The 144,179-nt window shown below is 33.1% G+C and overlaps 3 protein-coding genes, 1 long non-coding RNA gene, 3 other non-coding genes and 1 pseudogene across 8 annotated transcripts; 4 read left to right on the plus strand and 4 right to left on the minus strand.

The window, feature by feature from the left end:
* Positions 1 to 2,550: 2,550 nt before the first annotated feature.
* Positions 2,551 to 2,637, plus strand: TRNAS-GGA (transfer RNA serine (anticodon GGA)). The gene has a single exon. It is a non-coding gene; the product is annotated as a tRNA-Ser (tRNA).
* A 1,424-nt stretch (positions 2,638 to 4,061) lies between these two features.
* On the minus strand, positions 4,062 to 4,134 carry TRNAT-UGU (transfer RNA threonine (anticodon UGU)). The gene has a single exon. It is a non-coding gene; the product is annotated as a tRNA-Thr (tRNA).
* A 2,399-nt stretch (positions 4,135 to 6,533) lies between these two features.
* Positions 6,534 to 6,606, plus strand: TRNAF-GAA (transfer RNA phenylalanine (anticodon GAA)). The gene has a single exon. It is a non-coding gene; the product is annotated as a tRNA-Phe (tRNA).
* A 30,410-nt stretch (positions 6,607 to 37,016) lies between these two features.
* On the minus strand, positions 37,017 to 62,734 carry LOC107898307 (mRNA-decapping enzyme-like protein; annotated as a pseudogene).
* LOC121216188 (uncharacterized) lies at positions 47,572 to 48,424 on the plus strand. Its single transcript, XR_005912293.1, has 2 exons — positions 47,572 to 47,836; positions 48,143 to 48,424. It is a non-coding gene; the product is annotated as an uncharacterized lncRNA (long non-coding RNA).
* A 10,942-nt stretch (positions 62,735 to 73,676) lies between the features above and the next one.
* LOC107898479 (casparian strip membrane protein 1) lies at positions 73,677 to 74,748 on the minus strand. The gene is made up of 3 exons (XM_016823938.2): positions 74,403 to 74,748; positions 74,174 to 74,297; positions 73,677 to 74,061 (listed from the first exon to the last, which is right to left on the minus strand). The coding sequence occupies exons 1-3, from the start codon at positions 74,666 to 74,668 to the stop codon at positions 73,846 to 73,848; spliced, it is 606 nt and encodes a 201-aa protein (XP_016679427.2). The 5' UTR covers positions 74,669 to 74,748; the 3' UTR covers positions 73,677 to 73,845.
* A 1,784-nt stretch (positions 74,749 to 76,532) lies between these two features.
* LOC107899764 (mitochondrial fission protein ELM1) lies at positions 76,533 to 80,426 on the minus strand. Of its 2 annotated transcripts, XM_016825556.2 has the most exons (12): positions 80,057 to 80,426; positions 79,715 to 79,877; positions 79,504 to 79,570; positions 79,294 to 79,359; positions 79,104 to 79,185; positions 78,594 to 78,743; positions 78,338 to 78,464; positions 77,648 to 77,760; positions 77,479 to 77,542; positions 77,290 to 77,383; positions 77,085 to 77,193; positions 76,533 to 76,927 (listed from the first exon to the last, which is right to left on the minus strand). In XM_016825556.2, the coding sequence occupies exons 1-12, from the start codon at positions 80,237 to 80,239 to the stop codon at positions 76,826 to 76,828; spliced, it is 1,320 nt and encodes a 439-aa protein (XP_016681045.2). In that variant the 5' UTR covers positions 80,240 to 80,426; the 3' UTR covers positions 76,533 to 76,825. The 2 variants fall into 2 exon arrangements, with proteins under 2 accessions (XP_016681045.2, XP_016681046.2); XM_016825557.2 differs by lacking the exon at positions 79,104 to 79,185 and having other exon boundaries at positions 79,263 to 79,359.
* A 6,535-nt stretch (positions 80,427 to 86,961) lies between these two features.
* LOC107899765 (WD repeat-containing protein LWD1) lies at positions 86,962 to 89,858 on the plus strand. Its single transcript, XM_016825558.2, has 2 exons — positions 86,962 to 87,307; positions 88,651 to 89,858. The coding sequence occupies exon 2, from the start codon at positions 88,661 to 88,663 to the stop codon at positions 89,672 to 89,674; it is 1,014 nt and encodes a 337-aa protein (XP_016681047.2). The 5' UTR covers positions 86,962 to 87,307; positions 88,651 to 88,660; the 3' UTR covers positions 89,675 to 89,858.
* Positions 89,859 to 144,179: the final 54,321 nt, after the last annotated feature.

The following is a 144,179-nucleotide window of genomic DNA, read 5'->3' on the forward strand; positions in this document are numbered from 1 at the left end:
TCCAAATGCATTCCTTCTGGATTAAAAGGAATTGCTATAGCTCCAACAAATAAAGTAAATTAAAGCAATATAAGCATAGGAAATAGCATAGTATTATCTGATTCATGAGGATAAGAAAAAGCCTTCTTTAGCCAAAATTCGTAATAGTAATAAGAGCTTCTTTTTTTCCACCAATTGTATATGGCTGCTCGTTCTTATTCATTGTTAATAGTAATAAAGGAAATAAACAAAAATTGCTGTTAATTATTTTTTGCTCTTCTTTACCCATAGTTTTATTGAATAGAAAGAGCTACTTTTTTGCCACTATATTTTGAAATGAACATTTAAATGTCCTTCAAAGTAAGTAAATAGATCCGAAACATATAAATGTTGTTAATCCGGTGGTGGACCAAGCTATTATTGCAAAAATCGGTGAATACAACCAACTGTCACTAAGAATTTCATCTTTGGACCAAAACAAGCAAGGGTGAATACCACAAAGAGAAAGTGTACCTACTAAAAAGCAATTTTGGTAATGGGCACCTGCTTTCTTAAACCGCCCATAAAAACCATATTCTGGCTTTTCTCTGGAAAATATCCAACAATAGCTTCCATGGAATGAATAATCGATCCGGATGCTAAAAACAACAATGCTTTCGAATAAGCATGAGTAATCAAATGAAATAAGCGGTGCGATACGACCCATACCTAGAGCTAACATCATATAACCCAGTTGGACATTGTAGAATAGGCTAAACCCTCTTAATATCTTTTTGACAAAAAGTACCCTAATAATACGTTATTACACCACTGCTCAATAACTTAAGGGATCGGCTCTATTACATAAGTCGATTCCTAATTTTTATCTCATATCATGACATAAATAAGCAGTTCTTATTTATTGTATCGGCTCAAAACCTCGCTAATTGATCTTTACGGGCTTCCTCTATCAATTAGATCTTTATCCATAGAATAAAGTATCTAGGCATATATATTTCTTCATATTTCGACTTCTATGAAGTTTCTTTTTTTGTTACAGCTGATAAAAATCATTTTTTGGACGATGAATATATAGAAAGCCTATTTTTTTTCTAGTATTTTATTTACTAGCGTGTTTATTTACTAGCGTATTTATTTACTGCGTATTTGCTCTTTCTTTCCTTTTTCTATTTCTATATGGAGATAGTCGCACGTAATGACAGATCACAGCCATATTATTAAAAGCTTGTGGTAAGAACGGGTTTCGTTCTAGTGCTCAAAATAATATTCTAAAGCTTTTGTATGCTCTCCATTACTTGTGTGGATAAGGCCTATGTTATATAGTATATAACTTCGATCATAGGGATCAATTTCTAGTCGCATAGCTTCATAATAATTCTGTAAGGCCTCCGCATAATTTCCTTCGGATTGAGCCGACATCCGTTATGGTCGTCATTCGATTTAAAGAATTCTCTGTTCCAAAACCGTACATGAGATTTTCACCTCATACGGCTCCTCCTTTATGTGCATAATGAGAATAATCCATAGAATTAAAAAAAAGGTTGAAATATTGTCATTATGAACTGAGCAGGGCTAATGTTTTTACAAGAAATCTCTAGCCAACCCTCTTGCAAAAGATCTTTTCTTACCATCAAGCGTGTTCGTACTAGATAAAAAAGTAAACTCCAACAATTTCTTTGTTCTCAACGCTCCTTAATTTCCAGGAATTAGTCACTTCAACAATCTTCGATGGTTATATGGGTATCCAAAGTACGAACAAGATGGATGTTTGTTGTCCCAACCATTTCTCTTAGTTCTGATCCCGATAAAGAAAGGGAATCATTAATAACAAAGTTTTCATGTTGTTGATTCCTAGGCGTAGTGCTTCTTCCTCTATGCCACCTATTGGTACTCGTGTAGTAGGGTTGACCCACAATACAGACCCATAGGTGTAACCTTTGCTCAATACTCGAATCAAAATTGAAGCATCTGAGGTTGCATTAATCGGGGATACACGACAGAAGGAATTGCTTTATTTATAAACTTCATCTTCAACAAGCGTAGATTTCTTTTTTGTTTTCAATAGCCTTTTTTCTATTTTGAATAATGTGTCTTTTTCCTAAGACTGAGAGTGGTAAAGTAAATAATAAATAAAGGAAAATATATATAATAATAATCAAATCGCACCATGTCTGTAATAAGTAAATGCCTTTTTTTCTCCTGAAGTTGTCAGAATTATTCGTAATAAGATATTGGCTACAATTGAAAAGGTCTTATCAATAAAATTTCCATTTATCTGTGATCTAGGCATAGGTAGCAATCCATTCTATAACTCTTTTCATTACCCCTCGTGAGAAAATAAAATGTTCTCACAAACAAAGGAAGTGTACAGTATGAAATAACATAAAAGTAGACCCATTCCTTTTTTTTTTCGAGCCCGGAGGCTAAAGAAAAAGTGATAAAAAAGTGATGAAAAGTTTTCTATTTTTATAGCAAGTTTCCTAGTTAGAATTGATATTGTTCGTACCTATCGAACAATCTAATATGAATAGCTCGCTATTCGCTCGGGGTATCATCCATAATAATTATGTAGGAGAGATGGCCGAGTGGTTCAAGGCGTAGCATTGGAACTGCTATGTAGAATCTTGTTTACCGAGGGTTCGAATCCCTCTCTTTCCGAACCTTCACCTAATTCACCGATGTAACTGACTACAATGTATCAAATCAAATAAGAACATATACTAAAGAATTAGACCCTTCTTTAGTATAGATTCTCTATTCCCAATTCCTTTTTAATATGGAATACGTAAAATAGCATACAGGGGATGAAAATCTCCTTACGTATCTATCATACATGAATAGGAGAAAAATCTCCGAATCAAACCCATTCCCCTGTCTTCCTTTACTTAACCTTAACTCAGGTGAAAATGGGGCAGAACCCTTGTTTTGTTATTTTAGTTAGGTTTAAGTCTGACGAGAATAATATTCTACGACAAGCAATTCATTTATTTTCAAACCAACCCATTTCCTATCTATTATTTGATTGATTAATCCTTTATATTGTAATGTGTGAAAGGTCAAATGTTTTGGTAATTCCTCATTGGTGGATGAATCAAGATAATTTTGAATCAGAGTTCTAGATTTTTGTTCATCCCTCGCTGAAATAATATCTCGGGGTTTGCAGTGATAACTTGTTATATCTACTATACGCCAATTAACTAAAATATGTCTTGGTTAACTAATTGACGGGCTTGAGGAATAGTCGAAGCCATACCCAATCGAAAAAGGATGTTATCCAACCGCATTTCAAGTAATTGTAGTAAAACCTGACCTGTTGACCCTTTGGCTTTTCTGGCAATACGAACGTATTTAAGTAATTGTCGTTCTGTAAGGCCATAATGCAAACGCAATTTTTGTTTTTCTTCTAAACGAATACGGTATTGAGATTTTTTACCGGGGCGCGATTGGTTTCTAAGATTGCTTCCGGCTCTAGGCCTTTTACTAGTTAGTCCCGGTAAAGCCCCCAGACGGCGTATTTTTTTGAAACGAGGCCCTCGGTAACGTGACATAAGGACTCCTTATTAATTTGAATTTTATTGAAATTTCATAAACCGAAATTAAAACTGAACTAAATGAAGCGAAATCGACTGAAGGATTGGACTACAAATATTAATGAGATGAATTGGATCAATATCCATACTTTACTTTTTTGTATTGTATATAATGTATACAAAAAATAGAAATAATAATATATAAAATAATAATATATAAATATAATATATAAATATAAAAATAACTAAAATAGTTAGAATATATATAGAATAAAATAGATATAATATATAAATAAATTGAATATAATATTAAATATATAAATAAATTAAACCAAAAGAGTTTCCTTAGAGTTTCTTTTTTTTTCTTGATTTATTCTGCAAAGATCTAACTCCTCAAATTGATCCCTAATTGGAAGTTTCGACGAGATAATAAATAGATTGTTGACCTTTGGAAAGAAAAGGGGAAAAAGCTTTTTCACTGTTTGTTCTTTAATTTCAAAAAAAAACATTCTAAATTATGTAAAAAAAAGGAAAAAGCAAACAAATAGGGAAAGCCGGCTATTGGAATCGAACCGATGACCATCGCATTACAAATGCGATGCCCTAACCTCTGAGCTAAGCGGGCTCAAATAATAGAAATTTGGTATCCATAGGGATTCAGCAAACTATTAGGATCTTATTTATTAACTATCTATTAGTTATTCATAATTAATATGAATTATTAATATGAATTATAGACTCGAATTTAGAAAAACTAGAATTTTTTCTAATTTTTAATGCCATACTTAATATAAATATATAAATATAACATATTTAATATAATAATGGTAGATTCAATCTAATATTCAAGCTAATGTTGATAGAATCTAATAATTAAGAATATAATAATTCGATTTTAATTTTTTATATATATATATTATTTATCTATATATTTAATATCTTTTTTTATATCTTAATTATATTTCTTTTATATTAATATAGTAATATAATATTACTAATATTACTGACTCCATTTTTATTTTCTAGTTTATTTTATATTTTAGTATATTTTACATCTAAATTATATAGAATTTTTTTTATATAGATTTCATTTAATCGATCGATTTAATAGATTTAATATAGATTAAATTTATTTCTATTTAGTTTCGAGTTCTAAATAGAGATAATTAGAGTCAAAATCTTTTTATGCATTTATATATTTTATGATTATATAAATGAAATGATACGTTATAAGTCTAGATAATTAGAATGAAACTCTTCTTAGACTCAAAAATTGGAATTATCTTCGAATTCGAAATAGAAATGAATGGAATAATTAGTTCTAGTTATTAAATAGAAATAATTAGTTCTAGCTATTATACTATAAAAAATAATTTATTTCATTTTTAATAATGAATAAATTCAATTTCCATTTTTATTTTTTTAGTTATCTTATTCTTATTATGGTTATATAGGATAGTCTAATAAAATGATAAGAATAAAAATGAAATTAAAGAAAAAAAGTGTAACCCATAGAAATGAAATCCAGATCATAATGAGAGACTCCTTTCTTTTGTTTTCATTCATAAAGACAGAAGCTAAGACGAAAAAAAGAATCGACCCTTCGAGTATTCCACCAAATTGCCTAAGAAAACTGAGAGTAAGAGGGACATATATATGTTATGGAATACCCATCTATATTGAATTGCAAATACAGAAATGATAAAATATTTTCTGATTGGACCAAATAAAAATTAATATGGGTCTCCGATAGAGACGAAAGACCATAAACAAACAAGAAAATAGGTAAAGACCCTTCGATATAAGAATCTGTATCTATATCTACTAAATTCAACGATTTCGCATAAAAAGAAAGAAAATAAACAAATGAAAGAAGGGGGAAAGAGGGGGAAAGGAGGGAGAAAGGGGAAAGGAGGGGCATCCTAATGAGATCCTAATCTCAAGACACAAAAGGGGATATGGCGAAATTGGTAGACGCTACGGACTTAATTGGATTGAGCCTTGGTATTGAAACCTACTAAGTGATAACTTTCAAATTCAGAGAAACCCTGGAATGAAAAATGGGCAATCCTGAGCCAAATCCTATTATTTTATTATTTTACGAAAATAAACATGAACAAAGGTTCAGCAAGCGAGAATAATAAAAAAAAGGAAAGGATAGGTGGAGAGACTCAATGGAAGCTATTCTAACAAATGGGGTTGACTGTTGGTAAAGGAATCCTTATATCGAATATCGAAACTCTAGAAAGGATGCAAGATATACCTATTTTTTTATAGGTATACTAATGAAAAACTATCTCAAAAAAGATGAACCGAACCCGTATTTTTTTATTTCTATTATATGCAAAATCAATTTATATTTATATGAAAATACGAAAAATAAAAAGAATTGTTGTGAATCGATTCCAAATTGAAGAAAGAATCGAATAGAATAGTCATTAATCAAATCACTCACTCCATAGTCTGATAAATCTTTTGAAAAACTGATTAATCGAACGAGAATAAAGATAGAGTCCCGTTCTACATGTCAATATCAATACCGACAACAATGAAATTTGTAGTAAGAGGAAAATCCGTCGACTTTAAAAATCGTGAGGGTTCAAGTCCCTCTATCCCCAACCCCAAAAAGCCCATTTGCTGTCTATTTATTTTATCCTACCCTTTTTGTTAGTGGTTCAAAGTTCCTTATGTTTCTCATTGATCCTATTCTTTGTCGTTTTACAAGCGTATCCTAGCATAGCAGAATTTTGTTCTCTTATCACAAGTCTTGTGATATAGTGTGATATATTGTGATATATATATGATATACGTAGAAATCTCTTGAGCAAGGAATACCTATTTGATTTGAATGATTCATAATACATATGATTACTCATATGGAAATTGACAAAGTCTTCCTTTTGAAGATCCAAGAAATTCCTGTTCGAGACTTTTAATTTAATACTTTTTCGTTTATTTTGTTTTCATTTTTAATTGACATAGACCCAAGTCATCTAGTATTATGAGGATAATGCATCGGTAATGGTCGGGATAGCTCAGTTGGTAGAGCAGAGGACTGAAAATCCTCGTGTCACCAGTTCAAATCTGGTTCCTGGCATATGATTCATTTGTATGAGTATCTACTCTACAAATTAATTGATATGAATCGACATAATACATACTTATCTAGCTAGGTATCTGAGAGTAAACCCTCTCTTTATTTATTTTATTTTGTATTTTTTTCTCTTCTTTTTTGTTTGCTTATCTTTCCTCTTCTTTTTTATTTGTTCACACTGCAGCTTCTCACATTAAAAAAGAATGGTAATACTTCACACATATTTAATTAAAAGATTAAAATAGTCAGTTGAAAGGCCCAACAAAAAGACGGGTCTAGAGGAGTTCAAGGATAGAAATAACCAAGACTCATCTCAGCTACAGTACAAATAGAAGCCGATCCCCTTTCATTTATTTCTTTGTATTCTCTTTCATATTCCATTTCTTCATTCCCTTCTATGGGACTCTCTAGAGTTCATCTAAGTGATGTGCGCGATACAAAGTTCACGGTACAGACCCTTGTTGTTCATCCTATTGTCTCGGCTCGTCCGAAATAAAATAAATAAAAAAGCTCTTCAAAAATCGAGAATCTCAATGATGTATTGTCTTTTATTTCTTTTTATTTATTAGCCTATCCATAAGAATACGAATGAAACCTCAATTCCTCTGTTTGAGCTAGAAGAAAATGTACAAATATTCCTTGAATATTCAAAGTTGTAATTAGTTTCTTATCATTCAATGAGCGTCTTGTATTTCATAAAAATTGGGGGCAATGTAATCCTTACGTAAAGGCCACCCTATCCAACTTTCGGGCATTAAGATACGTTTCAGCCGTGGATGATTTTCATAAGAGATTCCCAACATGTCATAAGATTCTCGTTCTTGAAAATCCAAACTTTTCCAAACCCAGAAAACATACGAAATTCTAGGGTTACTCCTTGGTGCAAATACTTTTATACATACCTCTTCCGGTTGATCTAGACCATACTCTATTCTCGTAAGATGATACACACTGGCTAACAGTCTGCCTGGTGCTACATCATAGGCACATTGGGAACGTAGATAATTGTAACCATATACATATAAAATAACAGTAATGGAATGCCAATCCTCAGGCTTTATTTGTAAAGTCTCTATTCCTTGGTAATCGAAGCCCAAAGATCTATGAACTAGCTCGTGTTTGACTAGCCAAACAGACAAACGACCCTGCATCTTTTTATCTCTCTCGCACTTTTCTTTTTTATTTTTCATTTTTCTAAGATAAATATTTTGCATTTATGATGAAATCGAATTTATAAAGATTAATTCGTTGTCTGTTTCTGTAAAAAAAAATCCTACATAATTCACTAATTCGTGGGAAGATAGTGAACCCTTGTAGTTGAAAATGTTTCAGGAGGAATCTCTAAAGTAGATGGTGGATGGTGGTTGATAGAGCAATCCTTGATTATAATTTCCAATACGAGTACTACGTACAAGACAAAACTTGTGATTGGTAGTAAAACACCGATCCCCCTGTTGAGATCTAATTCGATCTTCATAGATTTTGCGAGATATTTTCTTACGAAGTTTTGTTATAGCATCTATAACTGCCTCGGGTTTAGGGGGACAGCCCGCCAAATAGACATCCACGGGAATTACCTTATCGACCCCTCGAACAGTACTATAAGAATCAGTACTGAACATCCTTCTGTAATTGTACACGCATCCATAGCAATAACATATTTAGGTTCGGGCATTTGTTCAAATAATCTCACTACAGAGGGCGCCATTTTCATTGTTACTGTTCCAGCTGTTAAAATTAGGTCTGCCTGTCTAGGACTCGATCTTTGAACCAGCCCATAACGATCAAAGTCGAAGCGTGAGCCTATTAATGAAGCAAATTCAATAAAGCAACAACTAGTACCATAAAGAAGCGGCCATAAACTGGAGAGTCTTGACCAATTTGAAAGATCATTTAATGTAGTTGAAATAACTGAATTTTGGGTTGTTCGATCAAGTAAGGGAAATTCGATGGAATTCATACTCAATATTATTATTATTTTGACTTTTTTCTTTCTTTTTATTATCTGAATATTCAGGAACTAATACCATTCCAATGCTCCTTTTCGCCATGCATAAACTGAACCAACAATTAGGATAAGCACGAAAATGAAAGCTTCTATGAATACGGGTACCCCCAATACATCAAAACTCATTGCCCATAGATAAAGAAAAACCGCTTCAACATCAAAAACAACAAAAACTAGAGCAAACATATAATAACGAATTCGAAATTGTAACCAAGCATCGCCCATTGGTTCTATACCCGATTCATAACTAGAAAGTTTTTCTGGACCCTTTCTAATCGGGGCTAAAACTCCAGAAATTAGAAATGCCAAAATAGGAATAGCACTTGATATTATTAGAAATGCCCAGAAAATATCATATCCGTAAAGCAGAAACATAGACGAACTCCTATGAATGTGAAAAATAGATCGGATTAGTCGCTTCGACCTGGAATGCATTGTCAAGTCATCTGTAACTATTTGTTTAGTCAAAACAACAATTCAGTTTGATCGAATCGTCTAGTTTCGTTTGTTTGCTGTGTTTCCATGTTGTGTTTTAAGATTTATTAATTGGAATTAATCCTATTTTATTTACATTCCACTTATTTCAATTTCATTTTGATATAGTACTAATTTGTATAGTACTAGTATAAATATATATTTATACTATATATAGTATAATACTATACAAATCCAAAACAAGTACTACTTTTTCGTTTTCACTTTATTTCGGATTTTTCTAAATAAAAGGAATTCTAATATCTAACTAATATCTAATATTTATTAGAATTTTAGAAATAAAAGAACTTTTAATTCGAAATTCTATTTATTCTAAATAGAAATTCGAAATTATAGATTTCAAATAAATAGAAATTTTTTATTTTATATCTATTTATATAGAATCCTTGAAAAAGACTTCTTCCTCATAACAAAGAATTACTGTCTTTGGGATCTGATGCTACACCGCTTCTCAATAACTTAGGGGATCGGCTCTATTACATAAGCCGATTCCTAATTTTTATCTCATATCATGACATAAATAAGCAGTTCTTATTTATTGTATCGGCTCAAAACCTCGCTAATTGATCTTTACGGCGCTTCCTCTATCAATTAGATCTTTATCCATAGAATAAAGTATCTAGGCATATATATTTCTTCATATTTTGACTTCTATGAAGTTTCTTTTTTTGTTACAGCTGATAAAAATCGTTTTTTGGACGATGCAATATGTAGAAAGCCTATTTTTTTTTCTAGTATTTTATTTACTAGCGTATTTATTTACTAGCGTATTTGCTCTTTCTTTCCTTTTTTATTTATATAGTGGAGATAGTCGCACGTAATGACAGATCACAGCCATATTATTAAAAGCTTGTGGTAAGAACGGGTTTCGTTCTAGTGCTCGAAAATAATATTCTAAAGCTTTTGTATGCTCTCCATTACTTGTGTGGATAAGGCCTATGTTATATAGTATATAACTTCGATCATAGGGATCAATTTCTAGTCGCTTAGCATATCCCAACTTAATTTAGCCAAAAGCCTAGAAACATATTCATCAACATGTTAGCCATGTAAAGCACATATAATATCCAATACACAAGGATGAACTCAACCATTATTCAAATTTCATATACATGTATCATAGATTTCATATATCAATATATCATGTAACAACATTTCCATGTACTTCATGTAAATAGTTCGTATCAAACTCATATAATCTCGTAACAGAACTGTGCCCGTTGAACCATTTAGATATCGTTGGATACTCGGGTAGCACACATAAGGTGTACTGAACTGTAATCCGTCAATTCTTGTACTTGCATGCTCATACGAGCTCTGAATCGGTATGCTCTTACGAGCTGTAAGCGGGAAGCTCATACGAGCTGAATATTAGTAAGCTCATGCGATTTGAATACCGGTAAGCTCTCTCGAGTTGAGAATCGGTAACCCTAATGACATTTCATTTTTATCCTATGAATTCCTAAGGTTCAAAGGGGACTCGGTAATCGTCATACGTCGTTGGATATGCGATCGGTATTCATAAATGACAATAATACAAACCACATACATATAATTCAATTAAAGCATATTATTACACAATTTAATTACACGAACTTACCTCAACGAGTATACGTAGATACGGAGGCGATTAATCCGAGATTTTCTTTTTGCCTCAATCTAACTCCGTACGAGGTCTAACTGGATCTATACGAATAAATTTAATCCAATTCAATATATTTCACATTCAAATTAGTCCAACATAAATTTTTGGCTAAATTACTATTTTGCCCCTATACTTTTAATTTCTTTACAATTTAGTCCCTAGTTCATAAAAACGGAAATTTACACAATTTCACCACAACCCACTATGGCCGAATATCAAATAGGTCCTTAGCATACACTACACTTCAATTTTTTTACAATTTCACCATATAATATTTACTATTTTTCAATTTAGTCCCTATTTGACAATTTTACTAAAAATTCTTTTACAAAAGTTATTTATCTAACAACAACCATTCAGTTTCTATCATCAAACTTCAAAACTCAAGCATGTACATCAATGGTAAAACCCTAACAGTTTAAAAATTTTGCAAATTAGTCCCCGGGCTAGCTAAATTAAGCTAAAACGATCTTAGAAACATAAAAATTATAAAAAAAAAACAAGACAGAAATGCATACCTAATTGAGCTTACAAGCTTGACCGAATATGAAGTGCAAAAATGGCTTATTTTTGCTTGATATTCGATTGAAGAAGAAACTAAAAGATGAAGACTTTAATTATTTTATTTATTTAATCTTTATTTACTAATTTCCAAAATTAACCTTAATAACTAAGTCAAATTTCAAAATTGCCAAGCTATTATCATCCACTACTAATGGTCTAATTACCATATAAGGACCTCCACTTTAAATTTCTATAGCTATTTAATACCTTTAGCTAATAGAACACAACTTTTGCACTTTATGCAATTTAGTCCTTTTATCAAATTAAGCATGTAAACAGTAAAATTTCTTAACGAAATTTTTATACGGTATTTCTATCATGCTGTAGACCATAAAATAATAAATAAAATTTTCAACCTCGAATTTGTGGTCCCGAAAACATTGTTTCGATTTAACTAAAAATGGGTTGTTACAACTCTCCCCCTAAAAGGGATTTTCATCCCCGAAAATCTTACCAGTAAAGAGATTCGAATATTGCTTTCCCATAGCTTCCCCGAGCTCCTAGGTGGCTTCCTCTATTTCATGTAGCTACCAAAGAATTTTTACTAAAGTTATGTTTTTATTTCTCAATTCTTTCACCTCTCATGCCAGAATTCTGATCAGTTCTTCACTATATGTCATATCAGGCTGAATCTCAACATCTGTCAGGGATATAACATGTGAAGGGTCAGATCGGTATCGTCGCAACATAGACACGTGAAAAGCATTATGAATTCTTTCAAGTTCTAACGGTAAAGCTAATCGGTATGCCACAGGTCTGATTTTTTTAGTAATCTCGTATAGCCCGATAAATCACGGACTCAGTTTTCCTTTGCGACTAAAATGAAGAACTTTCTTTCAGGGTGATACTTTCAAAAATACTCTGTCACCAACTTGGAACTCTATATCTTTTCATTTAAGATATGCATCTGAAGCTGTTTTCAAGCTATCTCGGATCACTTTCACTTTTTCTTCAGTCTCGCAAACCAAATCAACCTCGTGTATCTTTTTCTCACTGAGCTCGGTCAAGTATAATGAAGTTTGGCATTTATGACCATACAAAGCCTCATACAGTACCATTTTTATGCTCGAATGACAACTGTTATTATACGCAAATTTGACCAACGGTAGATATTTCTCCCAGTTGCTTTCAAACTCTAATACACAACAACGAAGCATATCTTCAAGAATCTAAATAATACGTTCGGACTGACCATTGATCTGAGGATGAAATGCCCTGCTAAAACACAACCATGTACCAAGCGCTTCTTGTAACTTTCTCCAAAATCACGATGTAAATCATGGATCTCTATCCGAAATAATGGAGACTGGCACTCCGTGTAACCTAACCATCTCAGAAACTATAGTTCAACCAATTTTTCAAGGGAGAAATCTGTACGAACCGGAATAAAATGTACAGACTTCGTCAAACGGTTAACAATAACCCAAGTGGCATCTTTCTTTTTCTGAGATAGGGGTAACCCCGATACGAAATCCATAGTAACTCTATCCCATTTCCACCCTGGTATCATCACTAGCTGTAATAGTACTGAAGGTACCTGATGTTTAGCTTTAACTTGCTGACATATCAAACAATCATCAGGTCTTATCTAAAATTCTGAATCAGAAGTTGACTCACACTGTACCCGCTTAGCTAACTACTCACTATCACATTTTTGAGCTTCACAGATCTGCTATAAAAACACTGGTTTAGCATTTAACTCGATTAAGATCGAGCCATCATCAGATAATGACAATCGGGTATTCATCGCTCGCAGAGCAAACAAAGACTTTCTACTCAAAGCATCAGCAACTAGATTTGCTTTACCTAGGTGATAATCAATGATCAACTCATAATCTTTCAACAATTCAAGTTATCTACACTATTTTAGATTTATCTCTTTTTGCAACATTAAATACTTTAAACTCTTGTGATTGGTAAACATGTGACATTTTTTGCTGAACAAATGGTGTCGCCAAATTTTTAATGCAAACACGATAGCTGCCAATTTTAAATCATGCATCAGATAGTTCTTCTCGTGTGTCTTTAACTATCTAGAAGCATAAGCTATCACTTTGCCTTCTTGCATTGAAACACATCCTAAACCATTCAATGATGCATCGCTAAAAATCAAAAATTCTTTACCTGATTCAGGATGAACCAGAACTGGTGCTTCGGTCAACAATGCTTTCAACTAATTGAAACTTTACTGACATTTATCCGACCATTCAAACTTCACATCTTTCTGTAATAGCTGGATCATCAGTGTAGCTATCATAGAGAACCCTTAGAGGAATCTTCAATAATAACCAGCTAATCCTAGAAAACTTTTGACTTTAAATGCATTTCTCGACGATTTCCAGTCAACAACTGCGAAAATCTTACTCGGATCAACTTTGATACCTTCAGCCGATACTATATGTCCTAGAAAATTGACTTCTCAGAGCCAAAACTCGTATTTGCTAAATTTAGCAAACAACTATTTAGTTTGCAGAGTTTGCAAAACAATTCTCAAATGCTCGGCATGTTCAGTCATGTCTCAGGAATATATTAGAATATCATCAATAAATACCACAACAAATATATCTAAATACGGTCTGAAGATTCTGTTCATCAAATCCATAAATACTGCAAGTGCGTAAGTTAAACCAAATGAATTACAAGAAATTAATAATGTTGTACCTCGTTCTAAATGCAGTTTTTGGCACATCCAAATCTTTCACTTGTAGCTGATAGTAACCGGAACGGAGATCAAGTGGTTAATTACGAGTTGAATATGGTTTTAAAAAGGTTTTTGATATGGTAATTTATGCTATTTGAATGATTAATTAACTTTAAGTGGTAAGACTCTAAAGTCAAGTGGTTTTAGAAAATGAGGTATTGGGATCTCGTTTCTATAAACTGAGCCATAAATATTTTTATAAATATTTATAGAGTTTAATTAAGGTTGTATTAAAGTTTCATTGAAAATTTTTCATTGAAAATTTTTAATGATTCAATAGTTAATTAAGCAAAAAGGACTAAATCGTAAAAAGTGTGAAAATTTAATTCTACTAGCTAAAGATGTTTAATTGCTATAGAAAATTAAATTCATGGACTAATATGGTAAATATACCTTATTATATATATGAGCAGACAATTGGCTTTGTCTTATTATGAAAATATATATGTTTTATTAATTAAAAAAAATATAAGGTAATAAGATAAACAAAGAAACCACATTTTCTCTTTTCAATGTTTTGCCGAAATTGAGAAAGAAGAAAGCCATTGTTAGACTTTCAAGCTTCGACCAAGCTTCCATGTATGCATGTAAGTCCATTTTAGCCCCATTTTTAATAATTTTTATATTTTTTAGATCGTTGCAACTAGGTCCAACTAGCCCGTACCTTCAATTTTGAAACTGTTAAAGATTTTGAATGTTTCCATTGATGAACCTTGTTATTTTACATGTTAAATGATGCATTTGAGATATTATTTGTTACTTAAAAGTATTTTATTAAGTGAATTTTGATGAATTTTTTGATTAGGGACTAAATTATTAAAATAGTAAAAGTACAAGGATTTGATGTGAAATTATTGCAATAATGGGCTGTATTGGATGCCATGAGTATTCAGCTAGGCTCAATTTTGGGTAAAAATGGTTAATTTGCATGTTTTAGGCTTAGGGGCTAAATTGAATAAAACTAAAATTTTAAGGGTAATTTTGTAAAATGTCAAAAGTGACTAAATTGCATAAAACACATTGTTTTACTGCCTAAATTAATATGTTGAATGAAATTATTAGTTTAGATCAAAATCAAGTGGAAAATCGAGGAGAACAAAAATTATCAAAATACCCCTGTACTTTGACATTTCTGCAATTTAGCCAGGTAAATTCGTACAGTTAAAATTTAACATTTATATAAATAGGTTATTGGCATTACATGATATTATATATATTCCATTGTTGGAAATGAATCATTATCTGAGTTATAATATAGAATTTGATGCTTAGTTTGAATTGAATACGGGATAGAGTACATTCATGTTTTGGTGTATTACGTGGGTTTGGAGTGGAAATGGTATTGGAGGGAGATATCTGTATATTACCCAAGTAAATCAAGGTTCAGTATTTGTTGAGAACTCTCACATTATACTTTTTGTTTGGCGTGATTCGGGTGGATCAGCTCTTATGAGCTGCTGTTCGCATGTTTCGGACCATTTTAGTTGGATAAGCTCTTGTGAGCTTCTATCTGGTGTGTTCGGCCTATCTGACGGTGTACTCTTATCCGTAAGTCATTTTTCAAATGACAAAATCTCGGTATGGTAATCTATTTAATAAATTTGAAAAATATGTTATGTTGAGATAGATGATAAATCCAATTGAATAATGCTCAGGTATAATGGTTATCCATGTCAAATTCATATGAATCATGAACTAACATATGTTTTTGATGTGCTTAGGCTTATGCCAAACTTGTGGGTATGATTGATATTTATGATTATGCTTGTACTATGCATATGAAATGGGTAAGAAAAGGGAACAAAATGGTAAGTACGTAATTAGGATGTATTATGAAGTTATAAAAAGTTTAATGTGATAAATGATGAATTTATATGTGAGCAAATTGCGTATGCTATGGATGAATATGTCTATATCATGGATAAATACACTAAGTTGGGAATTGATAATGTTGTTTAGATTTATGATAAGCATTGGGAACAGAATGAAAATAGAGTAAATTGAAAAGTGTATAATCTTTAGAAAGGTTGTTAATTATCTATTAAGTCCCCTAAAATCCTATCACGCTATGAATGATAGATATATGTGACATTAATGAACTTACTCCTTTGCGAGTTTTGTTCATATCGATTTATGAATCTTATGGCATTGGCATATATTTATGTTTATTCTATAAAGTTTATTATTGAAGTGGAATTGTACGCTTAAAGTTTATACAAGCTTACTAAGCATACATTGCTTATGTAGTTATTTTTCCTTTACTTTACATATTATTGGAAGCTCGATCGGGTTGGAAGCTAGTTGAAGATTCATCACACTATCCATCGATTTTTTTATTGGTAGATTTTGATGCTTTGGCAGTGGTTATAATGGCATGTATAGGTGGACTATGTTTAATGTTTAATTGATGAGTTTAGCATATATATGTCATTTTGGTTGATGGTTATGGCATGAAATGTTGCCTTGGATTTAAAGTACTTAAGGTACTATTGATGTCTTGTTGGTTGGGGTTAGTATGGTCAAATTGATGCATGTTTTGAAATGACCAAAATTGGTATATATTAATGTATCTTTAAATGGCCAAAATGGCATGTGAGAAATTGATCTCAACATGGTCAAAATATAGTTCACTTTGGAAAGGTTTAGAACTAGATGTGCATGACGTAAATATGATTTATAAATGTCGGTTATTTGGTACTATTTGGAAATGGTTGGTTTATATTATTTAGGTGGTTATGATGCATGAGAGGAATAGTCCAAATGGTAAGGTTATTTTTATATGGTATGTGTAATAGCCTATTTTTTAGTGGTGTCGAAAACAGTGGTTTCGGGGCATAAATTTGACAAGTAAGTTTGTAAATATTATTATTTAATATTTATGAGTCAAATATGGTTTTAAAAAGGTTTTTGATTTGGTAATTTATGTTATATAAATGATTAATTAAGTTCATGTGTTAAGACCTTAAAGTCAAGTGGTTTTACAAAATAAGGTATCGATACCTCATTTCTATAAATCGAGCCGTAAATATTTTTTATAAATATTTACAGAGTGTTATTAAGGTTGTATTAAAGTTTCGTTAAGATATTTTAATGTTTAGATAGTTAATTAATTAAAAAAAGACTAAATTGTAAAAAGTGCAAAATATCCTAAATATAGCATTTAAGTGATGAACTAGCTTAATTAATAAAAAAGGAAGGACTTAAGTAACAATTATTCCCTAATTAGTATAGTGGGACAAAAATTTAATAGGAAATGATAAAATAATGTGTTTTGGATGGCAATTTTGTAAATTAATGAAAGTTTAAACAAAATTAAAGAATGAAAAGAAAAATTACTTTCATTTTTCTTCTTCAATGGCTGAAAGCCATAGCCAAGGAGGTGAAGCTTTGGTTTTGGGTGTTTTCTTTTCATTGTAGGTAATACCAACTCGTTTTCTTGTAATTTTTATATTTTTAAGATCGTTGCAATTAGGTCCAGCTAGCCCGTACCTTTGTTTTTGAAACTGTTAAAGATTTTGAATGTTGCCATTGATGAATCTTTGTGATTTTAGATGTTAATTGATGAATTTGAAGTATTAGTTGATATTTATAAGTATTTTATTAAGTAATTTTGATGAATTTGCCGATTAGGGATTAAATTGTTGAAATAGTAAAGTACAAGGATTTGGTGTGAAATTGTTACAAAAATAGGCTAGAATGGAAGCTAACAATATTTGACTATTAGGAATTTGCAATAAAATGGTTAAATTTCATGTTTAGGCTCAGGGATTTAATTGAATAAAAGTAAAATATTAGGGGCAATTTTGTAAAAATACCAAAAATGACTAAATTGCATAAAATAAATTATTTTACGATCTAAATTAATAAATTAAATAAAAGTATTAATTTAGTAAATTGAATAAAATTATTAATTTAGTAAATTGAATAAAATTATTAATCTAGTAAATTGAATAAAACTATTAATTTATATTAAGATCGAGCGAAAAATCGAGGAGAATGGAACATTACCAAAAGGCCCTGTACTTTTACATTTCTGTGATTTAGCCAGGTAAGTTCATACAGTTTAGAATTTAATATCAATATGAATTATTGGGTAGATTATCATTGAACAACTTATATATTTATTTTTTAATTGTGGATAATGAATAGTAAATTGAGATATACTATTGATTTTGATGCTCGGTTTGGATTGAACGCGGGATAGAGTACAATCATGTTATGGTGTGTTACAAGGGATAGGAGTGGAGATGCTATTGGAGGGACATATCTGTTTATTACCCAAGAAAACCAAGGTTCAACATTTGTTGCGAACTCTTGCGTTATACTTTCTGTTTGGCGTGTTTCGGCTGGACTAGCTCTTATAAGCTTCTATTTGGCGTATTTCAGTTGGATCAGCTCTTATGAGCTTTTTGTCTGGTGTGTTCAGTTGATCTGACAATGTAGTCTTATTCATAAGTCGTTCTTCAAATGGAAAATATCGGTAAGGTAATCTGTTTAATGAATTTGAAAGATTTGTTATTTATTGAATATTGATCTAAATATAGATGAATTCATCTGATTGTAAATTTCAGTAAGGTAACTTGTTTAGTGATTTTGATGGAATTACCATATATTTAAGCTTGAATTGAATGTTTCAATTCACCGGTTTAGATTGCGGATGACTGGAACACATATGATTAATTTTTGTGTTTATACTTTGTACTATGCAAATGAAAAGAGTAAAGAAAAAGAATAAAAAGTGATTTGAGAGTTGATGCACTAACATGTGTTGTGGATAATACTTAGGCTTGTGCCAAGCATAAGATTGGATTATATCATGCTTAATCTTAATGGTATACATGGAAATGGTAAGTGTTCAAATCGAAATATGCTTATGTTCATGAAAAGGTAATATAAATCAAAGGATGTAATTTCTTATGAAATGATTTATCATGTACTTGATCCCAAAAGATTTGTGTATAAATGTACTAACATGTGTATTGATAATGACGATTAGGTTTGTATCAAGCTTGTAGTTATGGTTGATGTTTATGTTTATGTTTGTGTTATGCAAATGAAACGGGTGAGAAAAGGTAATGAAATGGTAAGTTTACAATTGAAATGTAATGTGATAAGTTAAAAGGATTGATGAATTAAAGGACTTACCTATATGTGAGAAATTTATTTATGCTAAAGGTGAATTTACCTATTTCATGAATAATCACAATAATTCATGAATTGATAATGTAATTAAGCTTATGCTAAGCAAATGGAACAGAAAGTAAGTAAGTGGAATGATTCATCATTTTAGGAAAAAGATTGATGATTATGTAGAAAAATTTATAAGATCTTATCATGTTATGAATAGATAGTATATGTGAGTTGATAGTTTTATGGTTTGATAAATCTTGTGGCATTGGTAAAACTTTACATTTGCCGTATAAAGTTCCTATATATGATGAAATGTTATGTTTAATATTCATACGAGCTTACTAAGTATTCATTGCTTACATAGTTATTTTCCTTTACTTTACAGATTATCAGAAGCTCGATCGAGTTGGAAGCTCGTCGGAGATCTATCACACTATCCAGCAATTATATCGGTAGATTTGATATCTTGATCAAGGTTATAATGGCATGTATAGGTGAAATTGTGTTTGATGAGATGTTGTTATGTTTGGCTTGTAAATGTGGTATTTTGGTTGGTGTGCTTTTGGCATTTGATGTCTTGATGGTTGGTGTTTTTATTGCCAAATTGATGCATGGGTTAAATGGCCAAAGTGGTATGTGTTGGCATGGTTGAAATGTGGTCAATTAGGTTATGTGTTGATATGGACATTAGTTAAGGTTGTTTGGATGAAACATGACCATTTTGATACAAGTGTAAGTATGGATGCTTGGTTGTAATTGAGGTGCCTAAATGGCATATTTGTTGAATGGACTTATGGTATATTGAAATGATCTTATTATGCATATTTTGGCATGTTTTGGTGCCTTGATGATAGGTTTATTTGGTGTGTTAGTACTTGTGGATATTAGGTGAAAGAAAAGGCTTGATTTTGACCTATTTCTTGTCTACACGGCCTAAGACACTGGTGTGTGTCTCAGCTGTGTCTAACACACGACCGTGTGTCCCATGTGGGTTGTTAATGGTTGCTTTTTGAAAGTTGCACGGTCTGGCATACGGGCATGTGGCTTGGCCGTGTGACCCAAGTCAGTGAGTTACATGGGCACGGACACGGGCTGAGACACGGTCGCATGTCCCTATTTCAAATGTTACACTGCTTGAGACACGAATGTGTGTCTCAGACGTGTGAGCCACACGGCCTGGTCACATAGCCGTGTGAACCCTGCAGTGTAAATTTTTCTAACGTTTTCCTAAACTTTCTAAATGTTTTCGATTTAGTCCTGGACCATTTTTGTTGTATTTTTTTAAGGCCTCGAGGGCTCGATTAAGGGACATTATGAATGTATTTGAATAAAATTAGAATATATATTGCATTGGTATATGATTTGAATGGTTTACTGTTCTATTTGTTTGGTAATGCTTCGTTACCTTGTTCTGGCGATGGGTACGGGTTAGGGAGTGTTACAGTATGAATCTATTATGATATGGTTGATATGTATCAATTGTGATATATTTTGGAACAGAAACAAAATAATCTATATATGGTTAAATATGCACATGTTTAGGAATGTTTAATGTATAGGTGTTTTGTGCTTGTTGAAATAGCCATTATGTTTGGCTTGTAAATATGGTAGTTTGGTTGATAAACTATTTGTCATGTTGGCATGTATATATGTGGTTTTATGGTTGATGACATGCTAGTATTTTGGTGCTTAAATGGTTGATGTTGAAATGATTAAGTGAAGATATGTTTTGATTGACCAAAATTGGTCTATTTAGATGTGTTTGGCATATGGTTAATTGTGCTATGACTTGACATGAAAATAGGTAGTTGTGTATGGTTGGTGAATGGCTAGATTCTGCAAATGTTTAAACATATTTGGTTTTTGTGTTTAAGGTGCCTTTATGGCATATTGATTGAATGGAAATTGGTCATTTTATGTATGGTTGAACAAGTTTTGATACCTTGGTCATATGTGCAAATGACTTGTTTAAGTGTACTTGAATTGGGTGAAAGAAATGACTTGAATTTGGCCTATTTCTTGTCCACATGGCTTAAGACACAAGCGTGTGTCTCAGCCATGTGAGTCACACGGCCTGACCACACGACCATGTGACCCCTGTAGTATGAATTTTTCTATCTTTTGCCATGAAGTTCTAAATGTTTTCGATTTAGTCCTGAATCATTTCAAAAGTGTTTCTAAAGCCTCGAGGGCTCGAAAAAAGGAGGTTATGCATGTGCTCGATTGGATTTTTCAATGATTATGAAATGTTTTGAAATGAATGTTTTAATGTTATAGTTTTTTTTTATAATGCTCTGTAACCCTATTCCGTCGACGGATACGGGTTAGGGGTGGTGTTACACATTGGTTGTAAATACTTCAAGAATTTTGGTTTGGTTTAATTTTCATCTAGGTATGGGTTATGTTGGAATAGTTAATTTAATTAAAATATGTTAATATTATGTGTGCAAAATTTTAATAAGTAGTGATAAATATAGTTGAATTTTGGATTATATGAAGAATTGATTTGATATACTGAAATAAGTAAAAAATGACTAAATTGTTATGAGAATTGAATTTCTAATGAATTGGATTGTGAATGAAGTGTAAAGAATTAATATAACAAGCCTATACATGCCATATATTTAATGTTTCAAAATTATAAAATACCAAAATATCGGTCGATAGTGTGACAGATTTCCTTGACGATTCTCGAGCTCGTAACTAGCTTCCAAAATCTATAAAACATCAATCGAACACACACAGTAAGCTTGAATAGCTTAGTAAGTCATAAGCAAAGAAATCATCAAATAAACATTAGCAATATAATTTCAACTTGGCCGAATATAACTATCTCATGTACACACAAATCGCTCTTTTAACAAGCATAATTATATCATCATCTCAATTACTATACTTACCTTATTTTCATGAACATTTAATTTCTCACGTACCTGAACCATATATCTCAATTTCACATTCGATCTTGACTTGACATTGCCCGTTGAACTATTTCAAAATTTATAAGGATACTCTGAACATTTAATTTCTCACGTACCTGAACCATTTATCTCAATTTCACATTCGATCTTGACTTGACATTTCCCGTTGAACTATTCAAAATTTATAAAGATACTCTGATTGTTAGATAAGCTCGTACAATGTCAATGTCCTAGACGAGGTCTTACATGTAATCAAATATCGACGCCACTGTCCCAGACAGGGTCTTACATGAAAACATATACAATGCGAATGTCCCAGACATGGTCTTACACGTAAATCTCAAATCAATGCCAACGTCCCAGACGTGGTCTTACACGAAATCACATATCAGAATCCTATGGTTCGTATGGGGATTTTGGATGTCGTAATTATCAAACTAGTAAACAATTCTCCCATGCATAAAATGATCCGGCATTTACACATATATTCCTTAAAATTTAATTCGGTATTTGACATACATAAATAATCAAATTAACGACATTTATTTACTTATGAACTTACCTCGTACGGAAACGAACGGATGGAATCGACTACTCGACCACCTTCGACTTTCCCCGATCTAATTCTATTTTCTTTTATTCTTGATCTATATAAATTCAAATTTGGCTATTTAATAACACATTTCATTCAAATTTATTCAAAAACTCATAAATGGGAAAATTGCATTTTAGCCCCTAGCATTTCACATTTTTCTGAATTTAGTCCCTATTTCAAAACAACTCAAAATATTCAAAATTTCAAAATCCTATAGTTAGGCCGAATTTTACTAATGTTCATAGCAACCCATTTCTTTCATTTATTTCACATTTAGACCCCTCAATTTACAAAATTCACAATTTAATCCCAAATAGGCATTTTTACTGTAATCTAACAACAAAAACAACAAGCTCTCTTCAATGGCACATCACAAAATACACAACCAATTCAAAAATTCAAGCATGGGCTAGCTAAAACAGAAAGCAATGACCTCAAAAAAATAAAATTTATCAAAAACTGAACAAAGAACATATCTAATTTAAAGCTCTAAAGTGCCGAACATAAAAAAAATGGCTTCTTTTTCTCTTCAAGTTTCGGCAAGAACAAAGCTAAAATGCATGGCCATTTTGTTTTTATTTTATTTAATACATAATAATACAACAATTACCATTTTAACCTTAGTCATATAACATTAAAATCCCACTAAGTAATGTCCATGCTTGTCTATGCATTAATTCAATGGTCCAATTGCATCATAAGGACCTCATACTTAAAAAGTCATGTCAATTCAAAACTTTAACAAATGGCACACAACTTTTGTATTTTCTACAGTTAAGTCCTTTTTCACAAATCGACACACAAATGATAAAATTAATTCACAAAAATTTTGCACATATCAACTCACATGCTTTAACCATGGAAAATAATATTAAAATATTTTTCTAACTCAGATTTGTGGTCTCGAAACCACTATCCGACTATGGTCTAAATCGGGCTGTTACAAGAATAGTTTTAGTGAATACTCTCTTGAAAACTTTCATGGCATCTGAGCTAGGTTAAATTTCCAATAACACCATGGTAAAACAATCATCACTAGATATAAGAGATCCAACAATCGAATAGAGATAGAAAGTTCTATCGTCAGAGTAATTACCGAGAGTGCAATGACTCAAGGGAAGAGGCATCTCACCTGTCTTTTTAGTTGACATATCACAAGCTGATGGGTGCGGCAATCTAAGTCATTTAACTAGTGAAGTCAAGCAACCACAAGTTGGAAATCCAAGGATGAGCACGTGGAGGTAAGAAAATTCCATGATATTTGCATGGCTTATTAATTCCATGGAAGCATCCACATGTGAACCTTTTTCATTTTCCCCCAATAGTTAAAGATGTTTGGGACGCTGTAAAAGACACTTATTCAGATTTAGAAAATGTTTCACAAATCTTTGTGTTAAAAATAAAACTCTAGAAGGCTAGGTAAGGGGAAAATAAGGTTAGTTCTTATTATAACGAGATGATGTCTCTTTGGCAAGAACTAGATCAATGTTATAATGATTAATGGGAGTGTCTTAGAGATAGTGTAAAATCTATGAGAAAAAGAAGAGAATGAACGAGCTTATTTATTTTTGGTTGGTTTAAATAGAGAATTTGATGAAGTGAGATATCAAATCCTAGGGAAAAAATCGTTTCAAACACTTCATGAGATTTTTTCTAAGGTTAGAATAGAGGAGACTAGGAAAAAAGTAATGTTAATACCAGGATTTGAAGCTAACGATGATAATTTTGCTCTTGTGATTGTTAAAAATGATGATGACAATGAAAAAAAGGAAAAAACATTGGTGAGACCAATGAAAAAACACACTCGGGAAACATGTTGGAAGCTCCATGGAAAACTGACGAATGGGAGAAAGAAGAGTGGCAATGGTCGTGCTTCACAATCTTCGGATAGTAAAGCTTTCCAAACGACTAATAAAAATTATGAGCAACAAAGTTCTCCGGAAGGGTCTCCTTTCACTAAGGACCAACTAGAGCATCTACACAAGTTCTTTCAATCACAACAGTTTTGGATGAATTATTCTATTCCTAACTCATCCAGTAGTCCTTCTTGGTCCTTTGCCCAATCAGGTACTGATTTTTTATTTTTTCATTGTCATGCTTTGCAAAACAAACACGTGGATCATTGATTCTAGAGTTAGTGATCATATGACTTGTAGTCATCTCCTTTTTTCAACTTACACACCTTGTGTAGAAAACAAAAAGAACAAAGTAGCATATGGGTCGTTCTCGGTAATAGCCAGGAAAGGGACTATTAAAATTTCACCTTTCTTGATTTTACCAGATGTTTTACATGTGAAAAATCTAGCTTGTAATATCATATCTATCAATAATTATCCCAATCCTCAAATTGTCGTGTTATATTTGACTCCTTCATGTGTAAATTTTAGGACATGGTCTCGGGAAGGATGATTTGCAGTGCTAAAGAATTTTGAAGAATTTACTTTCTTAATGACGACCATCTAAGTCGACAAACAACTACTCTATTTTTAAACTTTGTTTCTAGTTTTGATAAGGTTATAATTTGGAATTGTAGGCATGGTTATCCTAATTTTTACTATTTAAGACATTTGTTACATGATATATTTAAGAATAAAAGTCTTTCATATCACTGTGAAATTTGTGAATTAGCTAAACATCATCGGTCATTTTTTCCACCTAAAAAATATAAAGCTGCCAAACCTTTGTTGTTAATTCATAGTGATGTTTTGGGACCTCCAAGAGTTTTAAATTTTCTAGGAAAATGTTGGTTTGTCACATTTATTGATGATCATACTTGCATTTGTTGGGTTTTTTTAAAAAAGATAAGTCTGAAGTTAAAAATATGTTTCAATATTTTTATGTTATGGTGAAAACACAATTTGGTGTGAAAATAAAAATATTTCAGAGTGAAAATGGTAGGGAATTTTTTAGTTACCAATTAAGCATTTTTTTAAACAAACTTGGAATTGTCCACCAAAGCTCTTGTACAAATACATCACAATAGAATGGGATTGCGGAAAGAAAAAACCACCGTGTTTTGGAAGTAACTAGAGCCTTGATGTTTACTAGTCAAGTACCACGTTATCTTTTAGGAGAGGCCTTGTTAACGGCTACATATCTTATTAATAAAATGCCCTGTAGAACTCTAAACTATATAACTCTTTTTAGGCATTTTAAAGATAGCTTTCCTAACTCTAAATTAATCATAGATTTACCCCTTCAAGTTTTGGGTGTAGTGTTTTTGTTTATCTTCACAACCAGGGTAAACTAGATCCTAAAGCAAACACATGTGTCTTTGTAAGGTATGCTTCTAATAAAAAGGGTTACAAATGTTATGATCTAATTGATAGGAAGATTATTGTTACCATGGATGTTATTGAAACAAAATCTTACTTTGATTCTAGTCATCAAGCTGGGAATTTGTAACACCCCAAAATAGGGCCTAAGAGTTCTAGAGGTATTTTAGAAATTTCAGCCTTAGAGTGTACAAAATTTTGCGACATGATATGCCTGTAATGTTTTCAATTATGGTTTTTAGAAAATTAAATCAATTTCTGAAAATGAGTTCTAAATACCTTTAATTTTGCAAAAGGATTGTTTTGTAAAAGAGTCAAAACTTAGATTTTTTAAGAGGCAATTAAACCAAACTTTAAAAATCAACCTATTTTCCTCTCTATCTTTATAAAACCTATTATAGTTCCTCCTACCCTTTATGTTTGGCCATCCCTCGCTCCTCCGCACCTCAATCACTCAATTTTGATTCCCAACCTTCATTCTATCGATTTCTTTCATTCTTATAACATTAAACCTTCATAGAATTTCAAGAAAAACACCCAAAACCACCATAGATTCCTCTATTGTCAAGCTTGTGGGTTTTTCGAGTTTTCGATCAAATGCTTGGTTTTTCCTCATTTAAGGTAACCATTCATCTTTCTAATATGTTTTAATGTTATCTAGTCTTTTAAATGAAATTTTTACCCATTAAATCGTACATTTTAAATAAAAGCCGAAACTTGGGTCGTTAATGGTGAAATTAAAGGTTTTACATAAAAACATGGTTTTAAAGTGTTTTTCAATCAGTTTTGATGTGATTAGAAGGTTTCTAAACTTGCTTTAAAGTTCGTTAAAGTTTTCTAACGTTTTAATGAATTTTTGGAAAATAGTCATAAAATATGTCAAAAAAGTCGATATCATGAATTGAGTAGTTTTGTATAGTTTAAAGGTTGAGAATTAGTCGTAGTTGAACTATAAGATGATAATAATTGGTTTTAGATGAAAAGATTAAGTATAAATCGAGATATTTGAATTTAAAGTTTGCTATGTTATAAGTTTCGGTTACATGGGAACATAGCTTAGGCTTATGTTTTTTATTTCTTGTGGTGAGTTTTTAGCTGATTATTAAATGCATTATGGTGTGAATTGTTGTGTTGAAGTTCCTGATTCGATAGGACCTTCTACGAGTAGAGATAAAGGCAATGAATAGCTAGTTTGAGCTTTCAGCTTTTCAGCGAAAGCGTTATTAGTGAGTTCAGTGGTGGAGCCAGAAAATTCTTTTTTGGGGGGGGACAAAATTAAATTTATATTTTATGATAGTAAAAATGTAATTTCATCATTTTAATAGTCTATACCATTTTTGGGGGGCCAAAGTGCAATTTTACCATTACTAATTTAAATTTTATAAATTATAAAGGCCCTAAATTGAAAATCTACCATTTTAGTGGGGCATGGCCCCCTAGGTCTCTTAGTGGCTTCACCACTTGGTGAGTGTTTGGAATAATTACTTGTGGACATGACTCAATGCGTTATTTGGGAATTTAGTAGTATCCTAAACCTCTACTCTAAATTTTGATTGTAAGCTTTCTCATACCTATGTTATCTTGTGAATAAAGTGCTTACGTGTTGGCGAATATGTGAATTAAGATGAGATGTTATAACATGTGATATGTGGTTATGATAACTGTTGTGAAAGTGCAAATATATACATGTTATGTATATGTTAAATTTTAGTAACAGTGTTTTGCTAAAGATGTAAATATGCAGTGATTGTGCATGGATAATCGGTAAGTGATATGTGTTTGACTTCAAATATTTTGGCTTTGTGATCTTGAAACTGTTGGATAGAGTTGTCATGCCATAGGATTGTGAGTACTCACCTATATGTAAAGTGATTTTAGGCATTGAGGCCTTGGGACATGTTGGAGGGATAAGGGAATGTGAGCTAAGCTCCATTCAACGAGACATGTGAGGGGAAATAAGGAGAGTGTTAGCTTTATGCTTCACTTTTGAGACAAGTTTGACTCTATGAGTCTATGTTTGGTGTGTTAGAGATCTGCATATCTGATGAGTGATGATACAGCTCACTTTTATGTTTCATAGCTCAAGTGCCAAATTATCTTAAAATGTATATATGTGTAATGTGATGTATGCCTAAATGAGTATGTGACCATTGTGCAACTTATCTATAAAGTTGTTTTGAATATTGTGATATATGCTTAAACGTTAGGTGATTATATGTGTAATAGGATATATACTTTTAAGTGAATATGTTACCATATAAAAGAACTAGTAATAATGCACGAGTAAGTATAATATGACACTAGAGTTGGAATTGTTGAGGTTATGCTATATGGTTGTTTCATTGATGCTTGATGAATTGTTTGCATTGTGGTTATTCTAAGCATTCACTGAGCTTGTTAAGCTCACCCACTCCTTTTAAACCCTTGAAGATTAGTAGGGAGCCAGTGTGAGCGATGTGGTTTCTGAGAGGTGACCCAAACAAGTCTATTTATTATTTTTGTAGGTGTCCTATATTTATTTACGTTTTGGGGAATGAGGCAATGTGGTAGATGTGTTATGGCCATGTTGATTTCTAGACATTTTACTTGTTTTTGGTTCGTTTTATAAGGATTACTTCTTATTGTAACGCTTGGGTTCATGAACATGAGGATGGATTGACGTTACTTGCTCGAACACAATTTTGCAATATTAAATTGCTAATTAGGTCGTTGAATGGTTATTTGTCGAAGTAATTGATGTAGGATGTTTAGGAACTAAATTGGAATGGATTAATTGCTTATGTATGCTGCATATTTGTAACCTGGAGCAGAGGTATCGACATTAGGGCTTTAAAATGATACCTCTGTATTTTTTTAAAGTGTAGGGAGACAGGATAGAGAATTTGTATCTATACCTCAGCCCGAGTATCAATACTCGAGGTAAGTTTATCGATACCTTGTGAAAGGTACCGATAGTTTTTGGCACTTTGAAATTTGGAAAGAAACAGAATGCTAGTTTGGTATCGATTTTCCTGGTGACATCAATACCATTTAAGGAAAATATCAATACCATAAGGGCAGTATCGATACCTACATAACATTTTTGGGAAATTTTGCTAAGTGGTCCCAATGCTCGAGTTATGTACATTTTATGTTTTTTTGTCATATGTTAGTATGATTAAACACTAAACTAAGTTTGCATGACTTGATATTTTCATAAATGCTAGAGTAATTGAAGTAAAACAAAACGGCATGTATTTCAATTATAATAATTATGATGAAATCGATGTGAGACATGATGTAACATCCTAGTATTCGAGCTTGGCGACCAGGCCGGGTATAGGGTGTTACAAACTTCTAGCAAGAAAGATTCAATAATTGATCAAGAAAAGACTAGGAATAGACAACATAGGGATTCTAATAATGGAGAAGGTGAATTTATGATCAAGACAGAAATTAATTGTGTTAATGTTGTTAATAAAAAGGACTTGAATGATGTTATTGTTGTTAATAAAAAGAAGTATGAATGTGTAGAATCTGATCATGAGAATAGAGAACAAAAAAATTAGTTGTTGGTTTACTAAAGAAGAAATCAAAATAAAGAAAGTGGAATCCACCAGATTCATCACCAAGAATTCAACCCGCTAGATCTTGTCAAAAGTCCAGGTAAAACTAGTAATCTAACCAACGAATTTTCTGATCTAAATATTCCAATTTCTAAAAGAAATAATGTTTAAAATGTTGTCAAATATCCCATGTCTAGAAGTTGTTGGCGAAGCAAAAAATAAAGTGTTGTAGCAAGAAGTACTGTAGAGGCTGAATTTAGATCAAAGGCTCAAGGAATTTTAAAAATGATGTGGTTAAAAGGAATTATGGAAGAGCTGAGGAAACCAATAACTTCACCAATGAAGTTGTACTCTAATAGCAAAGCTACCATTTGCATTACTCACAATCTAGTCAAGCATGATAGAACTAAACATGTTGAGGTTGATAGACACTTTATCAAGAGAAGATTGAAGAAGGCCAAGTGTGCATGCCGTTTGTTCCTTCAAAACAACAAATTGTGGACGTACTCACCAAAAGGCTCTCTAAGACAAACTTTGATTTTCTTGTAAGCAAGTTGGGTCTAATTGATATATATACACCAACTTGAGGGAGGGTGTTGAAATATGTGTTAGAGGCCTATATATTTTAAGATATTTTTAAGGTTATTTATATAGATAAATCCTATAATAATAAATTGAGATTTTTAAGGAATATATTTTTATCTTTTAGTAGTTTATTAGAATAAGAGAATTACTTTCCCAGTTATGTTGTGAGTCTTTTTTCTATTTATATTCAGTTATTTGCTTAATAAAATTATAACAATTTTATTAAATACTCTCTTGAAAATTTCAATATGTTAATTGAATTGGCTAGAATATGTTGTTTGAATATTTTAAGGTGATGAAAATTTGAAAAAAATGAAAATTTTATGAAAACAAAGTGCACGTCATGACGTCGAAATTATCACATCATGACGACATAAGATAGTAAGTGATGTCGCAATGTAGAACCCCAATGTTGCGACGTCAGCTTGAAAGTTTAAAAGTTTCACAACTGAGTCCCTGATCAATCTTAGACTATTAAAAGAGCTTTCAAAAGCTCGTATAAAATTTAGACATTAGATTGAATTGTGTTAGAAATGTATAATGATCCTAATAAATTGAATGGAATGATAAAATTATTTGAAATTAAATTGTCATTATTTTGGAAACAAATAAAGCATTCTGATATATTAATTCGATGATCGAGTCAGGTATGAAGGTGTTATATTTAGTTGTATCAGATCCTACGATTTCTAATTTGTTGGTCGAGAATGAGTCTAGAAGTACATGCCATGTAGGATATTTTGATGTGATGAGATGAGATTTTGTTGCTAAATTTTTAAATTTGTGAATTATAGAAAATTAAAGATATCAAATAATTTTCGTAAAGCAACAAATGAAGAAGTAAGAAGTAGAGCTTCAAATATGAATAAAGAAAGAAATAGGCGTGTGCCACGAGTTCAAAATGAGTCAAGGGAACTTGTAAATCTTGGGTCTAATAGAGAAGACAGATTTGATCAAGAACAAAATTCTGATAGAAGGGTGAAAACTGAAACGGGACAAGTGCCTTATGGAGAAGAAATACCAGCACCTAAGGCTTTCTTTTAGACTTTGAATAATTTACTTAAATAGTTTATAAGAACTGCTATTTCTCCCTAACTCCACCTACACCTCTTGTCACTGTACCACAACCTCAACTTCCTACTTTTAGTTAATGATCTCCTGTTGAAAAGACAAGAAAATATAGGGTTGAAGAATTTTGGGGGAATAAAGAAGATGATCCTGCTAAGGCCAAGTATTGGCCAGAAAATAGTCAAAGAGTATTTGAAGAATTGCAATGTACTGAAGAAGATAAATTGAGATGTGTTGTATCTTTGTTAAAAGATTAAGTATATCAATGGTGCACAGCAATCAGAAGTGTAAATCCAACTGAAAGGATTAATTGGAACTTCTTTTTAGCAGAGTTCAAAAAGAAGTATGTGGGTCAGATGTATCTAGAAAAGAAAAAGAGAAAGTTCCTCAATTTGAAAGAAAAGAGTTTGTCAGGTTAAGCAAGTATGGTAGAGAACAGATAGCCACTGAACCTTAAATGTATAGAATGTATGAATGAGATTAAATGAAGGCATCTTTATGCCTATTGTAGCCCTGAATCTACAAGACTTTTCTGTTTTAGTTGAAAGGGCTTAGAAAATTGAAGAGGAAATGAACAAGCATAAAGAAAAGAGTTTGGGAAAAAGAGTGGCAACTAGTTCCATGTCTCCACCATCAGCAAAGAGAACTAGAGATTTTAGGGGTTCTAGGAATTCATCTCCTACTGTGGGGCAACAAATGAAAAATCAAACGAGATAGATGCAACAGAAAACTTCAATTGCTAGTACTAGGGGCCAAAAAAAAGCCTATACCACAATGTGAGCACTGTGGAAAATCTCATATGGGAGAATGTTGGTTGGTCACTCGAGCTTATTTTAGATGTGGTCTAAAGAACATATGATTAGAGATTGTCCGAAAATGGCAGAGAATACTATGGAATAGTCTGTGAGGAATAATCCCGTTTAGTAAAGGGGTAGACAATCTAAGGCTGTTAGTGGTGCAACTAGCGGACAGAGACCAATATGAGAAGCAGTTAATAGATCTGAGACTCGAACACCTCTAGCTTATGCCATTAGAACCAGAGAAGAAGGAGATGCACTAGATGTGATTATCGATACTTTCTCTTTGCTTAATTCTCTTATATTTACTTTAATTGATCCTGGTTCTACACATTCATATATTTCCACTGCATTAGTAGAAGAAAAAAAGTTACCAATAAGAGTTTATTTAATTTGATGTAATAGTTACAAATATTTTCGGAAAAAGTGAAAGTGTAAATAAAATGTATAAACAATGCCCATTAAAAATTCAAGATTGGGAATTCTCAGTAAATCTTATGGCTCTCACATTTAATGGATTTGATGTAATACTTGGAATGGATTGGTTATGTAAAACCCTGATACTTGACCCGATCGTCAAGTCCAAGTTACGAGATGTCACATTCGTAACTAAAGCAACAACGATCAATCACAGTCAATTTATACCATTAATACTTAAATGAAATCAAAATATCCATTTAATACAATATAAAATCATTACCGGGTCTTACACGAGCTTATACAAGCTCAAATAGTAACCCAAGGTCAAAGAAGGGCCAAATTGTAAAAGTTTCAAAGTGCAGGGTGTTGGATCTGATGCCCTAAATGTAGTATTTTTGTGTAATTAAACTTTTAATTTTTCGAACAGATTGATTAATAAAATTATTCATTGATTACATTAATACTTCATATATTGTCCTTACATGGTTTTTGAATGCAAAGCAAAAAAGAAGTAAATATTTCTCACTGGTTGTCTAATGTTTAACTAATACTAAGCGGTATCACGTGGTTAGATCATAATATGGAATGACAACTTATATTAATAGACGAACCTAAACATGTTCTTAGTTTAATCAGAAATGAGCAAACCGATTGAAAGACTAATATGTCGTCTATCAAGTCTAATTATGGGGATGCTTTGTCTTGGGCATCAGAGCAGATGACTCCCAGAAGTTAAAGATATGGATACACCTAACTAGACTAACAGTACATCAGACAGAACGCAAGATCTGCCTGTAGGAAGAAAAGGTCTTCCAAGAATAATTGGCACATCTTGGTTAGCTTCACATTCTAAAATAAGAAAATTCGTAGGACAGATAAATTTTTAAAAACAAGCACATCAAAGTAACCAATATCACATAACTTGGTAAGGCATCAAAATGTACCAAACCAACCTAGCTTTCCAAAGCTTATATATGCCAAAACACTATTAACACATACACCATAATACCATCACAACGCACCTTATACATGCCATTATAAACATTAATCAATTACTCAAGACTACCGAATTGTCAACTGGATAGTGTGTTAGGTCCCCAACAAACTTCCAACTGATTAAGCTTTTGATAATCTATAACGGAAATAAAATTAACTACATAAGCAATGACTGCTTAGTAAGCTCGTATAAACTTTAAACATAACTTACCACTTCAATATTATGATACATAGAATATGCATGATTCAACACCAATACCCTAAACTTGACTGTTGAGCTTATATTTGTGGTCTGACTATCCCTGGATTCAGGTCATCCAAACTTGGCACAACATGCTCTCGGTTTAGTCTATCTCGATCATCTATCATCGTACGAATTTGTGGATTAGCATCTTAACCATTCAAATCATCGTTCATACCAGGTATCATCAAACGAACAGGAGGATGACATCCTAGGGTTGTCAAGCCTAATAATTATGTTCTTCCTCTCCCAAACAATTCATTTGCTAAGAAAACCCTACATAACAATTAGTGAATCGCACCTCCACTCACTAACCCCCCATAAGAGGATTAGTTTCTCATGGAATCCATAAACACAATAAACATGATAAATAAGATATGCATAAATAATAAATCAAGAATAAGATTTAAGATAATCTTGGTTGTATTTGATTGATGAAAGCACAAAAATTCAAAATAGTTTGATTGTGTCTACAAATCAAGTTCTCTGAAGAACACGAACAAAAATAACTAAAAAAATAAATCTAAAGCCTAAAGAAAATAACACTAAAACTAAAATTACAAAGAAAAATTCTAAACTATAAAAGTTATCCTCAAACAAGATTAAAATAAGCCTAGTTATAGAGTTAGGGTTGGTCATTGTCCTTAGCCCTATATTTCTTGACGTTTTCGTGTTAAATTTCATTGTGTGAACAAAATTGCCCCTTGCTCACAATTCTTCTCGTACAAGGCCAACGCCATGACACCTAGTGCTTATGTCGCAACATTTAATGTAGTATGCTTTGATTCAAGTTTGGCTTCAGGGGTCTATAACTCTCGAAAAGAGTTATATTTCATGCCTTTAGACCTAGCTAATTGTTTGTACTGGGGTACACTTAGTGGCATTTTAGGACATTTTATTTTTATCATTTTCATTAGAAGCTTGGACTATGTTTACATGCTAGATATTTTTAATTGCGTGTGGAAGGGTTGTGTTTGGTTTTGGCAAATACAGGATATGGAGAAAGAAATTAAGGAGTGAAGATTTTTTGGGGCAAAAGGTTGGATAGTTTGCCATCTTGTATGTCTTGGTAATTTAAGAAGATGACCGAGTAAACATTCAGCGCATATCAATTTTAGCCCAACTCTACTTGTACCAGAAAAATTTGCCTAAAAAATAGAAGAAGATATCCTGGGGTATTGGAGCTATTCTAGAAAGAAAAAGCCTATAGAAAGCCGAATAAGGAAGAATAAGGAAGCCCTAAGTGTAGAGATTCAGAGGCAACAAATAAGGGTAGCGATTGAGTAGAGACAAAAAGGGGAGACCGAAGGCAGTCCCTCTCAGCCATCACAGGACACTGTGCTACTAGATTGAGGATTGATTTGGTGACAACCATCTTCCTAAGTTCTTATTTTATTTCTTATTCTACTCTCTGTGAATTAATTTGATCAAAATGATGTTGGGTGTTATTTCAAACTTGAATTTCAATCGCCAACCCATGAACTAAATCTCATAAGGTTGGGATTACATGATGGAAACTTTTACTTTCTTTAATAGTTGTAGCATATATTTGACTTAATTTCCTGTTTCATTCGGTTGTTCTATTTTCCAAGTGTATGCATTTATTCTCTAGACATAGATGAATGTGTAGTATGCCCATAAAATTGAATCTAATTCTGAAAATGTTGGATTAGCTGGACCGTAATTGAATGATATGAGTAAGTACTCGATAGATACTTGTAGTAGACTCTGGACAAAGAACAAAAATCATATGGAAATAAGACAGAACAGTGCAGGGTTCCATGATAAGGCCTATAGACACAGGCCAGGTAACTTGAGACCTTGCTCTCAAAAGAAACAGGTTACTTTAGGTCTCTTCTGAGTAGTAGGTTAAGTATGATTTCGCTGAGGCATTACTGAAAGTAAAGGCGATGCATAGTAATCCCAACCTTCCAATCTACATCGTAGACCTTCAAACCGTTATCACAACATCTTTTCCATAGAATTCTTATTTATTTATTCATGTAATTGTTCTAGTAATTGGCATTGCATTTCTACTCTTGCTTTGCCTAAGCATTTTCCAATATTAGTCAGTATATATTTCACACTCATCTTTATTATTTTAATTTACCACTACATACTTAACTCGTCTTTGTCATAACATTAATCATTATCATAACTTGACCATTTCTATACCTAATCCGATCCCTATGGAGACGATCTCACTTATCACTTTATTACTTGATTTGACTTGTATACTTGCACAATTCGCTTATCATATTCACACGTGACAAGTTTTTAGCGCCATTGCCAGGGATTGGCAATTTGGTGTTTACTTAATTACATTAGTTTTAACTTAGTTTGCTTTAATTTCCACAAGTTTGCCATCAATGCATGAGAATAGGCATTCCTGTTAGCAAAGAATATCCTTTTGACCTAGAGGTCGAAAGAACTGTGAAAAATGGCTAGACACGGGAATGATGCTGGTCTCAATGATAATCTGAATGGTCAAGAGGCTATTATCTTGGCATGTTGATGATGGTAGGAAAATGGTTACTTGTGACATGTTTTAGTTCATATTTGAACTTGGTTATTATGGATGGAAATGGCCTTATTAACATGTATAGGAATTTATGTATTTGGTAATTTGGTATGTTATGTTTGGAAGAGTATGTTTGGTTGATGGACTTGGAAGTGCTTGTTAAACTATGTCATTTTGGTCCCTTTAAGTGATAGTGTATGTCACCCATTGGGATATTGTGATGGCATAGAATTAGTCATTTATGTTGGCATGTGATGGTTAAAGTGCAGTAGGCTAGGTAAGTGTGAAATGGTTAAATTGCTTTAGTTTAAGTTTTGATGTTTGTATACAAATTGAGGTGGCTTTGAATGGCAAGTTTTCTAACAAATTTCACTTACGCTACAAGCCTCAAACTTGGTTTTTAATTTCCCTTGCACACTTTAGACTTTTACTTTGTTGAATTGGGCATTAGGTCAAAAAAATATACCCACACCTTGTCCACCATTAATGATTATTAAGGATCAAAGAAAGTTTCAAAATTGAGGTACCTGATTGAAGAAAGTAAAAGTAAACAATGCATGGTAGAACATGTCAATGAATTGATCATCTTGGGATAAGAACAACAACAAAAACAAAAGGCTGTCAATAACTAGAAAGGAAGCTTCAAATTATTGTATACACACATGTGCAACGCATAGTTTACTATTGGCCTTCCGAGCATACCACGTAGTTATAGTCTTCAAAATCTAAGGAAAAATTCTCATCAGTACTAACCAATAGGTGCAAAGATATTCACATATTGCACCTATTATATTTCAGGGTCATTTGCAGTTTCTTCTCATAGTATCAAGAATAACAATTTTTTTCTTTATATCTGTTTTTTATATGTATGTGTATGTGCATATATATTCATATATATGTCTTTGGCTAAATGTCCTAATTAATCATCACACATAAACCATAACTGCTATTAGTTAACATTACAAGTTAAAACAAGAAACAAGACACAGAAACTGAAAAATACCTGAGCAAGCATTAGTAGTTCATCACAAACTTTATCTCTGCTAATAAAAAGTCCGTAGTGCAAAGTAGGCGGTCCAACATGAGTGAGAGATGTAGGGGGAGTAGGTGATGGAAAGGTTTGAAACCTTGGAGTGCCATAAGGACGTTGCAGATTAAGGGGTGGATGAAGAGCAGAAGCAGTTGGAGTAGATGTAAAAATAGGCGAAATCATCAAAGAGGATGATAATAAGGAATAGGGCACAAAAAATGAAGAAGACTTAACAAGATTGGTTAGTCGGTTGTTGCCACTTACTAAATTAAGCAAAGGTAGAGCAGAAAGAGGAAGGGATGACACTGATGGAGTGGGGTGGTAGTGGAGATGACAGATGGTGTGTGTGAGTGTAAAGGGGTGGATAAAATAGAATGGCAAGGTTGTAATGGTTTTGTACCATTTGTAGCATTAGTTCTAATATTCATAACAACCTGAAATTAGTGAACCAAATAAGTTTGAAATCCTTCATTAGCCAAAAGGTGAATGTTAGCAGTAGACTTACACTAAAGAAGTTAACAAATGATGAATCTTCAGGAGCATCAGTAGCAGGAGAGGCAGTTTGAGGTGGTTCTAAAGGTCCTTCAATTACTGATATGCCAGGAACTACTTCTAGTTCCTCAAATTCACTACATTATAGTATAATACAAGCTTAGTGAACATAGAACCATAAGAAAACAAAGAAATTAATATTGGCTAATCATGACATTACAAATTCACTACATTATAGTATAATACAGTTAAGACTCATTGTCATAACAATAATTTTTTCAGACAAAGTTCTTCTTATTAGTCACCTACTTTAAGAATATATGTAACCCCTTAAACCGAGCCTAGATGTTACGAGCCAATCCAAGCGATTACATGGGCCATAGAAATGGAAAAAAATGGATCTAATCTTTAAAAACCTGCTTTAATATTCCCTTTTTATACGTTGTAGTAAAAACATAACTTCGAAGGAAGCCTTAATTATTATTGTAAAAAGTTATTTTGATCATAAAAAATTATTTGATTAATTGAGTTTGCAGAAAGCGAATTTTATTAAGAAAGCCATTAAAATGTTTAATCCATATAAAAAAATTCCATGTAAAAACATTTAATGTTCATAGTTTTAAAAACAAAATATCTCATGCCACAGTTTAATAATTTTCCAAAAAATAAAATCTAAAATATAATAAAAAACCCCATAAAAGTCCCAAATCGTCTTTAAAAATCCATAACCAAGAAACCATTATTCCGAGAGCTTCTCCGATGATCGATTCTGAGTCCTAGTTAGGAGGATTACCTGAGACACACGAGTAATATGGGTGAGCTATAAAAGGCTCAGTGTGAGATCGATACAAAATATATACACAAACAATATGACATACATTTCAACACATCGAATAACACATCCAAAACAATGTAGATACAATTTTCATAGAAATCAATATTACATATAAAAAAACATATCGAGACATGCTTTTGTAAAATGCACATTTTGATGAATCTCCTAACCATCTCCGCTACACACCAATATCGAGTTCCCCAAAACTCGTCCATCCAATAACACACAATTTGTGGACAAAGCTACCACATAAATGTTGAAAACAGTCACATAGCACATTGTGAACAAGCCATCACATAAATTCCAAAAACAACCACATAGCACAATGTTGACAAGCCACCACATAATTATCGATAAACGACCACTGAATTGCAGATAAGCTGCTACATATGTTCCTCCTTTCAGAAATCCCACCCCATGCATATGATATGGTCATTTTCTCATTTTAATTAATTCACGTTAACATGTTGTAAACATTTTTACACATAGGATCAAATATCACATGGTCATATTCATATTGTCATATTCACATAACAAAATTATAACGATAACACACAAGCCATACATCCTATGTCATCAGAATGAGATCTACACATATATTAATATCACATAGATACAATTTGCACAAACACCACAATCACATAATATCATTACATCACACAGTATACTTTTCAAGAACAACGGATAGGGTCACTTAGGTTTCTCATCGATGGGGTTTTCAACCCTCTTTATAAGTACTTAGCGTACCCACGTATAAAAAATTATTAACTTACTAATATAATAAAAATAAACACTCATTACACAACATAAGTTAAAGATCCCACACCTTATTGCAGATTTAAATCGTACGCTCCCTTTGTAAAGGTCTCGCTCGGATCTAGTCCCAATCAAAAATCTAATCACACGAATATTTTTTAGTCACGATCTAATGAAAAACAAGTCCTTTAATATAAGATCTAATGCAGGAAATCTCACCAATACTTTCCCTTAATTTGAGCGCTCGGATCCGTTACTCTCACGATGCCACACAATTAGTTTCTCGAAGGGATGTTATTCGGTCCTTCATAACACATGGAGATTGAAAGTTAATCTCAAGAAAACAATTATAGTTGAGTCATTATTAGAGAAAGAGGAAAAAAAAAAGAAAGATGATGATTCCATCACTTTGCATAACTTACAGTACTAAATAGCACAACAAAGTCGGAGATAAATCTTGAAGAAAAGTTTAGAGGTTTAACAATCTATAAGGGATCATGTGATCGGTGAGATACATACACAAGTGAAGTGAAAAAAAATTAAAGAATAAGTTAAATGGAAGAAAAAGGTGAAATAAATTGGAAAGGAGAGGAAAAGAGGAGAAAACCCCAAATCCCGATGACAATCGACGTCGGTGATGGTAACAATGGCAATGGTAGTGGTCTGGTGGCGGTTCACGATGGTGACGAATGGTGGTGATCGGAGGAGAAGAAGGAAAGAAGATGGGTGTGGACGGTAGTGAGGTGGTGGTGCAACTAAGGCTCACGATGGAAGAATGGAAGCAAAGATGAAGAGAAATTTCGGTGGTTGCCAAAAAGAAAGAAAATAGTGGAGGAAAAGAGAAGAAAAGAGAAGAAAAGAGAAAATGGGAGGAAATGAGGGTGGTGGACCTTTGGGACGCTTTTGGAGTGGTCAAGACCTTTGTTTTGGCAAGAAAATAATGTAAGGAAAGAGAGGAAACAAATGAGCAAAAAGAGGGATGTGTCTCACAACTTATGGCAAGTTTGACTTGTTAAAGGAGGAAAGCAATCCTCCACATAAGGGAACAAGGGGGTGGACGATTGACATCTATTGTGCACATGGGAATTGTGCCAAAAATAGAAAAATAAAACAAGGGAGCAAAGGGATTTGAACTAGAGACCTCTAGGATAGTTAAGGAGCTTCCTACCACTCATCCACAACACTTTATTGTTTTCACAATTGCGTAATTAGTTAAAAACATAGGAGATTATAATATCACTGTTGCATAATTAATTGAAAAGTGGGATGTGACAGTATACTTCCAATTCTTAACTCCATGTCACTCTTGTTCTCTACTCTCTAGCTCTTGCTTCATATTCTCCTAACTCCCTACTTACTATTTTCTTAACCTGCTACAACATTTGGTACCCCAAAGTCCACTTTATAATCCCACACTCCAACTCTTTATCACCTCAATCCATGGTTGCAATGCTACCTCACGTCATGCCCGAAGTTCTACACATGCAGTATGGACAATTGGCAAGACATTATTTTGTTCAATATGACATATAGTGCTAAAAGCACCAGGTATGAAAGGTAAAACAAAAATAGATATCTTACAAGCTGTATGGAAAATTTAACTGTTAACTATGTTCCAAGGCTTTAGAAAAACAATAACGTATAGTTGATTCATAAAAGTCATTACCCTTTGCTTGAAGATACTTTTGGCTTTGCAGGGAATTTTGAATATGCATGAAGTATTCTGTGAATATAACAAATACAATGTCAGAGTGCAAACCTCCAAAAGGAACAAACATAGAAGTTCTATTAGTGAAATCATCTCTAACAAAAGCTTACTTACATAAGTTTTAACAGATTACTTTCGTGGCATTTCATAAATTAAAAAAGTTTTAAGACCGCTCTAATGAAGAGGAATTTCTATTTTAGATATTGCCAATGTTTGTCAAATTACATACAACATACCATTATGCATATCATCAAGTCACAACTCTCAACTTGATAGTTTGTGGAGCTATTATCTATTCAAGATATTAGAGTTCATTGACCTCACTTATCTAGAATATTGTCACCAAATTTATGAAACTAAAAAAAAAATCAATCAATCAAAAGAGTATTGTCAAATCAAAACCCATCAAATGAATGCCTTCAACAACTAAACCCTTCCTTTTGGAGGAGAATAATCATAATGAATAAAGCATAGCATATACCATATAGAAAAAAATCTAACCTCGGTATTTGAATTCACTTCAAGTAACAATTCTTAAAGTCCATTATTAAAAGTATGCGAAATTTAAAAAGAAAAAGAAAAAGAAAAAGAAAAGAACTAGAATAGAAAGAAACATGCTATACCTACTAAAGAGGTTTGCAACATCCTCACATTCACACGAATTATAGAACCAAATTCCATTAACTTCCTGTGTTGCATGTCGTTACAACAAGTATGGAACTTGAACCTCATACTCAAAATCTCGTAGTAAATTCTCCACTAAATTATTTGTTTGTTAAAAACAGATCTAGTATTAAATAAGGGAAAAGAAAAAAGTCCATGATCTTTCATTAAGATTAAGAACTTTGACCTGTATTATGCCGATTCATTACAATGAACTGGAACTGCGGTTTCGTATTCCTAAAAAATTAAGGAAACAGTTAGAAATCATTACTACAATTTAACCAATTTCCTAGGTTAATTACTTACTTCAAACAAGCTAATGCTTAAAAAAAAGCTCAAACACATTAACTGGTTTTACCTTTTAACAACAAAGAGAGATCCTTCAACATTTTTTCGACTCTAAAAAATAAAATAAAAAACGAGAATTATTTAAAACACATATGTCATAACGTTGCCTACAAAAGAGTACAAGGGCCTAGTAAGCCACCTATCGTCACTAACCAATTAGGGCTAGGTTGGTTAGCCACCTATCATCTAAAAGTCTAGAATTAATACTACTGAAAAATCCAAAAAGTCTAGACTTGATCTCATCACCAAATTTCGGGTTCAAGAGTATGGTTACGTGTAGGGAAGGTTATAGCACCCCCACAACGCCTATCCAGGGATAGTCCTACGGGGTCTTAGGAGCTAGGTTTTTTCCATTAACGCATATTAATATCTTAATTTAGGCTAAAATCTTATTGAAAACTTAAATAAAAACTCTAAAGAAAATGTCTCTGATTTACTTGTAACTCGATTAAGATGTGTTCACCAAACTTATCTAATTAGAAACTTAAATTAGAGATTTTTACTTTTAAAGGGAACCCTAAAGGATTCTTAACTAATTCTAGTAAAATACCTTCAATTTTTAAAATTAATTCAATTTTAGAATTCTAAAAAATAAAAAACTAGAAATTACCAATGAATTAAGAGAAATATTAAAATACATCTACAACTTATTCGATCTTTTATTATTTTTATTTTTTAAAAGATTTAATTAATAAGGTTGAACATATCAAGATCTTACGAAAGTATCCTATGTTGGGTTTATGATTTATCTTACTTTAAAATTCTTGATCTAAGGTTTAAATTCGTTAAAATCCTAAAATAATATATCTTAAATAATATTTATTAGCTTTCTTAAAAAGTTTCTAAAATAAAATACTTAGAAAGACCTACTCATGAAATACAATTTACCTACAAAAATCTTTAGTTTTAATCTTGAATAAAGTCTTAAAGAATATTTACATATTAATTTAAGATTCTAAAGAGGAATCCTATACGATATTTAAATTTAGTTTAAAACCCTAAAAAAATATCTTACATATTATTTATAATTTTTTCTAGTGTAAATGGTAAATAAGATCTTAAAGACTAAGATGAATCCAAATGTAAAAACCTTATGGCTTCATTTTAATCCTATACGATATTTAAATTTAGTTTAAAACCCTAAAAAAATATCTTACATATTATTTATAATTTTTTCTAGTGTAAATGGTAAATAAGATCTTAAAGACTAAGATGAATCCAAATGTAAAAACCTTATGGCTTCATTAAAATGTAAAAACCTTATGGCTTCATTAAAATGTAAAAACCTTATGGTTTCATTAAAATGTACCACCTACTTAACTAACTTCATGTCAACAATTATAGGATGGAAAAATGACCTAAAGCTCCCTCTTTTAAAATGAATAGTAATAAAATATGAAAATTAATTAAATTGGCTAGAGTTAATGAAAAGTTACAACTCTTTCAAAAATGACAATAATTAAAAGAAAATTTAAATAAATGAAATAAATAAGACCTTGACATGATGATGATTGTCGAATCCATTTTTATTTTGGAAAAAAACAAAAATTAGTTATCGATGAAAATTTGGAGTCGCCACCAATCTTTTATTAAGGTGTGATTGGGTCACCTAAAAATGACTTTGGTCTACGATTTTTAGAAAAACGGGTTCGGGAGTCGGTTACATATGAGGAAGGATTAGCACCCTCATAACGCCCAAAAATTGATACCAAGTTGATTAATTAATGTCTTAATGTCGAGAGTTGAAAAATATGATCCCTAATTAAATTATCCGTTAAGTTATTAAGACTCCCTCATTTCGAAACAGAAAACATCACACCCAATGCGTTAGGGCACGAGATTTTATTTCTTCAAGATGAGTTTGTCCAAAACGTTTGTGTGATAAAATTTAAAATTATATTCCATTGTTTAAGATTTTTGACGAACCCAATACATTACGGCACAATTTCTCAACATCCCAAGCATTGAATATTTCCTTTATTAATATATATATTTTTGTAAAAAAGAATCTTTGTCTCGAGAAATCAATACGTCACATCCAATGCATTAGGACACAACATATTAAATTCCCAACAACAAGCTTTTTCATTTTATTTTTGATTAAAGAGCATTTCTCGATTATTAAATTTAACGAAGAAAATTGGAACCCAATACGTTAGGGCTCAATTCTCTTGAACATCCTAAATACGAGTATTATCTCTATTTTGAAAATTTCTATTTTTAAATTCGATTAAAAAGATGATATAGAGGCGCACACGGACCAAGATCGAGTTGCCAAGTCACGAGAAAACTCCTACGAGGCTCTAGACGAACAGATCTGAAATCAAAAGAAAGAATAAGATTAAATGAATCAGAATTGAAATTAAAATCCCCAAAAACAATTAAAAACAGCCAAGAACCAAAGAATGTATGAATAGATGTTTTCGGAGTTCAAGAAGATGAAATTGAACTCCAAGATTGATTCCTCTCAAGCCGAATCTATCCAAGAACACCAAAACAGTAAGCAAATTAAACAAACAGATTTTTAATGGAAACTAAGGAATTGGTGCAACAAGAAGAAGAGAAAGAAATCAATGGAATAAAACGATTCGAGAAGTGAACAAAGATTGCGATTTTTCCCAATTGAATATCCAAGACGGTTTCCCCAAAGTTCGGCAATCGATTCGCTTCCAAGAAGGCTAAAGAAGAATCGGCAAGAACCCTAGAAATTGGGGATTTTTGAATCGATTATGTGCTGCCAACAAGAGATCGATTAAATGAAGAGTTCTTGGAGTTTAATCAAATCTGAAACGAAACAAAGAATAGCAAAGAAATTAGATCAAGATTCGGCACAATCAGAAATAAATAAAAGAACTTGAACAGCAAGAATTAAATTAAAGTCCTAAGGATCCTTGAAATCCCGAAAGACTTCACAAATCCCCTCAAACGGCTCTAATCTCCCCTCCAAAGAATATCAATGGCAAGAAGAAGGTTGAAGATGGCTCCCACAATCAAAAGATTGTTAAAACAACTTCTAAAGAAAGCTCAAGAGAGAATTCTTGGAGAAAACCTCAAAGAAAATTTTGCACTTTAACAAATCTGAAATTTTAATGTATTTGAGTAGTGTGTACAAGGGGTGGCCGGCCATCACTTATATAGGCCTCAAAATAATCCTAATCTCATTAGTAAACTTAAAAAATTAAACCTAATTAATAAAAATAAAGGGAAAATTCGGCCATGCACTCAAATGGGCTGTTTTGGGCCGAATTTAACATGTAATATTCCTAAAGCCTAAAAATTAAATTAAACAATTAAAATGTTTACAAATTGGACCCTTTGACATTTTGGCCTGATTTTCAACTAAGTATGTATGAATTTCTTGATTGGGCTGGATTTTGCTTATTGGGCCTTGCCTTCAAGAATTTGGGCTTGTGATCCATCTCCTACCGAAATTGGGTTGTTGATGCTCGTGACGGAGATCCAATGCGCTTTGGCTGCAAGATTCGGTTTCTTGGACCAAGATTTCCAAGATTTGAAATCTTGATTTCCTTGATTCTTGAAATCGCTCCAAACAACAAATTGGGCCAAGATTCGGTTTCTTGATTTTCTTGAAAAACAAGAAAGTGAATCTTGATTTTCTCATTCTTTCGTGTACGCATCTAAGGCCTTTGTGACTCGTATCAAAAGATGATGTAATGTTATATTAAATGTATGTGTAAATGTCGCCATAACAAATATAACAATTGCACAGACATAATATAAATAGTAAATAAACAAAATTAATAAAATAAAAAATAAACAATGACAATGCAAGAATACCAAATAAATGAGCAAAATAAAAAATAAAAAAACTTTTTTAAAATATAAATGAAAACATAAATTAATAAACAAATGAAGGAAATAAACAAAAAATATACAGAATAGGAGATACATAATGTTGACACCATTTTTTTTGGTTAAAACGGGGTCGACTTGGATTTTAAAAGCAAAAATAAAAACGGGAGTCGCCACCAATCTTTTTTTGATGAGGTGTGATCGGGTCACCTCGAAAAGTGGTTTTTTTAATAAACGATTTAATTTTTATCAAAACAACGATTTTGGTCTACGAAATTTAGAAAAACGGGGTCGGGAGTCGGTTACGCACGAGGAAGGATTAGCACCCTCGATACGCCCAAAATTGGTACCTAGTTGATTACTTAATGTCTTGGTGTCGAAAATTGAGAACTTTAAAGAATTTAAAAAAAACGATCCTTCTTTATGTATGTTATTTTAAAATTACTCGAATAAATCAAAATGAAAAAATGTCTTCTTATCTCGAAGTAACAAGATGTCACATCCAGTAAGTTAGGACACAACACATCGTATTTTCGAGAGTAAGCTTGCCCTTTTGTTTAAACCTCGTTTATTTTAATTTTAAAAGGATATTCGGTTACTTAGAATCAACGGGAAAAATCGAAGCCCAGTAAGTTAGGGCACGATTTCTCGAATTTTCTAAATATAGAATATTACCTTTATTTTTTGAAATTTTATGCGTTTGGAAATTTAAAAGGATATTTTGCTATTTAGGTTTAACGAGAAAAACGAGACCCAGTAAGTTAGGGTACGATTCTTCGACTTTCCTAAAATACGAGATATTGCCTTATTTTAAAATTTCCTTTTGAATAATGAAAAGTACAACACTTATACGAGGTGAAATTGTTTTGTGATAAAATAAAACGGTTTATTATAGGTATATAAAAATACATTAAGTGCCATTTTAGAAATGATGGAATGATAGGATGCTTATATAGAACATAGAATAACAATTTATAAATAAAATGTTACAATAATGAATGACAAATATGCAAAAACAAAATAGCACACAATGGCAAAAAACGCATAATGTATATCATTTTAATACTAACATTAATAATCGAAGTAAACAAAACATAATATCATGCAAATCAATTCAAAGTAAATAATAATTTAAAATAAATAATTTACAACAACAATTTAAAAAAAATAAAAAATAATAGGGCTTCAAATAAACAACATATAAAAACTTAAAAATGAATAATAATAGTTTAAAACAAATAAATAAAAGACATACAACATTTAAATATATATACATATACATATAAAAGTTTAAAAGATTATATACATATAATGGTTTAAAATGAATAACCTATTAAAAGAATTAAATAAATAGCATATAAACAGTTTACCATAAATGATAAATAATAACAAAAATAATAAGAGAGTTTTTTGAATAAAAAAACAAATAAATAAATTAAATGGACCAGGGATGATACTAAAATTGAATTAGAACTTGGGGGTTTTAATTTTAAAAACCATAAACAGGTCACAAGGGATTAAAATGGCGTGCGCGCGAAGAATGAAGGACTAATCGGGCAATATACCCCAGTCCTAGAGCGCAACGTTTCAGCGCAAGAGACCATACTTGGTCAAAGGACTTGATTGAAGTAGAAACAAAATTCGCAGCCCAAATCTAAAAGAAACAAAAAGTTGGATTCGCTTCAGCGCAAAACAGAGGGACTAAATGCATAAGTTACCCATTAGGGCAAAGCATGCGCAAATCTCCCTCTTTAAACGGTGCCATATCACAATCACAATAAAGGCTAAAATTTGCTTTATTTTCTGTTGCGTCATTCTCTACAAAGAACGCAAGAAAAAAGAATTAAAAGGGAAATCCCCTTTCCCTGCTAGGGTTCCCTCCTTCCCACTTCTCCGATCGCGCTGCCGTAATAGTCGACGGGCGGAGGCGAAAGACTGGCCTTTTAACCCCGCTTTTAAGTGTGGTGGATGACACCAGTGAGGAGGAGCCGAAAGAGAAAGAGGAGAAGTCTGACCCCCTTTAGCCCGACCCCGACGACAACGAAGGGATCTCCGTCGACGGAGCCACGCGGCGGTTTCAGGTACTTCCTTTTCTTCTCTTTTTATTATTAATTTTTTTACTAAAACTGACTTGCAAAAGAAATGAATAAAAGAAATAAAAGAGAAAAAACGTAAGGAAAAACAGTTAAGCAAAAGGAAAATAATCAGATTCAACCTTTTAAAACTCCGTTCTATTTCTGATTTTTTTGATATGCATTCGTAAAAAAAACTTACAAGGGGATCCTATGGCTTTTATAGCCGAATCCTATTATTAAACTATCCTCTATCTGCCTATTTACTGCCATTGATGTTAGCATGCTCTATGGTTGCATTCAATTTCTTTGCAGGTGTCAGAGGCGTGGCGATGGCGTGCGAGGAGATGAAGCGACGTGCATGGAAAGACGTGGCGGTCAACGGCGCCCTAAGGTTTCTCCTTTGTTGCTGCAACAAATTGTTTGTGGGCTAGGGTATGTTATTTGGGCTGGCAAAATTGGGTTTCTTTTTTTATGTAAAATGGACTATGGGTATTTTATTTGTTATTGGGCCCGGGCGAAATCTGGGCTTTACACATAACATATACATTAAAATTATGAAGAATGAAAGACATATACATAGATTTACATATAAAATCTTGGATTATAAAATTTATATAAAAAAATATATAGTTCACTTATGAAAATAAAGAAAGATATATAGTTATATATATACAAATTAAAAAATATATGTGTTTAAAAAAATAAGTATTTAATCAATAAAAAAAACATATATATAAACATGCATATATAAATATAGAAAAATATTCGTTAGAAAAAAATAAATATACATACATGTACATATAATTTTTAAAGAAAACATATATATATATATATATACATATATAATATAGAAAAATATTCGTTAGAAGAAAAATAAATATACATACATGTACGTATATAAATAAATAGAAAAAAATAAATTAAATAATAATTACATTATATTAAAAAATATGTGTATATATATGGAAATAAATATATACATAAAAATAAAAATAAAAATACATATATATATAGAAAGAAAAGAAAAAAATAATTACATATGAAAATAATAATTACATTATTAATTAAGGAGAAAAAAATAAATAAAAATAAAAGGACTAAATTGAATTGTAAAATAAAAAAATTGGGGCAAAGTCGCAAATAATTGAAGATCGGAGGACCTTATTGAACCCGCTAATAATTCAGAGGGGCTGGAAGGGCAATTTTCCCTTTTCCTCAAAACGGCGTCGTTCAAGTAGGAATAAATTGAAATTGAAGAAAAATTAGAGCGTAAATTTTAAAAAAATTTAAAAAAACATGATTGCAAAATTTCAAAAGGCGGAGGGGCTAAAAGCGCAATTTACCCCTCCGCTCAAAAACGCACGGATCCTAAGCCGGGTCGGGTCGGAGTCGGGTCAACCCATGCCCAAAACGACGTCGTTTTATTTGGCTATTTAAGCCAAAAACCTTTCAAAAAAATTTCATTTTTCATTCTCTTTTTAAAAAAATACCAAATTCCCTCAAACAAGCTCTCCCCTTTCACCCATCGTCCAGGCACCGTCCGGGCATCGGCCGATCATCGGCCACCGCGCCGGTCGCTGATCTTCGACCTCGGCACCACCGTCTGCGGTGGCCGAAAAAGGGAAAAATTTCATATTTGGCCTTCTAGACTCCGCTAAGCCCAAATCTGGGTTCAAATCCCTCAAAATATCAACAAAAATGCCCCAAAAGCCCGAGAAACCGTTCGGCTTCCGGTCGTCTGTCATCGGAGACGACACCCTCGGCCATCCACAACGATCTGGGCGCCTCTAAAGGTTACTTCTTTCCTTTTTATTTTTTTATTCGTATGTAAAAGAAAAATAAAAGTAAATAAAAAATATATAAAAAAAACTGTAGATGTTAAACTTTGAATCGATTGTATTGCTCTTAGTATTGAGTTTTCTATTTTCGGTTGTGGAAATAGTTGTTTTTTTATTGATTTCCAATCCCCCTTTACAGTACATTAATGACCTTCTTATAGCCATAGTAATAATAAAAAAATAAAGAAACAAATCATGCTTGATATCTCTTGATCTGCAAATCTTTTGATTTTTTTTCCTTCTCTGTGCTCATTCCTTGCAGGTGAAGATTCGGCTGCGGCACAAACGGGTAGGTGGTTGCGGCGCAGATGATTTAGAAACTCTAGGGTTTCTGATATTTTTTTGGGCCATTGTATTTGGGCCTATTTCGTTGTAATTGGGTTTGGGCCCTATAGGCCGATTGTAGTTTTGGCCTTTTCGACCCGGGCGAAAATAAGGTATTACAGCTGCCCCTCTTTGCTCGTTCTCGTGTAACGGGAACGGAGGAAAGACTTTAAAAATTCCCAATTTTTCCCGGTCGTGCTGGACCTTGGTATTCTTCTTCTTCAAGTAGCCTCATTCCTTTCCTACTGCATCTTCAGAGGTATAGGAACTAATGCTTCAATCTACTCTACTGCAATGCCAGGGAGATAGGATGTGTATGCTGTAGTTTCTCAAGAGAACAAAATTTGTTATCTTTAATCTACTCCACTGTAACTTCAAGAAGGGAAGACTGATAGCTTCAACTTGATCTGCTGCAACTTAAAGATGAATTTGATGCGATCTGCTCTATTTCTTGGGTCTGCTCCACTGGAAATAAGATTCGCCATTTTGAGTCTGCCCCACTGCAACTTCAGGGGGATAAGACCTACTTATTCAGTCTGCTCTACTGCAACTTTAGGGAAATAAGACTAGATGAGATCTGCTCTCTGCAACTTCAGAGAGATAAGATTTGTGATTTTAATCCGCTCCACTGCAACTTCAGTGAGATAGGATTATAGGCTTAAATCTGCTCCACTGCAACTTCAGGGAAATAAGATTCACCATTTTGGGTTTGCCCCACTGCAACTTTAGTGGGATAAGACTTGCTTATTCAGTCTGCTCCACTGCAACTTCAGGGAGATAATACTAGATGAGATCTGCTCTCTGCAACTTTAGAGAGATAAGATCTGTGATTTTAATCCGCTCCACTGCAACTTCAGGAAGATAGGATTATAGGCTTAAATCTGCTCCACTGTAACTTCAGGGAGATAAGATTTGCCATTTTGGGTCTGTCCCACTGCAACTTCAGGAGGATAAGTCTTGCTTACTTAGTCTGCTTCACTGCAACTTCAAGAAGATAAGACTAGATGCGATCTGCTCTCTGCAACTTCAGAGAGATAAGATCTGTGGTTTTAATCCGCTCCACTGCAACTTCAGGGAGATAGGATTATTGGCTTTAGTCTGCTCTACTACAACTTCAGGGAGATAAGATTTGCCATCTTTAGTCTTTGCAATGTTGGGGAAACAAGATTCACCATCGTAGCTTCCATCTGTTCCACTACACCACCAGGGGAGTAAGATTCACTATTGTGATTTCAATCTGCTCCACTGTAATGCCAAAGAGATAGGATTCGCTGCCTACAGCTTTAATCTGCTCCACTTCAGTTATTTCAAATATTGACGTTAGAGAGATAAGATTCACTGCCCTCAGCTTTAATCTACTCCGCTATAACGTCAGGAAAGTAAGATTCACAATCTTCAACCTATTCCACTGCTGACCAGGGAGATAGGACTCACAATCTTCAACCTATTCCACTACTGACCAGGGAGATAGAATTATATCTTCGATCTGCTTCGCTGTCGATGCAGGAAGGCAAGATCTGTTATCTTTAACCTGCTCCACTACAACCCAGGGAGGCAAGGCTGGTATCTTCGATCTGCTTCACTGTCGATGCAGGAAGGCAAGATCTACTATCTTCAACTTGCTCCACTACAACCCAAGGAGGCAAGGCTGGTATCTTCGATCTGCTTCGCTGTCGATGCAGGAAGGTAAGATCTGTTATCTTCAACCTGTTCCACTACAACTCAAGGAGGTAAGGCTGGTAATTTCACCGATCTATTTCCTGAGGAACATGACCTGTATAATGAACCTAAATATGCCTAAGATTAGGATGGCATGATCGAAATACATCTAATGCTCCTAACTAAACATGTGTGAATGGTGTTTGTATGAATGTAGAATGCTATTTTTGAGAATGATCCCTTTCTCGCTTAAGTTATCATTGCTCGAAGTTTATTAAGGCTTTATCACTGACGTACTACAACGCCTTCTTGCTCAGCTGGCGTCTCCACTTAGTCAGATTTCCCCCACTGTAAACCTCAAAGTTCAATCCACTACGACGTAAAATTTGTACCATCATTCTCCCACTACAACCCGAGGATAGAAATATATAGCTTTTTCTCGATCCACTGCTATCACAATTCAAGGATACAGAATGTGAAATTCTTCGGTCCTTTACACCATGCCTAAGGTGTCGCACCAAAGGCTCATGTGCAAATGAAGGCTTTCTTCTCCAAGGAAACCTCTTCCTATTACCTGGCGATCATTGCTCGTTTGTTTATTTTAACTTTGTCACCAACCTGACATCTTGTCACTTTGCTCAATCAATGTTTTTAATAACAAAATCCAAAAAGAAAGTCCTAATTTAGACTTTTCTTTCTTAAATTTCCAACCTTTAAACTTAGTGCGTTCTAAACAATAGTCCTGTTTCAGGTTCCTGTATTATTTACAAACTTTTAAAGTAATATGCAAAACTTTCCTTGTGAAAGTTTTATTAGTCCATTAATCATTATTCTAATGCAACATGCTTGCAAAAAAATGTAATAACAATAGATAAGAAGAAACTGATTCTGAGCATAGCTCGAAAGGAATAAATTATCAAAAATAGTAAAAAAGGATAACAAAGAAATTGATCGGGAATGTGTATCTTGGAAAAGAATGAAGTATTCCAAGAATAACAAATTCAATATAAATAGTATGAAGACTAGATGCCCCAAATATCGCAGCTTGAACTTCTCTGTACAAACTTTTTGAAGACTATTCTGAGTTTGACATGTGTTTAGGAGATCTACAATGCTTTGTCGATGCCCCAAGATGTTGCCTACCCTTTCCTGTTGATTCAAGTATAGTAAGATCATCATATGCCCCAATCTTATCAAAATTTGAACTATTCTGATCACCTCATGCCCCATTCTGATCGAGTTCTGAGAGCATTTACTCAAACACCTTGTGTGCATTCTTTTCTGTGGCTTTCTGTTGTTCTTTGGCTTAGCTTCTTTTGGCATAAATCGTTTCCGCTCTTCAATTGGTGCCTTGAAGGAGTTCTTAAGGAATCCTCATTTGAGTTAAGGCTGACTTAGGCGAGTTTGGAGCAAACGGATCGCCTAAGGCCGCACGGTTTGCGAGACGAAAGGTCATTTAAGTCGCCCTTTTTTGGGTTTTCAACTCAAATCCCCTTTGGTCTCAAGGCGCCCTTTGCGGGTTTTCACCTTGGTCTCTCCTTTTTATTTTTCATTTTTTCATTTTTTTATCATTTTTTTGAATCTAAACTCATAGGATTAGGCAAGTCCTTGTTCTCTCTTTTGATCAGAATCAATGCTTTTCTAGGTAAAGTCCTCTTAATAAAATCTTCCACCTTCATCTTGTATTCGTAAGATCTTATTTGTGATCAAAATTCTTTCATAGAGCCTTTTGGGGTGAATTTTAACTATAAAAAAAACTTTGGATATTTCTCTTCAATTAGGACGAAATCCAACAACGAAGAAATGACAACTTGACTTTGACGGGAAAAACCATGATGAGCCAAAGAAGAAGGCATTTCCCCGGTAAAAAATTCTAAATGCAGCGTTTATGATGTTAATCTTGAACATGCTGTAAATTTTTGACGTTGTGCCATTGTTCAAATTACAATGTCAGTGCTTAACCCGGGCATGACCATGTGAAGACATCTTTGAACTCTTGAAGTAACTTAACAAGGTCTTGCTTCGTTTCTCCACTTATGCATCTTTACTACTTTTCCCTTCTCAAAGGTCACAATCCCCATTGTCTATTCCTGAGGCAAAAGTTATTTCTCCTCCTACTCTACGATCCTCAACAAGTCAGGAGATAAGCTTCAATCTATGTCATTTTCAAAGTTATGAGATCCTTCTAAACACATATCTCGCTCAAAAGGAGATTCTAAGTCTGTAGCAGCGTCACTCATGTCATTGATTTCTAGGGACCCATAGTAAGTGCAAAAGAATATACAAAAGAATATGTGAATTTACGAATAATTATTTGTACAATATAATTATGAATGAAAGAATAATTATTTGCAAAGAATGAAAGAACATTGGCTCAAAAATAAATGCAAAGATGTATTTTATTAGAATAATGATATTCAGACATGAGTCTACTTCACAAAGAAATTCCTATCATTTTTAAGCTAAAAACAACAAGAATGTTCTGAACATTACTCTAAATAAGTTCTAAAGACTACAGAGATTTCTTCCACAATCCAATTACTTAGAACACTCCCAAATTTATAAAGGCAAACATCTAACAAGGTCCCTTTTCAATTGTGTCTTCGTATATGACATTGATGTGAACCCTTCCCAACACCTCTTCATATATTGCATTCACCCCATTATCAATCATGATTGGGCAGTGGATTTTCTGCACTAGATGAGTCATCAAACCTGACAATACCAATGTTGCTTAATCTTTCAACTAGCTTTTTAAATGTAGTGCAATTCTCTATTGAGTGCCCTGTAATTCCCGCATGATAATCGCATTGTGCACTTGCGTCATACCATTTGGGGTACGGAGGCTGCGGAGGCTTCACATGAAAAGGGGAACAACATGCGCCTTGAATAAGCTTTGATACAGCTCCTTATATGACATTAGAATTGGCGAGAACTGGAGCTTCTTTTCCATGTTTTGTAGAGTGATTCTGTCGGTTACATGACTGTACTACTTTATGAATGTCTGTGCTAAATCTCTCCATGAATTAATCTTGGTATGACTCAATCAATTGTACCACATGGATGCTGCCCTTGTGAGGCTATCTTGGAAACAATGTATCAACAGTTGGTCGTTATTAACATACCCAGTCATCCGCCTACAAAACATGGCAATATGAGTTTCGGGGCCACTAGTTCCGTTGTACTTCTCAAACTCTGGCACTTTGAACTTATAAGGGAGTACTAAATCCGGAACCAAGCTTAATTCTTTAGCATCAATCCCATAGTAGTTCTCAGCACATTCCATCGCTTTAAATTTCTCTTCCAGCCATTTCTACTTTTCCTCTAGCTGTTTTGGCAACTCGTCCTTCATTTTTTCTTTTCTCGCTGTTTCATCGAAGTCAGGAATAGCCGTATTGACAAGGTTTGTCTCCGGGGTTAGAGCCTGACCCAACTTGAAAATTCATTAGCATTGAAGCACTGGCCTGAAACTGTTGAGGCCTAATGGTGACAGAAGATTTGTATGGATATACCTCAACATGTTGTGGGGTAAAGCCTGGGGGATAAACAGGTTCCTCGCTGTCTCCTTTTTCAACATTGAGCACAGAGCCTTTTCCTTGATCAATTCTCTTGGTCAACCAATGAGTTAACTGTGCCATCATACTCCATTGAGATTCCATCATTTTCTCTATCATTTTTTTGCTGAATTTTCTCAAGCTGCTTATTCATTTGCTGTTGAAGCTGAACCTGCATTTCCTTTTGGAACTGTTCTAGCCTTTCCATCCTTTGATCCATGTCCTTAGTTTTTGATCAAGTACCGTAGCGGTGTTTGGTAGGTTGGTTGGTTTCCAGATTAACTGAGGAGTGATTTAAACTAATTAGAATCTTTTAATATCTTTTTTTAAACGCATATGAAGTAATGCAATGCATGAAATGAATGCAAAAAAGGCGTCAATTTTGATTCAATTCCATTTAAGAAAACTTTACTAGAAATTAAATTTCTTTACACAAAGTGAATTACAAATAAGACTTTGCCCTAGTACCTAGAACTCTAATATTTTTAAGTAACAAAGCTAATTCTTGCTCCCGATCCGATTCTAATTCATACTTCACACTCAGCATGTCAGCCTGTACTACTAAAGCCTGTATGTAATCGGCTACTTCTCGAATCTGGACCACAACTTACTCCATAAGATGATCTCTACTCCTAACTTGACTCTGAAAGTAGCGGAGCTGTTCATTATTACGACTTTCATTTGCTTTCAAGTACTTGATCTGGATCTCAAAATTTTGCAGTGCCGTTTCTAGCTCTTCAATTCTTCTCTTCATTTCTTCAATCTTGCTCAAGCTCGTTTTCAACTCTATCGCGAGAATTCGATTTCGATACTGACGAAGAAATCCTTCCATCACGATCACCCTATCCTTTAACTCACCCTTTTCCTTTTGGCTTTCTGACAAACTCTTTTCTAAAGCCTCGTTTCGCCTCTGAATCTCTTGGAATTTCTGTTCCTATCCATCGGCTTTGTCCTTTTTTTCTCGAATTTCTGCTCGCCACTATTCTGAATTTTTTCCTAACCCGGCAGTTCTCATTGACAGACGCAACTTTTTATAATCCGTCTTCAGACTACCCAGCTCATCCTCAGCCTTGTTTTTCTCTTTCCTTAATTTCTCAGTTTCGAGCTTTTGAACGTCTATGTCTAATCTCAAGTTCATCTTTTCCTCCTCCATTTGCTCTATCTTCTTTTCTAAATCTGCATTTCTTCTCTCAAAATCTTGTCTTATGATTTCCAACTCAGAAAGGATGACTCGCAAATGCTCCTCTATTGACTGGCGACTTTCCTGACTTATCTTGGGTATATTGTTGTTGATTCTCCTAACCCACCATTCATTATACTCAGGAGTTGTCATCAGACCCACCGCTAACCTCTTCATTCGGTGAGTCTGTCTCCATGCGCTAGACATCTCTTGAATCTTCTTTCTATAACCATCATCTTTGCACGAAAAATCAAAATCAGCTATCCCTTGGGTCGCAGGTATAAATTGCCTTGACCTATATTGCCTTAGCACCAATAATGGGGCATATCCAATAGCTCTCCAAACTCCAAGCATGGAACCCAATCGAAATTACCGCATCTATACAAGATCTCATTTGGTAACAACCAAGGAGCTCTCCACTCAACGTCCTCCTCCTGAAGATTCTGAAGAATTACCATCCATTTCTCCTCCGAAATGTCATCTCTCTTGGGTTTAGTTACTATCTCCTTTAGTGGTGAATAATTTTCAGAGAAAACCCGACACGAAACCTTATCCACCTTCTAAAAGTGACTGTGAAACCATGCGAGTAAAAGTTGTGCACATTCAATAAGTCTACCCTCACCCATTTTTCAGCATGCACTCAATGACCTAAAGGTTTCTGCCAAAATCATCAAAATCGGTGCAACCTTCTTATCAAGCCGGTCGAATAAATCGGTGACTGCTTCATCCACATACCCCAAGGCTTTGGGGAAGACAACCAAACCGTATATACTTAAAGCAAAGACATTTAACCTCTTTCTCACGTTTGGGTGTGCTAGAATTGCATATTTCAAACTTCTCCAAGGAACGCATTTACTATCCCCCTTTTGCTTAATCCGTGCAGCAACCCACTACTCACTCATTCCTGTTATACTCATCAGCTTCTTTGAAAAGGTTGGCACATTTACCGCTCTCAAGTAGACCCTGTCCACTTAAAACTTTGAACATCGGAGTAAAGCCACATATTCCTCTATCGTAGGCACCAAATCGACCTTCTCAAATGTAAAGCAGCTGTAAGCAGAATTCCAGAATTGGGTGAGGGCTTGAAACAAATGCTTGTCTACCTTTACATCAAGCAAATAAGGCAGATCCCCATAATTATTATAAAATAGTTGTCTAACCTCATCACTCCACTGACCCCAGATTTCCTTCAATTCTTGCAAATTATTTTGAGTTACACTGATGCGTGTAAAGTCCCATAATTTCGATACATGCCCGTTAGCCAAACTATCACCCTTTTCTTACTCTGTTGTTTCGGACCAAGTTCAGACAGCCGCATTATCCTCCACTTTTTCAAGAAACCCTTTTTCCATGATAAGCTTTCTGTTTAGCAACTGAATATGAACTGACGCCTTTTATAATGAAATGAAATGCCATGACATGTAAATAAAACACGAAAAGTCAGTATCATATAAACATAGAATATAATAGTAAAATACCTACTCGGATATCTACTAGGGTTTAGTATAGTTCTACCTAGGGTGGATTCCTAAGGTTCACTATATGAGGTTTGGCTTCTAGAGCAAGGGTACCCGAACTAGCAGATTCCTCAATCCTCACCCATTATAGGCTCATATGGACCGAGTTCAGTTCAGGGGAATACATTTCCCTATGGCTGCACGGAGATGAAAATCTCACGAAGACATAGGTACGGATGTATCCCGGAAGCGGTCCACTACCCTGCACGGAGGTGAAAACCTCACGAATGACTAATTTCTCGCTCCCACTTAAAAGGGTAAAATTATTCAACTCATGTAATGTGTAAAGCAAACAATACTTAAATTCATGAATGCAACAGGATATCATGAAATTAAAAAAAAAACAAAATCTTCTCGACCATAAGACAAGAATTAATCAACTTTGTGGCTCGACTCTCTTATCTTTTTAAAAAAAAGTCCCCAGCGGAGTCGCCAAGCTATCGAAACCATTTTTATTTTGGAAAAAAACAAAAATTAGTTGTCGATGAAAATTTAGAGTACCACCAATCTTTTATTAAGGTGTGATTGAGTCACCTAAAAATGAATTCGGTCTACGAGTTTTAGAAAAACGGGTTCGGGAGTCGGTTACGTATGAGGAAGGATTAGCATCCTCATAACGCCCAAAAATTGGTACCAAGTTGATTACTTAATGTCTTAATGTCGAGAGTTGAAAAATATGATCCCTAATTAAATTATCCGTTAAGTTATTAAGACTCCCTCATTTCGAAACAGAAAACATCACACCCAATGTGTTAGGGCACGAGATTTTATTTCTTCAAGATGAGTTTGTCCAAAAGGTTTCTGTGATAAAATTTAAAAGAATATTCCATTGTTTAAGATTTTTGACGAAATCACAACCCAATACGTTAGGGCACAATTTCTCAACATCCCAAACATTGAATATTTCCTTTATTAATATATATATTTTTTTGTAAAAAAGAATCTTTGTCTCGAGAAATCAATACGTCACATCCAATGCATTAGGACACAACATATTAAATTCCCAACAACAAGTTTTTTCATTTTATTTTTGATTAAAGAGCAATTCTCGATTATTAGATTTAACGAAGAAAATTGGAACCCAATACGTTAGGGCTCAATTCTCTTGAAAATCCTAAATACGAGTATTATCTCTATTTTGAAAATTTCTATTTTTAAATTCGATTAAAAAGATGATGTAATGTTATATTAAATGTATGTGTAAATGTCGCCATAACAAATATAACAATTGCACAGACATAATATAAATAGTAAATAAACGAAATTAATAAAATAAAAAATAAACAATGACAATGCAAGAATACCAAATAAATGAGCAAAATAAAAAATAAAAAAAATCTTTTAAAATATAAATGAAAACATAAATTAATAAACAAATGAAGGAAATAAGCAAAAAAATATAAAGAATAGGAGATACATAACATATACATTAAAAGTATGAAGAATGAAAGACATATACATAGATTTACATATAAAATCTTGGATTATAAAATTTATGTAACAAAATATATAGTGCACTTATGAAAATAAAGAAAGATATATAATTATATATATAAAAATTAAAAATATATGTGTTTAAAAAAATAAGTAAGTATTTAATCAATAAAAAAGCATATATATACATACATATATAAATATAGAAAAATATTCGTTAGAAAAAAATAAATATACATACATGTACATATAATTTTTAAAGAAAACATATATATATACATATATAATATAGAAAAATAGTCGTTAGAAGAAAAATAAATATACATACATGTACGTATATAAATAAATAGAAAAATAAATTAAATAATAATTACATTATATTAAAAAATATGCGTATATATATGGAAATAAATATATACATAAAAATAAATATACACATATATATATATAGAAAGAAAAGAAAAATATAATTACATATGAAAATAATAATTACATTATTAATTAAGGAGAAAAAATAAATAAAAATAAAAAGGACTAAATTGAATTGTAAAATAAAAAAATTGGGGCAAAGTCGCAAATAATTGAAGATCGGAGGACCTTATTGAACCCGCTAATAATTCAGAGGGGCTGGAAGGGCAATTTCCCCTTTTCCTCAAAACGGCGTCCTTCAAGTAGGAATAAATTGAAATTGAAGAAAAATTAGAGGGTAATTTTAAAAAAAATTTAAAAAACAAACTTAATTGCAAAACTTCAAAAGGCGGAGGGGCTAAAAGCGCAATTTACCCCTCCGCTCAAAAACGCGCGGATCCTAGGCCGGGTCGGGTCAGAGTCGGGTCGACCCATGGCTAAAACGATGTCGTTTTATTTGACTATTTAAGCCAAAAACCTTTCAAAAAAATTCATTTTTCATTCTCTTTTAAAAAAAAACCAAATTCCCTAAAAAAAGCTCTCCCCTTGCGCCCATCGTTCAGGCACCGTCCGGGCATCGGCCAGTCATCGGCCACCGCGCCAACTGCCTATCTCCAGCGCCGGCACCGCCGTCTGCGGTGGCCGAAAAAGGGGAAAATCCCCTATTTGGCCTTTTAGACTCCCTAAGCCCAAATCTAGGTTCAAAGCCCTCAAAATATCAACAAAAATGCCCCAAAAGCCCGAGAAACCCTTCAGCTTCCGGTCGTCTGTCATCAGAGACGACACCCTCGGCCATCCACGGCGATCTGGGCACCTCTAAAGGTTACTTCTTTCCTTTTTATTTGTTTTATTCGTATGTAAAAGAAAAATAAAAGTAAATAAAATATATATAAAAAAAATTGTAGATGTTAACCTTTGGATCGATTGTATTGCTCTTAGTATTGAGTTTTCTGTTTTCGGTTGTGGAAATAGTTGTTTTTTTTATTGATTTCCAATCCCCCTTTACAGTACATTAATGGCCTTCTTATAGCCATAGTAATAATAAAAAAATAAAGAAACAAATCATGCTTGATATCTCTTGATCTGCAAATCTTTTGATTTTGTTTCCTTCTCTGTGTTCATTCCTTGCAGGTGAAGATTCAGCTACGGTGCAAACGGGCTAGGTGGTTACGGCGCAGATGATTTAGAAACCTTAGGGTTTCTGATATTTTTTTGGGCCATTGTATTTGGGCCTATTTCGTTGTAATTGGGTTTGGGCCCTATAGGCCCGTTGTAGTTTGGGCCTTTTAGACCCAGGCCAAAATAGGGTATTACAATGATAATAATAATAATAATACACCTTATTCATAATAAAATAAAAGAATCAAAGTAACATAAACAAATAATATTAAAATGTATGTTAAGAGGAACGTGTAAAAAAATATATAAATAGACATGAAAATAAAAAGATGAAATAAATATAAATAAAAATTATACAAGTGTGAATAAATGTAAAACATTAAAATAAAATGTATAATTGACATTAAATATATAAGGTATAAATGCAAATGAAAGGGAAGATATAAGCGCAAATAATTTATTAAAGATTGAAACAAAATGACATAACTTGATTTTTGAACTAAAAGATAAAAAAATATGGAAGGAAGATGACTGATGTAGCAATTAATTTACTTTTAATTTTTAAATTTTGGACTAAATCGAAGGTTTGAACAAACAAAAGGGTTACGGGTGTAAATAGGCCAGAGAGTGAGGGTGGTGCTGCAAAAAAGGGGTGTTTTTGTAAATTTAAAAAGTAAAGGGGTGAGAATAAATTACTCATTTTTGGCACCTATAAATGAGAAAAAAAAAAGTATTCATTTTATCATTTTTAGCCTCATTTTAAAAAAAAAAACCTCTTCCTCCTTCTATGTTGGCCATGGCTCCACCATTGGAGAGCCCAACGACTCTTCGGCCTCCGGTGGTGGAGCTACTAATTTTTTTTTTTTTGCAAAATCAAAATTTTCTTTAAAAAAACCACTACTTTTCTTAAAAGTCCAAGCTTTATTTCGAAATAGTTGAAAAAAAATTAAAACTTTATTTTAAAAATTTTAAAATTTTCTAAAAAATAGATTTTTATTTTAAAAATCTAAAGTTTCTATTTTTTTAAAAAAATTTACTATTTTTCTTAAAAATCAAAGCTTTATTTCGAAATAGTTGAAAAAGATCGAAACTTTTTTAAAAAAATTTAAACTTTTCCTTTAGTATGACTAAAAAATATATTTTTCTTTTAAAAATCTAAACTCTCTTTTTTTAAAAAAATCAAAACTTTTTTCAAAATCAAGTTTTTTTAAAAAACTTTTATTTTAAAAAGGAAAAGGGAAAAAAAGGGATTTTTGGGGCTCCTACGGGCGGAGGACCGACTGTCCGGTGACGTCTCATTCATCGGAGCCCAAAACTCATCCTTCATGGTATGTATATGGAAAAAAAATAAATAGAATGTTTATTGTTGTTTTTTTTTTTTTACTTTTTTTTAAGAACAAAAAATGAAAAACTTCCTCTTTCTTTTTTTCTTTCATTTCATTTTATGTATATATACTACTTTTCAATTTTATTTATTTATAAAAAAAAAAGATGATAATAACATTTAATAATAATAGTATAATAATATTTTGGGCTCTTGATAGACCCAAAAAAAAACAAAGGAAAAACAAAAACCTTTAATTGGATTCGGACAAAAATGAGTGTCTACAAAAAAGAGAGAGAATCTAAAATTGAAAACTGAAAAAACTTGAAAATTCTAAACTAAACTAGAAACAAAAAATTAAGATTCCAAAGATTGAAAAGGAGAGTTGTGACAAAGCGAACCCATTGATTACTATCGATGTTGAATTCGTAGAAGGTAACGTGAGCGGCAGTGATCAAAGTCTGCTCAATGAAAGGATGGATTCGTTGGAGAGTATGTTCGTGCTTTGTTGATCGATATTAGGCATCAATTTTCTAGTCTGAGACATTTTCCGATTGGATTAATTTGAAACCCTAAACCCCAAGTTCAATTGTTTTGATGATATCCCGGGAATTTTAATTTTCCTTTTTGATAGCTTAACGTTAAATGATAATTGGAGTTGAACGCTCGTCAATCAATTCCCTAGATATTCTGCAGTTAGCAGTTTCCTTCCTTTTTTAGATTCTAAAAGACTAAAATAACCTTTTTCCCTCTAAAATGTTACACATGCAAAAAGAAAAAGTAAAATGGTAAATTGCGTCCGTAGCTACCTATTACTAACTTTATTTTTTTAATTATAAAATGATAGTTGAATTTATTAATTTTGTCTTTTTTTTAATTCGTTTTTATTAAATGATTAAGGATAAAAGATGACATGGTAGTTAATGCATTATGCACTTTTTTTTTATTTCCTCGTAATATCCGCTTGTTTTTTTTATTTCATATTTTAAAAAATTTTAAATTTTAAATTAATTTTTAGAGTTTCAAAATATTTCTTTAATTTGAGGCGCTCAAGCTAGCACATTATTGGGAGCTAATCAAATTGTGCTAAAAATGGATATTATTGTTGCAACAACACTAGTGACTAGACAGGAGTTGGATCATACTTTCAATGCAATAGCAAAGGTCACCAAGAGGTTGTTGCAATTGGATTGGATAGTCAAAATTCGTCATGTTTACAAAAAGGGTAATAAGGTAGTAGACACACTAGCGACTCTTACTTTTTCATGACACTAGTGTCACGGGTCGCAGTTCAAAGCCCGTGACCATCGCACCAAATGCATCCAATGGAGGTCTATTGCTCAGATGGGGATCATTTGGCTCACGAGAACTGGCTCGATTCAATGAGATACTAATCTTAGAAGATATGATATTATAATCTTAGAGATCTTAGATATGATATGGAATCTTATAAGATATTATTTTATAAGATTACATATCTTATCTAAGATATGGAATCTTAGAAGATATGATATTATATTCTTAGAGATTTGATGGTAGGTAAACTTTAATCTCGTCCGTCGATGTAATTGTATCTTGACCGTCGGTTTTGGGGGAGCTCAAGTATAAATAGAGAGCCTCCCCCTCATTTGTACACACTCCATTCATTGTTTCATTATTCTTTGTGAATGAGAGAATAGAGAGCATTTACTCAAACACTTTGTGTGCGTCCCTTTCTTTTGTTCTTTATAAGCTTCTTTTGGCATAAGTTTGCTTCCGCTGTACGAGTTGGTGCCTTGGAGGAGTTCTTAAGGAATCCTCATTCGAGTAAAGGCTAACTTGGGCGAGTTTGGACGAGCGAATCGCCTAAGGCCGCACGGATCGCGAGACGAAAGGTCTAGCCCCGTGACAAGTGGTACCAGAGCTAGAGTTCGAACCAAGAAGTATCCGAGCTGTTGGTTCGAAGGCACCGTTAGGATGTCAAGAGAAGAGTCTGAACAAAGGTGGGCGAGGAAGTCTTTGAGGGAGATGTTGTCGGCTGTTGAGGAACGCGTGGGGAAACTTGAGGAGTCCATGGAGGACGCCAAAGAGTCGAGCAATGCGCTTGGGGAAAGCATTGATGACTTGAGGGAGCAGTCAAGGGACTTTGTTACCGAGTGTCTCACTTTCCACAGGGATAGTGTGCAAGAGTTGCTAGATTCCCAAAGGAAGAAGCTGACGGAGAGGAACAATGCTCTCGAAGCCACAATGATGGCTTTGAAGGAGGAAACAATAGCCACGACCAGGGCTTTGAGCACAAGGATAGAGGAGCTCGAGGGAGAGTTAGCCTTGTGTCAAGCAGCCGTGGGGAAAGGAGTGTCAAGTGCAGCACTCAATAACAAGGATGTCCCGAAACCGAAAGAGTTCGCTGGGATAAGGTCTGCATGCGATATGGACAATTTCTTGTGGAGGATGGAACACTACTTCCGTGCCAAAGGAATCGTGGATGATGCGGTTAAGGTAAATACTACTTTAATGTTTCTTACTAACATTGCGCTTTTATGGTGGCGACGTAGGACCACAGATAAAAGGCAAGGTGAGATTGGGACGTGGCAGGAGTTCCAATGAGAATTGAAGGGACAGTTTTACCCAGAGTTTGCCGAGGAAGAAGCTCGGGCAAAGTTGCAAGGAATAACACAATGGGGCACAGTGGGGGAGTATGTTCGTGAGTTCAAGGAACTCATGCTCCAAGTTGCAAATGTGACCAATGAAGAAGCATTGCTTGCTTTTCAAAAGGGATTGAAGCCGTGGGTCAGACAGGAGGTGGAACAAAGAGGTGTCCAAAACTTGTCGGAAGCCATGACGGTAGTTGAATCCATAGTGAAGCTTGGTCAAGGGAACGACAAGCTTGGGTCTTCCAAGTCCGATGGAAGGGGCGTATGTGAAATGGATCACAAGGAAGATAGTGTGGATGGCAATGGCAACGGCGACAATGGTGGTAATGGGAAACCACGAGTTGGGAAGAAGAAACCCAAGAGGAAAAGAGACAAGCTGAAATGCTTTCTGTGCGACGGTCCACATATGTTGAAGAAATGTCCAAGGAAATCCGCGCTTAAGAAGAAGCCGGTAGGTAAGGCCTTGGTACTTGGTTCGAGCGCAAGGGGTGTCGAAGCCAAGGGGGCCAAAAGTGAGAAGAAGCCAGTAGAGTGCTTCTTGTGTCAGGGTCCGCATAGGTTGCGGAAGTGTCCGAAGAAGTCTGTCATCGAGGGGAACGATAGAGCAGACAAGGAGCCCAAGAAGCTTGTTTCAAGCAAGGGAAAAGCCGAAGCCAAGAGGGCAAAGAGGAGCAAAAAGAAGCAAGTAAAGTGCTTCTTATGCCGTGGTCCGCATGAGTTGCGGAGCTGTCCAAAGCAAGCCGAAGTCAAAGGAAAGGCAACGTCGGAGCTTGGTGAGTCGTCGGAGGGGCTTCCACCCAAGGAAGAGGTGAGTTTGTCATCGAACTTAGTAGAGAAAGTTGCGATGAAAACAGGGAAGCTGGGACCAATGAGGCTCAAGTTGAGTGAAGCGTCAGAGTTGGCCGAGTCATCGACAAGGCTTCCACCTATGGGAGAGGTGGGTGGTGCATCGGACTTCAAGGAAAAAGAAGTGATGCATGTGGGACAGTTGACCCGAGTAAATGCAAAGGTACATTCGAAACACTCTGATAGTGTTTTGTATTCTAACTTGTGTACTTGGCGAGAACGTAGGGGCCCTTTCGAAGTTCTTGAGCAAGGAGGCCGAGAGACTGTGGGCAAAGCGAAGCCAAGTGTAGTGAATCATGAGGATTCTGTTCGAGGGAAGTTAGAATGTGGGCAAGAGAGTGACATAACTCCTTGTCGTCAAGATGTACAAACGAGTAGGACGGCTCGAGTTAAGAAGCGACGGAAGCCGAGGCAAAAGTCCCAAATAAAGGGAAAGGCTAAGGCGTCGAGACGAGATCGAGACGAATCAAGCCAGTGCCATTCAGAAGTCGCAACGAGGACGTTGCGAGAATGGATGGGGGAGAATGTCACGGGCCGCAGTTCAAAGCCCGTGACCATCGCACCAAATGCATCCAATGGAGGTCTATTGCTCAGATGGGGATCATTTGGCTCACGAGAACTGGCTCGATTCAATGAGATACTAAAGAAGCCTGTCAGATTGAAGCCTGGTTGGCCCGATAGCGAAGAGATGGCAACTTAGGCTAATATGGTAACTAATCTTAGAAGATATGATATTATAATCTTAGAGATCTTAGATATGATATGGAATCTTATAAGATATTATTTTATAAGATTACATATCTTATCTAAGATATGGAATCTTAGAAGATATGATATTATATTCTTAAAGATTTGATGGTAGGTAACCTTTAATCTCGTCCGTCGATGTAATTGTATCTTGACCGTCGATTTTGGGGGAGCTCAAGTATAAATAGAGAGCCTCCCCCTCATTTGTACACACTCCATTCATTGTTTCATTATTCTTTGTGAATAAGAGAATAGAGAGCATTTACTCAAATACTTTGTGTGCGTCCCTTTCTTTTGTTCTTTATAAGCTTCTTTTGGCATAAGTTTGCTTCCGCTGTACGAGTTGGTGCCTTGGAGGAGTTCTTAAGGAATCCTCATTCGAGTAAAGGCTGACTTGGGCGAGTTTGGACGAGCGAATCGCCTAAGGCCGCACGGATCGCGAGACGAAAGGTCTAGCCCCGTGACACTAGGGGCATGTTAGGTTCGACGGAATGGCCATTCCATTCTGTCCCTATTCCACACACTACAGTGACACGTTTGTTTGGTTGAAATTTGACTGCCGAATCACTATTTCGTGGGGGATCTATTACGCGTAACCACCGATATCCATTCAGAAGGTCGGACTCTGAATGCCTATTCAATGCCTCTCGTAATAGCTTTTTTTTTCAGACGAAAATCTCCTCCCACTTCCACTCATCATTCAGACGAAAATCTTCTTGGGTTTTCCGTAAAATGCATTGAAGACTATCTATTTTTGGATTTTGGGTGTGGAGGATTTGTGTGTGGTGGAAAATATGGAGAAATCGATGTCAAAGGCGGAGCTTTCCAAAGAAATGCGCACGTCTCCCACCATGCAGCCCAACGATTGTGGGAACGGCGAGGCTCCGATCAATTATCAGTGATTGTTGTTAGTCTTCTTCCCTTCGCCATCATCTCTGGTTTTTTTTTTAATAAAAAAATCTCTGAAATATTGGATCTGAATTTCTATCCTGCCAGGCTTTCAGTGAGTTTACCTTTTCTACCTCTGCCTTAAAATTCATTTATACTTTCCTAAGCTACAAACAAGAAGTTGAACTTTGATGATCAAGATCTTTCTTTTTCCAGTAGTCTATGTTTTGGCTTTGTTGAATTGAATATCCAAAGTCATGATCTTTAATCAATAATCTGTTGAATTGCCTGTCTGGGTATGCTTTGTTTACATAAATCTGTTGAATACCCTTTGTATTCTTCTATTGATTTGGGTTTTTTTTGGTAAGTTTAATTTTTTATTTTGGTTTTTGTTTGTTTGTTTTGGGTTTGAAGTTCAACAGCATTTCGTGTTTGTAATGAAAAATATGTACAGATATCATTGTAGGCTATGTTTCGTTTTTGCTAGTGTTAAAGGAGTTTTTAGGGCTAACCATTCACGGGTATCACGGGAATGGAGATTAAAGGTGGTGTTGCTGAAATCCAGAAGGACAGAAACACTCCTCTTGTGCCAAAGGTTTTTCTTTTTCCCTTCCATCTGTAAATGCATACTATTTAACCTGCAAACTTGTTGTGCTGTTGTTTTTTCTTTGTTTATTTTTATTTTTGGTTCAATGTTGTATTCTTTACTTAAATTAAAACATTCAATGCTTCTCTCATTGATAACTTAGATCCTGGCTTAGAGGGTGAGATTACAAACAAAAATACATGCACTATCAAATATGATTCAGGTTGAATTTTTTACAACGTTTGCAATTTGTTAAAATCAAGCCATCACATAAGACGTCTATTATGTTCGTCCAAACTTGGAATAAACTCTTGCTGTGATTATGATACAATTAACCTTCCAAAAATCTTTATGATTGCTCTTATCAGTGACAATAAAGAACTATCCTTCTATTTTTTTTGGAAAAAAGAAATGAGTCTAATTTTACTTGTATGCTTCTTAGCTTGAAACCCTCACCCGTTTTCTATGTTTTTTTTCTCCTAGTACTAATTGTATGCAATTATGATGTCCTCTGTGACACAAACATTCAAGATGGTTGGGATCAAATAGTTGTATGTAATGTGAAACCCTTTTTTTTCAGAGAGATGGGAAAGGAAATCTTTGACTGCGCATATAATACAACTTACTTAATGTATTAATAATTTTGCCTCTATTGGTTATCAGATGAAATTAACTTTGCATGTTGCATATTTCCATGCCATTTGAAGTTAATATCTTTATCTTTTGTTCTTTTTCCAAGTCTTCACCATAGAGTATTCTCTAATATGCAAAATTTCAGATTACAGGAAGCTTTATAGAGCATTCTCTATTTTGGGTATAGTTTTTAGTTATAGTATGTATTTAGTATTTAAAGCTAAAGATATACACTGATTATATATGTAAAATCTCAACTTCCCAATGAAAAAGAGACAGTTTATGGAGCATTGGACAAATGGGTAGCTTGGGAGATTGAGTTTCCATTGATTGCAGCTTCAAAAGCTTTACAAATTTTCAAGAAGAGAGCCAATGGTTGCGTGTTATTCAAGTATATTCAGTCTATTGGTATTCTTGCTTTGTATTTTCCAGCTTCTAAAACACATTCATTGATGCAAGGAAGCTTTATATGTTCAATAATTTTTCATTAATATATATTATATTAAAATAGCCCTGTATTATCATATTTGATTCTATAGAATACTCTCCATCAGTATTTTAAAGTAACCTTAATGCTTTTATTTGTGAATAGATACTTTCAATCAGTATTCTTTGTGAAGTTTGGCACATGTAAAAATAAAGTTGCATGAGAGTTTGTGATTACATACATTAAATCTATATTATTCATTTTTACTTTTATATGAGGTTCTTATATTATACACGTCTAGCAGCATAAATAAATTAATGAAAATATGTTAAAAATATATATATATACAACATAACAATTTCATTAGTTCTTTTGTTGTATTTCAACATCTGTCTATGAGTAAAAATATTTGAGACAAGATATTCTTTAAATTACTCTTTTAAATTATTCTTTAAGTAACCTATAGTTTATGATATATATGCTAAATTATTTGTTTTACTAATAATATTCTAACACATTAAATATGCATCATATTTTAAAAATAATAAAGTAGGTTATATATTATTTTTTTGTAATATTATATATTCTTTTTTATTAATTCATATTAAATAATTGTTATATTAAGAATATTATTAAGTTATGTATTATTATTGTTAAATTATATTTAATAATAAATTTATTAAAATATGATTAAATTATTTATTATTGTTTTTATTAAATTATATTTAATAACAATCCTATTAAAATTTAATAACAATAATCATTCTTCTAACAAAATTTTTGCTAAGGGTACTCTGGTCATTTCAACTTCTTTTCTTATGCTATTACAACTCTATTCCATTCAACCAAACACAAGAATACTATTACAGTTCTATGCCATTCCATTCAACCAAACAATTGAATTGCTATTACAGTTCTATTCTATTATAACTCTATTCTATTACAATTCTTTTCCATTACAGCTCTATCCTATTATACTGAACCAAACGTGGTGTAGGTATTTACATGTTTTCAAAGCCTCCGGGTGAGGTTACCTTAATGGTGTTAGTACATTAACAGTATGTTTGGTTGGTTGTAATAACCATTCAGTTCCAAGTCTATTTTGAGTGTTACAGTACTCCATTAGTTTGGTTGGTCAAATGATTCCTCAAAGTCTCTAAATAATTATTATTTTTACTTTATCCTCTAAATGACAATTCTAAACAATTCAAAATAGATGTTCTTCTTTTCATATAAAAGGATATATTTTAATGAATACCCTTAATCATTACGACTTAATCATTATTGGATTAGTGACTCACTGGAATATATATTTTAATGATATATGCATATATATATATATAAAAGTAACATATTGAAACAATTAAGGTAAATTTAGTTGTAGATGAATCTTCCTCTAATTCGTTGATATTAAATTGACTTTAGGAATGATGTGAGTCTCATTTATTGTATTTAAATTTTGTTTAAAAATAAATTTATTAATAATATAATTAAAAATTTAATATTAAATATCATAAACAATACAAGTTAACATATAAAGATTTCATTTTGAACTTTTAAAAAAAATCATTTTGAAATTACTTAATTCACGAAAATTTAAAGAATTAAATTTAAAAAATAATAATAATAAGTCAACCTTGGATTTTACTTAATTCACGTAATTAATTTAAGAAAGTTAATTTCATATTATGATTTATTTTTTAAATTTTTTTTAATAAAATATGATTTTTGACAAAATGAAATTAATAAAAACATTTTAAAATCAAGTGCTCACTCTAATTTTTCTAAATTAATACATGCTAATTTAGGAAATTAATTTAAAATCATAATATAATATGATTTTTGTAAAAGAAATTAATATTAAATATACTTTACTTAATTCATGCTAATTTAGGAAATTAAATTATTTAATACATTAGCAATTTTTAAAAATTTAAATTTAAAAATCATATTATTGATTTTAGAAGTAATTAAAAAAATTTAAAGGGATTATTTACTTTATACTAATTGCTATTTTCTTATCATTACTGGTGTCACCATTACTATCATTTATATAAACCTCCTTTAATTTCGTTTGTCTTCTTCAAAATTACAATCAATTTTTTTCTTTATATAATTTCTAAAATAAATTTATTAACTTCTTACAATATTCAGTAGGGTGGGCATTCTAGTGAAAAATTTCGAGTCAATTGAGTTGATAAGTCCTAATTTATCACCCTAACTCAATTAGAAATTTTTTCGAATCAACTCAATTGAAATAAAATTCAAGCGAGTCAAATTGAGTGAAATTTTTCGAATTAAATGAAAAAAAATAAATATGTGAAATTAAAATATTGTTACAATAGACATTTGGAACTATATATATTTGAAAAAAATTTCAAAGCAAAATATGAAAAAAATTTCAAAGCAAAATAAGAAAAAATACTTTAGCAAGATAAACTTGAATCATTAATTAACTTATTGAGTTCTCCAAAATTATTATTTTAGAAAATTTTAAAAACTTTAACTTTCTTTATATATTCTTTAGAATTTTTTTAAAATATTTTATATATTTTTAAAAATATTTTTATTTTTTAAAATTATTTTGAATTTTTTTTTGTAATTTTTCTTGAGAGTGAGGCCACTTTGTTTATTTTTAAAATTGATTGGGACTAAAGAGATATTTGTACCAATATATTATTCAAATTGTAAAATTCAACTCGACTCGAACTCGAAACTTGAATTTGAGTTAACTCGAGAAAATGGAATAACTCGATTCAATTAACTTAAAATTTAAATTCTTTTTAATTTTTTCAAATCGAATCAAATTTTACTCATTAGTTAAAATTGTGAAGTCTATTTTCGTTTCACGTTGGTTTATTTATTTATTTATTTCTTTTGCTTTGGAAGTGAAATATTAAGTGAGAAAACGTTTTATGTTTTATACTTTTATTTTGATATGGAAAATGAAATATTCAATAAAAAATAATTTTTTTAATATTATGTATTATGGAGGTCCTAGAAATGGCCAAATATACTATTGTCAATTAAATTTTTTTTCAATATTTTTGTTCTTCTCTTATTTTTCCTAATAATAAATTGGGATATTGAGTTGTTAATATAACACCTCACATTTGATTCGGTCACCAAATTCGAATGTGAGATATCACATTACATTGCCGAAGCAATTCAAATTAACTTATTTCATTTATCATATCATTTAGAATTCAATTACCATTCATATCAAAATGATCATCCATTTCAATCACAATCTTACATTCATATGGTGTAATAATCCAATTCATTGAGTTATTTGGTGATAGTAAGTTTTAACATTATGTCTCGAGATAGAGACCTCAATGTCTCGAGACAAGCCACAATTTTATTTTTAATAATTTATTTTTGATGATAGCATGTCTCCAGATAGACCTCTCCTGTTTTTCTATTTTTACTTCGATGTTGAAATGTCTCGATACAAGGGGTTCTTGTCTCAAATGACGGAGTCAGAAATATTTTTTTGGGGGTTAGAATTAAACTGTATATTTTTATGATAATAAAATTACAATTTCACCATTTTAATAGTCTATATCTTTATAATTTTTAAAGGATTAAATCAAAATTTTATCATTTTGGGGGGTCAAAGTATAATTTTACCATTATTAATTTAAAATTTTATAAATTATAAAGGACTTAAATGAAAAAAAATTTATTTTAGGGGCTGAGACCCTCGCCAGTCCCCCTGACTTCGCTTGTCTCGAAGCCATGTGCTTAGAGAAGGTGTTAAATCTTTCGTGATCATGCAGGAGTTTAGGTGTTGGGTTTTGCTCGAGCGGTTGGCAGATGCACAGTGCTAGAAGCGGAAGCGTTGGGGTGTCTTTGACAGTCTAACTCAAGCGTGGAACGTTGGTCTTCGCCGGATAATGTTGGAAATGGGTAATCTTGAATTGTTAAAGCTACTTAAGACTGAATGTGATAGTTTGGTGTTGAGCGGAGTTATCCGAGCCATTATGGAATTGTTGAGAAGATGTTGGGAATTGCAACAACTCCATACATATAGAAAGGGAAATTGTCTTGCTGACGCCATGGCAGCCACAATGCACAACAAACCGATTGGCCTTTATGCCTTTCCCGATCTGCCGGAGACTTTATTGCAAGGACTGCAGGATAAGGAGATGCAAAGGATGCTGCCTACATTGTTTACTATTTAAATTGTTGAAAGGAAGTTTGGTAGTAATTTAGTTTTGTCCCTTATATAAAAAAATTACTATGGATTCATTTTACTTAAATAAAAACAAAATAATAGTATAATAATTAATAAATCAAAATGTCTAGTTATTTTATATAATTTTCAAGTAATATTTCAATTATATTTATTTATTATTTTATAGACTAATATTTGTTTATTATTACATTTTCACTATTATAATTGCTCGAAATATTACTTTTATATCAATTTTACCTTCTTCTTTTTTATCTTTTGATAATTTTATTAACAGAAATAATATTACATTTCGTAAACCAAATGTGTTAAAAAGTAAATTACACACGTTTTGTAAATCAAATGGCCTAAAGAGTAAATCACTTATTTGATTACATTACAAACCTTTCGAAAAAACCAATAAATAAATTCTATTTTTGCCGATATCAAGGTATTTACACCTCGTGTGTTATCCCAAGTATTCAAAAAGGTAAATAACTGGTTATGAAATATGTTCAAACCTCAGTAGAATTTCATTCTTCTAAATAAGAATTGAAGACAAATTCATTAATTCTTTAATCTTATAAACTAAAATTTTTTAACATATAGCTTTACATGACGGTAGATTGATGCCAAATGAAATATATAGCTTTATATCAAGTTGTGATAAATGTATATCGATCGCTCATGCTTGTTCTCTTCAGCAATCTCTTTTATAGTTTCAGTGCTTTTTAAGGGCAAAAGCAGACAGAAGAATCAACGACATGAGAACCAGAACAGTAAAGAACGATGCCACCACAGCGCCGCTCACACCCTGGCAAAAATCACCGAATTGGTCGCAGATGCTTAGCCAGTTTGTGTTCGGGTTCCCATTCTGAGCCAAGTAGACTATGGCTGCTGCCGCTGCGCCGGCCGCCGTTGCTAAAGTCAATACCACCTGCATGCCATGTGCATATACATCCATATATATACACATCAACCGAAACGTTAATATATTGATTTTGGTAGGTTCATAAGGGAATTTTGCGAACATGCATGCGAATGCTTACAGTGTCCAAAATGAAAAGGAGGAGTCTCGGCGCAACTGCGTGAGGGCGGACGATGGTAACTAAGGAGAAAGGAAGGGAAAGGACGAGATATGCGCCAACTAGTGCCATTGCGATCACAAAAAACCTGAAAATAAATTGAATATATATGTATATATATCTCATTATATTCCAATCTTTCTTCAACAATATCTAGCTGTCATTATACATATGTTATGACTAAGCAACGTACATAAGTGTGGGAAGATCATCATAACTGGCTTCGAACTGGAAGAATTGACTGAAGAAAGGAAGAGTTTCATCACTGGTTCCCATGGTGGCAGCGGCGGCTATAGTTGAAATAATGGCTCCTAGTCTCAGAAGGAAGTCCAAAATACCCAACCCTTTCTTGAATCCCTTCTTTTGCTCCCTGGATGTAGCAATGAGTGATCCTTTGCCTTTTTCAACGCCGCTCGACTCTGCTACATTAATGCTTGAGTGATCACTGCTCTTCATCATTTTGTTTTGTTTTCTTTTGTTTTGGGAGGGAAAATAGAGGAAATCTGAGAACTATACAAGAAAAGAGAAGTTGAAGCTTTGTTTTTGTGATGGAAATTGGTTGAATGGATGAAGTTCTTATAGATGATTAGCTTATAATTCTATTGGTCGAATTTGATATATTTACTTTTTAAAAATTGAAAGACAATCTATTTATTTTAATTGACAAAAATTAATTCTTATATTTTGTAAAAATGAAATTAATCCAATTATTGATAAGCATATAGACTTAAACTATTGATTTTTGCTAATATGTTATGTACATCTTATTAAAATACTTATTTTTCCTAACTATATTGTTGATTTTCATGTCAAGTATAAGTACTAAAATATGTAAATTACACAAGTGATCATTCAATTTTTAAAAATTTTCACTTTGAGCATTAAAAATAATAATATTTTTCATTTTAGGCATTATTATTAAAAACTATTTATATTTTACACTCTGCCGTTAGAAAATATTTTTATTTTGGTCATTTATCATTAATTCAATGTTATCATAAGTTCATTTTAGTTACCTAACTTTAGTAAATTCTCATTTTGGTCGCTTATTTTATTTTTTTAATTAATTTTAAACTTTTCATTTTTCCGTAAAAAGAAAAAACATGGGGTTTTACAGAGAATTACCAAGGTCTTTAAAGGAAACATGGGTTTTTACTGAAAAAAAACATTTTATCCTTTTCATTTCCTTTTTCCCCCTTATAAAATTAATTTTAGTTTTTTTTAGTAACAAGGGAAAACCTAAATTTTTCTAGTGAATTATTTTTTTTACAGGAAAAACTTAAATTTTTACAAGGAATTGAGTTACAAGGAAAACTTAAGTTTTACCTCCGTAGTTGAATAACTCAATTTCTTATAAAAACCCGGGTTTTAAAAAAAATATTTTAAAAAAAGAAATAAGTGACCAAAATGAAAATTTATTAAAGTTGAGTGACTAAAATGAGTGTACAACATTGAATTAATAGCGGGTGACCAAAATGAGAATAGTTTTTAATGGTAGTGCCTAAAATGAAAATAGTTTTTGATCACGATGCCTAAAATGAATTTTTATTTTTTATTTTTTGGTGCTTAAATTGAAAACTTTTGGAAATTTGGTGATCAATTGTGTAATTTACCTTACAAAACTTTGGCGGAGTAAATTTTTAAATTTGTTAAATAAAGAATGAAATTCATAATTAAATATATATGTTTTTTTTATTATAATGGAGTAGGGCTCTCTCCACATATAGCATTGAAGCTGGTAGAGGTAATCTCAGTGGATATAGACGTAATTGGCTTAAATTAGTATATTTTAATCAGCATTTTGTAAGTTATTGTCAGAATTTATGATACCCAATTTTTCATTTTCTTTGATATTCTATGTATTTAAACATGGGTATAAAATTATGATAAATTTAGATGAGCTGAGAGGTTCCAAGAGCCAAGTTTTTGGTCATTTACAAGTGTTGCTTTCACTTAATAGAAATGAAGTAGGAGCTTGTAATCAAAGGCAAACAGAACCACGACAAAACTACCGACTCACGAAATAAAAGTTTACTCTTAATCTCTCAACTAAACTCCACCTGACCTCCCTAATCCAACACTCCCAAAATTGGTCATTGCCTAAACCAACAACATATCAAAATGGACTTTTATATAGGGAATGAACCCGGACTTAATTGATTCATATAACCACACTTAATAAATGATATTCACGGATCTGATGAAGCTTGAATTTTTCAAGCTTGTCTGTAAGTTTGTTTTCCATTTATGTTATGTTTCTATGAGGTTGATTCAGGCAAGATGTAGAAACTGGGGGTTTTAGATTTTACAAACCAGATAGAGAGAAACAGAAGTGTGATTCTTTTATCCATTTGCCTTTGGATCAAAATATGATGAACAAAGTAGAATTCATGTCTCTTTTACCATACACTCAAAATTTGTGGTGTGAACAAGAAGCAAGGTGTGACAAAATTAATTGTGAAAGAAAAAGAACTACAGAAAAAACTTTTCTGATATGTCCTCACTTGGACATGTGTGCAAAAGAAGATCAATCAGTTGGTACAGACTGGATTAAACTCTGTTCAAAGGTGGAAGCAATTGCAAAAGCTTGGATAAAAATCGAGCACTGCAAGCAGATTATGCGTCTATTGTCCATCCTTGAGCAGCAAGTGCCTTCATCACCTGGCTAGCGGCCTCTGCTGTGTCATTTAACGGTGTATAGCTCCAGCTCTCAGATATCTGTAAAACCAACACATTCAGCAGGCGTGCAAAATTACATGCTTGAGATATTCCAGAAATAAGGCCAGGCAGTTCCAGTTGCTAGAGAAAAGTTGTGGTGGCTTTCTTTAATAAATCAGAAGGAAAACTGAAATATTACATGCATCGAAAAACTTACATCCTCTTTGCCAGTGAAAGGACAAACTGCTCCTCGTTCCCGCAGAGACTTTTGGAAGTCAGCAAACTTCCATGTACATCTCTCAGCTCCTATAACATAGACTGGTTTTCTGAAGCACAATGGATTGTAACGAGGATGTTCAAATTCAAAAAACCAATATAACCTGTTAAATAATTGGATGTGGCTTACAGTTTTCAAGACCTACCCTGTAGTGCAAGCCTCACTCAACATGCTTACCGAGTCTGCTGTGATAACAAAAGCATCAGCCCAAGCCAGATGTCCCATGTGTGGATTAGGACCTAAACAACATATCATCAATTGATGGGGTGAATAAACTTAGCTACCATGAAAAGGAGGGGAGGGAAATCTCTTAAGAAGACCAGAAACAGTTTACCTTCACCATCCCAAATGTAAACCTTTGGATTAGAACTAAACTCCTTCAATAAGATTTTTGATACCTATCAGTGTAATTCCCAAGAAGAATCCAAGAATTCGTTAGAAAACCAATAATGTCAGTTCTCGTTGACAAATTTGACAAACAGAAACTTTCAAAGTGTTTTTACCTTCTCAGGAGTCCTTCTCGAGAAAGATATCCTGACGCTGCCGCAACTCCATAAAACATTCTGCAGCATAGCTATTAACTGCTTTGCAAGATCCGCACCATATTGACAGCTGCCTGCGTAAATCTTTTGATTTAGCATATAAAAAACTACTAGATAAAAGTCTAAAAGGAAGGTTGGTAGATATTCTGCAGAAGATATAATTCATTCAATCTTTTAAACAATAATTCAATTAAAATGCTCTTATGTAGTGAAAAAGCCCTCATGACAAAATCAAATTATTACAAGAAATTTGGGGTTTGACGACTGGATATTAGACCAGTTCATTGATCAGATTCTTTTGCCCATATCATTATGAAAAGTGAAAAATATGACTGAAAAAAAGAGCATTTAAATGAGTTCAACAATGACAATGGAACATGATGCTGGTGGATATCTGTGAACGAGATTAAATCATTTTTTATTTTATAATTGCCATCGGATTCTTTAATAGTATGTTATAAACTAACAACATTCCTACATATACAAAGGATACTTTAATACATTTCAAACAACAAGTATAACTACAATAAAGGATGCAAATTAGCAAGTATCAGTTAACATAAAACAACTGTATTATCCAAAAAGAAGTTAGAGACTTAAAAAGATGATTGATCAAAATGATAACAAACTCAATGATGCACTAAATATTACTTGTTGGCCCTCCAATGTTGACAACAAGCAAGGGCCTTGCAAGCGGGGCCAGTTCATCATGCCAGACTGAAGCAGCACTTCTTAATGCAGCAGAATCAGCCGGATGAAGAGCTCCCACAGTGAGAACCTGAAATTCAGAAACTACCAATGAGCTACATACCAACCAACCAATGACAAGAGAAACTATAACTTTACAGCCATCAAAGATACTCCTATGTCAAGATGCATTCTCAGTATTTACAACTGAAATACATACCACATGTCTAGCAGGAGGTCTGCGAGGAGTTATCCACCTCCGGAGAAACCAAGGAATTTGTCTCTGTCCATGAGGAGTCAATGGATAATAATCATGCTGAGGAGTAATCACTAAATCAAACCTATTCAGCCGTGACCGTGGATGTTGTATCTGAAAATTGAATCAAAGAAAAATATATATAAAACCACAAATTGCAGTATGTGCATCTAAAAAGAAAAAAGTTTAACAGTATATATTAAATGTGGACAAATGGAGAAAAGACACAAAATGTAAATAAGTGATAATAATGTAATAAATGTAAGACAAACAGAGAAATGTAAAAAAAAAAAAAAAAAAACATATGATTACCGGCATAATGAATAAACAATTTCAGGCCATTTTCTTGGATTTTTTTCTTATGAGAAATATAAAAGCCAATATGTATCTGAAAAGAAATATATAAAAGGTTAAACATTCTGACCACCTTTTAAAGGTTGAACATTCTGACCACCTTTTAAACTTTTAACCTACTGTGAAATCACCCAGGTCTACAAAGTCGAAACAGTTGAATAACTTCAAAGGAAACATACAAATTGCCTTGTATATCAAGCACCTAGTGGGAACTCTAATACAAAATCTCATTCAAATATAAACAAAGAGGAAAAGAGAATTAAAAAAAAAAGGTTTAACCTGAACAAGAAAAACATTTTCTGTGGCTAACCGTTTAATGGAGCTCGCAACAGAAATTGTATCCCGACCAGACGCTATGACCAACAGAGGGCCCTCCCTAATAGAGTAAAAAAAAATAAGAAAATAATCACAAGAGAAAGAACTGCCACTAGAAGCTAAATCACATAGCTTCAACGTCAAGTGTCACATTGTGCAACAAAAAGTAGTAGCAAACAAAGAAATTCAAGTTGGAAGAATATACTTCTCAAATGTATCCCGTGCCATCATTGCAATTTGTTTTGCATCAGCTTCTATTACACTGGACAGCCCTGTAGTTCTCATATGAATTTTGATTTTTTTTTGGGGGGGGGTACAAAAAAAAAGGACAAATCAAAGACTTCTTCAACATAAAAGGGTGCCATCTTTGGTACTGCAATATGAAACCATATAATTTGAGAGCTGAAAACAGATACCAGTTTTTTCAACTGCAAAAGGAACCACTTTACTCCATCTAGCTTCCCCTTGAACTCCTGAATAGATGCAAATTTGCCTTATAACATAATCCAATTTTTTATGAAGAGAAACCGGAAGCCAATGTAGCCACTTATTGATTCCTCCTCTTGGCCTTGTAACACGCTGCATAATAGATTAAACAAATACTATATAAATAATAACAAATCAAAATTTCCCATTCCTTACAAATAGCTGTATTTCGATTTGAATCTTGGGACATGTAAAAGACACACAATAATTAGATTAAAAGAACTGAGTTTTGAAATGAACGGTCAAAAAGGAAGATATAAAGAGAAGCTTACATATAAAGTAAGACAACCCGAGAGGCCTAAAGCCCGAACCAAACCGATGCATTGATTCTCAGCTCCCGAGAAGCCATTTCCTATCACAACAACCCGTTTGATTATCCCATAAATCCCGGCTTCGAACACCTCCGCCGCGCTCCTCCGTCCTATGGGCGGTTCAGGAAGCCTTATGGGTCTCATGAGCCACCTCTGGAATAACCCAGTCACTTGTTACTTGATGAAGATCGATTGTCCTTTTAAGGAAACAGCGAAACGAGTCGAATTGTTAGTATTGTTGTTTGAATATTAAAACGGGCCCAAGAAAAGGCCACTATAGAACAATAAAGTCTTGGTGGACTTTTTTGAACAATAAAGGTCATTATATTTGGGTTTATAATCTTTTTAGCTTTCTTTTTCTATTGTTCTTTTACTGGGTTTTTCAGCTATATTACACGCATGCACAGAGAATAAACTTGGCCAGTATGGATTGATTTTTATAAATCTAGCCATTATATTTCATATTATTTATGTAAATTGTGCCTATTAAATATGGAATAAATTAAAATTATATAATTATTTATTTTATGTAAAAGAAAATTTTCGATCATTAAATATATATTAATGTAGACAGTATTTTAAATTAATATCATAAAAATATTAGATCAATTTAAAATTTTATATGCATGATAAGTATATATATATATAACAACTGTAAAAACATGATTGATTCAAAAGCCCAAGGCCAACGAGGTAGTGGGGAAGTTAGGGATTGGCAGGTCCTGTTCCTCTTAAATGGAAAAATTTTCATTTAAGCTCTTTATAATAAAATTATATTTTGCCCCTCCCAAAATGATAAAAAATGATTTAGTCATTTAAAATTATAAAGCTATAGGTTATTAAAATAGTGAAATTGCATTTTTACTATTTAAAAAAAATGCAATTTAATTCCACCCCACTAACAAAAATTCTAGCTTCTCTCTTGCAATGAGACATATACGATGGCCCAAAAACAATAGTACACAACAATTTCATTTACAAAAACAACAAAGAAACTGTACGAAACCGATATGAGAACCACAACCAACAACAATGTAAAATGAAGATTTATGACTGGACCATAAGGATTTAAACTTAACGTCTTGTATTGACTTGGTCCCAGCCTCTAGTAGCCTTTTAGTGCATTCATAGTGTTTGGGTATGATATTTTAGAAGGATAAGTCGCAAATGGGATAAAACATTTATAAGAAAATAAAATTGTAAAGACAACCAAGGAACATCCATCATCTTAAACAAAAAATAATTAAGTTTGAGGCAAAAGTGATCTCAGTCTAGAACACATGCCCATTGGCCTTACAATCATTTTAAGGACTGTCTATTTGCTTTATGCATTATAAAATTAAACGTTAAAAATTATTTGAGAAAAAATCAAGAAAAAGGAACATAGGAAAAATCAAACCCCTAATATGATATTAAAATAACTAAGAGAAATCAAGAAAAGGAAGAAAAATGAACAAGAAAAACTCAAACAAAGTTTTGCTTCTTATACAAAAAGGGAATAAGGAGATCATATAAAGGAAATGCTTAGTAAAAAAAAATTCAATCTTAATAAATATTGAAATTTTAGTTGTTGTGGTGAGAAATAAATTGTGCCACATTATTAGGTATTATATATTTATGACGAATCAAATAACGGAAGATGATGATGGTGTATAGCAATTCACCTAACTTAAGGTTAGGTGGAGAGCTATTGTGCAAGGTGGTCAGAGCTTGGTTGGAATATGGCTGATGAGAGGGAGAGAAAGACTATTGAAAGAGGAGAAAGAGAGAGAGTGTGTGTGTGTGTGTGTGAGAGAGAGAGAGAGAGAAAGAGGACCCCCCGATGTATGGGAGTTAAGGGTTTATTTATTCTAATATGGGATCCCAAAGTGCCACGTGTCACTATCCTATTGGTTGTCACAGTGTAAGTTGATGGATTATTCTTCCATGGTAGGCCTAGACTATACAACTAGGGTGGTGATTGGACACAATGTCAATCACTTTAGATGGGATGTGATATATTGATGATATTTTGGTCGGGTGTCATGCCTCACTTTGTAGGGGACATTTTGGAGGAAAAAAGAGTACTTAAAAGATTTTGGGATTAGAGTTTTATTGGCCAACTATGATTAGGGATACTTATCATTTTGTAAGATGATGTGACCAATGTCAGCGAACAGGAAATATTTCTAAGCATGATAAGACGCCTTAAAAAGGGATTTTGGAAGTTGAAGTTTTTGATGTATGGGGATTGACTTCATGGGGTCATTCTCGAATTCATTAAGAAATTAGTACATTTTATTGGTAGTGGATTATGTTCCCAAGTGGGTAGAAGCAGTGACCTTGTCGACAAATGATACTAATGTAGTCGTAAAATTTTTGCGTAAGAATATTTTCTTGAGATTTGAGACTCTTCAAGCACTCATAAGTGATGAAGGTTCACATTTTTGCAGTAAGTAAATAGAAAATATTTTATCAAAGTACAGTGTTAAGCACCGAATTGCAATTGCTTACCATCTGCAAGCCAATGGTTAAGCAGAGGTATCAAACCGTGAGATTAAACAAATCATTGAGAATATAGTGAACTCATCTCGGAAAAATTGGTTGGTTCAATTAGATAATGCCTTGTGAGCTTATAAGACAACTTATAAAACTCAGTTGGGGATGTCTCCATTCATAGTGTTTACAGAAAGAACTATCATTTGCCAATAGAGTTAGAAAAGTGAGCATACTGGGCAGTTAAAGAATTGAATCTTGATCCTAAGTTAGCTAAACATGCTAGGTTGTTTCAACTAAATGAATTGGAACAATTTAGATTTTTGGTATATTAGAATGTCAAGTTGTACAAAGAGAAAAGCACCGAATTGCAACTGCTTACCATCCGCAAGCCAATGGTTAAGAAGAGGTATCAAATCATGTGATTAAGTAAATCCTTGAGAAGAGAGTGAACTCATCTCAGAAAAATTGGTTGGTTCAATTAGATGATGCATTGTGAGCTTATAAGACAACTTATAAAACTCCATTGGGGATGTCTCCATATCATATTGTTTACAGTAAAAACTATCATTTGCCAATAGAGTTAGAAAAGCGAGCATACTTGGTTGTTAAGAAATTGAATCTTGGTCCTAATTTAGCTAAAAACGCTAGGTTGTTTCAACTACATGAATTAGAGTAGTTTAGATTTTTGGCATATGAGAATGCCGAGTTGTACAAAGAGAAAAGAAAATTGTGCCATGATTCCATAATTAAGAAGAGCTTTGTACCGGGATGACAAGTGTTACTATTTAATTCTCGACTAAAATTGTTACCAGGAAAACTTCAATTGCGATGGTCCAATCTATACACAATTAACTGTGTGCTAGCCAATAGGGCTATTGAGCTTGCAACAAAAGATGGACAACTATTTTTAGTAAACAGACAAAGAGTAAAGCCTTATCTTGGGGGAAATGTTGATAGTTTCCAATAAATTTGATATTAGGATTGCGTTGTTTACAAAGTTGAGACTAGGATCATGTTGTTAAAGAGGATGATGATGTTAAAGAGTTAATGTTGGGATATGGTTGAAGTTTGAAGTAGGTTTAATGTTGGGATATGGTTGAAGTTTGAAGTAGGTGATACCACTATCCTTTGAACTTGAATTTTTTGGTTTTTTTGGTTTTATTTTATTATTTGCATACTTCTGCTTTTGATTTGTTTGTTTGTTTTTTGTGTAGGTTACCTACTTTAGGATAACACAACATTTTTGAGCTTCAAGGAGGAGGTGGGCAACCTCGATTTTACCTCACATTGCCTAATGATAACTAGTGAAGTCCTTATACCTCTTAATTATTATTGGGAACACATTGAGGACAATGTGTGATTTAAGTGGGGGGCTACATAGAATTTGCTTTACTTTATTTTGTGTTTTATGCGTGTTAATTTTAAGTTTTAGGAAATTTTCAAAAAAAATTCTTTGTTTTATTTTTGTTTGTGAATGGTGCTTAAGCATGGTGGATCTGAATAATTAGTTGATTTGATATGATATATTGTAATTGAATTTTTTTACTCATATAAATTTTGCATAAAGATAGTTGAATTCTATTCTTTTTTAGTCTAGATTAGTTAGATCACTTAGTTACATTGTGCAATAGAGTAGAAGTGGTTATTATATGTTGAAATACTAGATTTTATGTCATGTAATAAATAAATGTGTAGATCGATGTGTACACATGTTTGGAATTTTATGTCATTCATGGAATTGTAAATAGAAGCATGTTTTGAATCTATATTTGTTGAGATGTCGAAGGATAACCTAAGGCATTGTTTGTTTAGCCTAGAGTTGAAATGACTACCTTTGGTATGCTATAACATTCCTAGTTCCCAATATTTCGAGCCATATTTTTCGTTCTTGATGAACCTCTATCTTTGAGACTTTGAGCCCAAAATTGAGTATGATATTAAATCCTTTCCCCATCTCATTTTGTTTAATTGCACTTTTAATTGGACATCAGACCATAGACATTAAGGGTTAGGTAGATACATAATGGTGGTATCGTATTATGCACTTGAGTGGTAAAAGTGAAAAGACAGTTTAATATAGTGAGTATAGATCTTGCTTAAAAATGTTGAAATGAAAAAATTTAAGTGAATAAAAACAAGGTAAGTGATAAAAGCTTTTAAAGAGATTAAAAACATTGAATCTATTAAAAGCATTATGAGTAAAAAGAGTGATCTATTTTGAAGTGTGCTCAACATTGAAATTTCTTTTGAGCCTAAAAATAACTTTTTTGCTTCATAGTGCATTATTTTTGCTAGTTTTTTTTTATAGTTATGGATATTTAATTGTCTCTTCCAACATTTTGGAGAAATAATGGAGGGAAGAGAAAGAGAAATAAGGTGGTGAGAAACATGGTTGTCATTAAGGGTGAGTAGGGAACATTTGTTGAAAAAATTCGGTTTAAAAGACAGTTTTTTGTCACAGTGGAAAATTAAAAATTGAAAACCTAGTCGGTCTGTGATATTTATAGCAATAAAATTTTTCTTGAAAAAAAACCTATGCTTTAAGTGAGATGAATCCTAGACATTACTGACTTTCAATTGAACGACCTTTTCCACTATTCTTGTACCACCAAGATTTCATATAACAATATAATAGACTAGTAATTATTAAGTATTAAAACTTATGGACTCAATCATCGGTAAACGAGGCTTCAAAACCACCATTTTTAGTATCATTGAAATCGAGCCATTACAACACATCCTAAGGAAGTGTTGCTAATCATCACTTAGCACTGTGTTGTTTGGTTGTGCCAGGTGTTCGAGATCTATTGGTTGTTTCCAAAGCGTGTTCTAGGAACTTCCTAAGGCTTGTAACAGTTATAAAGTCCTCGAGTTTTTTGAGCCTACCAATCAACGCCCAGGGTCAACATGCCACATCATCAGTTACAAAATCTATTATTTATATAATAATATTTTTATAACAAGAGAAATGATTGTATGAAACTGTGATTCCACGTCATCCTTATTCCTTTCCAATAGGAGAACGACAAATCAAAATTTTCCTCTTGAAAAAAATTCAAATTCAACTGAAAATGCTAAAAATTAGGAGGAAAAATCTGATTTGTTATTCTCCTATTGAAAAGGGATAGTGATGACGTGAAATCACAATTTCATACAATCCCTTCTCTTTATAACAACTACCAAAATCTATGACTATTACTAGAATTCCTATTGAAAACCCAATTTTATAACCAAATACTAAAATTCCTATTGGAAATAGAACTTTGTAACCAAATGCTTTGTAAAAATTCTTTAAAAAATTATTAATTAAAAATTGTAAAAATTATAATGCCAAAAAAAATAATTTTAGAATTTTAATGATTTTTATAATTTTTTATCATGTTTTAACAAATCTATTTATATAGCAACATTTTATTCGATATTGAAATCTATAATATATACTAATATATCTATTTATATTACAATATCTCTATTGATCCTTACACATAAAATAACTTCTAACAAATTGATTTAATAACACTTCTTACTAATTGTTGAGTGTTTTCGTGAGTCTTCTCTTTATGGAGACCAATTTATCTATTTATAAGGCACAATCCCTAGATGTAACATATTAGGTAGGCCTTCATACATGCCAACACGTACCCCTGAATATAAGTTCGCTTGCATGATGACGCGAACCCATCAAGTGTGAACTCATACATGCGAACTGCATGGTTTGACTAACTATATATTTACTGAGATAAAAAGGGTCAGGTCGACCTTCAGGGGCGAAGTCAGAAAATTATTTTAGGGGGGTCGAAATTAAATTATAATTTTTACTATAGTAAAAATGTAATTTTTAAAATATTAAATCAAAATTTTATTATTTTTAAGAGACCAAAATATAATTTTACTTTTACTAATTTAAAATTTTAAAAATTTTAAAAAACTATAATGAAAAGATGAATTCCATTTTAGAAAATTGAGGCTCTTGCCAACTCCCCTAGGTTCGTCTCGTCCAGAAATTACCAAGATCATAACACTATTTTTTTTTTGGAACGTACGGAAGAAGGTCCCTTTCCCAATTAAATAGGAGATGGAGTCCCAACAAGTGGGAACTGAAGGGTACAGCCCAGTCCATCAATAAAATATGTCCTGCTTAACCTAACCACTCGTTGAACCTAGCTAACTCATATAGTTGGAAACCATAGTGTCAAATCATCTCATTTACCTACCTAGTTTGATTTTCATAATTAAACCACCCAAGTGCGAGAATAATTAGGAATTTAAGCCAACCCATTAATGCTAAGTAGTCTCTTCATCCATATATACATAAAATAAACATGAAATGGAAATTGGAGCCCTTGGAATGGCGGATATAATAAATGCATCACGTGCAACCCTTAGTCATGACCGAAAACCAAAAACCCACCACTTTCCAACGGGTTGGCTCGTGGAAGATTGACTATTAGCTTTACCTTCCTTTCTTTCATTTGAATTTCGCTCCCATTTCTTCTAAGCTATAGCCATGGCAGCTGCTGCCCTTTCTCCCTTTAAACTATTAACCCACTGCTAAACACCCTCTCTCCAAGTTTCTAACTTTTAACCCACATTTTCTCTCCTTGTTCTATTATATATATTTATCTTCATCATCAGACATATATACGTGTGTTGCGCGAATGCTCATTACATATCTTCACACCATAGGAGAGGAAGATATTATATCAAGCTAGAACATCTCCCTTTTACATCAACGTAAGTCTATTTCTCTCTTAATAAGGAAAGAATATAAGCAAAGATTTCTTTTCTTTTTTCTATATCTTTTTATTACTCATCTTATTTTAGCATATCTTTATGCTGAAAGCAAACATTTGTGAAGAACAAGTAGAACATCAGTTCTACAGAATTTCTGTAAACCTTAAAACTTTTTAAGAAAGCACTTTTGTAATATTATATTATTTTCTTGAAGTTCTTTTACTACTAGAAAATACCCAACCTACTATTACAGTCAAAAGAATCCACAGACTATAGAAGATATGTGTGTATATATTGGGAAAAAATATGTGATATATACAGGGATGGATTCAGAGGGTCCAGGAGGGGTCTTGGCTCCTATTCCTTCAAATACTATTTAAATAAATTAGTTATTATTTGTTAAAATATTGGTAAAATTACTGTTCGATTTGAAAAAAAAAAAACTTTTATCACAAAATATCTTATATATATAACATATTCTCATTGGTAAATCTGATTGAGTTTTAGCTACGCTTTTAGTTTGTGCAATTCCACTTACTGAAATAATTATTATATATAGTTTTCTAGTTAGTCTAAGCGTGCTTAACTCAAACGGATTCTAAAAGGATTTATTTTGAAATCATTAATTTATATAACTCAAAATTTTTTCTGTATGATCAACATTAAGGCATATATATAGAAACAAAAGAAGATACTACTAACTTTTTATTATTTTATTATTGGCATACTAATTTATTTAACCTTCTAATTTTGTAAAAAATATTATTTTAGCTATTAAATTATATTTTTATTTCTTTTAATTTTTAAATTAACATTTTTTTATCAAAACACCTTAAAATGAATAAATAAATTATTGTTTGTTAACTTTACCGTGCACCTGTAGCATAAGGAATTATAAATTTTAAAAGATTCTAAAAATTATAGATTATTATTATAATTTTATTATTAAATTTTTTTATACCTATGCTTTTTTAACAAATTTTTTTTATATTTTTTAAATTTTCAAAAGTTTTATATTTTTTGAAACTAAAAAATTTAATTAATTATTGAGGTGGCGTTTACGTGGATGCTACGTGATTAAGGTTAATAGATATTAATTTTTTCATAAATATTAAAATGATTTGATAAACAACGCAAAATTCTATAAAAAAACATAAAATTAAAGAAAACTAAAATAATTTTTTTTCTTTTTGCAAAATTGAATGGTAAAATAATTCATTATGCCTTGTTTTACTTATAAGTAATATTGGTTTAAGTATTCGACGGAGACTTTTTATTTATTTATTATTGGGACGCATACAGATTTAAAAAATAATTTATAATAATTTATTTTGATTATACAGTAAGTAAAGCATGCAAAGCCCCACAGAGAGGAAAACAGGGGTCTACACATACATAGGTCAATGGCCAATTTACTCCGTGGCATGGTCCGTCCGCAACGACAAAAGATCGCGCCTTGCCATCGGCAGTTTCCTCGAAGACTACAGCAACAAGGTGGAACTGGTTCAGTTCAATCTCCACACATCCGATTTCACGACTGACAACCGGTTAGTTTTCGATCACCCTTACGCTCCCACCAACCTAATGTTCTTTCCGTCCGAGGATACCTCCAATCCCGATATGATTGCCACGTCCGGCGACTACCTTCGTCTTTGGGAAATCCACGACGATCATATCGAGCTTAAGTCCTTGCTTAATGGCAACAAGAGCAGCGAATTCAATTCTGCCATAACTTCCTTCGATTGGGCTGATTTCGACACCCGCCGTGTGGCCACCTCCAGTGTCGACACTACTTGTACCATTTGGGACATTGAGAGCGAGGCTGTAGACACTCAATTAGTTGCGCACGACAAGGAAGTGTTCGACATTTCGTGGGGCGGGTTCAATGTGTTTGCATCCGTGTCCGGAGACGGGTCTGTAAGAGTTTTCGACTTGCGAGACAAAGAACGATCGACAATAATTTACGAAAACCCGATCCCCGAAACTCCATTGCTGAGGGTAGAATGGAACAAGGCAGACCCTAGGTTCATGGCAACAGTAGGGATGGATAGCAATAAAATTGTGATAGTTGACATCCGGTTTCCGACAACACCATTGATGGAATTATGTAGGCATAAAGGGAGTGTTAACGCTATTTCATGGGCGCCATTGATGGGAAAACAGCTTTGTTCGGCTGGAGATGATTCGAGGGCTCTAATATGGGAGGTGGTGGGCTCCAATTATCGAGCAGAAAATGGAGTTGCAGTGATGGAACCAGAGATGTGGTATGGGTCAGCGGCTGAGATCAATCATGCTCGATGGTCTCCAGTTGAGTTGGATTGGATTGCTATAGCTTTTCTCAACAAATTGCAGCTGTTGAAAGTTTAAGCAAATTTCTGACTTCTAATTACAATAGTTTCAAGTTAGCCAGCCATGTTAATTAAAAGTCCTATATATGTTTCATTACTAAAAATAATTTCTTATATATGAGCTTGGAAAATGATACACCTGAGGTGAATGGTTGGTAGAAGAATTTGAATAAAAGATTCAATACGAGTAAATTTACATTTTACACGCATAAACTATGTACACCAAACCAAACATCAAAGTTTAAATCCATTATTAATATAACATAAATTATATAAAAAAATTAGATTATATTAGAATAAATGAAGATGCTATTTACGATTTGATTTCTCTATCGGAAGGAAAAAGATAAGGCAATAAAACAATGCAAAATACTAGGTGAACTCTAGATATCCCTACTAAAGAAATAGTTAAAAAATATTTTCAGTTAGCCTAACTTTCAAGGTTTTAGAATCATATGGTTCACCCGCTAAAATCATCAAATTGATTAAAAATTATTAAAAATTCATAAAGAAAATAGTAACTAAGGCCTATTTATAGGTTGAAATTCGTAGCATATATGACTAAAATATTTCCAGGTTAATCAAAGTTTAAATAGGAAACTAGAAGTAGGGTTAACTAGGAGAAGAAAGCCAAAAAACTTGAGCTGTACGTCGTCATGTCGTGACGTGGCATTGCATCGTCGGGACGAGGGCTCTCTTCTCTTCGTGATGTTGACAATTTTTCGGGATGAAGAACACTTTTTCGTCGCTACATTACACACTATTTGGTCCGAAAATGTGAGGCATAACTGCACAAATCTCCACCTTGACTTGTATTTGACTTAACTCCCCTGCCAAGCCCTATTATGGGCCTAATTTGATCTTTTTCGGATACTCACCAAGTCCAAACAATGCTTGAACTTTGAAACTGGAAGACTCTTTGTCAACACGTCGGCCATATTGTGTTCTGTGCCAATTTTAAGAATTTGAACATCGCCTTGAATGATCACCTCTCGAACAAAATGGTAATGAATGTCTATGTGTTTTGTTCTCTCATGATGCATTTGATTTTTGGTGAGATGTATGACACTTTGACTATCACAATATACAATAGTTGCCCCTTTTCACTTACCAGTTCACTAAACAGGCCTTCCAACCAAATCGCTTCTTTTATTGCTTCAGTAATTGTATTATGCTTTAGTAGTAGGTAAGACTATAGTAGCTTGAAGTGTACCTTTTCAATTGATGGCACAATCACCAAAAGCGAATAGATAGCTTGTGAGAGACCTCATTCGATCTAAGTCTCTTGCATAATCTGAACCAACATATCAAACTAAGCCCTTCGGGCTTCTTTTGAACTCTATGCACATGTTAGAAGTACATAGTAAATATTTGAAAATCCACTTAACTGCATGCCAGTGTAACTTACCTGGGTTTGCCATGTATCTACTAACAACACTATCTGCATGTGAAATATCAGGACGAGTACATACCATATCATACATCAAACTTCCAACTGCGCTTGAATAAGGTAATTTTGACATGTACCTCTTTTTTTCTTCGTTGGGGAGTATGAAATTGACAATTTAAAGTGTGCAGCTAAAGGAGTACTTACTGATTTTGAGTCTTACATCTCAAATCGCTCAAGGATCTTTTAGATGCACCTATATTGTGATAAAAACAATTTCTCAAAATGTCTATCCCTTGAAATTTCCATTCCCAAAATTTTCCTCGTTGCACTTAAATCCTTCATCTCAATCTTAGAGTTAGGCATTGTTTTAAGTCTTACAATTTCGATGGATCCTTAGCTCCTATCAACATATCATCAACATAAAGCAACAAATATATGAATGAACCATCATTAAGACATTGTAAATATAAACAACTGTCATACTTAGTTTGTGAAAAACCAATACTTAACATGAAGGAATCGAACTTTTTGTACCATTGCTGAGGAGACTGTTTCTAACCATATAATGATTTTCTAAGAAGGTAAACATGATCTTCCTTACCTTCAATTCTAAAGTCTTCTAGTTGTTGCATGTATATGTCCTCCTTAAGGTCATCATGAAGGAAAACAGTCTTTACATCTAACTACTCTAACTCAAGCTTGTTTGATGCAACAAGAGCCAAAAGGGCTCGAATGGATGTATGTTTCACAACGGGAAAGATAACATCATGAAAATCCACTCTCTCAACTTGATTGCAGCCTTTTGCAACCAATCTTGCTTTGTACTTAGTTTTGTTTGGACCTAAACCTTCTTTCTTCTTAAACACCTATTTGCAACCAACTATTTTCTTACCGGTGGTTTTACTAGACGCCAAGTCTCATTTTTTTGAAGTGATTCCATCTCTTCTTCCATAGCAATGAGCCATTTTCTAGAATCAGAGGCTTCAACTACCTTAGAATAGCATGAAGAGTCAGTTGAATCAATGCTCTCTGCAACACTTAGAGCATATGCCACTAGGTTTCTTTCACAGTATTTCTGTGGTGGCCAAATTTCTCACCTTTTCCTGTAATGAGCCAACTTATAATTAGTTAACTAAGATAGTGAGGGTACCTAAGGGTCGAATGAAGTCCCAAACTGATCCGAAACATGTAACATTTTACCCTGCGAAGTGTAGTACTCGAGTATTGTTAATTGAACTAAAGCTTATAGTGTGACCCTGAGTAAGAAAAGTGTTAGAAATTTAGTACATAAGGTCCATGAATGCACCCTAGGGCAAAACCCTGATTAAGGCAAGCTCCGAGGTTTTGTAGACTCTTCTATAGAGTATACACTGCCCCAGCGGATAGATGAAAATAGTGAGTCCTATTGTTAAACCCCTAGTCTGATAGGAACGATAAATATGTTGTTATAATCTTATCTGATTAAACTATTTAGTTGGCCTAATGAGGACTAGTCAGCATTGAACAAAGTTTCTGAAAATGAGTGGACATGCAGTTAAGATGAGTGAGAAAACTATTAGTCATAGATACCAAAGGAAAGTTAATGGAGGGAAATAAGCTTGTCCACTAAGTTATCCTTTCGTATGCACATATATAAAGCCAACATTAGCTTCCTAAACAAGTTTTATACTTTTTTTGGCATTTCATACTTCTTTTTAAGAATTCTCTCTGCTTTTTCCAATAAAGCGTTAGAGCCAAGGCCTGTTTGAAGGATTTGATTTCGTTGTAATAAGCTAACTTCATCGTTGTGAAACTTGGTAAATAATGATAAAACTCTATCTATTTTTGTGACTTTTTGTAGGACCCTAGGTTTTCATACTTTAGGGACAAACTAAAGATTAAAGGAAGGAAACTTCCAGATTTTGGGTTTCTTGATTAAGTGTTCTTGAAAACTTGTTTAGTTCTTTTGAAAAACATGATATGATAAGTTAACTATTTATGTTATAGCTCAAGAAACTCTTAAAATATCTCAAGACAAAGGAAAATGACCTACTGTTTAGTCTTTGTTATATCTTCTGGTGAGTTCCTTCATACCCTATGTGTGTTTTGTACATGTCTGGTTCAAGGTAAGTTTGCCTATCTGGTGAAAAGTCTAGCTTTGCATGTTTGTGTAAAAAATGAAAGGGCCTTACTTCGTGTCGAGTCATTATCCATTTTACTTTAATAAAGGAACTATATGATTAGAACAAAAGAAGTGAATTCATGGTGTTGCCTTCATTGTAAAGAGTATTGAATTGGCAGATTGCGATACATGAATGATGGCATGTAGCCTTTGGTAAGACAAGTGTAATGAAAACTAGATTGGCAAAATGTAATAGCGGAAAAATAAACGAACGAATGATACAATCTTAGAACACGAACTAGGGTTTTTGACTAGCATGAAGAAGGTTGTCTACATGAATGCATGGGCGTAGTGTATGCGCCAAAAATGAGTCCTACTCAGTTAAATTCTATATAAGTTCGGTATTTGCCAATAGGCGAGCTACGTGAAGTTAATTTCTGTGGTGTATTAGCCAATGGGAGAACTGTATGTTCCACTGAGTTGGGAAAAGTCCTTTTGTCTGTATGATGCATAGATAACCTAATGTTCACTTTGGAACTCACTAAGTTCTATGAACTTACTCTGTTTATCTTCCTTTATTAGGACCACTAAAGAAATAAAGGAACCTTCAAGGATTATGCCAAAGGATGCATACTCTGTGTGTGTGGGAAAAAATGGGTTTGGAAAACGCAGGAAAAAATAAATTTAGGGAAAATAAAGTTATAAAATTTTTTCAAAACAAGATATTGGCTGTGGTATCTAAAGTAATAAACACTTAATCAAAATTGTACCTTTTCGATTTGTCTAGGATGAGCGCTTCGACCGAGTAGTCTTCTCCGCTATCCTCAAGCTCACGTCTACCGACTGTGGGCTCGCTTCGAATCATAAAATTTTTCACAAAAATTGCGAGTGAGATAATTTCTTAATTTCTCTAGACTTTTGGGTCAAGTTGTAAATAAAAAAATATCTCTAGAAATTTTCTGAAATAATCTCTTTAGAGAATTTTCTCTCTACAACTTTCTCTTAAATTCAAGCATGTGTAAAATAATGAACCAATGCTCTCTTTATATAGGGAGAGTTTAGAGAGTTCAACTATGATTAAACTTAATCAATTTAACATTAAATTAATATAATATTTATTAAGATAAATATTAGATTAAATTTAATATTAAATATTATTAAAATAATAAAATATTTATCTACAAGATAAACATTAAATTAAATTTAATATTAAGATAACCATTTTAATATTAAATTAATAAAATACTATTAAGATATGCATTAAATTAAATTTAATATTAAAATTATTAAGATAATATTATTTTTGGAATAGTTAATCTGAAATTAAATTCTCTAGTAGAGTCCTAGTAGGAGTGTAACTCTTCTAGTACTCAACCACTAAAGACCAACCACCACTGGGCACCAAAATGCTGCCATCGCAATCGTTGACATCACCGTGTCCGGTGATGCAGTTGTGACACCTTTATGGCACCCTATGTAACAACACATTTTCAGTGAAATCGAAACAGTGGTTTTGGGACCACAAATCTGATGAGTAAATTATTATTTTTATTATTTTAATGTCTATGGGATATTAGTAAGGTCGTATTCAAATTTCGTTAAGAAATTTTGATCTTTCCATGATTAATTAAGTGAAAAAGACTAAATCGTAAAAGTGCAAAAGTAGAGTTATAAAAGTTAAAAGGGTAAAATGATTATGGAAAAGAAAGTAAATGGTTTTAAAGGGTAATTATACCATTCATAAGGTAAGTGGACAATTGTGGACATAATTTAATTGATTTTCAAAGTTAATGATCAAGGTTAAATTAGTAATTTAATAAATAAATGTAACAGCCCGGTTTAGACCCTAGTCAGATAGTGGTTTTGGGACCACAAATCTGAGTTAGAAAAATATTTTAATATTATTTTTCATGCTTAAAGTATGTGAATTGATATGTGCGAAATTGCTGTGAATTAATTTTATTATTTGTGTGCCGATTTGTGAAAAAGGACTTAACTGTAGAAAATGCAAAAGTTGTGTGCCATTTGTTAAAGTGCTGAATTGACATGACTTTTTAAGTATGAGGTCCTTATGATGCAATTGAACTATTGAATTAATGCATGGACAAGTATGGACATTAGTTAGTGGAATTTTAATGTTATATGACTAAGGTTAAAATGGTAATTGTTGTATTATTATGTATTAAATAAAATAAAAACAAAATGGCCATGCATTTTAGCTTTGTTCTTGCCGAAACTTGAAGAGAAAAAGAAGCCATTTTTGTGTTTTATGTTTGGCACTTTGGAGCTTTAAATTAGGTATGTTCTTTGTTCGATTTTTGATAATTTTTACGTTTTTGAGATCGTTGCTTTGTCTTTTAGCTAGCCCATGCTTGAATTTTTGAATTGGTTGTGTATTTTGTGATGTGCCATTGAAGAGAGCTTGTTGTTTTTTTTGTTTGATGATGGAAAATAAATATATGTTGTTAGATTATCATGTTTAATTAAGTGATTTTTAGTAAAAATTCATATTTGGGATTAAATTGTAAATTTTGTAAATTGAAGGGTCTAAATGTGAAATAAATGAAAGAAATGGGCTACTATGGCCTAATTATAGGATGTTGAAATTTTGAATATTTTGAGTTGTTTTGAAATAAGGACTAAATTGAGAAAAATGTGAAATGTTAGGGGATAAAATGTAATTTTCCCATTTATGTGTTTTTGAATAAATTTGAATGAAATGTGTTATTAAATAGCCAAATTTGAATTTATATAGATCAAGAAGAAAAGAAAACAGAATTAGATCGGGGAAAGTCGAATGTGGTCGAGTAGTCGATTCCATCCGTTCGTTTTCGTACGAGGTAAGTTCATAAGTAAATAAATGATGTTAATTTGAATATTTATGTATGTCAAATACCGAATTAAATTTTAATGAATATATGTGTAAATGCCGAATCATTTTATGCATGGTAGAATTGTTTACGAGCTTGATACGATGGAATTATGACATCTGAAAGCCCTGTACGAACCATAAGATTCTGATATGTGATTTCGTGTAAGACCACGTTTGGGACGTTGGCATCGATTTGAGATTTACGTGTAAGACCATGTCTGGGACATTGGCACCGTATATGATTTTGTGTAATACCCTGTCTGGGATAGTGGCATCGATATTTGATTACATGTAAGACCTCGTCTGGGACGTTGGCATTGTTCGAGCTTATCGAGCAATCAGAGTATCCTTATAAATTTTGAATAGTTCAACAGGCAATGTCGACTCAAGATTGAATGTGAACTTGAGATAAATGGTTCAGGTACGTGAGAAATTAAATGTTCATGAAAATAAGGGAAGTATAGTAATTGAGATGATGATATAATCATGCTTGTTAAAAGAGCGGTTTGTGTGTACATGAGATAATTATATTCGGCCAATTTGAAATTATATTGCTAATGTTTATTTGATGATTTCTTTACTTATGACTTACTAAGCTATTCAAGCTTACTGTGTGTGTGTTCGATTGATGTTTTTATAGATTTTGGAAGCTAGTTACGAGCTCGGGGATCGTCAAGGAAATCTGTCACACTATCAACCGATATTTTGGTATTTTATAAGTTTGAAACCTTAAATATATGACATGTATAGGCTTGTTATATTATGTTTGATTTTGAGTTGTATATATATGAGGCCATGCGAAAATGGATTGATCAAGATGTTAATACTTGTGTGTTTGGTCATGATTAAAGCTTATATTGGAAGTATATTTCATGGTATATATATGTGTGTGTGTGTGTGTGTGTGTGTGTGTGTGGTGAGATTGGTTTATGATTTCGTATGAAATAATGGTATATATATGATTTATAATTAGTTCATTATAATAAATTTGATATATGGTATAGTTTATATTTACGGTTTGTTATAATTTGGCTTCATTGAACTAAATATGGTTGATAAATGATATTTGGTAGTAGTTTATGAATTGGCTTGGAAGTGGCAAATAATTTGCTTTTATACTCGGTAAGTAACGAGAAAAATGAATACTTAAGCTTATGACTTGCTTTTCTATGATTCAGTTTTTAATAGTCATATGGATTCGATTATTTATTTGTGAAAGAAAATGTATATGCTTGTAATGTGATCGCTTATGGTTGGTTTACTATGATTCGATTTGTGAAGGCATAATATGTTCAATAGGGGTGATTGAATGTGGCTCAAATTAATGTGGTCTTACGTGCATAGTTCATGAGGTGAATAAATAGGTATATGAAGTTTGGCTTGATTATTGAATGTGTAAATTGAGTATACTATGATTTGTAGTGTGTGTTTTAAAATGGATTTTTAGTTAATGATATAAATTGATATGGTTAATTGTAGTTTTAAATATGTACAAGCGGACAAGTTTATTTAATGAATGTATTGTTGTAAGTTAAGTATTTGAAAGTGACATATGATTAATGTTTATTTAAGTGTCTAAATGCTTTACTATATAGTCATAAGTTTCGACTAATGAAATTTTAATATATATGTGATTTGTTGTGATATTTTATAATAAGTAAAATATGTTTAATTAGTTTGATAAAGCATTTGGGGTGAATTGATTTTATAATTTATATTTTCGAATCTAGTATAAATTATTCGTAGACATTTGAGTTTAGTAATGTTACAAATGTATAGTTATTCATTGGTGCATGAAAGGTGATAAATGTTTGTGCTGAATTGTGTCTTTTTCAGTAATGCCTCGTAACCCTAATCTGGTGACGGTTACGAACCTAGATCGAGGAAAAGTAAAATCTATGAATTAGCTCGATTTACCTTCACGTCCTTAGCTGTCGAGGTAAGTTTGTATGAACGATTATCACATATATGTTATTTACATTGAATGTTATTTTGTTAATTATATTGTAAACTGATCGATATATAAACATATCAATGCTATGATGAATTGACGGATGTTAAGTCCCAGTTGAACCTTAGGAATTCGTAGGATACAAATGACATGTCATTAGGGATTTCATGTTTCGGGTGCTGGTCTTGAATACCCTATCGATGGCCGACGTCCTGTATTTGTTGCAGATACTCCACAGCTCATGTGAGCAGTATCGTGTAGCTTACATTTCGACCCACAGCTCGTGTGAGTAGACCCATTTCACAGCTCGTATGAGCAATGATGTAAAGGAAATGTTACATTTATGTAAAGGCACACTTCATGTGAGATTTTTCGAGTATCTGATGTAATTCTAGATGGTTCAACGGGTATGAAAAGGAAATGAAATGGTAAGTGTCCAAATGAAATGTATCATGAACTTATGAAAAGGAAAAGGTGATCTAAATGATGTGAATACATGTGTAAACTACTTGTTATGGATGAATTCTTTTAAACCATGTACAAATGTACTAACTTGTGAAGTTTGTGATGTTGTATAGGTGTTATGCCAAGCTTATGGTTTAGTTAGCATTACACTTATGCTATTTACATTATGCAAATGAAATGGTAAGTTGTGTTTAAGTTATACGAGCTTGCTAAGCATTAATCGCTTACATAGTTTCTTTCCTATGTTTTATAGATTATTGAAAGCTCGATTAATTTGGAAGCTCATTGGAGATCTATCACACTATCCATCATAAATATCACTAGTTTTTGAATGTTTTGGCCAAGGTTATAATGGCATGTATAGGTGGACTTGTAATGGTATTTAGTTGAATGTTTAGTTGATGATTTGATATGTATAAGTTGTGGATGTTATCTTGGTTTGGCACCTTTTGAGGCAAATTGTGTCAACTTCGTTATGCTACTATGCATATTTGAATAACTCTTTTGGTATGTTTGAAATGATGTGATAATGATTAAGTTTGTGGAATGTGTTGGTAAATGTTGAACGAGAATTTGATGATTGAAATATGGTATAATTCACATGTTTAGATAGGTAACATTTAGTTATTGATTGAGGTGCCTTTGAATGGCATATTGGTTAGCTATGTTAGGACTTTCATATGGTATTTTGATGTGTGTTTAGGTGATGTTTAAGTAATTTTAAAGTGTGCATGAATGGTTTGAGAAGTTAGGCATGATATGGTATTGAAATGGGTTGATTCTAGGTGAATTTTAGGTCTACACGGCCTGAGACATGGGCGTGTGACTCAGCTGTATGTGACACACAGCCTGGCAACACGACCGCGTGTCATTTGAGAGTTCCTTTGTATGCAAGTCAGTGAGTTACACGGCCTAGCACACGGCCTGGCGCATGGGCATGTGGAGCAATTCAGAGAGTTATACATCTATGTCTCTGTTGGATCGCCGGCACCCCTATGGCGCAGCGGAAAAATAATAATTCGGTGATCCCAACCAGGAATCCATGTGTTAGGAACGAATCGGGGTGAAAAGGTTGCGAAATTACCTAATGTTTATTCAGAGTAGACAGCAACGCCTCAACAACGAGTAGTCTGATCTGCTGTCGAACCAAGCCGCAATCTATCGTGATCCCGGCCTCTACGTAATCCACCCAGTTGACTACGAACAGAAGAAATCCCTAAAACAGTTTTTAAAGTGATTTTTCTTTGACGGCTGCTAGACACAAGCAAAGGAAAAACGGGATCCTTATAAATCTTTTATTTTTATGGTTTTTAGGAATTAAATAAATATAATAATATTTTAAACCGGAAATTATAATTTCGGTAAACCATATATTTATTTGAATTCATATGCTAACCAAATTCATGTCCTCATTATGCGTACAACAACCTTGTACATAATGTGTTGGAAATTTGATTACCAAATTAAATTAATTCTATAATTAATTTAATTTAAGCGACCCCCCAAAAACAATACCAACTATGGCTTATTCCGTTCATTTCAACTATAGGGTGTGACCCTGTAGGTTCCTGTAACGTTAGCAGTAATACTAGAATGATTCCAATGTTACAAACAATGAGTGGCATCTAGCAATGCATCATTGCTGCCTAAGTCACAAGAGATCATGATTCGACATAACCTTTTTATGATTAACCTTTTATGCAATAATCCTTAAGTCTTTTATCTCTGGATTGGACACAAGTCATGGAATAGTCACACTTGCATAGTCCATTCCATGTTCCTTGATATCTTAAGCAGACTATGATATACAAATAAGTATGACATCTCATATCAACTTATTTGAGCATGGCCATGCATTTCTAGTCTCACTTAATCAAGTGGCCTAAGATATTACTCCCATTATGTATGAGGGACTTATTCTATATCGACCAACCATATCCCTCTACATCGATTGTGGTATATCCAACATCAGCCTTTATAGAACAACCAGTTACGGTGTACGTTTGACTGTATCAAGATATACTACTCACGATGTTGGGATTATGATGATCTCAAGTCTGAGGATCATATACATATTAATCACTATGAGTAATGTCGTGACAATTACATAATAATCTAAGAAACATACTCATAATGGGTCAGTCCAATATGTTGTTCTCTAACACACATATTCATGCATCGATTCTGACATTCCATATCAATGACAACTCTTTATCATCAATCAACTGCATGTTAGTCTTAATGCATTATCGTTGTCCTATCCAACAATAATACTTGACTAAGGATCTTTTAAGAATAATCATATTATTCTCAGGACATTATTATAAAACAGTTTATTTATACACACAGAAAAGAAATTGAAATAATAATGGTAACGCCTTATATTAATAAACATGATAAATCAAGTATGTTATTACAACCATCTCATGATTGATCTTTAGGCATACTCTAACAGTCTCTACTTAGGAATGAGTTCTACTCAGTTAAAGTTTGTGTAAGTTCGGTATTCGCCAATAGGTGAGCTACATGAAATTAGTCTGTGTGGTGTATTCGCCAATGGGCGAATTGTATGTTTCATTGAGTTGAGAAGAGTCCTTCTGTCTTCGTGACATATAAATATTCTAATGTTCGCTTTGGAACTCACTAAGTTCTATGAACTTACTCCATTTATCTTCCTTCCTTAGGACCACCGTAAAAATAAAGGAACCTTCAAGGACTACGCTAGAGGATACATACTGTGTGAGGCTTATAATGATTTTGTATTATGCATGACAAATGAGGGTGGCATTAAGGCTCAAAATTTTAAGAACAATATTTTGTAATAAAAAAAATGTAACCGTTAAACTGTGTTATTTCCTTCAATCTTTACAATGAACTTTTTTTGTTTTAAAAGTGTTCGGGCCCTTAAGTTTAAATGTTTTATATATTACTGCTATAACAAATACCTACATGTTTTTGTAAACTTGAGGTTCTACCAATTACATATCTGTAAGAAAAGACTTTAAGGCTACAACACACCATTCCTATATCCTCCTTAAGGGTCTAGAATGGGGCACTAAAAAATAGCTTCAATTTCACAAGAACCAAAATTTCATTACGTCATCGGGATGTTACTTGCTTTCTTGTCAGGGCGATGATCCTGTTCATTGTGATGTTGCGACGAGGCTTTTCATGTCGTCGCAATGTCACCCCCTGTTTCGCCTTTTGACTATACCTTTCTTGAGACACTCAAATTTGTTGTATTTAAAAGTAAATGACCCCTTTTTTGATTAAAACATGTCAGATTCATCGAACGTAGCATCTCTACTAACAATGGTTTTGTCGGTTTTCGGACACCAAAATTTAAAATCTTTCAAAATAGTAGAGTACCCCAGATAAATGCACTTTATAGTCCTTGGATCAAGCTTTCCTTGGCTAACTTTAGCATAAGCAAGACAACTAAAAATTATAAGATTAGAATAATTGGTAGGATTACCTGACTATATCTCTTTTTGATCTTTACTGTTCAATGCTCGATGTGGAGATCAGTTTACCAAATAGCTTGTCAAATTTATGATTTCATCCCCAAACTTTTTCTCTAGTCCTACATTTGGAAGCATGCATCTGGCCTTTTCTAGCAAGGTTCTGTTCATTCTTTTTGCAACTCCATTCTATTGCAAAGTACTTATAACGGTGCGATGTCTCTTTATCCCTTCCCGTTTGTAGTAGTCATTAAAATCGGATGAGTAAAACTCAAGTCCATTGTCTGTTCTCAACCGCTTTATGGACTTCTCAGTCTATTTTTGTAATAGCTTTCCGGTCTATTTTTCTAATTATGTTTTCCACTATTTGAAGATTTTGAAAACTTTGTTCTCCTATTTTAGAAAATAAACCCAACATTTTTTGGAATGGTTATCAATAAAAGTTAAGAAATATTTATTTCCTCATTTTGAGATGTAAGGAGTTGGACCCCATAAATTGGAATGGACGTAGTCTAGAGTTCCTTTTGCTATGTGATCTGTTGAATCAAAACTTACTCGCGTTTGCTTTTCATAAATGCAGTGTTCGCAGAAACTTAACTTACCAATTCCAGTGTCTTCTAGAAGACCTTGTTTGCACAATGTTGTTATACCTTTCCCACTTATAAAACTGAGTTGCACGTGCCAGAGTTTTGTCAAATCAAAATTCGTAGAGAAAGAACCACGTCGTAATTTCAGGTTGGTTCTCGTCATGACGTGACAACGATTTTGGCTTTTCTTCAATAATTACAGTCGCTCCAGTAATAGTTGATCCTTGCAGAATGTAAATACAACCCCTTTTTTTGTCCTCTCATTACAACGGGAGCTCTGCGAGAAACATTTAAGCCAATTGACTCAATGACTATCATGCAATCGTTAGAATCCAAAATTCCCAATGAGAGGAGTTTTTTCTTTAAGTTAGGTACATCCTGGACGTCTGACAGTGTCTGAATTATTCTATCATGCATGCTATTTTTTACGATTCATATGCCGATTATCTTACATGGAGAATTATTTTTCATCAGTAAAACTCCAACTTTAACTGAACTGTATGTGGAGAACTAGCCCTTGTTGGGACACATGTGATAGGAGCACCCTGAATTTAGGACCCATTCGAAAGTAAGCTTAGAGCTTTCTCTTGTCGACACTAACAATAAATCATCACCTCTATCTTTGGCTACATTAGCATCAACAATTTTGGCCTTCTACTTATCTCTCACGTTTTTTTGACATCCCTTTTAATCTTATTCTGCATTTTGTAGCATTCCGACTTGTTGTGGCCCTTCTTTTTGCAATAGTCATATTCTTTGTCACAGATTTTGGATTTAAATCTCTCCCTAGATCTGTTTTGATCTGGCTTTTTGGATTGTTATCTACCCATTGCAACTAGAACTGAGACTTACTCATCTGACCTTTTATTTGGGCCTAACTCATTGTCGAGATTATCATTGCCTAGTAGATTCCCTTTCACATCCTCAAATGAGAGGTGATATCTGCCATAAATCAAAGTTTCCCTAAAAGTTTTATAAGAAGAGGGAATAGAACATAACAATAACATAGCCTAATCCTTGTTGCTAATTTCTGCTTCGAAATTCTTAAATTCATTAAAAAGGGTAACAAAATCACTAATATGAGCTCTAATGGACTCACCTTCGACCATTCTGAACATGTAGAGACATTTTTTTAATACTAACCTATTAGCCAATGATTTTGTCATATACAAAGCTTCTAGTTTCTTCCATAGTGAAAAAGTTTTTTTCTTCTTCAAAACCTCCAATGACACATTATTGGTCAAACATAATTGAATTGTGGATAGAGCTTTTTTTTATCTATCCTATTCTTTTCTGATTGTTGCATATCTGCGAGTTTCCTTTCTGCAAGGATCCTCTCAAGATCACTCTGAATTAGTATTGCTAACATTCGAATTTGCCACAAACTGAAATTTGTGATGCCGTCGAACTTGTCGATATCAAACCTTGATGCTGCCATCTTTGAATAGGTTGAATGCGAAAATCGAACTAGCTCTGATACTAGTTTGTAGGGAATTAACCTATATATGTAATGAACAAGTAAATAAAGTAAAATTGAAAAGATCGAATACAAAAATTTTAACGTGGAAAAACTCCTCAAAAGATGATAAAAACCAAGGGTAAAAGGAAATTTCACTATAATAAAGGATATTACAAAAGATGAAGAGAATTAAAGGAAAACTTGAAGCCCCCAAATAAAAACTTTTCAAAACAAAGAATAAAATTTTCTTAATCTAAAATTTTCTTATGTGTAAGACCTAGAGTAATTAAGGCTTATTTATAGGTTGAAATTCGTAGCATATATGACTAGAATATCTCTAGGTTAATCAGAGTTTAAGTTGGAAACTAAAAATAGACTGGGAGAAGAAAACCAAAAAACTTGAGGTGTACGTCGCCACTTTGAGACGTGGCATCGCGTCGTCGAGACAAGGGGTATCGCGTCATCGAGATGAGGGCTATCTTCTCGTCATGATGTCGGCTATTTGTCGGGACGAAGAACATTTTCTCGTTGCGATGTTACACATTGTTTGGCCTGAAAACGCGAGGCATAACTCCACATATATTAACATTGAATTGTGATTCATTTTGGAGCAACTTTTCACTCATTTATTATAAAAGGTATATTAATGGAAAATTTTAAGAGTGAAAAATAAAAGCATAATGATTTTTTTGGCCCTCCAATATTACAAGGGAAATCATTTTAGCTCTACATTTAATTTTTTACCTCTTTTAACCTTTGAACTTGTATTTTTTGTTAAATCACCTCAAAATGGATGGAAAAAAAATAATGTTTGTTAAATTTGTTGACATGACATACACATGGATTGCCATGTAGATGACATATAAGCATTTAATTAATTTTTAAAATTTCAATATATTAAAAAATATTTTTATAATTTTTAAATAATTTTATGATTTTATTTTTCAAATTTTTAAATTTTCAAAAATTAATTAAACGCCGACATGTCATGATGACAATCAACATATATACAACGTCAATAAAGTTAAAAAATATTAACTTTTTAATTCATTTTAAAGTGATTTGATAAAAATACAAACTTAAAAACTAAAAAAGACGAATAATTAAATGGGGAGATAAAAGTATTCTTTTAATAAAGTTGAAAAGTAATCAAAAATAAATTTTCTCCCACGTTGTTATGAAATGAGCTCACTATTTACTGGAAGAAATTACGTGATGCATATATTAAAGTAAGTAAACTTTATTAAACCTCCATTTGTTAGTGTAATTAAACTTTAAAAAAAATTATTAACTTTATTAATTAACCAATAAACCTCCATTTGTTAGTGTAATTAAACTTTAAAAAAAATTATTAACTTTATTAATTAACCTCATAACAATTGTAAATTCACTAAATTAAATAGATTTAAATAGTTTAAGTCACCCATTTTCAAAGTAAATTTAAGTTAAAAAATATTTAAATTAATACGTGCTTTAAGATTCATGAATGATTAAAGAATATGAACATATATAATGAGATTCATGGATGTAGATTGTTGAGTGTTTTTATGAGTTTCTCCTTTTATGGAGGTCAACTTTACTATTTATATGAGACGGTCCCTATATATAACATATTAGATAGGCTCCCATGCATACCAACACATATTTTATTTTAGGGCCAACACATGTTGGTATATATGAGGGCCTACCTAGTACGGCATATCCGATAACTGTACCATATAAATAGGAAAATTAACCTCCATAAGGAGAGACTCATAAAAACAATCAAGATACATGTAACAATTTATTGATGTACTAAGACTTATTAGATCAAGGTTACATAGAAAAAGTATTTAATTAAACTCGAGTTCACAATATTAATTCTGGTTTATGTTTAATTCTGGTTTTTGAGAACGATTTCTCATTCACCTAAAATCGGTTTTTAACCATGTTAATTTTCATTTTAAATTTCGCATGTTGGAGTACAAAAATCAGTAACAGTTAATCATAAAATTAAATCTATCATACATTTACAAAGCCAATTCCCAACTACTTGTTTATCGAATAACCCATGCTTTCATCTAAAAAATTTGCGAACACCTTGAACCAAATTTCAAATTGTTTTTCATTTTCTTGATTCTTAGTATTTAGGCTTTTCTTTTGTTATTTTTTTATTGTTTCTTAATGCTTTTTAACACTTTTTTATTTTCTTGTGTTAGTAGGTTCTAGAAAAAAGTTATATTTTTACTTCATTCGTGCAACTTCTTTTTCAAGTGTCGAACTTTTTTCTTGGCCTCTGCTTTGTTAGAGAATGACCACCAACAGTTGAAGTGTATATTGCTGCTTATTGTTCTTTAAAATTTACAAGATTTGACGTTCTTATTTACTTCTTTGCCTCTAATCGTGTTATTTTTGTGACTACTAACGGTGAGAATTTCCTAACTTTTCTTTGCTATTTCAAATTCTTAAATGGAGAGATCTACATATTTCGTTTGCAATAACCCTGATCTCAAATGATGTTCAAGATATTGCCAATCAATTTGTTATTGCTCCACCTTTTGCCAAATGACACAGTGGAAAGTAGGGCATCAAACCAAGTGCTAATTAAAGGAGAGATTCTAAGAAGAAAGGGAGAGTAAGAATGATATTAAATATGTTTTTAAATGTTGTTCGTGTGGTAACAAAGGCCACTGAAGTTTTAAATTTTTGATTCAATACCCACCCAAAGAAGAAAGTAAGCGTGACTTCGTGCCTATTGTTGAATATTGTTCTAGTGAGAAAGAGATTTGTGATAGTGAGCTTCGTAAATCAAAAGCAACTGTAACTTCTTAAACTTGGCCTAAACGTTATGGCTAAATTCTGAAGGCTACGTTAGTCATTAGAATGACACAAAAAAATTTCCGTAATTTAAAACATACTTTAAAACCCTTTTGCTTTTTTATTCAAAACTAGTGAACTTGAATATTCGTCCTTATTTCGTGAAAACATGTTAATTTCAGAAATCATGTATCTTTGGAATTTCCCCTGTAAAGATCATTCATTTCAAAAAATAAATCGTATTTTATCCAAAATTCATTTTCATTGTCACTGCAAAAAAGAGTGATTTTGTCAAATTTTATTAAAAACCATATTCCATGTGTAATCTTATCAAATACTAATTTATGCAGTTTTTAAAACTTATTGTCATGCAGATCGAAATAATAATCCCAAAAATAATGTCTCATGCCACAGTTCGAATTACAATTAATACAATCACAAAACAATTATTAAAATTTAAGATTAAAGTACTTAAAAGTAAAAACATCCGATAAGCTCCTCCTACAGCCGTGTCCAAGTCTTAGTCTTGGGGGTTATTTGTAAAAACAATAAGCTAGGGGGTGAGCTAAAAAGCTTAGTGTGAGTCTTAACTCCAGTAAACAAAAATAAATAGTAAATATATATATCGCTCAAGCCAATAAATATACAGAATACCATAAACAGTACAAAATTCACAATTTATGCCATGCATGATCATGTAAATGTGTTTTCAGAAAAAAAGTCCTATCTAACTCCGCTACACACCATAAAAGAGTTCCCCAGAACTCATCCAACCAATAACACACCAATTTATAGACAAGCCACCAGATTCACAGACAAGCTACCAGAATTGCAGACAAGCTACCATAAATGTGGTCATGCCACCAGAATTGCAGATAAATTGTCAGATCTTCCTCTTTACATAATAGTCCCAACCTAATGCAAAATAACATGTTTTAACTAAAACAGAGTAGAATGATAAGCATGACCAGAGCGTGCAACAGTGGCAGAAATAGTAGGCATGATTTAAACATGCGATCATATACAGAATAATGGCATAAATTTCCAAGCAATCGGTAAAATATTACAGTAAGCACATTTAATGACGCTTTCAAAATTATCAGTATTAGAATCCACATTTTTAATATGTGACTAAATTTCAATTATAGTGTGTGAGATTCATCATTTAATCAGTCTAAATAACAAATTTGGGACATGCATCAATAACACATAATATATGAGCATCACCAAGTCATGAAACAATATACATACATATATGGCATTATAGATTTGTCAGATCAGAGTCACTTACTTGAATTCAATCCTTTTGAATGATTTACCAATCACCAAAATAATACGAATGTTAAAACAACTACTAGCATAAATTATTTTCTTATAATCTTTTAAATCAATTAAACACAACATCATTTGGATAAAACCCACACCTTTGATTGGAATTCTGATTTCACTACTTTGGTTCCAATATTCCACTAACGCAGACTTTGAATTTAAAATACACGAATTCAATACACGAATTCAAACTTATATGTTAGTTTCAACTTTCTTAGTCCAAAATAATTCTTTATGAAGTCGCATGAATAATAACTTAATCACTATAACAATAGAGATCCAAATGATCATTTTTGTGCTAACAAAATTTCTAGCAGTTTGTGAGGAATCCTTAAAAAAATGTAAGGTATATATATATAAGTTTTGACGTAAGAGAGGAAAAAATTTAAGATTAGATTATACTAATTTTAGTTACTTTTTACCGATTGAATAGAAGGATTTTGATTCAATAGAATATTTAAGTAGAAGAGCGGATAATGTCTATCAAGAGGCAAAAAGAAGGAAAAGAGTGAGACTAAATAAATAAAATAATAATATATCAGTATGGAAAAGGAGAAAGAACAAAGGAGTTTCATTTATGATTAAGGGAGAAAAAGAGAGAAGAAGAAAATAAAAAAATAGTGGCGACGACGACAGCGGTGGTTTGATAGTGGTGCAATGGCAGAAAAGAGAGGAAGAGATGGTAGGGAAAATGGTGATATGCTGGTTGGTTGGTGGTGCGGTGGTGGCTAACGATGGTGTAGGTGGTGCAAAAAGAGAAAAGTGGTGGCACAATAGGATGTGGAGAGAAAAAGAAATGGGAGAAAGCAAATAAAGAGAAGAAACAAAATGATTTGTTTCTCTAGCTACAAGGGACGACTAAAGGGGTCAAAGTGAAGGAAATGGCATGTGAAAGATTCTAGGAAAAGAAAAGTAAAGGAGGGGGGACAAAGGGAATAAAAAAGGGGTTAAGAAAGGAAGGTAGAGAAAGGTATGGGAGGAAATAATCTCCCTTGTATGACAACTTGTAGGGACAACAAAGTAGGTGTTGACCAAGATTTAAATGAAAAAATAGTTTAGAAAAAAATAAGGAGGAGAGGAGGATTGAAATTGGGTCTCTTGGGAAATTTAGCTTGCTCTTAAGACTAGGCTAAAACTCACACTCGTTCATGAATTAACGATAACTAAATTTAAATGGGGCATGGCAACTCTAGGATTTGGAGTAAAATTTCACAAAAATATAAATGATGCGAGTGAAGGGATTCAAACTTAAGTTTCAAGGATTAACTCACTAACTCTTAACAACAGGCTAGTAACTCACTTATTAATAAACGCACAAGGATAATCTTAAAAATCGGGGCGTGACCACTCTCAGTTCACAAACCCGATTCTACTAATCTGATTTTTGGGATGTGGTAGCAATTGATCACGAGAAATGTTTCCTAGAGTCCATGAATTTAGACAAGTTAAAAATATCAAGTCCTCTAAATATTTGTATTGTGATGAATTAAATATTTAAAATTTTTGTGAAGGGAATATGAGAAGTGATGATGAGTTTGTGGATCTAGTGCCGTAAGTGTAGTATTTTCGTCCACGTGCACTTGTATTTTTTTCTAAATAGATTGGTTTAATAAAACTATTTATGAATTACATTAATACCTTTGTATATTGTTCTCACGTAGTTTTTGCATGTAAAGCAAAATAGAAGCAAATATTATTTCTCTAGTCGTTAATGGTTAACTAATACTAAGCAGTATGACGTGGTCAGATCGTAATAAAAAAGACAACTTATATTAGTAGACGAACCTAAACATGTCCTTAGTCTAATTAGAAATGAGCAAACCGATTGAACGAATAATATGTCGTTTCTGAAGTTCAATTAGGGAGATGCTTTGTCTTGGGCATCGGAACATATGACTCCCAGAAGATACAGACATAGATGTGACTGACTAGACTGACAGTACATCGAACTGGACCCAAACAGAATAGATCTTGAATCCATTTATGAATTTATTCACTTGTGACATTCATAGTGTGTCATACCTTAATCTTGAGTGGAATATGAACTATGTATGCGAGACTCGCATACTTTGGTTTAAGTAAAATCCTGAGTTCAAATAGATAAGGAGCCAAAAGTTGGTGCATTAGGTATATGACTTGTATAGTATATAACATCATTCACAATTGTGGAATTATAGCACAATACACGGGTAAATGATATTCTCTCATTGGCATTACGTGATAGATGAAAAGTAAATGTGGCAATGGGTCGTTCATCTTTGTGATGAATGACTTAATTACTATTTGATAGTAATTGACTTTTCATGAAGGAAGATGTAATGGGTAACATGAGATAAAATAGGATCATATTGTGTGAGCGGATTTATCTAAAAGAGATTAAGGATATCCTATGAGGGTAACACACTTTTGACAATGTCATTGGATGGACACTGATTGAGTAGTTTTCATAATAGTATGTAATTAGGGATGGCATAGTCACGATTCTATAGTGGGATGACTTTGTTACTAAATGAGTTTATTATTAATAGGTGAAAAGCTGGAACTTAATTATAAATCATTTGAGTCTTAATCAAATATGTCCAATCGATCCATTCGCTAGCTCATTGAAACCAAAAATGAATTGCATGTTGAATCAAATGAACAAAAATGGATAAAAACAATAAAGTTAGAGAATTGAGAAACAATAGAAAATGAATTTGGTTTTCTCACTAAGTATGAAAGTGACTTGAGAATTTATTTATGATGTTTTGAATTATTAATTAATTAATTAATTGAAGTTCGAAAATGAAATAAAATTAATTGGTCATAGTGAATCCGTTGAATGTTGAAAAATTAAATATATTTTATCACATATTCTATTACAATAAAGTTGTTATGATTTTAACGAAATAAGAACCAGGTTGAGAGAATTATTTGATTTGGAAATTAATTAATTTATTAAAATTAATTTATTATGTTTATTTTGGAAAATAAATAAAAAAATTATATTTGGTTGGATTGATTTATAAAGTGCTGGGTTAAAAGTCTAAAAACATTTGTAATTGGACCCAATACAAGAAAGGTTCAAATCCCCATCATAATACATATGAGGGGAAGTACACCCAATTAGCCTCTCTCTCTCCTAATTCAACTAGGAAGCTATTTTTCTATTAAATAGACTTTTACTAATTCAACAAGGGTTTCACTTCTTCTTCCTATAAATAGATGACACCGATAGGTCTAAATACATAAGAAGTTTTACACAACTTTAAGATATTTTTATTTTACCCGAAAATAGTGATAATTTATTTCTAAGTGTAAATTATATTTTCCAGAATAACAATTCTACCAGTTTCTATTAAAGAGAGATTTTTACTTTCCTACTGAATGTTAGGTAAATAATTTCTAGTTCTGTGTTTGATTCGAATTCATTCATGTAGACACTCAAAAGAATTCGTGGAACTAGAATAGCGGAGAAAGTCATTCGGTTGAAAGCTGGGAACGATAAGGATCTGTCTAGTAAAAAATAAATGTGTGATTTTAGGTAAAATTTATTGCTATAAATATCATAAACTGTCTCGATTTTCAAAATTTTAATTTTTCGCTGTGCAAGAAAGTTATTTTTGAACCAAATTTTTTCTAACTACAGTTCTAACAGATAGAGGTGGAACCTCGTAAGCCCAGTAATTTGATCAAGTTGCTTCGAACCGAAGGAATGGTTGAATCAAATTTAGAAGTTGTAAACCAATTTGAAGGAGAAGACTTGAAGGTAGCACAAATTACTAATTTTACTTTCTTGAATCTAAAAATTTAATATTGGATTTAGAACAATTCAAGGATTTTAAACAATAAACCCGAAATTGATGGAAAAGATGGAAAGAAACCGATAGAAGATGGATAAAATTGACAGTCAGGATGTCCAATTGAACCCTCCAAGAAACAATCCTTAATAAACTCAATTAATTACAACCCAAAGTTTGAAAAACTTCTCCAAAAGCTTGAACAAGAATATGTCAAAAAGAAACCTTTTGAGATAATAACAAGAAGCGAATCTTGCAAGGAAAAATTACTCCAAAGAGTACTTTCATTAATCAATAAAAAAAATCATCTTCCGTAATGAATAATTATGGTGACTTTATATAGATTACAGGAAGAAAACTCATAATTACAATTAAACTTCTAAATTGGTTGAACAAGAAGTAGTTCTAGTTGAACTAAACTTTCTTGTCAAGTAAGAAGCATAAAACTTTTAAACAACTTAAAACACTTAAAAATATTTTAAAATTTGAAAGAAAAAAACTTAATAAATAAAATATTAGGCATATATATAAAAATATTAACCTTCAAAATCAAACCTAATATGATTTAAAAGCTTAACCAAATCCGAAACTCAAAATTCTCGTAATAACCTTGTCCAGAATTTTCTACTTGTGTAGTCTTCAGTAAAATGACCGTAACTTGAGCTCCCAATCTCAAAATAAGGTTATTGAAAGTGGGTTTCAAAGCTGTGAAATATCTCTTTCATTGGTTAGAAGACATCTTGATCCAAAAATACCTAAATCCTATCCAAAAAGTTGTTACAAGTCAATTGATTTTTCCAGACTTCAAAATTGGCATCTTTGGTGAATTAAATTTAATAAATTTCACCCCACTTATGCGTGTATCATTCCCTATTCTTTAAAAATATTTTTCCTTGAATCCTTTCAATGGTCGAATAAGAAAGAATCTTTATAATAGGTGGAATGGTTTAATTGAGCTGCTCTTAATGGATCAACAATATCCTGAAATAGAGAAACAAATCCACTAGACAAATTCAAGTTAATGTAGTGAAAAAATAATCATTCCTATCCTTTGTATAGTTATGTTCTTCCTTTTCAATCATCTTTATTGGAATTAAAATCTCAAGTGTTAGCTTATGTGAATTTTCACTCACCAACATCGTTTAAAGTCTCTTTCCTCTTAATATTTTTACATGAATCATCATCACTTCCCATCTTCCTCACAAAATTTGTGAATATTTAATTCATCACAATATAGTTCTTTAGGAGGACATGACATTTTATGCTTTTTTAAATTCATAGGCTATTATGAACTTTCCTTACTATCAATGTCGTCATGTTCTTTAAAGTTCATTATCACTATCACAACTTTTTCTAAGTGGTTCAACTTTAGCATCAAATCCAACATCATTGGTAGAAAAAGGTGCAATGGTAGAGTTAGATTCAAAAAACCCATACTTACGTTCTTTGGGTTGGTAGTGAATTGGGCATTGGAAACTTGTATGATCTTTTTGACCATACCAACGAAAGTCAGTCACAAAATTGAATATTTTGATAGGAGTAAGTATTTTGGGTGAGTTTTAGGGGATAGAGAACTTTGGTTTAACCAAATAAGTTTGTCCATGACAGGCATTAGTATCAATATCATCAAGAATATTAAAACGATCATTACAATTATGTAACACAATGAGTAGTCTTAGTTGTTTAATCAATCTATAGAGAATTAGATATAATGTGCAATTGCTCTTCCATAGCACATATTTGATTTGTAACACTACACAATTGAGCAATTGTAGATCGTGGTTCATGCATAAGATTATCAATATGAGAATAAAGGCTAGTAAAATTCTTTTCAAGTTCATCTCTCAATTCATTAATATCATGATTATTTTTATGACACATATCGACCACATTTTCCAAGGTAAGTGACGGTTTGTCTTCCTCTTCCTCGTAACGACAATTATGTGTATTACAAACCATTATGATAATATCTTAAATAACAAACACTCAAACAAGAAAAGAAAAGAAAAATAATTCTCACTGTTAGTTAATCACAAAAAATAAGTACCCATAGGATCAATGAAAAATAAATAAGAATCCAAACCTTGTTAAATTCCAAAGTCCAATTTAACTAAAAATATATGTTCAAAAGTAAATAAATTTGTTTACTAGGAAAACTAGCCTAAACTCTAATAAGCCAAGGGATGCTTGACACTATTAAAATAATTCACGCGAAGGAAGAAAGTGCAACTTATTCATTCCTACTAATAGATCGCTTGTAACGTGTGCACGTAAAATAATCGATTTTATAAAAAAATAAAATATCAATTGTATTATTTATAGCTTTGATGGAATAAGAAGTATTCCAAGGGGTTGAACACAAGGGAGAAGATGATTGAGCAAGTCCTAGCTACTAGCATGCAAAGGAGTCTAAACAACTAATGGCTAAAAGATGTATTACGACGAATCATAAAATGATGAATGATTAACCTAAACTATTGATTAACTACATAGAGGACTAAATTGTAAAGAGTAAAAAATTATGAAATTCACAAATAACTAACAAATGGTGGTTGGTTGACTTTTTGTGGTACACTAATAACTTAATTAAGGTTCTAAATGTAACACCCCTAACCCGAATTCGTCGCCGGTACAGGGTTAAGGAGCATTATCAAAGTTTACATATCAAACAAATAGAAAATGCAAACATTTCATATCATATAGCAATCATGTCAAAACCAATCAAATTCATACATATTGTCCCTTATATGAGCCCTCAAGGCCCAAAATACGCATTAGAAACAAATCGAGACTAAATCAGAAACTCAAAATTTTTTTGGAAACATTTAAAATTTTCAATACTGCAGGGGTCACACGGTCATGTGAATCACACGGTCAAGTGACACGCTCGTGTCTCAGGCCATGTGGACATTTGAAATAGGGACACACGGCCGTGTCCCAGCCCGTGTAACTCACTGACTTGTGCCACACGACCAAGCCACACGCCCGTGTGCCAGCCCGTGTGAGCATATTGACTTACACCCTTTAAAAGATATAGGGGATACACGGCCGTGTATCACACACAGCTGAGACACAAGCCCGTGTGGACGAAAATAGGTCATTTTACAAGCCATATTTCTCACCCAATTTGGGACCTACATAAACTCAAAATTTTGCATATACACAGGTCATAAATAGGCATCCAAAATAAGCCAAAATCAAGCCTTAAACATGTAATATATTCACACACAACCAATATGCCCTTAGACACCTGAAATGACAACTTATAACATGTATATCTAAAAATTCAGTATATCCAATTGTTTATCTAACTTATATGCATATTTGTAGTCAAAGTTTACCAAGCTAATTTGCATCATTTCAAATGAAATCACTTATCTACCAAGACATGCCATTTGGTGCCAAAAATGCATTTCAAATACTAACATATTTAAGTATATAAACCTTACATATCAAAGTACCAATTCATGATCAATTCATCTCATCCCAAAACACATGTATAAAATGCACATTTAGCTAATATTTTATCTTTTACCATACAACCATAAACCAATGACACATCAACATATAAGACAAATATGCACAAACCAAAATGTGTCAAAACACAAGACAAACAAGTGGATAATCTCAACAAAATACATATAGGCCAACATTAGCCAAAACAACCTATACATGCCATTATAATCGAAAATAAGTACCGAATGAGCCGATGGATAGTGTGATATAGCTCCGACAAGCTTCCAATCCGAACGAGCTTCTGAATCACTAAAAAAAATGGAAAATAATACAAAGTAACCATTTAAGCTGAGTACGTTCGTATAACACAGAATTTAACTTACCATTTAACCACAATTTAGCTAAGTAAACATAGCATATCCCAACCAATTTGGCCAAAAGCCTAAACACATGTTTACCAACGTATTAGCCATTTAAATCACATATGAAATCCAATACATAAGGATGAATTCAACAAGTAATCGCATTTCATATACATGTATTATTCATTTCATATATTAATGTACCATGTAACATCACTTTCATGTATTTCATGTAAATACTTGTAATAGTTCATATCGAACCCATATAATCTCGTAATAGAACTGTGCCCGTTGAACCATTTAGAATATCATTGAATACACGAGTAGTACACACAATGTGTACTGAAGTGTAATCCGTCAATTCCTATACATGTATGCTCATACGAGCTCTGGATCGGTATGCTCTTACGAGTTATAAACAGTAAGCTCATCCGAGCTGAATAACGGTAAGCTCCTCCGAGATGAATAATGGTAAGCTCATGCGAGCTGAGTATTGGTAAGCTCATTTGTATCCTACGAATTTTTAAGGTTTGAACAGGGTTCAATAGTCGTCATATGTCATTGCATATGCAACCGATATTCATTAATGGTAATTACACAATTAAAAAACATATAATTCAATTTTAAACATATAAATGTACAATTTAATTACACAAACTTGCCTTGACGAGTGCACGTAGATACGGAGGCGACTAACCCGAGATTTTCTCTTTGCCCTGATCTAACTCTGTACGAGGTCTAACTGGATCTATACAAATGAATTTAACTCAATTCAATATAATACACATTCAATTTAGTCCAACAGATAATTTTTTGGCAAAATTACCATTTTCCACTATACTTTTAATTCCTTTGTAATTTAGTCCCTATACTCGAAAAATGAAATTCATGCAATTTAATCCTTACCCAAGCCTATTCGATTTTTATACATATTAATAGCAACCCATGTATTTCATAAATTCACAATTTTACCACATAATATTCTCTATTTTCCAATTTAATCCCTATTTGACAATTTTACTAAAAATTCCTTTACAAAAGTTATTTATCTAACAACAACCATTCATTTTCTTTCATCAAACTTCAAAGCTCAAGCACTCATTAATGAAAAACCCTAATACTTTAACAGTTTCACAAATTAGTCCCTAGGCTAGCTAGATTAAGCTACAACGATCCTAGAAACATAAAAATCACTAAAAACGAATTAAAATCCTTACCTAATTGGAAAAAACAAGGTTGGCCGAACCTAGGTCTCCCATGGCTTCCTTTCTTCTTATAAAATCGATGGAAGATGATAATTAAAGATGATAGTTTTATTTTATTACCTTTAATTTATCATTTATTTACTATTTACTTATTAACCTTTAAAATTATTCCAAATTACAAAATTGCCAAACCATTATCATCCACTAACTCATTAATGGGATAATTACCATATAAGGACCTCCATTTTTAAGTTTCATAGCTATTTAATACCTTTAGCTATTAGAACTCAACTTTTGTACTTTATGCGATTTAGCCATTTTTATCAAATTGAACATGTAAACGGTAAAATTTCTTAATAAAATTTTTATGCGGTATTTCGATCATGTTGTAGACCATAAAATAATAATAAAATAAAATTTTTGACCTCAAATTTGTGGTCCCGAAACCACTGTTCCAATTTCACTAAAAACAGGCTATTACACTAAATTGCTTAAACTCCTAAAATGGCTCCATTTTACATTTCAGTCACAACTTTACCAAATTAGACTAAATTGCTTAAACTCCTAAAGTTGCTAATCTAGAATTAGTATCTTTATATTTTCATATTTGGTTTGCACTAATAATATTTGAGATTATTAGATTAACAATTACTTAACTCATAATTGACTTGATGATCACATTTACCAATTTAATAATCCCTTAGGCACGATCCTTGGAATACTTTCATAGTTCATTGTAATAAAAACAATAGTACAATTTGTCTTATATGCTTGTAGTACACACCCTATTTCATTTCATATATATAGTTTTGGATTTTTTAGTGCACGTACACATTGGGAACTAAGTTGTTGGCTTGCTAGGGATTGTAACAGTGTGAATGTGTAGTCAAGCTAGTTGCTTTCTTTATATTAGTCGAAAGAAAAAGACATTAGATAGTTATTTTATTTTTGTATATTGTTGTTTTCTTTTTGTGAAATTTTTATTTATTTTCCTTGTTGAAGATTTTGTTTAATCATGTTTAACAATGGATATAGGTGGTCACATGACCAATACAGATACAATGAGAGGTTGATTTCAAAAAATGGAGATTTAATGGTCAATTGGAGCTATTATGGCTATTATATGGAATAAGGAAATATAGTTATGCAAATGAGACGAATAGTGACAACCAAGGGTGGTCGACTAGTTATTTGGCATACGATTCGTATCCCCCATATTACTATTTGGATAGGGGTGTGAAGAGTGAAGAATATATCGAGAACTTATCCCTTGACACACGAGTTGGAATATTGGAGGATGATATTTCTTCATGCCAAGATACGACGTCATCCATGTCCAATACGTTAGAGCAATATTGGAAGTCATCTGATGTCGATCTGAGATGAATGCTCTAGTGGAGGAGAACTCTGAGCATGATGTTTTCGAACTCGCGGATGAGGAAAAATTTTCCATAGTTGAGCACAATGAGTTCAACAGGGAAGTTCAACAAGAGTAGGGAGTAGGAGAGCAATATGAGATTGCAAGTGTTAAAGATATCGTCTCAACCTCGATTGACATTTGAGTAAGAGTGGAAGTAAAAGTATGTGTAGAGGCAGATGTTGCTGATGAGCTTAAACCAACCCTAGATGAAGGTGTGGAGGAGCCAACACACTTTTTAGTTGTGGAGAAGCCAGTTGATAAACTTCATGAGCATATCAAGTTTGTTATGCCCGAGGCTATAGTACCCTAGACCGAGTTATGGAGTTGGATAAGATTTGGAGAGAAGTGGCTTATTATGTAGATATTGTGTTGGTCGAAGATAAGAAATAGGCAATGTGTTCGACCAAAAAGACCGATACACATTTCTTGACTGCAAAACAAATAAAATAAAGATACAATGTGTCGAGAACCAAGTAAACATTCTTCTTCAATAGTAATCTAGATAGCCCCGATCACAAAGGATTTTGAAAATTTATTTAGTTGTTCTTTTAATTTTTCATTATTACTTATTTTATTATTATTTCCCAAGTAATTTTTTGTTCATGTTTTATTCCAAGTATCAGTAAGGTGAAGTGAGGATAGAACAAGGTCAAATTTGGGAAAATAGTGAGCCACGCCACGACTTGATTCAGAAGATGTAGCGACATGGGAGCTTGGTGTCACAACATGGGCAAATTTGAGTTGTTTCTTTGTGCCTAAATTGTGAGTTTTATCATGACAAGGAAAAGAATCAATGTCACAATGAGGGACCCCAACATTGCATGTTGAGTATTGAGGTCGTGACATGAAGACTTGTACAACTATTGGGAATTGTGTTTTAGACACCATGTCGTGATGAATGGAGGCTGGAAATGATAATGAGCTATCAAATTTAACCCTTGCCACTTTATTTCCCAATTAAAAATTAGTTCTTTTATATTTTAAACACTATTTTAACCATTTTATTCTTAAAAAATTCTCAAAACCTTTTATTTTCTTATCTTTTCACCATATAGTTCTCATATTTCCTTTTCCTATCCTCTCAATTTCTCTCATTGTGTAGTAAGTTTTTCTTTTTGGGTAATCTTTATTGATTGGAGGACCATCCAAGCGTCAAAAACTTGGGTTTCTTATGCTTCTTCTTCAAGGTGATTTCATTCAATCTCAAAACTCTATTATTTGGTAGCATTGATATATGTTTATAGTGATTATTGGGAATATTTGCGTTGATATTTATTGTGGAATCACTTATTTTATATTTAGTAGCATCTAATTGCAATATTTTTCTTTGAGTATTAAGTTGTTAGTTATAGCCTTGAGATAAATTAAAGAACTCGTGAAATTGATTTTTGATAATTTGTGGGTATTTGGTAAAACACAACTTCAAGGAAATATAGAGAAAGTAGGCAATCAATTAAGCATGATGCTTCAACCTATGATAAAAAATGATTTCTTTCCCAATCGACTTTTGACCATTTTAGCAAAATGGATAAACCACTTATCCCTGAGCGTGGATTGAAATTTTCATGCAACATTTCTATGACTTGATCATTAAATTGGTTGAAAAGCTAAAATGGAAAATATTTTGCCGACAACCGACAATTTTATGCAAATTTCCTAAAAGCACAAGAGAAGAAAGTCACCATGAGGGAAGTTCTCGTGGACGTTTCCCCTAATGAAATTGAGGCTAAAACACCCCGTTATGAACACAATTTTTAAGAAAATTTAAATTATGATGAGATGGGTTATGATGGCATTTTAAATTTCGTAATTGTTGGTTGAGGGAATTAGGTTAGAAAGTTTTTTACTAAAGAACCCATTCGTTTTCAACAATTGCTCATGTTTGTCAATGCAAAAATGAAGATGTATTTTCTTTGTGCCAAATTACTACCCACTTAGCACGTCACGGGAGTTTTCTTTGATCGTGCATTGCTTTTTTTCATTTTGGAACAGAAAAAAATAAATATTGGTAACATTATTTACCACACTATGAAGTGGTGTGCAAATGGCACCATAAGGGAACTTCCATACCCATATTTGATTACTGAGATGTGCTGGCGAGCAAGTGTACGAATGGCGCTTGATGAATCATATTATCCCGCAAAAGGCATTATCATGATGCTATCTATGAGCATTTTTACGACAAACATTTGGGATGCATTAAGGATCACAATGCCAATTTGGTTGCCCATAAAGACTATACCCAGAAGAATGAACTTTCAAAACCTATGGATGACCTTATGCTTGTGCCACCAAGACCATAAAGGAAGCAAGCTTCTTTGAGAGTTTTGATAAGTGGGATCCTAACGTGGAAGCTTACATTGAGTATTTGATGCAATGCATGGTGACTCTTGAGCCAGTAATGACTCACTATGCCAAGAGACATGGTTTGGAGATGCTTCCATGGCAGAACACCTCCATCTTGACACATCTCAAACAACAACGACCCCACTGTTCAACCTCCACAACAGCAACAATCCACTCTAGTATCTCATAATGATGCACGTTTGAGAGCATCGGGAAAAAGGATTAACATCTGTGATCCCTCTAACATTCCACGAGATTTTATTATAACACACTATTCTTTGCATAAGGGAAAGAAAAAGATGATTGAATATGAAGACAAATGAAGAGGAGGAATGAAAGAGATGGATGATTTTGATTTGGACAATTGATGATCTCTGTCTTTTTACTTTCCAATTTTAGTTTTATTTTTATGCTTTTAGTTATGTTTTTGTTTCTTTTCGTTCATGTATTTCTTCCTTTGTTTTGTAGGTACCTTCTTTCCTACTTGGAATACATTGTTGGATTCAGTGCACTTTTGAGAATGAGATTCAACCTTTTAAGGAAGTTTTCTTGTTCCTTTTTCTTATTGATTTTACACGTTCGGGACAATGTGTGATCTAAGTGTGGAGGAAGGGTGTTATCACATCCCAAAAATAGGGTTAGTAAAACTTGGGTTAATGAACCAAGAGTGGTCACGTTAAATTTTTTTAGATGATATTAGCACATTTGTTAATAAATAAAATATCAGTTATAGTGATTGAGGAGTGGTGGCACTATCCTTAATGATCTGAGTTCGAATCCCTTCCCTCTCGTAATTCCTATTTGGTGCAGATTTATTTTAAACCCTTAGCAAAGGTCATCATATGTTTTTTAAATATTTTCTGTTAAATTGATAATAAGGAGTTAAGTGGTAAAGTGGTTAAGTGCTTGGTTAGTTTTCTTTGGGTCTTAGGTTCAAGTCTTGTCATTAGCATCCTTGAATTAATTTTTTTGTAATTTTTTCCATGTGCTATATATGTTGCCGTCCAACCTAGCTTGCCATAAGGGAAGGAAGATTCTTTCCTTTTCTTTCGGTCAACATTCCTTAAGTGAGAAACCGTGATCCCCTTTTCACTCTATTATCCCCCTTTGTTTCCTTTTTCCTCCATTGCTGCATTATGCATGGTACAATGAACCTAGACTAGGTTGACCACTATTTGCCATCCAACCTCCCATTCTCCTCATCTCATTGTTGCACCACCCCCTCTCCTCCCTGTTTTCTCTTCTGTTTAGCTCTCAACCTCTCTATTTTTCTTTTCTTTCACTTTTTCCTCCTCCCTTCTTAGTTGTGCACACCAATATTTCACCACTGAACCGCAACCTATCACCTCTCCTCTCTCTTTTTTCTCTTTGAGAGCTGCCCCTTGGGCCGCCCTCCTCCACTGTGTCAACCGTTGCGCACCACCACTAAATTTTTCTCTTTTTCTAATTTTTTATTTATTTTATTTCTCTTCTCTTCTCCATTAAGAAAGTGACCGAATCATTTCTCATTCTTTCTCCTCCGCCGAACCGCTGCCCCTGTTGTTAGACTATCGCCATCACCGCCTTAACACCACAGATAATTTGGAGATCTTTTCCCTTTTCCTATTCTTGAATGTTCATTGTTTATATTTTAATAATAAAAATCCTTCATTAACCATTTCATTTGAATCCTAATTTGAAACTCTATTTCTTCATTGGGTTTATCTTTGAATAAATCATCCTTTTAGATCATTCCTTCTCCTCCGTTCGTAACCCATTTGATTCGTTGATCTTCCGTTCCATTCCTGTAAGAGTAAGTATAAAGGGTGTATAAAAATATTTTCTCCTTTTTATTTTTCTTCTCTTCGTTGATTTCTTTAGGGGGCCTTGGTGATTTATTTCCTCAATAATTAATGTTTCATATATCTTGCATATAGAAGGGTCGTTCGACATCAACCCGAGTTAATCGTTGGGTTTTAATCACTAATTCGAGATATCTTTTAAGGGTAGTGATAATAATAATCAATAATCAATTTATTGTATTAACTCTTATGACGATATTCCTAATCAAGATCATTTGTTGCTCGATTAGGTAATCTAATTGTAGATCCACGTGTGGGGGTTTTGAGAGATTTATTACACATTTGATCTATGATCAGGTGTGGGTTTTAACACTTAATAAATTAAGACTATTATGAAATCGAGAAAAATGTTTTTATTAAAATAATGTTGATTGATGGGGATACTATATGTATCTATAAAGTGAGTTAAGTCATGTTTATGGATTTTTATCAATTAAGTGTTTTTCCTAAACTGTATGCTTGTGAAAAGTATGTTGTGTGATATTTATGTTTGTTAATAATGTAAAAATATGTACATCTCATTCTCATGTTATGTGATTATATGGCATATGTGATATTCATATGGAAATAAGATTTGAAACTTTGGTACCTTGAGTACGTATGTGATTTGCATGTTAAACGTGCCTACATAATTTCGATTGTTGTGGCAATATCACATACATGGGGTGAGATATATGAAAGGTGGAAGTATATGGCAATTTATCTGCATTAATGTGACACTGTTCACAATTTGGTGTGTTAGTTGGATGAGTTTTGGAAAAACTCAATTTTGGTGTGTAGCAGAGATGGATAGGACCATTTTCCTAAAATCTGCATCGTTTTACAAATTATGCATTGACATATCATGCATGATATGCTTATGAAATAATGAGATGCGATTTTATGACTTTTTATCATATATGTTTTATATTGTGAATGAGTTTGTGTTAATCTCAAACTGGGCTTAAAAATCTCACCCAATTAGTGTTTCAATCTCTCACGTAACACTCAAACATAAGACTTGGATTCAGTACCTGGTGGACCCTCTCGAAAAATTTTACATCATTGATATTTACAGCATGATTTGACTCGTTCAATGAGTAAATCAAAATGTCATCTATAAACACCACAACAAAACGATCCAAATACTGTTGAAACACCCGATTCATAAAATCCATGAATGCTGTAGGGACGTTAGTCAAACCAAAAGGCATCACTAAAAATTCATAATGATTGTATCGAGTTCTTAATGCAGTCTTCAGTACATCAGGCTTTGAACTCGTAATTGCTAATATCTGAATCACGAATCAATTTTTGAAAATACTGTAGCTCCCTTCAATTGGTTGACTGAATCATCAATATGAGGTAACGAATACTTATTATTGATAGTGACTTGATTCAATTATCAGTAATCTATGCATAATCTTATCAACCCATCTTTCTTTTTCACAAACAAAATCGGAGCACCCCAAGGTGACACACTTGGTCGAATAAACCTGTGATCTAATAATTCTTACAACTGTGCTTTCAACTCTTTCAATTTAGTAGGAGCCATTTTGTACAGAGCTATTGAAATTGGAGTTGTTCCCAGCACAAGTTCAATTACAAATTCCACCTCTCTGTTCGGAGACAATTCTTTATGGAAAACATCACATACTTTCTAATTATCGGTGTAACAGCCCGGTTTAGACCTTATTCGAAATAGTATTTTTGGGACCACAAATCTGACTCAAAAAATATTTTAATATTATTTTTGGAGTCTACAGTATGTTAATTTATGTGTGTGAAAGTTTCGTGTGAAAATTTTATCGTTTGTGTGCTCGATTTAATTAAAAGGATTTAATTGCGTAAGATGCAAAATTAGCATGATATTTGTAGAGGTACCTATTTGCTATGGTTTTTATTATATGGAGTCCTTATGTTGTAATTCAGTCATTAGAATTATGCATGGACAAAAATAGACAACCATTGAATAGTTTTCTAATTAAATCATTAAGGTTAAAATTGTAAAATGTATATTAATATGTATTAAATAAAACAAAAAATAAATGGCCATGCATGTGTTCATCTTTCTTGGCCGATTCTAAGAAGAAAAAAAAATAAAGCTTTGGAAGCTTTAAACATTAGGCACCTTTGGGAGCTTAATTCGGGTATGTGTTTTGCTCGGTTTTTGATGATTTTTACATTTTTGAGATCGTTGCTTTGAATACTAGCTAGCCCATGCTTGAATTTTGAATTTGATGATGTATTCATGAATTGCCATTGTTGATAGCTTGATGATTTTTGTGTTTAATGATGAAAAATAAAAATATATTATTAGGTTATTATGTTTAATTAAGTGATTTTTGGTAAAAATGTGTATTAAGGATTAAATTGTGAATTTTGTAAATTGAGGGGCTAAAATGTGAAATAAATTAAAGAAATGGGCTGTTATGAACCTTAGTAAAATCTGGCTATACTAGAGTTTAGCAAAATTATGTGTATTTTTTGTTTTGTGAAATACAGACTAAATTGTAAAAAATGTAAAATATTAGGGGCAAAAGTGTAATTTACCCATTTATGTGTTTATGGATGAAATTGAATGAATATGTTAATAAACAATTCAAATTTTTATTAATTTAGATCAAGAATAGAGGAAATCGAAATTGGATTGGGGGAAATCTAAAGTTGTTGAATAGTTGTCTCGGTTCGTTCGTCTTCATCCGAGGTAAGTACATAAGTAAATAAATGTTGTTAAATTTGAATGTATATATTTTATAAGTGTCGAAGAATTATTACAAATGTATGTGTATATGTCGAATTGAATTAAGCATGGGAGTATTACTTATGAGTTTGAATCGATCAAATTATGACGTCGGAAAGCCCTGTACGAACCTTAGGAATAGTTAGGATACATATGTCATGACATAGGATTTCGATATGTAATTACGTGTAAGAACACGTCTGGGACGTTGGCATCGATTTGTGATTTACGTGTAAGACCATGTCTAGGATATCGGCATCGTATATGAGTTCGTGTAAGACCCTTTCGGGGACAGTGGCATTGATAGTTGATTACATGTAAGACCATGCCTGGGACGTTGGCATTGTACGAGCTTTTCGAGTTATTCGAGTATCCTATTTAATTCCAAAAGGTTTTGGCAGGAAATATCGAGTTAAGATCGAATGTGAAAATGAGCTAAATGGTTCAGGTACGTACGAAGTTAAATGATTATTAAAGTAAGGTAAGTATAGTATTTTAGATGAAGACATGACATTTGAATGTTATAAAAGGTTGCCTATATGTACATGTGATTATTCTTATTCGGCCAGATGGCATTATAAGGTTAATGTTCATGTGGTGATATATGAATTTGCAAGCATGATAAATGTATATGTGGTTAAGGTTTTTTTTGATTTGGCCTAGTTTAATTGAGTTATGTATGATATTGAAATGATTTAATTGCTTATGACTTACTAAGCTATTTAAGCTTACTCTGTGTGTGTTCATTTGTTATTTTATAGATTTTGGAAGCTAGTTACGAGCTCGAGGATCGTCAGAGAAATCCGTCACACTATCGATTACTATTTCGGTATTTTTAAAAGCTTGAATTACGAACCTATGGCATGTATAGGCTAGTACTTTTTTTGGTTGGTTTTGAAATTGTAAATATAAAGCCATGCGAAAATGGCTAGAAATAATGCTTATGTTTTTGTATGTTCAGTCATGGTTTAAGTTCATGATGGAAAATTATGTTTCATGGTATATATGTATGTGATGTGCTTAGTATATGATTTCGGCATGAAGTAGTGAAATACTTATGGCTTATGATTAGTTCATTTTGGTAAGTTTGATATTTATATATATGGTAGGATTTGCAAATATAGATTGTTATAACTCGGCTCAAGTGAATTTGGTATGGTTGATGAATGTGTTTTAGTTGTGATTTTTCTTGGCTCATTATTGAAATGTATAATTTGTATTATGAATTGGTTTAGAAGTGATAAATGATGTGATTATATGTTCGGTTAATGATAAGTTGATTGAATATGTATATATGTAAGTATGACATATTTGTTAATGAATGAATTGTTGGCAAATTAATTGATTATGTGTATATAATTTTAGGCGCGGTAACTAGCATGCGATTGAATGCATTTTTTTTAGTTGTTATTTGTACTCAAGATAGTTCATTTTAAATATGGTCATATAAGTATAGATTTGTGATAATAAAAGAAGTATATTTAATCAAATGTGTTTAATAAATTTGGTTGTGTAAATGAAATTGTGGAATGAATTATAGCATATGGAATTGACATGGTTTGAATCGGTTAGAGTGCTTGGAAAATGGCTAATGTTAGATAAGTGAGTAATTTATGAACCAGTCATATTTGCATTTGAAATTCGGCTGTTTAGAATTGCTTGTTTGTATTTGTATAATTTTGCCTATTTAGCCGTGAGGTATAATTCAACTTAGGTTAATATATGCAAGTAGGAAAGCTTATAAATGAATGTACCCCATAATTGTTAGACAATAGGTTTGGCTAATAGATATATAAAGTATATGTAATATGATATGTTATATATATATTTATTAGTGAGTTCGTCAAAGAGAGTAAATAAATAATGTGGATATGTTTAGATTTCTAAAGCATGATTAGGATATGTTTTATAAATGGTAAATCATGTTGATTTATGTTTGGTTAAGTAAAGCATATCTACGAATGTATAAGTTGAGGACTATATGGTTCGACTCAGTAATTATGGAACATATTTAATTTATTAGTAATGTATGTCGGTTTTGAGCTGTATTTAGTTCGGTAATGCCTCGTAACCCTAATCCGGTGACGAATACAGGTTAGGGGTGTTACAATCGGTACTTGATAAATTTTTGATTCATCCACTTTCGAATAAAAAACATAAGCTAGATAAGCTTCGCACCCTTTTTTGATCAACTTATGAGCTGACATTGCTGAAATCACATTTGTCGCAGGATCAATCCCATTTGCCTTAACAGAAATAAATTCGCCATTTGGATGTCTCAGACTAACTTGCTTCTTTGGAAACTAATGATTGCATCATGCTGAGACAACAAATTCATTCCCTAAATAAGATCAAAATCATCAAATGATAATAGCATCAAACTAGCTGGAAATTCGTAACCCTGAACTTTCAGTGAACAAGATTTAGAAATCTGATTAACTAAAACACACTGACCGAGTGGATTTGATACCTTAACTGTATAACCAATTGACACAACAGGTAAATTCTTTTTGTCTAATAATGCAGTGCATATATACGAGTGTTTTGACCCAGGGTCAATTAATGCATATACACCAATTTCAAAAAGAGAAAAATTATTAGCAATAACATCTGGAGCAAAAGCTTCTTCTCGAAACCGAATCGCATAAGATCTGGTCGGTGCTCTAACTTTGAATCTTTCAGTTGTATCTCTATTCTTTCCTCGACCAGCTAAAACATTTCTACCAATTTCTGGTCTCCTCCCTCTCTATGAAGTCCCGAGTCACCATGACATTTTGGATAGTCCCTGAGAAAATGATCAGGAGATCCACATAGAAAGCAAGTTCCTAACTTAGATCGACATTTGCCAAAATTATTTTTTTCCGCATTCAACACAAACAATCTTTTCAACATTTCTCACATTACCAAAACTAACCATTGGAGAATTAACATAACTCAAGTTACTTTGCCTCAGTCTATCTCTGCCAGTGAACTTTGAAAGAGTGTTTGATTGATTTGCATCATTTCTGAACTTCTTCGATGAAAAAGTATGAGCTGACTTGGACGACCCTCGTTTGTTGAAATCTTGAGCTCTCAAATCAGATTGTCGTTTACTCTTGCAGATTTCTTCAACTTTCTAAACTCGGTTTGAGGGTTCTACAAACTCACGTAATTTCAATGCTGCAGCAGACATCCAAATTTCATGCTTCAAGCCATCTTCAAATCTAATGCACATCTCTTCGTTATTTGACACGATATTATGGGCATAATGGCTTAACTGTGCAAGCTCTCGTTCATACTCAGCTAATGATCAATTCCCTTGTTTCAACTCAAGAAACTCTTTCTTTTTCTTGTCCAGATACAAACGGCTAATATTTTTCTTCCTGAATTTTGTCTGAAAGAAGTCGCAGTTAACCCAATCATTAGGTGTCATTGTGGTTAAAGTACCTCACCATGAGTATGCCTGATACTTTAACAATGAAACCAGTCATCTAAGACAATCTTCAGGTGTACACATCAATTCTGTAAAAACTCTCTTTATATTCACTAGCCAATATTCGGCTTTTGCAGGATTGTCATCAACCTTCCCTCTAAATTCCTCAGCTCCACACTTTCGAATTTTATCTACTGAAGAGCGAGTAACTGTAGTAGGCATAAAATTTTGAGGATATGGTGGTGTAGTAGGCACAGTAAGGGGTGGAGGTTACGGAGTCATAGGGTTCGCTCGCTTAAATTCATTGAACCATTGGTTCATCATACCAAAAAAATACATTTTTCATTTCATCACCAAATGATTGTGGGATTGATGCACTTGAACTTTCTTTCTAGTTGGAAGCTTGTACATTACTTTTAGCTTTGTTAACCACGGTCCGGTTTGATTCGGCCAACATCTTGTATCTATAAGAAAACATAATGTTAGAAGAGATCAAAAGCTTCACACTATCACAGAGTATATGTGGCATGTATCTTCTAGACTTTATACTCGCTATGTTAGTCCTAGAATTCACTAAACCGTAGCTTTAATGCCACTAAATGTAACACCCAACCCATCTTCATTACTGAATTAGGGTTACATAGTGTTATCGAGCAAAACAGAGCATTCATTTCATTTCAGAACAATTGAACTTAGAATTAGCAAACATATAACAAAAAAATGAATTCATGGTATAAATACACTTATTGGCCTTAAATTGGGCTTACAAGGCCCTAAAAATAGTTTAGGTACAATCCGGGGCAAATCAAAACAAAATAAAAAATTTTAGAAAAATTTGAAAATTTGCAAAACAGGGGTCACACGGCCATGTGACCAAGTCGTGTGACATAGTCCAGACCATGTGGACATTTGAAATTAGGACACACAACTGTGTCCCAGCTCGTGTATTCGCCCGTGTGAGTATTCGAAATAAGGCCACAATTATAGCCTAACATTTCATATTTACAACAAAACACCTATATACATGCCACATTCCAAAACGAAATACAAAGCTACCAAAGTGGTTGGATAGTGTGAGCTTTCTGTCGATCCATTCAGTCAGTTCGCAACTTTGACAATTACAAAAGAACGTAAATGAAACAAGAAAGCTTAAGAAGCTTAGTAAGCTCATAGTTTAAACATCAAAATAACTTACATTTTTCGATATAAATATACAAAGAGATAATTTACAATTCCTAATATCCAAATACAAATTCACAAATTACATTAGTTCTTGTTTTCATATCAAAACATACCATCATAATCCTCATCGCAAATAACTTATCACCTTCACAATAAACATTGCATCAATATAAAATGTATTCATATATAACAAGTAATTCATTAAAAATTTATTACTTACTAGCCTCTTAAATATACTTCAACATTTAAGCATATAAGTAACTTGTAAATTCCATTAACATTTAGCCCGATGAACTATGAACCACAACTCAGATACTCGGGTATCTACACCACACTAGAGGGATCATAGATGCATAACAGAGGCACCAAAGTGAAAGCAAAGGCACGAATGTGCAAGTAGAGGCACAATAGTGTGAACAAAGACACTGAAGTGTATAGAAAGGCACCGAAGTGCAAACAGAGGCACCGAAGTGCAAACAGAGGCACTGAAGTACAAATCCCGTACAAGCGCGCATACTAACCATATTGGCATGACAATCGAATCCTACGTGATTACTATGTTCAACTGAGCAATATACATAAATTCGTTACTTTAATACATGTTCATCATATTGAGGCACTTCATCACTTTCGTACATACGCTATAAACTCAATACGTTCTTATATATATTCTGCACTTCCAAACAATGCTACCATCAATTCTTTTAAATTTCATCTAAATACTAATGTAATTTCACATACATACATCAATTAACTAGAGACAATAATAAAATCACAAGTAATTTACATTTACATAACAAATCACTATGAACTTACCTACGATTCACTTCCGGTTAACACGTAGGGACTACTTTGTAATTTTCCCTTTTCTTTGGTTTTTGTCTTTTTTATTCAAGTCTTGATCTAATAATAATTAAATACAATATATTAAATTCACGTATATTTCACACAATTTAATACATATGACCCTTAAGCTTTCATTAATTACACATGTTCCCTAAACTTTTACATTTATCACAATTTAGTCTCTAATCTTAATATTTCAATTTTAATAAAATTACCAAATATCCCATGCTAGCCGAATTTTATTCAAAACTAGTACAATCCTTAATTATTAAAAATTCACAAGAATTTCTTGTAAATTTTAATATTTAATCAAATTAATCCTTTACTCAAAAACTATCAATTACTTAATAAACTAGTTTTTAATCAACACCTAACACTTCAACTTCATCATTTAACATCCAAAATAATAAGGGTTCATTAATGACAACATTTAAAATCTTTGACAATTTCAAAATCGAAGGTATGGGTTAGCTAAACCTAGGTGCAACAATATGAAAAACATACAAAATACAAGAAACGGGTTGGAAAATACTTACATGCAAGCAATGAACATAGTCGAACCTCAAGCTTGATAAAAATGGTGTTTTAACACCCTAATTTTTGGTTGCTCACTTGTGGAAGATGATGATATTAATTTTAATTATTTTTTGTAGTTTTGATTTATTATATTACCATTTTACCCTTAGAATTAAACTTACAAATTAACAACTAAAAAGGCCCTTAATCGTCTATCCAAAATCTTATGGACTAATTACCTCATAAGTCCTCTTTTATTTGATAGTTAAGCTAACAAATCATTATAATTCAATTATGTATAGATTTTGAACCTTTTACAACTTAGTCCTTTCTCTTAAATTAACTAAGTAAACATTAAAATTTCTTCTCTAAAACTTAATATGACCCTAATGTAAATCCATAAACAATGACTAAACCATAAAACACGACTTCACATATTAGAATTATGGTCTCGAAATAACCGTCTCCGACACCACTGAAAAATGGGATATTACAGAATGAGTGGTTGGAAAGCATGAAATTTTTTAGTTCTTTTAGTTCTTAATTTATTGTGGGCGAATGCTTTAAACATCGATTTGTGGTTTAAAAAGGGTGATAAATGTTTGTGTCATATGATGAATGCAAATTATCAAGTGGTTAACTTGTGATTATAATTATTATTCAATTGGTTAATTGTGCCAAAATTGATGTTTGGGGTTATTTGAATATGTTGAGTAATGACCTAAGGCATTGTTTGGATAGAAAAAGCTTAAAACAATACCTTATGTGAATGTGAATCCTTAGTACCCTTATTTTGAGCTTTTAACCGTACCTTTGGCAAACCTATGTTATTTGAACATTCTAGCCTTATAATGTGTTGTTGAATTATCTTGTTGGTCCTGATTTTTTCGGCAATAAGATTGGACACCAAACTATGGATGCCAAGGGACTTGCTAGAATTTTATAGTGAATGTGTGTTTTAAAATAAAAATAGGGAGGAATTGATGACCATAAAACTCTTGCAAAATTGAGTGCTTAGTTGATAATCTTTGAGTGAACAAAAATATTGTGAGGATTAAAAACATTAAGAGAGACATAAAAGCATGGCAAAGGCTAAAAGAAAAGTGAGAGAATTGAAAATTGAGCGAAAAAATTGAAATAATAGAATTACATTGAAAATGTATTTTTTTCACTATTTTGTTACTCTTGGTGCTTGGACTTATGCTTATCAATTTCAAACTATGATTGAGAGACAAAAGGTTGCTAGTTGGTTGATGAAAAGTGGGTGAGGTAAGTGTTTAACTTGGGGGTGAAGCTAGGGATTGGTGTCATACATTTAACCAATCCAAGTTGCTTGTAGTCGTTTCATGCCTTGTTATTTTTGTTGCTTATCATACTATCCTAAGACACTGAACATTTCAAGCCGAAAAGACCTATTCAAACTTAATACATTTGAATATCTTGAATTGAAATTAGATGCATAAGAAACCTGTTGAATGGTGATTTTGGCATATTTAGTGTAATCATAAATCATGATGTTGTTTGGATGGAATTCACAAGAATAACATATTTTTTATGACATCATTTAGGGCATGGTTGTAGTAACTAATTGAATTTCTCTTTGTTACATAGTTTGTAATCTCGAGTTCATGTACATATCATGCATATCCATGATTGTTGATGTTCGAGTGGAGTATATCTTGTTAATACTTGTTAAGATTCATGATTGTTTAATCGAGATACAATGTTGATGTGTATTCAGTTTGGTTTTGCTTAAGGACAAGCAAAAGTATAACTGTGAGGGAGTTGATATAACATGGTTTGAGACACATATTTGGGTTGTTTTCGCAAATTTTAGCATGTTTTGAGTAAAATCAAACTATTTTACTATCAATTTTTGTTTTTAGAGTTTAGAAAGTAAAAGTGTGTTTTTGAATAGTTTTTAGTAACTAGTAATATTTGATAAAGGGTATATGTAACACTATTTACCTAACCCAACTGCCAAGTTCGAGTTCTAAATATTACGATCAAACCGAATTAGTTAACTGTATTTCTAAGCTTCAATCTTACTCAATTTATTAAAATTTCACTCTTATATGACTTTATTTTGAAATACTTAACTATCAAAAACATTCTATAAATAAACAATAAATAAGACTTCTTATTTATATGAATAACTAAATAAGTAGGACAAAGTTCTTACAATCATTTCATTTTACTAGATATATAAATCAAATAAATCCCGAACACGAATTATTTTTAAATACACTTATTCTAACCCTGAGGCAGCCTTGAAAGGTTCCCTTCTATATGGATGGTACTGTAACTTTAACTTCCACTAGGGTTCCGTGAGGTTTGGCTTGGTCCCCTACCAAAACAATAAATAAGACTTCTTATTTATATGAATAACTAAATAAGTAGGACAAAGTTCTTACAATAATTGCATTTTACTAGATATATAAATCAAATAAATCCCGAACACGAATTATTTTTAAATACACTTATTCTAACCCTGAGGCAGCCTTGAAAGGTTCCCTTCTATATGGATGGTACTGTAACTTTAACTTCCACTAGGGTTCTGTGAGGTTTGGCTTGGTCCCCTACCAAAACTCCTATTTCAACTTGATCCTGTAGTCAAGGTAAAATCCGCTCATAAGTTTGAATGAACTTAGGGAGAACCCATACATCAATACTTCTGAATAACAATTGAAATTTTGGGGATAAAGATTTTATAATATATTTAAACTCCTTGAGTTGACTAGAAGATTCTGCAAATAAAGTGGCGTAGATGATGCCTACAAGTTATTCTTAAACAACTCATTGGTGGATATATTTGTGGCAAAATTGAACGCAAGCGTATGCTTTCTGACAACCTCTTTCCAAGGCATGACTTTGTTAATCTTCATCTTAAACTTATATTCTTCTTTACTGGTTTGACTCATTATAAAAAGATATAGCCTCACAAACATGTATACAGAATTCTGACTAGCTTGGCATACTTGCAGATGAATCACCAATATGGCAAACCCTTACAAAGTTTCCTTCATTTCGCGTCGAACCTCATATCAATATATCGTACTATCTTGACCCCTATCTTTGTATAACTTAACTCATGCTTATATCTTTCCAAAGAAAAATGACCCATGTGGTCACCTGCAGATTTTCGTGTGCGGATTCTTACCTCCTCTAGAATTTGACTATTCACTTAAGTAGTTTCACAGTTAGTTTCAAGACATGTTGTGCATATACATACATCCTCGTTATGGGACCTTTGAATACAAGTTTCGGCGTATAGTTGTAAAAACTACTCCTTTCTTACAAAATTGTACTAGACAGATAGTCCCACTGAACTTTTCCTCTTCAGGATTTTTCCGAACAAATAACTAAATGGTCTTAATGGACTTCTAAGCCACAGATAGATCCTAGCAGACTATCTCCTCATTAGACCGCCTTTGAATTACTTCCCATTTTAGATAGTCCCGATGGGCGTTCCATCCATATGATAGTCCCCGCAGACATTCTCGTCTTCAAGGTAGTCCTTGGTGAACTTTCCACAATTCTGACGGCTTCTTTGTTAAGAAACACATTAAGTTAGAATTTGAGGAACCATCTCGCCTTTCTCATGTCCAAATCATCACTGCGGGTAGACCCTTATTGTTGGCTACTAATTTGAAAATGCTTGGAAGGGATCACCCTATTCCCTCCACATATACCCTTACCTTTTTAGTAGGCCCTCTTATTAGCTCACCTATCTACGTTCCCATACACGCCATAACCATTGTGTCAAAATTTTTGCCATCTTAATCATTTAGTGAATCCCAAATGTATACCTCTACGGCTTTCCTGTTTACTGTCATAGCGGACTTCTCTTCACCAGAATGCGTGCATGTTCACCACTAGATCACACAATGGCTATCAATGGATTTACGACACTAAGAGCCTATAAACATCTTCTGAGGTGTTGCTCCGTGGAGCTTATAGACAATTGTCATAGTGTCGCCTCAAGGAGTCTGTAAACCATCATCACTGTGCCATTCCATGGAACCTATATACCATTGTGATAATGTCGCCCCGAACGACCAGTCGATAACTGTTTACACGTCACCCATTCCTCTGTTACATCCGCTTTCTTTTCTTCAACTAGCCCCTCAAAGTAATTCCCTATCTACTCCTTATTTTTAAACATATTTTTCACACACAAAAATTCACGTATTACTATAACATATGGTACGCGAAATTTTAATACGTCGATACACTAACACATTGCACATTCATAGAACATACAAACAATCCTTCATATATGTCCACAACCTTATGCATGCATAGTTTTCCCAATCATCGAAATCATATACAACCATAGATTTTAGACTAAAATCAAATCAAACACACAAATAGAACATTTTAGCAACATAACAAAAAATAGCACCCAATATGGAGTACAGAAACTCACCTGATATCTATCCTTTTTGCCAACTTAGCTTTCATGTATATATCCTCCATACACGGTCACCAAGGACCCTAAATTTAAAAAAATTAGTCACAAATCATTATGTTACCCACTAAGGAACTGGTAGGTTCCAACCTAATTGAACTAGAATTACATCTCAACTAATGACTAACCAAGCACAAAATTTTCCAAGTTTTCCAGAAGAGCTTGACGACTTACTACAATATTCGATTAACTCTCAAATTTCGGACATGATAGAAACTGGGTGTGACAACTCTCCTACCATAAAAGAACATTTCGTCCCTTGTAATATCCTTATTTAATCTAGAGGCAGAGTTAAGGTAATTTATTCTCTCTTGTAATATCCTTATTTAATCCCTGATTAACTGGTAGTGTTTGCTTTTTCACAGAATCTCTAATCCTATTCTGCTCAAATCGAAAATCCATCCATACACAACTTGAAGCAAAAGGCTTGCATTTAGACTTGCTCATGGTTATCTTGGCAGAATTTCCCTAACTTACCCTTTGACCCAAGCAGTCGCTACATAACATTCTTGGCGGACTCCTTATTACCAGATGACAATTGACGGATACTCGAGCAATAGTTTGCATTGGTAGACTTTCCTAATTTTCTGACTACCTAAAGGTTTAAGAAAAACCCTTCCCTTGATAAACATGTGTCAAATGCAGATTTGAGGACCTGAACAATTTATTGCATCTTGAAACCCAAGCTTCTCTAAGATGTTTGGTTATTTAAATTGAGACCTAAATGAAAAGAAATCCTTTCATCTAAAACCAATTTCCCCCTAAATTTCTTATAGTTTAAGTTTCATTTCCTTGTCTTTTTCGATTCCATTGTCAAAGCTTATTCTTCCTTTTCAGCATTAACCAACCCCAAGGTAAATATTCTTTCTTCTTTTCTTGTTTTCGTATCAACATGTCTAGGGTTGCACCTAGGTTAGAAAGGAAGTTTAGGGTTCATGGGCATCGAAATCTGAGGGGTCACCGGGGTTGTTCCATAGTTGTAAATGGTGATGAGCTCCGATCCCAAGAGACTAGTACATCCACTATGACTTCATTGTATAGTTGCCTAACCAACTAAGAGGAGATGGTAGTCACTTGGTAGCTTGTGGTATCCGGTTACCAAATTTTGCCTATCATTTTGAAATTTTTAGTAGGAAAAGATGCTTGAGTGACTCCAGTGAGGGTCTCGTACTACCCTTTATCTATTGGAGGCATGGTTCCACCTCCTCTTGTTGGGAAATGTGCCCATATTGTAGTAAACAAGTTACTATTTTCTATTTATTTGAACGATAAATAAATAAATAAAGTTAATTTCACATTTCACTATTATGTCTTTTGTATTTCTGTGCTTTATATTTTGGATGCATAGAAAAATTGTGACAATCAAATATTAGCTTATTGGTTGTATAAATTCAAACTAAAGATAAGTGGCATTGTAAGAACGTTTACATTGCTAGAAAGTTAACTTACTTCAATAGATCATCTAAATAAGTCTGTAATCCAGTAAAAGAATTGAAGTGATGGTCGGCTGTTTAACATCACAGCAATAATGTGCAAGCATACATTGTTGATGCAAGTTTAGTAGACAGATGTAAGTCTGTGAGATATCGATCCCACAGGGATGGTAGTATTTTGTCAATTAATGTCGGTGCAATAACTGGATATAAACGAGATAAATTGTGAGGATAGATGTCGATGCAATAACTTTAAAAATAATAAAGTAAAATATGATGATGATAAATTGGGATCCCCAACATGAGTCTTCAGCAGAATACTAAATGCTCACAAGGTATAAAAGTATAGGTGATTGTCGATGCTATAAAATTTAATGTATATCTTACCAAATGTCACTCCTCTATTTAATCTGAGTCTTAAACACGCATATTAACCTCACCTTCCAATGAAGGAAATACGGCACTATTAAGAACAAGTGGACTAAATTCCTCTAATCCTCACTCAACTTCTGTTGAAATGCTTGTTGGCTCAAACCGTCAGTGCACTTTCCAGTGTCAGTGACTGCAATAACACTTCCGTGTTAAAAAATATTCAAACCCTGAGATTAAACAATAAAAACAAGCTTGAATAAGATAACATTTAACCAAGAATACATGTGTACTTCCATACAAACAAAAATTAGAGATTAAACACTAGCATTTAGAAAGAAATAAGAAAGAACTGAATGGAGAATACTATCCCTAGACAACTCGACTGAATCTCTCTATTCCCTCTTGTCTCGCACTTAGGTCTCATCGTCAGGAGGTAGTCTACATTTGGTTTTCACGTTGCCTCACCGTGAGAGGCTTAAGCTGTCATGGCTGTAAGCTTCAAGGTAAAATGATGAATATGATGATGGAGGTGTCCCCCTTTTATATCCTACTGCAACAATACAAGTTTCCTTTTCTCAAAATTATTTTGTTTTTATAGTGACAATTTTGGATGCAATCTGGAGTTTACTCATGTAGCGATATTAATGTAATTAATGATAAAATAAGCTAGGATTCACTGAGCTATAAAATGTAAATGACAGGATTGAAAATGCTGAAATATAAGCTAAAGATAATTAAATGAAGACAAATTAACTAATAAGTAGGGAGAAAACATATTTTCTTTCTAGGACTATCACACCCCGAAACTTGAGTTTTTACTTGTCCTCAAGTAAAACAAAAACTAGCAAGGCTACACAAAAATTCACTAAAGCAAATGATCATTCTAGTAATTTGAATTACCTAAAATCCCAATGAATGGATCACATTCTGGTGAAAGAATATTGCATCAACAATACATAAGTATGAATGAATAAGATTGCAACTTCATCAATGCTAGTATCATGCTTCAAACCCTAAACTTTATCTACCATTACAACATTTATTATATGATACTAAGTATATATAGATTTTTTTTTGGAATAAGGGATATCGTTGCATTATTGTATCCTTGTTTCTGAGAAGTAACGATGAGCTACAACAAACCCTTAGGGAGTACGTACTTGCACCGACACACACTCATGCAACGACAGCTTTTGTTCAGATTGATTTTTCTAACGCTTGTATTGGAGTCTCCCCTTTTTAACATTCCATACTACACCAACTTTGAAGTGTCTCTAGTTTATAACTATATACATATATAAGCAGTTGTAAAAGGAAGATTCATTCAAGACTTAAGGAATGATAGCAGTCATCCATTATTCATGCAACCTAAACCATTCATCGAAGAATTGAAGCTACAATCTTTTGTCAAATTTATCCAACTCATTCATTGATAATTCACATGCTTCAAGAATTAAGCATCGAATGTAACAAAAATTTTCACACACATTTGCATTAACCATAAATAAACCTTGCATGCTTCAAAGAATAATTTTGAAATATGGGTCTAATCCCAAACCTTATATGCATTCCCCCAAACTTAAAGTTTGCATTGTCCCCAATGCACTAAAATTAAAATGTAATGACCATAGAAATGCAACGAAAATATATACTTATCAAAATAAAACTTACAGTTACATGCAATGCATGAATACTACAACTAAAGCTTAAAATAAACTAACTCAATTATTCGCAGCCATCGATGTAGCTGCATGATGTTTCTTTTTCCTCACTTTCTTCTCTTCTTTTCATTTTTTATCCTTAGAGCACTTTCTTTTCTTTTCTTTGCGCTTTGCGTGATCTTCAAATTGCTCCTCAGTTCCTAGCTCAGCCCTGGCATCACCGGCTGCTGGCTGTGTAGGAAAGGCTACTTAGAGTGGTCCAGTGTAGACCACTATTGCCCATGGATTGCATTTCTCCTTACTAGTGATCTTAGCAACTTCTGCCAGTCTCGTTCTAGTTCGTTCCAACTTCTTAATATTTGCACCTATAGGTTTGGTGCGGTGACAACTTTCTCAACAAAATACTCTTTTTCTTTTTTCTCTCTCATTTTTAGCAACATCTTTTTCTTCAGCAAAAACTTCTTCTTCTGCAACATTAACTTTCTTCACAACAATAGTGCCCTCTTGATCAGCAAAAATGACATCCTCAAATAAGAGATCAATCTTTCGTAGGCATTCGTCGATGTCCCTGGATTCCTCTTCTTTCTAGTATCAGATACCTCAACAATGGGTGGGGATGCCACCAGTCTATCTCAGTCTTCTAAGTTGTCATTCCAAGAAGAGATGTTATAATTATGAATGATTGGTGGAAACACAGGGAATGCTGGTAGTGGGGATGGGCTCAGTTGGCCTAATGTGGCTACAATAAAACTGTTCCAGGCTCTGGTATAAGCATAAAACAAATTCTGGGATTGCTTCATATATTCTACTGTAGTGACAAGCTTGATCCGCCTTTTGTTGATGGAATTTACCATTTTTTTGACATCCTTCAGTTTGCACCATAATGATATCTCTACGTTCATGCTTGTTCCTTTTTTGTCAACTTTAACTTTTCCCTTTCTTGTCTTGCTGGGCTCTGCCCCCTTTAATATCAGCGTGTCCTTAGCTCGATTCATTCTTTCTACAGATGCTTCATTGATTGAGACATTATTTTCTAGGATTTATTCACCAGCATAGGGCATGATTCCTCTTTGCTGGCACAATAACATTACTAAGGATGGGAAAATTAAGATCCCAGTCTACCTTATAGTGTAGGCAGCTATTTCTTGGTAAAGAATTGCACCCGCATAAATTTTTCGGCCCTTGACTATAGAATGTATCAGGCACATTCTGTCTAGGGTGACTGTGGTGTTGTGAGTAGAGGGCTTTAGTCTGCAGTTGACAAAGTGAAACCAAATTTTACCTTGCAGTGTCAGGAAGCGACGGTGCATCATTTAGTTCTTTTGACGGGAACCTGTCCAAACTGCTCCCTCGACACACAAGTCTCTTGCCAACAGGTTTCGTTTTATCATTTGTGATGTCATCTATAAAATCGGAGTGTTAGTCAACATCGACCTTGGTGTTGTACAGCTCGTTAATGTTTGTAGCGTCTCATGGTATTAAACCTTCTCAAACCCATGATTGTAGAGATTGGCATAAAATGCACGTACCAGTGAAGGCGAGTAGCTTCTAGGGTAGTTGCAAAAAAGTTTCCCACTTTAACTTCGAGATGGTTTTAGAGACTTGTTTACCCAAGTCTTGTTGTGGTGAAAGAGAAATGCCCTAATCGGGATGAAAGTTGCCCTTCAATATGTTGTTTTGAAATCGTTCTTTTGTTGTTTTATTCAAAAAGACTACAGGCTCCCTTGCCTACATGGCCTGAGGGATTCCGATTCACGGGCTATGGCCGTAGAGAATGCATGTTACCCAGTAGATTTAGTGGCTTTCTTGATCGAGCCTCTTTTTTTTGCCATCTCTTGTTGAAGGAAAACGGTTTAAAGGTAAAAATATAGGATTTTTAGAAGAGAAAAGAAATAAAAATGGTTGCTTGAATGCGTTACATTCGATACAGTGAGGGAGAATTTATAGTGAGTGAAAGAGAAAGATAGAGAGGCATGTTGTTTTGTGGAGAGATATAGGGCTGGTGGGAATAGTTGTGTCCAATAGGAATTATGCTTGCTCAGAAAGATCAAACGGGTAAGTGAGGTTTGATCCAACAGTGCAATTTGAATTTCTCTGAATTCTGACGAGCTATAAATGGTAATGCAAACATATGGAATGCGCTGATAGTAAGATTTCAATGCGTCGACAATGGTACCTAATTATTTTGCAAAAAGAAAGGAAAATAATCTTAATCAAAACATAAATAAAATGAAATAAACTAAAATCACGTATTACTAATTAAAAATTAAAACTTTTCAACCAATTTAATGGTCTCTGCCTGCTTTTGATCATCATTGCCAAAATAGTGTCTCAGCCTCTGTCTATTCAATTTGAACTGGTGTCCATCATGTAAATCTCAAATTCTGACTGCACCATGAGGAATACGGTGACAACTTCAAAAAGTCCTGACCAACGTGAACGCAATTTACCTAGGTGCAATTTGAGGCGAGAATTAAATAATAAAACCTATTGACTTGCGACAAATTGTCGCTGTAAAATAATCTTGTCATGTCATCGTTTGGCCTTTTCCTTGTAAATTGTAGCATTTTCATAAGCATTTCTCTTAATTTCCTCCAGTTCAATGATATCCAACAGTCTTTTCTTTCCAGCCGCTTCATAGTCCATGTTCACTTGCTTAATTGCCCATATTGCTTTGTGTTCCAGTTCGACTGGCAAGTGACATGCTTTCCCCAAAACCAATTGATACGGTGACATCTGTAATGGAGTTTTGTATGCTGTCTGCAATGCCCATAAAGCATCATCCAATCGAAAATACCAATCTTTCCGCGAAGGGTTGACAACCCTCTCAAGAATTTTCTTAATTTATCGATTTGATACTTCGGCTTGCCCATTGGTTTGTAGATGATAAGTAGTAGCCATTCTATGATTAACTCCATACCTCTTCAGTGTGGTCGCCACTTGGTTGCAATGAAATTGTGTACCCTGATCACTAATTAATGCCTTCGGTGTGCCAAAGCGAGTGAGTATAAGCTTCCATTCATTTCGAGACGTAGTCCACAGCTACTAATATATAAAGATTTCCAAATGAACTCGAAAACGATTCCATAAAATCCATACCCCAAACATCGAATAATTCAACTTCCATAATTGGTTGTTGCAACATTTCATTTCGTCAAGATATGGAACCGGTGCGCTAACACCTATCATATTGATTTACAAAATTGTGGGCATCTTTGAATAATGTCAGCCAATAGAATCCTGATTGTAGAACTTTAGCAACAATTCTTATACCACTGAACTGACCTCCATAAGGAGCATCATGACAATGCTTCAGGATTGAAAGCATCTCATCTTCCAAAACACAACGTCGAATGATGTTTCCATTGCATACTTTGAATAAATACGACTCGTTCCAATGATACTTCATTTCATCATAAAGAAATCTTTCTTTTTTATAGCTTGTGACACCCAATGGGAGTTTTTTGCACACTAGAGAATTAATAAAATCTATATACCAAGGGGTTGTATCTACCACAAATAACTTCTCATCTAGGAATGCGTCGACAATTTGAAGTATGTTCCCGTCTTCGCTGCCAATTTCCAGTTGAGACAAATGGTCTGCAACTTGATTCTCTAAACCCTTACAGTCATTTATCTTGATGTAAAATTCTTGCAATAGCAATATCCAGTGTATCAGTCTTAGTTTGACATCCTTTTTCACAAAGAGATATCTCAACGCTGAGTGATCAGAGAATACAGTAACCTTTGCGCCAACAAGATGAGAATGAAACTTGTCGAAAGCAAAGACTATAGCCAACAATTCTTCCTTGGTGGTGGTATAATTGAGTTGAGCCTCTATAAGAGTTTTGCTAGCACAATGATGGCTTGAAATATTTTTCCCTTTCGTTATCCTAAAACTGCACCCACGGTAATGTCGCTTGCATTGCACATAACTTCAAAATGTTGAGACCAATCTGGTGCAATGACAATGGGTGCATTCACTAGCTTCTTTTTTAACTGAAGAAAGGCATCTAGGCATGTATCATCAAAGAAGAATTTTCGATTCTGTTCCAGCAATTAGCAGAAAGGCTTTCCAATTTTTGAAAAATCTCTAATAAACCGTCGGTAAAACCTCGCATGTCTTTGAAAACTGCGAATACCTTTCACGTTTGTTGGTGGAGATAATTTCTCAATGATTTCCACCTTAGCTTTGTATCCTTGAATGCCTTGACTAGAAATGCGGTGTCCTAACACAATGCCTTTAGTTGCCATGAAATGACATTTTTCCCAAATTAGGACAAGATGTGTGTCTTCAATCGCTTTAGTACTTTATCCAAATTTTTAGCGCAATGATCAAAATCACTCACATAGACTGAGAAATCATTTATAAGTACCTCTAAAGAGTCTTTGATCATATCTGGGAATATTTTCATCACGCACCTTTGAAATGTGGCTGGTGCGTTGCAAACACCGAAAGGCATACGGTGAAAAGCGAAAGTACCAAAGAGGTAGGTGAATGTTGTTTTCTCCTGATCCTCCAGTGCAATAGCAATTTGATTGTACCCAGAATAGCCATCTAAAAAGCAATAATAAGCCTTTCTAGCAAGCTGATCCAGCATTTGGTCGATGAAAGGAAGTGGGAAGTGATCTTTCTTTGTGGCCACATTCAATTGGTGATAATCCATACAAACTCGCCATCCCGTGGAAATATGTGTAGGGACTGATTCGTCCTTGTCGTTGCGAACCATAGTGATGCCATTCTTTTTAGGCACACATTGTATTAAACTTACCCAATTACTATCAGAAATTGGGTAAATAATTCTGGCATCAAGCCATTTTATGATTTCCTTCTTAACAACTTCCTTTATCTTCTCGTTTAATCTTCTCTGCTGTTCAATTGATTGCTCGCCTTCATCTTCCAACTTGATCTTGTGAATACAAAAAGACAGACTAATACCTTTAATGTCGGCAATACTCCAAGCAATAGATCATTTACGTTGCTTGAGAATATGGACCAATTTCTTTTCTTGAGTTGCGTTCGGTGTTGCGGACACAATAATTGGGAGAGTATTGTGATCACCTAGAAAGACATATTTGAGATGAGGAG

The sequence above is a fragment of the Gossypium hirsutum genome, chromosome D04 (assembly GCF_007990345.1).
Source record: "Gossypium hirsutum isolate 1008001.06 chromosome D04, Gossypium_hirsutum_v2.1, whole genome shotgun sequence".
Taxonomy (NCBI): domain Eukaryota; kingdom Viridiplantae; phylum Streptophyta; class Magnoliopsida; order Malvales; family Malvaceae; genus Gossypium; species Gossypium hirsutum.

Bases quoted from the DNA above. Each gene is read 5' to 3' on its own strand.
- LOC107898479 (XM_016823938.2), bottom strand. From the start codon at position 74,668: ATGATGAAGAGCAGTGATCACTCAAGCATTAATGTAGCAGAGTCGAGC. The intron at 74,298-74,402 runs GTACGTTGCTTA...ATTTATTTTCAG, and splicing joins GATGATCTTCCCACACTTAT to GTTTTTTGTGATCGCAATGG. The intron at 74,062-74,173 runs GTAAGCATTCGC...CATGGCATGCAG, and splicing joins TCCTTTTCATTTTGGACACT to GTGGTATTGACTTTAGCAAC.
- LOC107899765 (XM_016825558.2), top strand. From the start codon at position 88,661: ATGCAAAGCCCCACAGAGAGGAAAACAGGGGTCTACACATACATAGGT.
- LOC107899764 (XM_016825556.2), bottom strand. From the start codon at position 80,239: ATGAGACCCATAAGGCTTCCTGAACCGCCCATAGGACGGAGGAGCGCG. The intron at 79,360-79,503 runs GTATATTCTTCC...TTACTCTATTAG, and splicing joins GCACGGGATACATTTGAGAA to GGAGGGCCCTCTGTTGGTCA. The intron at 77,761-78,337 runs GTAATATTTAGT...AGATTTACGCAG, and splicing joins CAACATTGGAGGGCCAACAA to GCAGCTGTCAATATGGTGCG.